Source organism: Euwallacea similis, chromosome 13 (genome assembly GCF_039881205.1).
Source record: "Euwallacea similis isolate ESF13 chromosome 13, ESF131.1, whole genome shotgun sequence".
Lineage (NCBI taxonomy): Eukaryota > Metazoa > Arthropoda > Insecta > Coleoptera > Curculionidae > Euwallacea > Euwallacea similis.
Window position 1 is genome coordinate 2,583,864 of NC_089621.1, and position 139,696 is coordinate 2,723,559.

At 38.4% G+C, this 139,696-nt stretch overlaps 14 protein-coding genes and 1 long non-coding RNA gene across 26 annotated transcripts; 9 read left to right on the plus strand and 6 right to left on the minus strand.

The window, feature by feature from the left end:
* Positions 1-693: 693 nt before the first annotated feature.
* On the minus strand, positions 694-20,837 carry rdgC (retinal degeneration C). The gene is made up of 16 exons (XM_066396698.1): positions 20,581-20,837; positions 16,750-16,986; positions 13,362-13,489; positions 12,706-12,802; positions 12,505-12,656; positions 12,126-12,293; positions 11,243-11,409; positions 11,049-11,085; positions 10,166-10,315; positions 6,136-6,216; positions 3,608-3,793; positions 3,299-3,551; positions 3,081-3,238; positions 2,930-3,023; positions 2,624-2,878; positions 694-2,575 (listed from the first exon to the last, which is right to left on the minus strand). The coding sequence occupies exons 2-16, from the start codon at positions 16,976-16,978 to the stop codon at positions 2,298-2,300; spliced, it is 2,433 nt and encodes an 810-aa protein (XP_066252795.1). The 5' UTR covers positions 16,979-16,986; positions 20,581-20,837; the 3' UTR covers positions 694-2,297.
* A 940-nt stretch (positions 20,838-21,777) lies between these two features.
* Positions 21,778-51,837, minus strand: Naa15-16 (N-alpha-acetyltransferase 15/16). Of its 2 annotated transcripts, XM_066396534.1 has the most exons (17): positions 51,668-51,837; positions 51,137-51,221; positions 50,949-51,081; positions 50,766-50,895; positions 50,577-50,711; positions 50,174-50,517; positions 49,962-50,119; positions 49,688-49,908; positions 49,505-49,627; positions 49,288-49,446; positions 49,019-49,232; positions 40,556-40,597; positions 23,282-23,475; positions 23,108-23,216; positions 22,911-23,053; positions 22,459-22,662; positions 21,778-22,404 (listed from the first exon to the last, which is right to left on the minus strand). In XM_066396534.1, the coding sequence occupies exons 1-17, from the start codon at positions 51,722-51,724 to the stop codon at positions 22,213-22,215; spliced, it is 2,643 nt and encodes an 880-aa protein (XP_066252631.1). In that variant the 5' UTR covers positions 51,725-51,837; the 3' UTR covers positions 21,778-22,212. The 2 variants fall into 2 exon arrangements, with proteins under 2 accessions (XP_066252631.1, XP_066252632.1); XM_066396535.1 differs by lacking the exon at positions 40,556-40,597.
* LOC136413147 (uncharacterized) lies at positions 23,360-24,006 on the plus strand. The gene is made up of 2 exons (XR_010752451.1): positions 23,360-23,493; positions 23,619-24,006. It is a non-coding gene; the product is annotated as an uncharacterized lncRNA (long non-coding RNA).
* Positions 30,645-32,045, plus strand: LOC136413126 (adult-specific cuticular protein ACP-20-like). Its single transcript, XM_066396508.1, has 3 exons — positions 30,645-30,983; positions 31,409-31,593; positions 31,642-32,045. Exons 1-3 carry the CDS (start codon positions 30,716-30,718, stop codon positions 31,738-31,740), a joined length of 552 nt encoding a protein of 183 aa, XP_066252605.1. The 5' UTR covers positions 30,645-30,715; the 3' UTR covers positions 31,741-32,045.
* On the plus strand, positions 41,356-48,665 carry LOC136413143 (uncharacterized). 5 transcript variants are annotated; one of them, XM_066396529.1, is made up of 9 exons: positions 41,356-41,578; positions 44,945-45,123; positions 45,173-45,335; positions 45,386-45,562; positions 45,612-45,807; positions 45,887-46,060; positions 46,169-46,266; positions 46,555-47,230; positions 47,354-48,665. In XM_066396529.1, the coding sequence occupies exons 2-9, from the start codon at positions 44,945-44,947 to the stop codon at positions 48,616-48,618; spliced, it is 2,928 nt and encodes a 975-aa protein (XP_066252626.1). In that variant the 5' UTR covers positions 41,356-41,578; the 3' UTR covers positions 48,619-48,665. The 5 variants fall into 5 exon arrangements, with proteins under 5 accessions (XP_066252626.1, XP_066252630.1, XP_066252629.1 ...); XM_066396532.1 differs by having other exon boundaries at positions 41,357-41,578; positions 47,396-48,665; XM_066396530.1 differs by having other exon boundaries at positions 41,360-41,508.
* A 469-nt stretch (positions 51,838-52,306) lies between the features above and the next one.
* On the plus strand, positions 52,307-54,490 carry Polr3C (RNA polymerase III subunit C). The gene is made up of 9 exons (XM_066396523.1): positions 52,307-52,627; positions 52,735-52,930; positions 52,984-53,244; positions 53,300-53,414; positions 53,466-53,614; positions 53,670-53,823; positions 53,872-53,992; positions 54,043-54,282; positions 54,335-54,490. Exons 1-9 carry the CDS (start codon positions 52,481-52,483, stop codon positions 54,467-54,469), a joined length of 1,518 nt encoding a protein of 505 aa, XP_066252620.1. The 5' UTR covers positions 52,307-52,480; the 3' UTR covers positions 54,470-54,490.
* Positions 54,491-55,105: 615 nt separating this feature from the next.
* SP1173 lies at positions 55,106-64,573 on the plus strand. Its single transcript, XM_066395974.1, has 14 exons — positions 55,106-55,289; positions 61,166-61,319; positions 61,372-61,518; positions 61,573-61,688; positions 61,746-61,850; positions 61,902-62,060; positions 62,114-62,303; positions 62,360-62,528; positions 62,580-62,837; positions 62,890-63,054; positions 63,110-63,279; positions 63,661-63,828; positions 63,882-64,079; positions 64,130-64,573. The coding sequence occupies exons 2-14, from the start codon at positions 61,253-61,255 to the stop codon at positions 64,207-64,209; spliced, it is 1,992 nt and encodes a 663-aa protein (XP_066252071.1). The 5' UTR covers positions 55,106-55,289; positions 61,166-61,252; the 3' UTR covers positions 64,210-64,573.
* A 183-nt stretch (positions 64,574-64,756) lies between these two features.
* On the minus strand, positions 64,757-65,960 carry LOC136412814 (protein YIPF1). Its single transcript, XM_066395975.1, has 2 exons — positions 65,563-65,960; positions 64,757-65,511 (listed from the first exon to the last, which is right to left on the minus strand). The coding sequence occupies exons 1-2, from the start codon at positions 65,798-65,800 to the stop codon at positions 64,766-64,768; spliced, it is 984 nt and encodes a 327-aa protein (XP_066252072.1). The 5' UTR covers positions 65,801-65,960; the 3' UTR covers positions 64,757-64,765.
* An 813-nt stretch (positions 65,961-66,773) lies between these two features.
* Positions 66,774-69,136, plus strand: LOC136412977 (TBC1 domain family member 19). The gene is given in 9 exon segments (XM_066396261.1): positions 66,774-67,027; positions 67,084-67,241; positions 67,295-67,439; positions 67,499-67,705; positions 67,758-67,988; positions 68,230-68,367; positions 68,416-68,575; positions 68,629-68,830; positions 68,878-69,136. Coding segments are annotated over 9 exon segments (1,602 nt in total). The 5' UTR covers positions 66,774-66,925.
* A 1,674-nt stretch (positions 69,137-70,810) lies between these two features.
* Positions 70,811-86,434, plus strand: ADD1 (ADD domain-containing protein 1). Of its 4 annotated transcripts, none has more exons than XM_066396181.1 (22): positions 70,811-71,217; positions 71,259-71,371; positions 71,437-71,496; positions 71,550-71,591; positions 79,174-80,034; positions 80,088-80,192; positions 80,255-80,341; positions 80,394-80,450; positions 80,503-80,689; positions 80,769-80,829; positions 80,880-81,028; positions 81,082-81,265; positions 81,366-81,488; positions 81,578-81,659; positions 84,370-84,417; positions 84,482-84,571; positions 84,630-84,789; positions 84,851-84,978; positions 85,032-85,177; positions 85,229-85,375; positions 85,428-85,536; positions 85,588-86,434. In XM_066396181.1, exons 2-22 carry the CDS (start codon positions 71,338-71,340, stop codon positions 85,824-85,826), a joined length of 3,099 nt encoding a protein of 1,032 aa, XP_066252278.1. In that variant the 5' UTR covers positions 70,811-71,217; positions 71,259-71,337; the 3' UTR covers positions 85,827-86,434. The 4 variants fall into 4 exon arrangements, with proteins under 4 accessions (XP_066252278.1, XP_066252277.1, XP_066252276.1 ...); XM_066396180.1 differs by having other exon boundaries at positions 71,281-71,355; positions 84,633-84,789; XM_066396179.1 differs by having other exon boundaries at positions 70,812-71,217; positions 71,281-71,355.
* A 54-nt stretch (positions 86,435-86,488) lies between these two features.
* Positions 86,489-87,864, minus strand: Lamtor1 (Late endosomal/lysosomal adaptor, MAPK and MTOR activator 1). Its single transcript, XM_066396203.1, has 5 exons — positions 87,608-87,864; positions 87,444-87,520; positions 87,296-87,385; positions 87,031-87,244; positions 86,489-86,974 (listed from the first exon to the last, which is right to left on the minus strand). Exons 1-5 carry the CDS (start codon positions 87,662-87,664, stop codon positions 86,873-86,875), a joined length of 540 nt encoding a protein of 179 aa, XP_066252300.1. The 5' UTR covers positions 87,665-87,864; the 3' UTR covers positions 86,489-86,872.
* A 392-nt stretch (positions 87,865-88,256) lies between these two features.
* Xe7 (A-kinase anchor protein 17A) lies at positions 88,257-91,515 on the plus strand. The gene is made up of 11 exons (XM_066396430.1): positions 88,257-89,000; positions 89,058-89,340; positions 89,413-89,532; positions 89,815-90,022; positions 90,075-90,131; positions 90,193-90,361; positions 90,413-90,592; positions 90,643-90,775; positions 90,838-91,014; positions 91,105-91,233; positions 91,288-91,515. The coding sequence occupies exons 1-11, from the start codon at positions 88,481-88,483 to the stop codon at positions 91,454-91,456; spliced, it is 2,145 nt and encodes a 714-aa protein (XP_066252527.1). The 5' UTR covers positions 88,257-88,480; the 3' UTR covers positions 91,457-91,515.
* Positions 91,516-91,633: 118 nt separating this feature from the next.
* LOC136412925 (WD repeat-containing protein 44) lies at positions 91,634-97,383 on the minus strand. 3 transcript variants are annotated; one of them, XM_066396186.1, is made up of 18 exons: positions 97,230-97,383; positions 96,416-96,615; positions 96,166-96,366; positions 96,001-96,111; positions 95,768-95,937; positions 95,500-95,712; positions 95,008-95,129; positions 94,869-94,955; positions 94,644-94,816; positions 94,088-94,279; positions 93,864-94,033; positions 93,619-93,807; positions 93,320-93,567; positions 92,821-92,971; positions 92,653-92,768; positions 92,378-92,568; positions 92,043-92,326; positions 91,634-91,994 (listed from the first exon to the last, which is right to left on the minus strand). In XM_066396186.1, exons 1-18 carry the CDS (start codon positions 97,292-97,294, stop codon positions 91,851-91,853), a joined length of 3,027 nt encoding a protein of 1,008 aa, XP_066252283.1. In that variant the 5' UTR covers positions 97,295-97,383; the 3' UTR covers positions 91,634-91,850. The 3 variants fall into 3 exon arrangements, with proteins under 3 accessions (XP_066252283.1, XP_066252280.1, XP_066252281.1); XM_066396183.1 differs by adding an exon at positions 94,558-94,584 and having other exon boundaries at positions 96,001-96,366; XM_066396184.1 differs by having other exon boundaries at positions 96,001-96,366.
* On the plus strand, positions 97,143-106,751 carry Fmr1 (synaptic functional regulator FMR1). Of its 2 annotated transcripts, none has more exons than XM_066396189.1 (13): positions 97,143-97,178; positions 97,935-98,045; positions 98,422-98,474; positions 99,946-100,099; positions 100,158-100,321; positions 100,374-100,607; positions 100,670-100,843; positions 100,920-101,031; positions 101,077-101,235; positions 101,292-101,517; positions 105,053-105,247; positions 105,308-105,469; positions 105,698-106,751. In XM_066396189.1, the coding sequence occupies exons 1-13, from the start codon at positions 97,164-97,166 to the stop codon at positions 105,871-105,873; spliced, it is 1,935 nt and encodes a 644-aa protein (XP_066252286.1). In that variant the 5' UTR covers positions 97,143-97,163; the 3' UTR covers positions 105,874-106,751. The 2 variants fall into 2 exon arrangements, with proteins under 2 accessions (XP_066252286.1, XP_066252287.1); XM_066396190.1 differs by having other exon boundaries at positions 101,092-101,235.
* LOC136412933 (RNA-binding protein 7) lies at positions 106,653-107,690 on the minus strand. The gene is made up of 2 exons (XM_066396202.1): positions 107,251-107,690; positions 106,653-107,193 (listed from the first exon to the last, which is right to left on the minus strand). Exons 1-2 carry the CDS (start codon positions 107,598-107,600, stop codon positions 106,863-106,865), a joined length of 681 nt encoding a protein of 226 aa, XP_066252299.1. The 5' UTR covers positions 107,601-107,690; the 3' UTR covers positions 106,653-106,862.
* Positions 107,691-139,696: the final 32,006 nt, after the last annotated feature.

Below are 139,696 nucleotides of genomic sequence, written 5' to 3' on the forward strand. Positions count from 1 at the left end.
TTGTCATTCTTCCTTTAACACCGCTTGTAGCTAAGTTTTGTTTTGGAGTTGATGCGTCTGAATTTGTCTATCGAGATATTCCCACAAGTGTTCGATAGGATTCAGATCCGGAAAGTCTGGAGGTGTTTTTAACTGGTAGGGAATATTGTACAACAACCATTCGCGCATTAGTTTGGAGTAATGTTTGGGGTCATTATCTTGTTGAAAGCAATAATCTTCAGCTAATCCAAGCTTTGTAACACTTTCTTGTAAACTTTGTGTTGATATGTTTCTATACGTGAACTTATCCATGGTTCCTTCGATAAAATGAAAATTACCCATCCCTCCTGTAGTCCCACAACCCCAGACTAAAACGTTTCCATCTCAATGTTTTACTGTTAGTTGCAGATTCCGTTCCCCTGGTTTTCTCGATACAAGATTTACTCCGTTAGAGCGAAAAAGTTTAAATTTACTTTCGCCTGAAAAAAAAAACGTTTTGCCAAAATTCTAAGGGCTTGTCTAAATTGGATCTTGCCAACTCCGTCCTTAGTTTTCGATTTTTCTTTCTAATCCATGGCTTCGTTATAGGTTTTCTACCATGGAAAGTACGTTCTCTTAGATAAACTCTAATAGTTTCTGGATAAACACGTGGTGGAGTTGCAGATTCCAGTTCAGCAGTTAAGGAGGGGGCACTCACATGAGGGTTTTTTTATTTGTTTGACAGTGAAGCTATCATTTCGCTTGGTTATTTTAAAAGGGCTCTCTGAACGTGTTGAATTTTCAATTAAGCCTGTACTTTTAAATTTGTTTAATATGTATGACACAATACTGGTCTTATAGCTACCTTTTTAATGTTTTCGATTTCGCAAAACTATTAAAGATACATAGATAAGAACAGCAAACTAATAAGGGTACGAATACTTTTTTGACCTCTTATAGCTGTATCGTACTGCCAGAACCTGCACGGGTTCAGGAATTTGAGTACCAAGCGGTAAACACCTGCATCTTAAATGTCCATAAAAAATTATATATTTGTGTATTAGTTATTGTTGTGAGAGAGGCAAAAACAAACTTTTTTAATTGCAGACGAGGTTGGTGGTACTGTCCATTAATAAAAAATCAGATAATGAAAGTGCAGACACAAAAATAACATTTTTTTGGTTGACCTGTGCAATATAATCAATGTAGGCAAGGAGTTTTTTTTATATAGCGTTGGACGAACTCCATTTTGTGTCTGCAATTTGGTACTGACATAAAATTGTATTCAATGATCGTATTACATTGCACATTCCAAGGTTGTTGCCAGTTTAAAGGTGAAGATACGCAGCTAAAAAGGTTAAAGTGGATAATATTTTAAGACAAAAAAAAAGACGAGAAACAAATAATAAAATAAAATTCTGAGATATTCGTTGAAGTCAAGAACCACGTGGAATTTTGTTTTTGTCGCGGACAAGCTTTAGGGCTTTCCCGTAAAGCGTCCAGAAATAAGAAAAAAATGGGAGAAAGTAACGAAACTGCTGGTTCATCATGAATTTTGGAAGGGAGAACTAACGCATGTTTAAACTTTTAAATTGTAACATTAAACATCTTGGCTCTTGACAATTTGGTGTCTATCAGAGATCGTTGTTTCGTTTCGCTTCTCCGCCACCATCAAAATCCATTCGAAACATTTGAAAATTTGTAGTTTGCTTATTGTAATGGAAGTTTGTAGAAAATAAACCCGTCTAAATCACCTAAATAACTATTTTGTCCTGAAGAGCAGAAGAATTAGAAGGCATTTGATCGCAGTCTGGAAATGAACTGCTCCAAGCACCATGTTGCCATTTCCCGGTTTAATCATTGAGTACAAGTACTTCAAATAAGAACTTTATTAACTATTGACCCATTTGGTCATCTCCTGCTCACAAATTGTAACGCCGCTGCTTTTATCTTCACAATTTGGTGACCAGGACTGTACTTCTATAACGTTTCGTTTTCCCGTATTAATCCGAATCGCTCTCCCAAACGATATCATTTTATCAATATCGTCTCGATAAATCAGTACGAGGACTGTTGACATCCTTTCAATGCAATGTAATTCCGATAATTCCAATATTAAAGTGTCCAGTTGTTTAAACGTGAACATGCCTTTGCCTTTAGAATACAACAGTAACAGTTAATTTCAAAAGGGAAGAATTTGCAAGCGTACGTTACATTTAGAATTGATATAACTGGTAGATACCTCTTAACAATCTAATATGTTCTGCCCCTCAGAATTCACATCACATTCCGCAAATTGGCTCGCCCTCGTTGCAGACTTAACAAACGACCCTTCGAACTTAAATTTGAGAGCCCCTCCTGCTGCTTAGCACAGGAGATGTTTTAAGGCCATTCCTGTGCACTGGTAAAAGCGTATTTTCGAGCTCGCTCCCTTCAGGATTAGAGTTGCAATTGTGAATTTGCACTTTCAGCGATACCTTTTCCCCCTGATTGAGACCGGGATTATCGGTTTCATTAGTGTTTTCTTGAGGAGCTTCGAGAGCGTTGGCGGCTTCCACGAAAATATTGTTTTCTTGCGATTGAGGCTGCTTCAGAATTTTCGGGGGAGAATTTAGGCCTGAAAATTGATCTGTTGATTGGCAATTGTATTGTATTGTTTACTAACCTTTGGAGCTCGGTTTGGGGCTTCTGGTGTTGCCGGCCAGAATACTATTTTCGGGGCTCATGGGCATGTTTTTCTGCTTGCTCTCTGGATCCACCATCCGGAAAGTTTCCAGGAACTCGTTTAGGTCTACCAGGCCGTCTTTATTAATATCCATCATCCTGCAAATCTCGGACAGCTGTTCTTCGGTCATATTGCACGGCATGTGTTCCTTTATGAGGTTACAAGCGTCCGCTAATTCATCCAAGCTTATGTAGCCTTAAATTATTATTCCGGTAATATAAGTCTTTGTTTGGAGTTTATTTTTACCGGAATTGTCTTTGTCGATTATCCTGAAAATGGCCTCTAAACTGCTTTTGTTCCGGTATAGCGTTTCCACAACGGTGCTGGCACCTTGCACACTCTACAATTCATTACTTTAATTACCATTAACTCTGATAAAGCTGGAATTAAACCGTACATTAAGCCGAGTGCCCTTGATATCGAACGTAGTTTGATATTGTACCATTTTCGATTCCGGGTCTATGGTCACGAGTTTCTCCTTCAAGAGCCTCCAGGGAATTTGCAAGCCCGTGCATTTCTCCAATGTAATGCACCACTGCGTCAGGGAAATAGATCCTGAAAGGAAATTTCCAGTTTCAGCTCACTTTTATTTCGTTCGGTATTACGCGACAGTACCAATATTTTCCGGGTCTGACTTTGCGAATTCTTCTTCAATTATCGCCCGATTGTTCAGAATTTGCGCCTGCAGCTCCTTGGTAGCCCCAGACTCGACAAGCCCCATTCGTTGATAAAAGTTGAGTTTCCTCCTACCTGCATTGGCCATATACTGGACGAAATGGGGCTCGAGATTGGACCCCATGAGCTTCACGTATGCTCCGTTGTTTGAACCGATTTCGTAGTAATTCGAGGCCGAAAAGATCGTAATTATCTGGGAAAATAATTAAAACGCGAGGGTGTATATGACGACCTGGGGTGGTTACTCACCAAGTTGTTGTGGCACATTTCGTAGCCGTCTGGCTTGCACTCGTGCGATCGGACTATGTAGGAAAGTCGGTTGTCTTCCAGGAATTTCTTGGTAACGTCCGGTCCGAAGTAGGTGCCAGCTCCGCGGAGGCTATTGGGGATGCAGCCTTTAGTTTCCTGAGGGTCTGACCATAAAATGTCAAAGACCTGGAAAGCGGAGGGGCTTAGGGAAAAAGCGAGCCAAGTCCACGGATTAAATGCAGTATATATCTGACATTTTTCACTGAAAAAACCATGCAAAAGCTTCTGTAAAGCGAAGCTGTGTACGATACACTAATCAGGGTTTTACCCTTCCTAAAAAGTTATATGAACCAGTAGTGTTTCACGTGAAGGACTTTATATGTTTCTGAGGAGCAGCTGCAGTTTCTGCATATCTAAGGATACAGGGCGTTTCAGAATTGCACGGCACTATTTGAGTATGTATTCTCTAATATGAATTAAAGGAAAAAAATTAATGTAAGCATGTGTCCGATATCGATCAATAGCAGGATTATAGGGTGTTAAAAATTAAGAAAACTTAGATTTTTATTTTATTGTGATCTTCTACAGATAGAGTTTTCAAATTTCATATGCGTATTAGGTGATGGGTGCTGCTTAAAACGAAAGTAGATTGTCTGCAACCATTATACAGGGAAGTGTATTTTCTGAGGTCTTAATCCATAAAATCATTTAGAAAAATTTTGTCGTACTCCATTGGTAGATTTTAATATTTTTCTTAAGCTTTTCAATCTATTACGCGAATTTGATCTCTCTTGATTTTTGGTCGAATTCTGTTCAGTTTCTTCACAAATTAATGCGTTATAAATTCAATCAAATCTATGGACCCTAAGGTTTTCAGATTTTTTTTCGGAATTTCACGTTTTTTTTTATCCTTTTTATACCATTTTGTAAAAACTGAACGGATTTCAGTCAGAATCCGTTCAGTCAAACCCTGGGGTCCGTATATTTGATGGAATTTATAAATTAATTGATTTGTGAGGAAGCTGAATAGAATTCGATCAAAAACTAAGAGAGATAAAATTTACGTAATAAATTGAAAAATTTAAGAAAAATATTAAAATTCGCCAGGGGCGTACGAGCAAATTTTTCTAAATGATTTTATGAACCGAGAGCTCAGAAAATACACTACCATGTATGATGGTTGGAGGCTCATATAAAATTTGAAAGCTCTATCTACAGTAGATCAAGCACGATAAAAGAAAAACCAATTTTTAAAATATTTTTTAACACCCTATAACTCCGCTAACGATCGAGATCGGACACAGGCTTATGCAAACTTTTTCTTTATCTTGTGCTAGAAAACACGTACCTCAAATAGTGCTGTTCAATTTTGAAACACCCTGTATACTACAGCGTTGTGTATAAGTAGAGTGTTACACTTAAGATTAATTAAATTAAGTTTAGTTCTGTCCAGTTAATTTTTTTTAATTAAATTAAGAGTATAACGATGTGAGTCCGGATAGAAAGACCAAAAAAATATTTCAATTTGGAAAAAAATGGCTGCCAAATTAACTATGGACTGGGTATATCTCGAATAATGCCGTGCAATTCTGAAACACCCTGTGTAGCTAATGTGAAAGTTAATTTTTCTATTGAAGGTTGGAGACCATATGGCTCCTAATTGCGTCTGCACAGCTGCATTCACTGCTAGACGTTAACATAACTAGTAACAGTAACAGTTTTTTCTCAAACGGCTCCGCGCATTTCTATTTGTTTAAAAGTAGATGACGTAAACTCTGTTTCAGGAAGACGGAATAAGGCCAGAGATGGAGATGAGGAAGGTTCTCATGCTGATTCATCATAGTTCAGGTAAGAGGATTTTAGTGCTAAGTAAACTTTCACTCCGTCGCAGAAACCGGTCTTAGGGCCAACAGATCAAAGTCCCGGCAACCTTATCCGAAAGATAACTTCTATGTTGTGTCAACCCCCTGGCAAACTTATCAGGGCGTCGATTTTTCCGCGTTAAGAATGGAAAACGATGTTCCTCTAAACTGTTCTGAAACTTGCTAACGCCCGTTCTGTGTCGTCGTAATGCCACGTGTAATCGACCTTCTACATCGTCAGACAGTGTAACATGCATATACATGGGAAACTTTGTTTTCATGTCCACAAAGAGTCATTAAAGACTTTAAGTTTCACAAGACACGGATTCCTTTTCGGAAACTTGCCTGCCTTAAATATGGAAATCTCCTCCAGAACTAAACGTTCAAGTACAGCATAGGCGGTGTGCGATCGGATAAAGAGATTTAGACTAACGATTTGTTTGTTTTCCGTACGTATTTGCTTATTCAAATTCCGTTTATTCCGACGGTTCGATTGCGGGAGCGCGTTTTTGTTCTATTTTTTTCCGACGCGAAAAGAGATTTCCATGAAGCTCGATGTCGAATAATGATTCTATATCCAGATCGCGCCGGCCATCAGGACGTTTAAAATAATTTGATTTATGGGCAAAAGCATGATAATGTCGGATGATAAATAGCAGAACTCACCTGTTTCCATTCAACTTTATTAATGGCGTCCGCTCCTGGTGCTGAACTGTCGCAGAGCGGGGGCCTTAACAGCGAAATGTACTGTGGAAAGATCAAGTTTAATCAGTCGAAGGGGGATTTCCAATCGTCACCGCGCCAGAAAAAAAAAGGGGGGGCAATCGTCGGATTTTTTGAGGGGTTGACGCAGGAGGGGGGAGTCTTAAGGCGCGATTGCGACGCTCGAAGTGGTAAATATATTCTATACGTCTGAGGCGGATTGCTCAATTTTCCTTTTATTCCATTTGGAAATGCACCAGTAGGGGAGGTCGGAGACGTGGAATTGCACTCCTCTCAGGTAAAAATAAACGAAAAAAAACTTCACCCTTCGCCGAGGGCTCGGACGACAAACCTTTGTTCCCGTTTCGGGGGCAAATTTGTCACCTTCTCCAGAAAACATTAATAGTTAACTTAAATGTGTTAAAGGTGAATATGTGAAATGTGCAAAACGCTCTGAAATTCCTCTCCTAAATCGCTGAGGGATGACTCAGCTTCATTCCTCATCCCCCGTCTGACATCAGAGTTATTCCTCAGCGATTGGGAAGAGCAATTTCAGAGTGTCGCACACGTTTTACATATTCACCTTCTACACATTTCAGTTAACTGTAAATTTTCCTCTTTCCATTAATTTTTCATTCCTGTGGATAACTTCTACTTGCGTGTGCGATCTTATTCCCAAACAGAATAAAAGAGAAAACTGCAAATGGGTCAATATTTAAGTACCACACCAGTGGGTTTTAATTTTTTTAATAGACCTCGTGGTGGCGTGGATCATTACGTTGAACACATGTGAATACTCCGACTTAGAGCGTCCGACATAAGAATGAATTTTTACATAGTTTGGCATGATTTACTTCGAATTTTGCCACTAAAACACCGCCCAAACTGCCGAGGTCAATTTTTCTTTAAGATACTCTTTTGATGCTTTATGGACCAGATCGGACCTCATGGACGTGCCCCATTGCGTTGAAGAGATATGAGTTTTCTATCTTACACGGTCCGATATGCACATGAAATTTTACAAATTTTCACACATTTTACTTCGAATTTTCCCACTAAAACGCCATTAAAACTGAAGAATTCAAATTCGTTCTAAAGCTACGAATATTTTTCCTCTGCCACTGTGTATGAATACTTTCTATTCGATCATACAAACGACCGAGTGGCGCTACTCGGCGGCTTGACAAAGTGATCCGTCAGCGGGAGCTCTAAGGGCCGAATTATTAATATCCTGTCAACTTTAACTGCAAGCTAATTTTTACAGGAATGTCGAAACAGAGCCAGAGACTGGGATATTCGGCAGACTCTTGGTTTCTATGGAAACCAGCTTGAAGTTAAAATTGGCAATTTGAGATGTGATCAAGGTAACCTGATAAGGCTGTTATTTCGTGCCGTTGAAATTGACTTTATAACAGAAAATGAGCAGTTTCTAATGCATTAGGGGGTTTTTGAAAGCGAGCGGTTTGGGTGCTTTAAGACAACGGAAAGATGATACCGAAAATGATGTCACCTAAGGAGCTCCTCAGGGGTGAGGTTTGCTAGTACAATTTGTATGCCAACCGAACGCAATGGAGTAACTGGAGTAAAATACCGTTTAAACTCTCAAATATAAAATCGAATGGATGTCCGCTTGTTCTGAGTCATCGAGACACATCTACTGACTGGAAGAACTATGACCCACTTCCGCAATCTTTAGTACATTTGCGTATGTAATAGTGCAATAACTTACTACAATAGGGATCAACTGTGGTGGTCTTCAGTTACATGGACAAATCCCAGTCCATTTTTATCCCATCAGTTTTTTTTTTAGATCGTAAAAGGAAAAAGGTACCCATTTTTTGCCACTTTTCAAGATTCGAACACCGATATCTCGGGAACACGTGGAGCAATTGCCTTAAAAAAACCCTCAAATGAATCACCTTGATGCGCTTTCCAACCCTACACAAATCGCTTTGGAAAATCTTTTATAGTTTCTGAGACACCGAGGTCACTTGCTACCCATTTTTTGCGATTTTATAGGTGCAGAAAATGTAGGTTGCCAAAAATGCTTTTCCGAGGCTGCGGGACCTCACAGCACCCGGCCATCCGGCCAAAATGGGATATAATGAATGGCATTATTCGCAGTAGTTACAATTTACAATTTACACTGATTGCGAAGACATTCCCTTTTCAATCCACTGTGGTAAACGATAACGCCATTCAGCACAATGCAGACCGTAAATTTTGGATGCTCTTGTCGGAAGGGATTTTATATGGATCGTGTCCGGAATGTCCGGATATAAAGCTGACTTATTCGATGATTTGCCACGAGAAACTGGTAAAACAGTCCGGCATCGGACCATTAAAGTTTTTAATTCGCAGGAACAGGCTCGGCTCTCAGTAGTTTTCTTCGTTAATTAGTTTTCAGAGCAGAGTTTATTGTTTCAAAACCAATCCATTTGTTGGCTTTACTCGAACTTCCCGGTGGATTGTCAATTTTGTAGAGTAAATAGATTTGCTCTAGGTGCGGATCCTTTGCTTTTTGCCACCGAGGGAAATTCCTCCTCTACAGAGAAATCACTTTAGTAGTTGAAGTTGGACTGAGTTTTATTAAGCAGTATCGAGAAATCAGACCCGTTTGAGACGTAGGAGTATCGATTATGTTAAACCTTCTTGAGCTTTAATCCACGAACATCTGGCTGAGATGAAAGCCTTCCAAGGGAGAGGGGACAATGACTAACTTAATCTCATAGATAACCGAGTTATCTGAACGCTCCAACGTGTAATGAGAGAAACTAATACAGGGTGTTCGTTTCTGCAGTTTAGTCATGCGGATCTCCGTTACCATAAAAGATACGGGGTAGGGTAAATTGGGGCAGAATTGCAGGATTTGTAGTTTAAGAAATGCCTGTTTAAAAGTCAAAAGGCTCGCGCGAAAAACGTTTTTTATTTTTTCCTCAGCTTAATTGGCGAGACCGTTTAAAACCGTCGCTACTTCATCATTGCAACTTTTTCCCTTCTGCAACGTCCCAATAATCCCATGAGGACAGATCTGGTGAACGTGCCGGCTAATGTATGTGTCAATTATTTGAATTACTCAATTGGGAAATATTTCACGCAAATAATCAGCTACTCTCCTGGCGTTATGTGGCGAAGTACCATCTTGTCAGAACCAAAGGTTATTCCAACGATCAAGGTAAATATTGCCGTCCATAAGGTAGGTGCTCAAAAGTGCAAATACCCGTTTGCGGCCAAATTGGTTCGCAAATGTATGGTGATAACAATAAACTAAATCAACTAGCTAATACTTTTAACCCGAAATGTGCTGGTGATAGACGTGTTTATGTTCGTGAGGATTTTCAGTGGCCCAGACATGTTCATTTTGACGACTGCACATGTCTGAATTGGTAAACTCGCGCTCATCCAGGAATATCACGTTGAAAAGAAAATGGCAATTTTGCTTCAATAGTGCCGTGATATTACTGCAAAACGCCATGCTCCGTTTAACATCACCTAAATACAAGACTTGGGTGCTATAAATTTTAAACAGGCGGTATTTACATTTTCCAACACTCCTCATACTGCCTGATGAGATACCTGCCTGATAAACTCGGCTAAATTGCTGTGAATGAATAGAAAATGATTTGGAGTTGGTTGAAAAAAGTATTTTGTTGCCTTTCTCGAGTAAAGAGAGCGGTCAAATTGAATTTTAACCTGTGGCAGAGAAAAAGGCTGAATTCAAAAATGTGAAAATTCAAAAAGGCCCGTACAAGAAAAGACAAAATTGACTATGGTTGTCGAGAGTCGAAGCGCCAGATTTCAAATATAACATCGTAACGCTGAAGAAGAGGGAGAGTTGCAATGACGAAGCGTGAGTTATTATGAATCACCTTATCTTTTATGGTTACCCTGATCCCCGTGGTTGAGCTCCAGAACCGGACATCCTGTACATGCGGCTGGTATGCACAATAAGGCTGGCGCCATTATCAAGTAAATTTATTGCCTATATACCAACCTTTTCCCTTTCCAGACTGCGAATCATTTCTAAATCGGTGGTGTCCGAAATCCCTCCATGGACGATTAAGACTCGATTGTTGACGATAGTCCCAAGTGGCAGCCATCGATATACGCTCTCGAACAATTTGAGGATTCGCTCGTGGTTTTTCTGCAACAAAACATCACTCACTGCCCGTCATCACATCACGTAATCAGACCTAATCAGCTTAACAAGGTTCGCGGGTGACGGAGCGAAAGTAAAAATTCCATCCCCACAGGAGATTAATTCCGCCCTAATGGGATCAAGTTTCCATTTTCCGGACCTGGTAGTGTTGCAAGCGATTAAGCCCGTTGTGTACTAATAGGACCTAACTTTTGACGAGTTAGGTAATACTGTTTTAACGCCCCCGTGCTTGATGCAATTTCAAAGTTTTTTTCCGTTTTTCTTTGATTGATGTGTGTGCGTGCATAAAAGAATATTTTAAAGTTAACTACGATCCGAGACGTGTTTTACGTAATCTCGAAATAGAGCTTTTTTTAATTGCGCAAAGCGCATTTCGAGATCGGCGCTTGACCTGAAAAGCGCACATTCTTGACATCTTGGCGGATGCAAAATGAAATAGCATCTGTTTTGCCGAAGTTAACACTCTATTGAAAGGGCTTTCACGCTTTTAAATCAATACGCAGTTGCTCTCTCCGCACAGTTCACCGATCGCATTTAAACGGGGGGTTGGGAGGTGTTCCGAAGCGAAAAGCCCCAACGTCACAAATTACGCTAATTGGCTTAAATGGAGACACTTAATCGCGTTCGAATGAAATCCTTAAGTCAAATTCTCCCCTAAAGGTCCGTTACTCTGACAACAAACCTATAATAATTGTATTGAAATGCGAACTTTGCTTACCCGATATTTGAGCTGGATCTCCCTTATAAAGCCGTATCTAAATAAAAGAAATTTTAAGGGCGTACATGTATGCCAGTCGTTAAGGGTGCGCCAATAAAGTAGTCAACGTTGCTGACGAAACGCTGCTTGAGTTTTTCATCAGCGCACCCTCCCAGGACGTGTCTAACGAAAATTAATTGAAATCCATTTTTTACCTTTGATTCATGATGTGGTCCTCGTGGTTGCCCCGGTTCAAGTAAACTCCCCCGGGGAAAGCTATGAGACAGAGCAATAGCACTAAGATCACCTCCAGTCCTCTCTTGCCGCGATCGACGAAGTCGCCGTTGAAGATATAGGGATTCTCAGCTGATGGAAGCCCATTCTAGGGAAAGTGGAGGAAAACTCTTCTGGGTCAAAAATTGCCGAATAAGGGGCAATCCAAGTTAATGCGCTACGCTTTTTCGACGCCGCTTTCGCATGGCAGAAGTAATATCCTCGTTTTATTTACAATATGGAGGCTTTTAGTTTTGAGTGTCGGCATGAAAAGTACATGCAAAGAATACGTTTAGCTTGTGAACGTGAGGCATGCACGGCCATTGCTGCAGAACTGCGAGCTTGAATTTTACTACATAAATACGTAAGAACTTCGCATTTACCGCCACGAAACAATGCAAAAAAGGAGGACGTTCCATAAATCTTTTGAACAAAAAAGCTCTCAACTAAACTGAGTTTCCTAATGTTTTCTTTTGGTTCTGAGGCCGGGATCAAAAAGTAATTTTTAAAAGAGCGGAAGTGCGACAAGGAATCGTGGGTAGAGCCGTTTTTGTTGACTTTATGACTGAAGCGACGAAGCGGATATTCCCCTCGTCAAAATTCATCAGCTTTAAGTGAAGTATTTCCTGCTCTTCCTGGATATAACAATAAAAAATCGTGTCTCGCAGGAAATATCCTCGCCTCGAATAGGCCTACACAAAGGCGGCGTCCATCTAAAGAGATGACACTTGTGGCATGGTCACTACGTAATGACACCTATCGTTAGGCCCGAAAGCATTGACCGGCGTTTCACTGCCCTCCAAAACTAATCGGAAAAAACTCTACCTTGTGAAGGATAACAAGCAAATCGTCGAACTTTCCATGTAAGTCCCCACATACTGTAATTTGTTTGGAAAGGGCGGTTGAGACCACGTTGATATTGGGCAGCTTCCGAAGGGTCGTTATGGCCCTTCGCAGGACGTCGGCCAGCACTTTCGGGGGCAATCTGTAATGCTGAAACGAAATTAATTATTAAACCTAGAGTTCAGCCCCGGTGACTGCAAAAATATCCTGAAAACTTGCGCAGTTAAGTTTTAATATCAGTAAAACCTTTTATCATAAAGCAACGCACCACTCTGCTATTATAGGTAGTTATATTTTACTTCTCATTAATATTAATTAGTTTTGTGCCTATATCCCATTCCTGCATGCGGTAACTACTCACTCGGTGCTTCCTGAATATTTCAATCAGCTGCGTGATTTTCTCCTCCGTATACGGAAACTCCAGTCCGAAGTGCCTTAAGGCCTTTTTGTCCTCTTGGTCGTATGTGAAATCCTCCTCGGGGGACTCGTCTTCAAACTCCAAATCCAGGTTATCTAATTGAACGAAAATTACTCCAAACTCGTTAATGAGCAAAAATACTACCGAAGGAAGAACATCTGCTAGGCCCTTTGGAGTTGTATCCGTCCCTGTTCACGGTTTGCGGTATGTGCGTCAGGAGGGCGTTGAAAAAATTGTACAGCTGCAAATTGAACATCTTTAAGGCTCGTTTGCACTATGATAGCTTTCGTGATAGTTCCTGCCGCAATGGCAATTATCGCAATAAATTTGCATCCTACAGACTGTGATAGTTGCTGCCACGATGGTGGCTATCACGACAAAATTGTACCCTACAGATAATGATAGTTGCTGCCGCGATGGCAACTATCTCAAAAATTTCATGCTACAGACAACACGATAGCCGCCGTTGCACTGTCGTGACGGCGCTATCACACCATCTCGTTTGACTACATAGTTGAGAGTTGTCTCGCGATGGCTATCGAACCATCGCGACTACTGTCACCGGCAGATAAGTGCGTGATAGTTCTCTATCAGATATGCAGTTAGCTCAGTGTTCCTCCGCATTACTAGTTATCACAACAATGTTGGACGTGTGGACCTCAGATTCTCATAATACGTCTACCGTAGCGACTCTCATAAGAGGACATTCGAGAAAGTCCTCAACTAGCGCAAGTTTCATGAAAAAACTATCGTCACGAAAATGATCCCAAGTGCTTAATTATCCAGGATTCTAGACTGACCTTAACCTGATCCTGTTCGCCTGCGTATTCCAACGTTTGGAATATCGTCCATGTGTAGCGCCTCCGGACTTCCAGCCGCGCCATGTAACTCCGATACCATTTCTGGATGAGCAGAGATGCCTTGATGGCTGGAACAAAGCTTAGTTTGAAGTTGGAAATGGTGGAAGTTTCCCTAAAAACGCTGATTTTCCCCGATATAAATAGGCCCTGATAAGTCAATTTCGACTCTCTCAAGGATGGCGCTTCTCCCGCCTTCGAACTCGTGAATTTGATATTATCCCTGTCATTTCATTTTGCCGAATATATTGCAGCGTATCCCGCGTTGTTAAATTTATAGGTTCCCATTACTCGTAACATTATAATGAGTAATGAAAAATTTATGAGCTTAACTTTGCATTAATCTTAAAACGTGGAGCCTGGGTAAATATCTACACAAATCGATTTAAAGCCATTTTTATCATCGACGAAATCCATTTTGAGTCTAAGCTAATGGCATCGCCACTGAGAGCACGACCTTTATTTATCCTTTATTTCATTGGGTAGGGCGCAGGTTATCTTCGCAGGAACCCTGAATCCCTTTTTTATTATTTTTATGGCCAATATTTAAAGAGGAAGAGGGAGAATTTGCGACCTTTCCTCTATACGCAATTCTTGCCTCGCCAGGGTAAACACTTTTATTGCCTTTATTAAATCTCCCCCGTTATTAATTTTTAGCCCCCAACTTATTAAGCTCAAGTCAGTACTTTTATATCTCTAGCGGTTTTATTCGGAAATTAAATTCATTGTTTGCAGACTGAGGCCAGTTTAGAGGAATTTCCACTGGGGCGTATAAAAAAAATTTGGCAACATCTGACAACTCGAGAAAATATTGTTGCAGTAACGTAGCAATATTGCGAAATGTTGCCGCGTTACCGTTGCTACATGTTTTCTAGCGCCATCGTCCGCCGGCGGCAGATGGCGCTGGGAGGATATTTTGCTGCAGGCCCAACATTCTTGACATGGACATTTCCCGATTTCTGCCTGTGTTGAGATGAATCGATCTGAAGTGGTCTAATAGCACCCGCTCTTCGGGGTGCTTGAGCTAATTAAACTCAGAGCTGGGTTGAGGTCTTAATCTTCTCAGATTTGTCCCACGACTATAAAGCTTTATTTCAGTTTTGTGGACAATTCTTTGAGCTTTCAGAGCCAGCGAAGCTTTGCAGATATATTTCGATTCTCCAAGCTGTCAGGAATTTTTAATATACCAATTCCACGGAAGGATTACAAGAGAGGGGGATTGTTAGGAGACGCAATTTGAAGCCAAATATCAGCCGAATAGAGAATTCTTGATACATGTCAGATTAGACGTTCCTCCGTGGAAATCAAGTCAATCGATTTTTTAATCACTTAATTCCCATTTTTAGTCAATTGGAGTAGCCGGTAAAAGTATAAAAACACTTTAAGTTGATGAATATTTATGTTGTTTTAGAGTTCCCACCATTAGGATTCAAAGCTGTTTGCATTATTCCACACAAAACTAACAGGAACTGAAACTTTTCCGTAAATTTCCCGGAAATCTAGCAATAATAATAGAGAGCTGTATTAGCTTCTGCGGGTCGGGTAAATGTTTGACGTTCGGCTCGGGAACACCACTCGAACTTTATCTATCCGATAAAGTACTGTTTAACATCTGTATCACTTGGTTCGTTTCCTGGGTTAATTGGGTCACTCGCGAGTCCTGTTCCCTTAAAATCTTTGGTTAAAACCTTGAAAACTCATTATCGCGAAAGCATATTTTCTGCGGCGGAAAATTTGCAAATCCCTTGAAGACAGTGTTTCCTCCGCGTTCGCATCCCTGAAAAATCATCAGGATTAGAGATAAACCAAACCGAAAAAATAACGCTGAGAGGTACACAAAGGCCCGGAAAGATAATATTAATGATTCAGGCCTATCACAGCAGTGTATCTCGTGTTGGCCACAAATGGCGAAGCCGGGGCTATATTTATTTCTAACCCTTTATGTTTGTGTGTAGTCCCCCTTATCGGGGATCATCATGCAATAGGTAATGCGACAACGCCTATATATAACTTCGCAAGAATTTGTGTGTCGTATCCTTGCAAATTACGTACCAACATTTTTAAAATCGATGCAACAGCACGGATATGTAATTTTACAGGAACTTGTGTATCGTGTCCTTGCAGATTATGTGGCAAAAAAATTAATATACAATGCGACAATTCCTAAATAGAATTTTTTAAGAACTTGTGTATCGTAGCCTTCCAGATTATGCACAAAAATTTTAAAGAAACCACGCGATATCGCCTAAACGTAGTTTTACAAGAAGCTGTGTATCGTATCCGTACAGATTATGTAAGAAAATTCTCAAAGTTCTCATAGTTTTTTTGCAAGCTGCGCGTTCCCCTGCGACGGGGCCTTCCATTATTTCAACAATCTGGTTATTATTGATTTGTCCATGTTAATGCGAAGTTCGAAGCCTCATTTCCTATCCAACCGTTGTCACAAAACTTCTACTAATTGAAACGTGACCCGACACGAACCCTGATTAAAATTCCGCCCCTACGTCGCCGAAACTGGAAAATTACAAATTCGAAACCGCAGTATTTTTCTCATTTGGCACGAATTTTTCTTTTCGATTTCCCGAATAAACAGCTCAATCTCTCCCCTCGTGTAGAGACCACATCAAAATGCGCCAAAGTTCGATGCAGATTCAATCGGAACATGGGCAGCATTTTAACGAGCGCGAGGGGTTAAGTCTGGCCAAAGGAAAATTGAATTTTAGAAACGCTTTCGCAGCGCTTTTGAGTTGTAAAGTCCGGATACGAGATATAAAAATTGAATTTTACATGTCGATTTATTTGGTAGTAAAGTTTAAATTTAGCCACCACGGTAGAGTTGAGGGAATTTCTGACAGGCAGCTAAGATATGTCTGTTGGAATTAAGGTATTTCGGAGTATTCGCTACTTTAGGACCCAAAACTTCTTAGATCCCTCGCACAAAAGACGCTGCCTTGTGGCACTGTTTGCCAAATTTCAAACTACTACCTCAACAGCAGCAAATTCAGGCTCTATATTTACCCTTTTCGCTCTCGCCCTGCATTTTCCGTTCTTCAGCGAAATTATTCCCGCATTGCCAGACTTTATTCTTCAGCATTAACGCAGACTTGAGTGATTTCATGCAATACGTAATACGATAACCGTTGACATTTAGAGAATAACAGTTAAGCCGTTAAATACTGGACTAATCCGGCTGAATTCCTGCTCATTGTTCGCAAAGCAAATCAATACACCTGAACTTTTTTAGTAGTTTACTTGAACTGGCCCTACGAATCGATTAAGCTTTCACACGATATCTCCAAGCGAGCTGTTTCGCTAAGTAATTAGAACTTACTTTTCTCGAGTTTGGTCATTTCGATCTCGTCCTGGCCGAAACACTGCAAAATCCTGTCTGGGATGATCCTCCTGAAATCCCCCATTTTAAACCCCAGTCGTCTCTTGGGCTTGGGTTTCAGACAGGGCGTTGACGCGATGGCAATGTCCGATTTGGAGCTGTCTGACAATTCTTCATCTTCGTTGATCACCGGCTTCTTCCTCAACTTCATGCAGGCACACTGAGACATTGTTGGTTCTAGAACCAAATCGTTGGTCATTATGAGATGCTAATTTTAACGCAAGCGGGAAGTATCTTAGTAAATATTCATGAAATTCTAGGGGTGGTCCAATTTAATCTGGTCCTAGTAATTGAAAGTTGAAGGGCTAAAGTTAGGTCGTTTTGTTCCCAAGTTTTTAATTGTGTTACGAGGGGATAAAAGGGAAGTTAAGATTTGATGAATTATGTAGGTTTTGATTAAACTTTGGCAGTTCCCGAAAAATGGGTTTAATGGGGGTTTGTTTTCGTCGTGCCATCAGAGATACAGTGTGGTTCAAATAATAGAGAAATCGCTGGGGCGAAATATCTAGAACAACAGCATATGAGTCTTTATCACCAAACATACAGATAACTTATCATTACTCTCCCTTGGGGATAATTATAAAATTGCGTTAGACTCAATGAAGCCTCAAACTAAATTTGACCATTGGCAACGCTTCACCTTTAGCTCACGGGAGGTCAAGAGGGATAAATGGGCATCCCACCATAGATTACCATATGTTTATTTAACACATAGGTGCCTGGACGCCAAATTGTCAAGAAATCGAATTTTTAACTAACATTAATATATATGCCATAAACCCAAAACAATTGGTTCTGTGCAGGCTTTCAGCACCATAATGTCTTATTATACACAACGTGTTAAAAAAAATGGAACATTTGTGTTAAAAAGTAAAAAACTCAATTTCTTGACAATTTGGCAACCCGACATTATCGTGTTGGTGAACATATGGTGGTGTATGATGGGTTTTATCTCATAACCGCCCGTGAGATTAGTTTTCGTTCCATTATTTCAAGGACACCCTGTATATCTTTGTCTTGTACTCATGTCTGACCTAAAACCCTCCAGAACGGGCGCAAAAATGCCGGAAATTTCAATCTTTAACCCTCGAGACCTCAGAAATTAAACATATTTACATTGAAATTCGGTCTTATTTTAACGGAACGAATTATATTTAAAAATCGCCCTATATCTAATGCCAAGCACTGATTATTTCCATCATCGCAGTTCTTTAACAGAATGATATCTGAAGTATCTCTACGGCCATCTACATCTTTAGAAACGCGAATAACTGAGAGGCTGTAGCAGGATAATGTTAGACATAGAGCCGTCCTGAAAGTATACTTAATAAAACGCCCGAAAAAGTGGACCCATTTCGACTAAATAAATTTAGCGAGTGCGAATACTCCCGACGATCCCTGCTTACAATAACAAGTTAATCAACCCTATTTTGCAGGCAAAAAATGCTGAATGTGCAATTTCCTTATCACCACATGGGCAGATAACAGTCCTAATGCCTGCACGTTTCGGGCTACAATAGTCCATGAATATTTCATAGGGGTGTATTCGTGGAAAAATTCGAATTCTGGGCGAGCATTCACGTTATTTGCCGGTGTTCCCTTTGGGGCTGCAAAAGGGTTTCTAGGTTTCGGATTTAAATATGGAAATATGGGTCCTGATTACTTCTGGACTGGCACACAGCTTTTTCAGTTTTGGAACTTTGATGATACGAGGCCTTTAATCTGCCGGCTATTAAAGCAATTCCAGTCGATGGAGCTTTGGAAATTGAGTTATGATTTTCAGCCAGGTTTAAAACGTAATTCGGGGGGGAGCGTAAGAACGGGGCAAAGAACTAAGGTAAGAAGGAAAAAGTGTTGCTGTTTGGCAAATGAGTGACATCTCATTAATTCCGAAGACCCAGACGGCGTCAGCCGGGATAGAACTTCCCACATCGATTTTCCGAGCCATTGCCTTAATTTTTCTTTGTTTTTCTTCCGAGACTGTCCTGAATGGGGGACCGGTAACACCGAACTCAACGTCTTAATGAAGAGTGAGAACTCCCATTTACTTTCACGGGTAAATCTTTCTTTAGCGCTTTTTATAAATAACTTTCCTTGCGGAGGAATTGCGCACCATTCTCGGGTCATGCGCTGGAGTTGCACCCTATTCTCAGTTAAAATTTTAACTGAGAATGGTGTTACTCCATGGTGCCACTTAATCGCCTGTATCGGCGATTTGGTCGCGCCACAGAGCAATTGGCGTAAAAGAGCATCAAGGGATTAAAAGGTAATTCATCCGCAAGTTTAGCTTAGCGGAGTAGAAATTGGGTTCCGACGAGGAAAACCTTTTGCTACTGAGACGTAAAAGGGCACCAATAAGTAACATTTTTTTAACGATTTATGATGGAACAAGAAAGTTATTAAGTTCGTTGTTATCTTTCTACGCCTTCGTGGCAAAGGGATTTCCCCATCGGAATCCAATTTCCACTCGGCTAAGCTGGGTTTGCGGATGAATTACCTTGTATTCCCTCGATGCTTTTTCGCACCACCTATGTGGTGCCACTGAGTGTTTCGGCGGCATGATACACACTATTCTCTGTTAAAATTTGAAATAAGAATAGCGTGCAAATCCAGCACATGAGCTGAGAATGGTGTGCAATTTCACCCCTGCTGGTGCATGAAGACGTTAGTGCCAAAAAGTAAAAAAAAATAAATTTTAGATTGTTTAGGTTTCTTGTGGAATTTTGGCAAAGCCCGCTTTTATTTAACTTACGCTAATTTTTCCTTATAGCCACTAGTAGGTATATAATATAATAATTCACCATGCGCGTGAGTAATGAAATCATCTTCCACGCTATAAATGGATTAATGTGATTTGGGTGTCAGGCGAAAACACACGAATCTTGGACCATAAAAATGATTGAATCTCCTGCTGCTCCAAAGCTCCTTTGTCCCCTCTTTCCCTGCATTCCTCTAGCATTGCTTAGAGGGATATCCCAAGTAAAATATACATTTTCGCTTTATTAAAATAAACAGCCCTGCTTCTCCGTTCCGTTAGATAAAGTCGTAAAGATAAATTTTATTTCTTTTTAAACGTATTGTTATCTATAGATCGATTGACACAGACAAATGATGAAATGTGCGGCATTTTTAATGGATCCCTTACGGCTCGAACGGAGAATGGATTGTCCCCAGGAATAATCGTATTACCGTAAAAAGTTTAATCGCAGTAATAGCTATAAAAACAGTAATTTAAAAGATTAATTTTCGAGGAATCTGAGGCGACCGAGTGTCCGACTTATAATCAAAAAATAAATACTGAATTCGAAAATATATCACGAAAACGGAAACTCTAAATATAAAACCGTTGATCAGCTGATTATGCCGGAGAATTTTATTTTTAACGGGACTTGTTTCGCCTTCTAGACCCCATTTGTGCTAAGACGCTCAGTTATGTAGAACATTGTCACTTTAGCGTCTAAATTGGAGATGCTCCAGGCAGGGCCCGTGACGCTCCCGGAGCACGCATTATCGAAAAAATGATACTGGGTCCCTTTGACCTTTGGTGCTGCCGCAATAAGTAAAACGCTTCAAATTTCCCTACGTGGAAGCCAGTTCTTTTCCTCGGAGCCTGTTTTGGACATTTCATCGTTCCCAAACAGGCTCGAGGGGTCGCCCACTCAAATTTTAGGGATAGTTCACCGCATCTTCCCATCGAGACCTCGTGCGATTGTGTTGGAAAATTGCTAAAACCACTAAGTGCTGCTAAAAATAATCGTTTATTATCCATACCTATGTTTACAACAGCAGAGGCGTAAAACTCATTATTTGTTTAGCCGTTTCGACAGACACTCACTAAGCACATTTAACACAACAAATTTGATATCCGAACGCCAATTAATGCTTTCGGGCAACCCGGCTTAACGCGAATTCAAGCCGTTTACGTGCCGCTATCAGAGGACGGGACTCAAATGGCACCGACATAAGAGGAGCGTCGCGTTTACACTGAGAGGCGTCGCGACGCCCGAATTCGATGTGGAAGTTTGAAAGTTATGGTGCGCCAAACGTTGGACGCAGCATCGGGAAAGTTGAGGGAAAACGCGTAGTGTTAACAGTGATAAAAAGTGCATCTGTAACTACTACAGCCGAAGAGACAAGAGTCGAAAAGACAAAGGCGAACTGACTGAGCATACGGCTAGAGTCAAAGAGATAGAGTGGAATAAAAGCGTAATAGAAGATACGATCCCTCGGGCAAAAAGGGATAGAGATAAGGAAATAGCTGAGCGGAACTTCGAAAAGGTGCAAATTTATGTGAAATGGTCGAAATTTTGAAAGTAAACCATTAATTCGTCGGTCTGTGAATCGATCGGAATTGAAGTCCCTTTTTGTGGCTTCTTTTATTAAAATTTATAAATTCATAGATGCAGTGAGACACTTTATATTCCCTGCCATTACGTTTCCCCAAGACGTGACAGTTACATGGTCGGTTAAATTAGTAAACGTTTGCGCATTTTAATGTGTATTAAAAATCCACTTTAAAAGTGGATAGTGGATTATATGGCATATAATATATGTCATAAATTAACGTTATAAGTCAGATAAAATTGAATTTTTTATTGAATTATATTGAAATATATGGAGAAATGAAAACGTGAATTTTATACAGACATATATAATATTCTTACCCTTTTTTTTACTATTTTTTTCAATAAACCTTTTTTGCGATTGTTTTCATATGAACCTTTTTCTCACTTTTTTTCCTTATATTTTTTTTCAATGCATCTTTTTTTTACTTTTTTCATATACATTTTTTTTCCGACTCTTTCCTATTTTTTCAATACACCTTTTTGCACTTATTTTCATATGCATTTTTTTCTTCTATTTGTTTCAATACTCCTTTTTTTGCACATTTTTTAATATACGTTTTTTCTCTACATTCTTTTCGTTGAACACACATTTGGGGGTGAGATTCTAACAAATAAAACAAAATACAAATCACTGGTTTTTATTGTTTTACTTCACTACGAACTTCTTCGCGGAGCTCTCAAACCCGCGCCGACTGCGCCTCGTATTATTTTACAAATTTTATACAAATAAAACGTCAAAAGTAATGATTATAAAGAGTAAAACTGTGTAGATCTTCTCTTGTTGAATGTGTCACATCTAGTGATATCGCAACTTTTCAACTGCGCATGAAACTAGGTTAAAGCAATTATTCACATTTTTGCAAAAAAGTAGATACACCTAAACGTTTTATTAAAAAAAGTCCACTTCGTCCGTCTCTGCCTAATAACTAAAGGCGTCTTACTTAAAACGGTTTTCTTGGAAAACAACCAAAACTGTCCGACAAGTTTGTTTTTAATTTTACGCAACCGCGATAACACCAAATCACTCTAGCCGCACCCCCACCCCTTCTGCCCTCGATCAGTTACTGTCTTGGTCAGCCACGTGATTGGTTTCCGGTTGCTGTTGAATCCGATCCTGCGCTTGGGGCGGTTTAAATGCCTGCGCGTACGCGAAACGTTGACGGCATTTCGCGACGAAAGCGTCGATTTGCGTTTGCGTACAGGGACCCAACGACCCATTGCCCAGGTGCTTAAGGATATCTGTACATATCTGAAAAAAAAATACCACTTTTTTTACCATATTTGGAGAATTGCGAACACTCACCTCAATATCTACATCACTGTATTTCTTATTATCGATATTTGAGACTAGATTTAGGGCGTCCTTCTGTGCCTTGTTGTCCAACTGATAAAGAACTAAGGCTCCTTCCAGTGAAGCCTTCAAACTATCTTTGTTGCTATTTAGGAATTCTTTGTTCAACACATTTGGTTCTTTGGTGCTCAGCAGAGCCTTCGTCTCGGTGCTTATCTGCAATTTCAATAATTCAACGCTGGGAAACTTTACAATTCGTTCTAAATAATCCCCTATTAAAGGTCTGTTTTTTACAGTATTACACGCGCTCTTAAATCCACAAGGGATATAAAATTTGGCCTCATCGGCGAAATGACTTGAGAATTATCTTAAGTGGTTAGGCTTAAGTAGGTAGTAAGATTTACAACTGGCTTAAAAAGTGCGTGTACAAATGACGGTCTTCAAAAGGGACAAATAAGACTCACCACTTCCAAAACAGCAGGATCGTACACATGCTGGTTCTCGTTGGCAACTTCCAAAAATCGAATGCGGCAGCGATGCAGTTTGTGATGATGAGGATCTACTTGATGGGCCCGTTTGAGTGATTGGAGCATTAGAAGAATTTTTCCTTTAGGGAGAAACAAAGTTTTAATTATGGTCTTTAGTTGCTAAATAAACTAACTTTTCCTATAATAAACCTCGAAGGCCATCAAATGAGTTTCTATCCGGTCCCTCGCTAACGCCTGCAGGGGCTGCAAAAATTTGATGGCTTGCTCCAGGGGATCATCAACCTATGAATATTAAATGTGTTTACCTCGTTGAATACGAGAACAACAATGGTAATTTAGATAATCACCCTTGCTAATTTATCAGGTATAAGTTCGTCCAGCTGTGGAGCGTCCGCTTCCACATCTCCTTGTTGTCTGGACTTGTGATGCTGGTCCCGCTTCACTTGAGCTTCCCTGGCCTGAGCACTCTCTTGTTCAGCTTTCTTTTTCGCCTTCCTCTGCTTGTTCCTGAGCTTCTTCAGTTCCGACGGCGCTAGATTTTCTGCAAGGTAGATACAACGTAAGTGAAAGTGTATCAGGCCAAAGAGGTCAACAATCATTAGCTTAATAACGAAGTAATTACTATTTATGAAAATTTAAAGGTGTCAAAAAATGTAATTTATGCACAATCGTTGTGTTTGGCAGTATAAAGAGAAGTCCCGCAAACGCTCGGGCCACAGTACGAAGCCCACTAAAATGGTGTCCAAAACTCTCATAGTCTTCATGGTGGTTGTGGCCTGTGGCCTGGCCCTGGAGCACAAAATCGTCGAGCAATATGCGTATCCCAAGTACGAGTTCAAATATGGGGTCGAAGATCATCACACCAAAGACAAGAAGGAGAGAGAGGAGAAAAGGGACGGACATAAGGTAGAGCAGCAGTACAAGTGGGGGGAAAAGGACAGGAAGGTTGAAGTCAAGAAATGGGACACCGATGGGGAATTTGTGAAATTCGAGGTCAATGTGCCCAAGCATTGAAAGTAGCCATAGGACTTTGTAGCTGTTTTGTTCTTAATAATATAATTGTTTGAGTTTATTTTTTCGAGTATGTCATTTGCCCTTAATGCGCGATTTTTTCGAGTACTGGTTTATGGCCATGTTGTCAATCAATTGAGGTCAAAATACCAAGTCATGCGGGTTTCTGCAGAAATCACAATCTAACCAATAGACAGGATTTAATTAAACGTTTCTGTTGTGGAAGTCTCATGTTCGGACGCAAATAGAAAATACTACAGTTTCGGAACACTATATCTAGTTACCGTAATTAGTACAAAAAATATGGGGCTGTTTTTTCAGCCACCAAAAGCTCCCAACTCCTCATGCCAAAAGTGCTTTGGCCCTTAGGCCGAAAAGTCGCGCTTAAGTACAAAAAATAGAGCTTTTCCCCTACTATAGAATGGACTTCAATTATTAGCAATATTTCTAGGATTAATAGTAAATTCTGGCAACATCGCAAAAAGTTTCAAGGATGTTGAAACACTTCCCAAACTAAAAGAACTGCAACCGCCGCAACTGGCAATTCTCCTTGCAAGCCAGAACACACGTAAAACTCTAGAGTTTTCAAGTAAATTAAAATTTTCAGAAATCTATAAACTAAAATTGTGCATGTCTGAAAATACAATTCGCCAGTTTAAAAAGTCTTGATCATTTTGCATCATTACAGGATTAAAAGGTGGATCTGGCAACGCTGAAGTGTTGGGACGCATTGACGGGGGAGTGATTTTGACGAAAACAAAAGCGAAGCGCAGTGTTGCCGAATCAACTTGCGAGTTGAGACTTTAGGGCACTGGAAAATCGTATGTTCGTGTGGTCCAAAATCGAGATAAAGAAGGCAAAAAAGATTTTCTGGAGAGTGCCGTGAAGCTTCTCCCCCACTATAGTATAACAGCAGTATTTTACCCAAAAATGTGAATAGTTTGGGTTGGTTCTAACTAATCAATTCGAATAAGTGATTTTATACAACTCCGATCTAAAATTTGGAAAACGATTGTGAGCTTCCTGAGGGTACCTATTTAAATTAAAGCGAGCAACAGTAATTTAACAAGTTTATCTAAATCACGAGCCGAAATACTACTGTAGAGAACACTTCGTGTAAGCTAAACAGTAAAACGCATATTTCTATAAACTTAAAAGTGTTATTGCAATTGCTTCAACACCAGCGGCAAAACATTTTCCAGAGTTTTCCAAACCCACCAGAGATTTATCTAAAACAAATATGTCCTGATTTAGATCTGAACAGAACGACTTCTTTATCCGGAACTACTTACACAACTTGATTCGAACCGGCATTAGACCGACTTGAAATTCAAACCTCTTCGATCAAACCATTAAACATTCACTTAATTCCTAATACGCCGTCTATTTACAATAATTAATAAACAGCGACTTAACTAATGAACTTTTACTACGGTAATAAGGCACACGTAAAATGTTAATTCGTATTTTTAGACCCAAAATTTACTAAAACCCGCTCGAAAACCATATAAAAGCCTTTCGCGGACAGTTTCAAATCACATTTCAATTGACACTGCATAACAAACATGTTGACCAAAACCCTCATAGTGTTCTCCTTGGTGGTGGTGTGCGCCCTTGCGGTGGAGTACAAGACGTTCGACTACTACGCTTATCCCAAGTACGAGTTCAAGTATGGGGTGGAAGACCCGCATACCAAAGATAAGAAGGAAAGAGCTGAGAAGAGGGACGGACACACAATTGAGCAAGAATACGCATGGGGTGAGAAAGACAGAGAAGTGAAATTGAAGAAGTTGGACGAGAACTCGCAGCAAGTTAAATTCGAAATCAAACATTAATAGGGGAAATTGTTTAGGTGAAGTTGTAAATAGTTGCGAATGGAGTTTAAAAAAGTGCAAAGTTCTTCGTGACCTGAGTGTTGATGGGGATGAAAATAGTGTAAATTTCCAGGTTCCACTTGTAGTCTTTAAGGGGTTGTTTTGTTGACAATAATAAATTTTTTGCTAAGCCCTTCAGTGTTTAAATTAGTGATTTTAGCTTAATAGGGAGTCGGATCAGTTACGAAAACCAATCTTTTGTATCGCAAACCTCTGGTTAACATGGGACGAAAGTGAAGAAACTTTGAAAAACACGACCATTTTTTTTACGTAATTAATCACAGAACCACAAGACCTGCCACGTGTTTTTCACCAAAATCTGCAGAAATTGACTTCCTTTTCGGTTCTCAAATTATAGGCCCAAACTCCAATCGTCCAATTCAAATTTGCAACCGGATAAGTGACACCAAATATTTGCAATGGATGACTGTAGTCGTGGCACTCTTCATTTTAATCTCTCCTCCAGGACGATGGAAACCCCATAAATAAGGCTATCTTTTGTTATTTCACGTGGTAGATAGAGACAGCAACATGATCTTGGAAGTCAGTTTATTGGCAGAAACAGCCCTGACACAGAGAGGAAAAATGAGAACTTGAATAGCCAAAATGATTTTTTTTTTGGGAAAATTCTTGACGAGATCTTTAATAGTTATAAAATTCTTATTACGGTAAAGAAAGTATTATTGAAGTGCTGGTAACTCGACCTGAAACTTAGTTTCCGTGAATAAGGAAATTAATAGGAATTTTACCCCTCCGTTAAAGTTAACAGAACTATAATAATTTGAGCCTAAGTTGGGTGCAAGTTTAAAGCGTCGGATTGTGGGGGAGGCGTTATTTTTTACCTTTTTGCTATCCCACTGCCAATTGACAGGAATTTGGCATTTATGTCCTCCATGCAGCTTCGACGTTTCCATGTCCGGTCGCTCTACTCTGACCAACAAAATGGCAACAAGACTTTATAGTCTCATTTATGTTTTGTCTGCGAATTTCGCAGCAATTTTGAATGCCGTCTCTTGTTGGTAAATATCAAAAGGGCTTTGTTTTGTTCTCTATGTAGAGACTACGTCGGTCCGGTGTGGACGTGGATACAAAATTTAATATCGCTCGTGTTACGTGAATGTTCATTCAGTACTAATTGCGGAAGTACGGCGGAAATATGATTAAGGAATTGGATAGTTGAAGAAACGTCCACTTCCTTCAACAAAAAGTTTGTCCAACTGTCTATGGAAATTCTATTGAATTATGTCGAGAAACACCAACGTATTTCGTCAGATAAACCTATGTGGTCTTCATCATTCTCTTTCATTAATCAGTCCATGCCTTGCGCGTCTTTGCCATGTGGTTCTAACCCAAAACTGCTTTTCTTTTCGTTTATTTTTAGCAAAATATGATAATAACCAACACAAAATCCTCGTAGTCGTCAGCTTCCGCATCACGCAAAGCGTTTCGAGATTTCCAGTGCCACCTTCAAATCTTGTTTTGCTTGGAATAAATGCCTTGCGATGTGGACGTGGTCACAAAACTGTTTTGTCGCTAAAAGTGCATATAAAGGTGTGTTTCTGTTTCTTATGTATTTCTATTTTGTCAGCTGGATGGGCACGCGGCATTAGATCCAGATATCTCCTGTTGTTCGTAGAGTTAGGTCCGAATTATTAAAGTATTCTGGTAAATCGCTAACTTTGCAACGAGCACATTTTTTCCTAGAAATAGGGCAACAGATCAATGGCCAGGTTCTATTTCCAAACTTTACGTGCCAGCAAAGTTCAATCAACTTGTCGTTATTGATTAAAATAGTTAAAGAAGCAGGGCATCACCACCTCTATAAGTCCCTAAAATAACGGTGTCCCAGTGCAAAAACACGCATTTTATTGAAGGAAAAGGAAACATGAAACAACAGAACTCAGACAAGAATAAATAAAAACTAAGCACCCCCTACTTGAAGACACTAAACCTAATGATGAATGGCAATCTGGACAGGCACGTCATGGGCATCGACTTTAGCCAGTTTCACTATACGGTCCTTCTCCCCCCAAATATACTCCTGCTTGACCAAGTCACCATCCCTGATTTCCGCCCTTTGCTTGAGGTCTCCAGTATGAGGGTCTTCGACTCCGTACTTGAACTCGTACTTGGGGTAGGCGTAGTAGTCCACCAATTGAACGGCGTAGGCGCAGGCCACCACTGCGGTAAGGAAGATCAGGGTTTTGAACATCTTCGTATGGTTCTACTGCTGGAAGCTGACGAACGACTGTGATTTCCAACGATCCTGGACCAAGCTTTTATACCGGTCACCCCCGACGGGGCCTTCAAAAATTTTTGCAGAATAATCTAACATGACAATGCGGTCGAAAAATCTCATTACGGCGGACTAACGAACGAGTCCTGCGAAAAAATTGGGCAAAACGCATTTAGGTTTGGCTGTTAATAAACGGGTTGACATGGTGTTGCCCAATGGTAGCGCGTGCCATGTAAGGTTCTCGCCTTCTGGTTGCGCATTTTTGTTGACACCACAACTGGATCCCGGCGCCGGCGTCAGTGAGAAGAAACATTCTTCAGAAATCAGTCAAGAAGACCCTTTGTTAAGGGTTATGAAACATTACACAATTTGCAGAATTATCAAATAATTATATGGGTCTCATATCATTAACTGTGTCAAGAATGACCATTTTATCCGCAGTGACATTAGGACAGGCGATTTGACTTGCTAATCACCTTCGTCACCACTAAATGCGTATGGTAAATAATGAAATCTATTGAGCGTATCGACACGGTCTAATGATCACGGTGCATTTATCTGTTTTAGATTAACACATTAGCCTAATCTTGTCCGAATTTGTATAAATTCCAGTTAATTATTAGAATATCGCATGGGCTTCAAGAGAGCTTAGTGAGGAAGAAATTATATTACAAGAGCCCTTAGGCAGAGCCCCCTCTTAAAAATCCAATTTCCGCAATATAATAGAAACACAATAGCACCTATCTTTTTCCCCGTTCTCACAATGCCATGAAACATGAAGTGCATGCCAAACGAACTAAGATGAGCAGAATATTATATTCCTATGCATAAATTTTCAAAGGAGATACGTGGTTCGAATAAACCCCCTTGAGAGGGAGGAAAAACCGTTGTACAGTGACTGTCAAAACCATAGTAGGTTTCATGGGTTTGTTTTAGCATTTAAATTAGTAAATTATTGCTTAAACCAGCGAGTGGGAGCGAAATATTACAAACGACAAAATATATTACATCATATGAGGGTTCATATGAAAATTTTAAAAAAATTGCAACTACGTGGGAAAGAATATTAAGATTTTCAAAATTTGGAATCATTAAACGATATATGATTCTTGGCAATGTGGTGAAGGAAGATATTCTCAGAAATTTCACGCTGTTTAACGTGAGTTTCTTGACAATATGGTAAAAGACCGGTTCTTTGGTCTTAGTGCTGTTGTTGGTTGTTTAACTTGACCATCACAAGTACCTCAAGACGTTAATTTTATTAATTACATATTTATAAGAAAGGATCATACAATTAAAACAACCTAAAAAATGTAATATCGGTTGACACCATCAATTCCTTCAAAATTCTATAGAAATTTCACCCCGTCCCCAAAGTGCTACTTCAAGGATTAATTTGAATTTGTGGCAAACGCGAACTCTTACATCAGTTCTGTCCCCTGCTAAAGCTCCCTATTGCGAAACACCACCTGAACCTGAACATTATCGAATAATCTGATTTATTTTCGTGGCATGTCACATTTAGGTGGGCTGCGTGGATATTAAACAAGATCGAAAATGTACTACTTTCGAGATAAACTAAATAAGGAACCTGCTGACAAGCATATGAAAAATGGCTGTGAAACAACGCCTGCATGCGGCTGATAACTGCAACAGCCACAAGGACCTGTATGAAATTAGATATTTTAATTAATAATCCTGCCAATATGCCATTTCATTGAGCCTAATTAGAGCATGGAGTGGAAGATAGAAAAACGTTATTATTCCCTGCGAATAATGGAATTTATTTAGATTAGTGCTCGTAAAAATGCAACTAGTCCAAAGTCACCTCATTATTATGGCATTAAACTAATGATTTAATAAACCTGAAACGTTTTGATTATAAATGATTGTTTTAATGAATTGCAGTGCTGCCACGATACACAGTAATGAGCAGAAAAGATTGTCATTAAATAGGCTAAAATACCACAGTTCATGTCAGCCTTACAGCGCATAATTTAGTTTAAATCACATTTGCTCCCGCACTATTGTTTACATTTGTCAATTTGTTTAGGTCGCCAAGCACATGATGTAAATACCTGCACCGTACGTGAATATTGTCCCAATTCTAGTTAAATCTGATGCAATTTCCTCACATCTGAGTCTAATAGGAATAGGTATTTGGGAATAGGCAGCTACTACGACATCTACATTAAATTATGAATCATGACACCCTGCACGTTATAATTAAAGGAAATCTGTTCACGTTAACTTACAGCATATTAGACAGGCACTAGCGATCAAATATCATTAATGTGGCCATCTTTCCTACAGATATCAAAGTCGCGTTTAACTAAATCTTGACGAAACACCTCAATCACTTGCTACATACACATGTTTTGAAGCTATTTATTCGGTTTATAACGTTACCGTTAACCCGTTTCCTTCAACAGTATCCCCCCAAATGGTACCGACTAAAAAAATCGGAACCGGCCACCCTGACAATGAGGCATGTTGCGGGCCGAATCGATCCCCAAGCGAGTTTCCTTGCATTTTTCTCGGTGGCCGCTACCGTTTCGACTACTATAAAAGCGAACGACAATGCCCAATACTGTATCAGTTTTCTTCCGAATTTGATCAATCACACTCTAAAGCAGTCGAGTTCTTAGAAACTAAAAATAATGTACTCCAAAATTTGCATCCTACTGGTAGCCATCGTGGCGAAGACCGCCCACGGAGGACTCAGCTACGTATCCGGAGGTTTGGGATTGGGACTAGGAGGATTGGGCTTAGGGGGCGGTTTGGTGGGATTGGGTGGCGGCTTGGGAAGCGGCTTAGGGTTGGGGCTCTCCAAAATTCAACCTTTGGCTGTTGCCACCCCTACGATCTCCCTAGCAGCCACTCCATTAGCTTTGGGGACGGGATCTATTGGCCTCGGTGGTCTCGGTGGTAAGTTAATTTTGAGTTTTCGTGCACAAATTTTTTCGAGATATCGGGATATTCCTAATTAGCCAGTTAATTCAAAAATGAATGACCAACGTTCCTACACCTGTAATTTCTTGGTTGCATTATTTTGATTCATCACGAAGTGCCTGATCGTCACCAATATGTAATTATTTTGTTTTTATTTAATTACTCTAAGAAACGCTGAAATATGTCCTTTAAAGCTTAATTCTTTGTAATGTGATGGCAAAAATGTGCAGTTCTCAGTACATCTCTTTGGAACACAAATAATAAACAATTCAACAAATTTAATCTGAAAATATCGTCACTCCCCTAAGTAAATTTCTTGACAATTTGGTAGCAACATTTTGTACAGTTCTTATCACTTTTATTAATTATTGACTCGAAGTTTATCTCTTGCTGCTTCCTAGGTATTGGCAAATCAGTCGATTATTACACAGTTCCCAAATACGAATATAAATACGCTGTGGGTGACCCAAAAACCGGAGATCAAAAGGAACAATCTGAAGAACGTTTAGGAGATGTCGTCCGTGGCGAATACTCCTTAGCTGAACCCGACGGTACCATCCGTGTCGTTAAATATACTGCTGATAAGGTAAGTTAGCAAATGAAAAAATAAATTGTTTTAATTTGGAATTATCAGGTGAATGGATTCAACGCACATGTGTCGCGAATTGGCAAAGCTATCCACCCAGAGAAAACCTATATCACCGGAGGGCTTGGATTAGGCTTGGGCCTCTAACTACTTACGTCAAACCCTTACAAGAAAATAAGACTGTATCACTGCACCTTGTCTGTGTTCTTGATGGTTCACTGTGCCATTTTACTTTGCGTATATAATATGAATTTCGGACTAACTCTTCTATTGCATTTTAGTATTATAATTGTTCAATGTATAATATTTTTTTACATGTAATATCGCTTTTGTATAGTGAGTTGCTCATCTTATTTATTATGTATAGACGAAAACTGGCATTGTCCTAGGATTAATAGTTCTGTAGCTGATTGTACCTATGTGAATCAATAAAGTGTTCTTAATCACTTTAACACTCCGAGTCTCTCTTCCACGTGTCTTCTTCAACATTCCTAATTGGATAATAATTAGCTAACGGCTGGGCAATCCAATTTACCGAAATCGCATTACGTGTACGGGGGCGCAATGCGGAAACAATTCGAATTTGCAATTACTCCAACGTTATCTATCCGAAAATAATAACGTTGTACGTTACGCGACTTCTAGCGTTGTTATATTTATCGAAGCGATTTTATCGGTAATAGGATTATGTAAAATATATTTTAAAAATCATCAAAATGGAAAAATGCAAATTGGAAGAGAAGTTTATTAAAATAATAAATAAAAACATTAAATAAGTGCTTTAGTTGTGTTTTTGAGAGATGTGAGATGTTTAAAGCAAAGCAAACAGTACATAACATTTTTCAATTTAAATTCGATTTCTATACTCATGGAAACGAAAAATATAGATAATTAAGTTCCATTATTTTTGCCACTTTCTAATATCAGATCACTGTTTTTACATCAAGGTTCAACTCTATTTCAATTATGCTTTCCATCCAATCAGCGTGTGCCTTCGGAAACTCGAACATAAATGAGACGACTCAATTAATTTGACAAATACGAGAGAGAAAGAGAGAAAAAGGAAAAGATAGTGAGGTGAGTAGGAGAGAAAGAGGACTCTAACACCGTACTCTCGATTTCCACTCAAACAATATCATCAAGGCATCTGGGCACGTTGAAGAATTATCCAGCTTTCATGCATATCAAGATAGTGTACTTGAGACCACCACAATCTCATTGCCCAATTAGATTAAGAAGTTACACGAACATATTCGCCGGCTTCATCAATTGGAGGTGACTGGTGCAACTCCTCTTAGATGGAACATCCTTGAGGCCCACACGTGGTAAATGCACTTTTTGTGCTTATCGCCTTTTCCACTTAAAGGGATTAAATTGCGTAAATATCTTTCGCAATCATTTGCGTATAACTTGTTACTAATTGCTTCAAGTACATCTATTAAAATTTTAAACAAAAATAAAAAATACTTCATTTTTCTTGACATTAAGGTGGATATGAAACTACCACATAACGCCATGAAGGTTACAAACATTCACTTTTCATGACATTATGGTGAACACAGAACTGCTGCACAGTAGGATAAAACAATGGCAAATCACCAAAGGTTCGACAAATCCATACTATAATACATTCATTCGGGACTAATGTAAGGTAATAAAGATCACATACGAGAGTTCTGTACATGACTAACGAAATCACTACCAAATATAGGCTAAAATAATCTAGTTAATGTATGTTCTACTTCACAGCATCTACACAGCGTTAAATTTTACGATAATTTAGATAAACAACAAAAAATGTATCACCTCTTCAGAAACAATTGTTTACCATGACCAGGAAAGTGAGGGGCCCCATTGAATGACCGAAAATGTAATCGAGGGACGCAATCTTGGGCGGGGCCGGCTGTTGCACCAGCTTAAACAATTGTGCACCCACAATAATTGCGGTTCCAAGCGCTTTTACTCCACTTACATACATTATCCACGGTCCGCGGATTCCTTAGTAAAATCGATCCGACTGACAATCGGATTATGGAAGAAAATGTCGCTAGAGATAGATGTAATTGCTAAATTGTCGGCCAGCGGACAAAGATCTAATAAACTGGGTAAAAGCAATATTGTGGTCAATAAAGTGCAGTGCACTTTCAACGATTACATTTTCGCATAGTTTTAAAGGAAACCTTGAATGAACAAAGCGCCATGAAACGTTTCACTACCGACGGCCGCGCCTTGCTACTTCACTATCTCTTTGAAACCTTAAGGCGAAAAATTGGTATTAAAACATAGTGACTGATTTAATATGTGGAGAGGGCTGTAAAACATGCTTCTGGGATTCATTCAGTAATTGCATTAAGGATAAAGGAGCAAAAGTAAGTTTATTGGCGATCTTCAGACAAGACAGATTTCCCTCAATATAAAATCAAAATCATTTCTCGATAAAAATCCTGAAAAGCTTTCGGCACTGATGTATGTAGTTCCTGTATTCCCTAATAGGGAATGATTTTATTACCATACTACTGGCAAGATGCATACTGGTCCTGAATCGAAAAGTAAATTTCTCCTACTAAGGATCAAATGATGAATGTGCTGATATCAGTGAGACAAATTACAGGAATACCAATGCTTCTAGCCTAACAAAACCTATCAAAACTTTTGAAATTATTTCGATGTTTGTAATGTTACAAAATTACAACTTTTTAATTTAATAGATTAAAAGTTATAATAATCAATCCTATGCGGGCACAAATGAACTTATTACTTGATTATCAATGACAGTGAATAATGACACCAATCACGCATTCACAACGTGATTTATGGCTCTCAAATGGTCGAGGACAAAAAGCACTTTTCAGTCCGACTATTCAATACCGAGAATTCCGATTATTTGCCTTACATAACAATTTTTACAAGTAGCAATTCACCATTTTAAGTATGGTCTTCCAAAACAAGACCACTAGGCGAAAAAATACTATTTCCTTGCATTCAAAGCGTCTACTCTAATAATTACCGAAGCTTACATAACCGCTGGGTGTGGCCCCCGGCATACCGCCACAGAAAAAAAATGACTGTTCAATATTTGCAAATAGAAATAGTACATTTTTTTTCAGAGGAGCTGCGTTAGTCTGTCCAAGTTGTTGAGAAGAGAGTTCTGATATTATAATTCATGGCATGGCCAGGACGACAACAATAAAGCCAGCAACAACCGACTTTCGAAGCTCAATTTCGCCTTATAAGGAAATAAAAATGCCGGGCACGAGCCCAGAAATGAAAACAATGGTGTTGGCAAGAATTCGTGATTAGAGCAAGGACGATAGATTCCATTTTTACGTGGTCCTATGATAATTATAGTTGATGGTGTGCTCCCATTGGTCGGCCTTATACGGGACCACGGGGTGTGTAATTAATATCGACGACCTTCGCTATTGACAGGCAATTGACTCCAAAGCGGTTTCTCCAACATGTGTACAGTAGGTATTTACCAAGATTCGCAATTAAATGAAAAAGAACGTTGCTGCCATTGAACTTGAGTAGAGAAGCGCTAACGAAGCTCATTTTCCCATATTAATAAAACATATTAAATTCCGGTCGAAAGTAGTCTACTTAAGAGGTCTCGAGATGAAAGTGCTTCAGTTCAATGAGCATTCATTTACGTGAGATAATGTCTCCATTATCGGCCAGATTTCTTTTTGTTGGGATTTTCATTTATTAGAAAAACACACATACGGCTTTCTCAATGAGTGTCAGGCTAGAAAAAGTGAAGGCTACAATTATAGACAAGTGCACCCTAGTCACCAACTGAGCAAGACAGGCACGACAAATACCACCGTCTTCCCACAATGCCATTAACTATGACATTATCGCTTTAATAAAGGAAAAAGGACGATTCGTCCCATTATGATGTGCACCATCCGCAAGGACACTTTGCGCGACCTTTTAGTTAGGGGCGCATCTTCGTCACGAAGAACAACAGTAATTGCTATTATCGATGCACGGAATTCCCGCTAAAGAGCATGAACTTGAATACCTTCTTCAAAGGTTAAACACGGTCGTCTACCGAGTTAAATAATAAGCGAAGACGGCGCTTCGGAAGATCGTGCAGCGGGCACGCTATCGTTTTTTCTTCAGCGTTCACGGCGGAAAAAAATAGTGAAGTTGTTTCAGGTCAGTCGGCACACTGCGGAACAAATCCTTATTTGAAAAATTTCGACGAAAAAAAGTTTTCCAAATTTTGTCTATTCAATTCGTTAATTTTTTTTCTAAAGAGATTTTAAGAAAAATAAGAAATAGTGACAATAGCGTTTTATTCGAAACTGCTGAGATAACTTATAGAGCCCAATAGCTACCATGAAGGCGATATATGAAGCACGTGCTATTGTCATTTTCAGATTTCTATCGAGATCCTGGAGCAATTAATTATTAAATTAGGAACGAGAAGAAAGCTTTAGAAATTTGAAAAATCGTGATCACAGTCTTTATACTGGTGATACTGAGGCAGGTTTTCCCAAATTTCTGTTAGAAACTCAATCAACCAACACGCAACTTACACTACTTTCATTGAAGTTCTATTATTAGCCTACAAACAGATAACATCAACAAAATCTCGCTGGGAATAAAGGTTTCCACTTTATTTAGATTCAGTTCACTTCATAACATCGTCCTTGAAAAAATTGAAACAACTGACAACGTCGCAATATTTGACACCAGTTACATTCACAACGTGACGTCCATCAATGACGAGCATTATTTTAACAAATGCAGAACGCCCTGTTGCCATTTCACACATTCATCCCAGCAAAGCTCTATTTCAACTTTCATTCAATGACATTGGATGCAGCAGGCAGGCAGATTGTACTGCTACTAAATCGCTACTTTGCTTGATCCGTGCAATGCCGAACGGTTTATTAAGAGCCAACTGACGTATCATGATTGCCTTTCGAGAGATTTTTTGACTTCCTCAAATCCTCCGACCTCGAGTCTTGTTTGGGATTGCGCTTTACAGCTTCAAGGCTTAAAATGAAAAATTAACAAAAAAGAAGAGTATAAACGACATCGAAGTAAATGTGAGCCTTATTGAGCGGTACAGGTATCAAGTAGCGAATTTATTTTAACTGCTCATGCCATTCAACAGATAATTGGCTGACCACTCTGGTAGCTATCAGGATCAATTGATCGCAGCCATTTCCAAACGGTATCCACGTGGAAAAAGTGTTTCATGAAGCTATGCTTATTGAAAGCCCACAGTTCACATGAATATTTACGAGGTTTCAATCCACAATAGGCTCGACAATGCAACATATACAATAAGCAAAGCAAACTCGACATCTAAATTCCCTGCAATTGCATACGAAATTACACTTTTAAATGACTTTCTTAGTTTTAGCCGCAGTCACAATGCTTTATAATGTGCAATTGCATTGTTCGACGAGGAAATTCTTTTAGAGCTTTTTGCACCATTGCGGACATGGAGAAAAAAACAACTCCAAAACTAGACCCTCAGAAAAGTCCATTCCTTTCTATTTCGATTACGATTTGCACAAGAACACAATAGTGAAGTGTTAAGGAACCACGCCCCTTAAAAGGTCACGCGGCAAGACCACCTGACAGAAATTAGATCAATCGTGATAATACACATCTTAAGACACTCTGCAAAGTTATTTTTCCGCAATCCACATGGCCTGATTTAAATACAATGAAACGAAAAATTATACAAATTAATATTTAGTGACGAACACCCATGTTTACACAAGCATGTGGGCTTATGTGCCATTGTCAGTTAGCGTTACGAACTGCAGGAGGGACATCGTTATGTCCTTAATGCTCTTTCATAACGTACATGGTAATGGTATTTGTCATTTACGGTGGGATGCCCCTAACGAAAACTTCATTGCCCAAGAGAGACGCCCATGAGGACCTTATAAAGAAGATTGTCGTGGGCTCATTGAAAAAAGCCCTTTGAAAGGAGATTCTTCTTAGAGATGACGTTTAAGGCAGCATTGTTGAGACCAACAATACCACATTAATTAGCCATGTCTTAATTAACATCTTGTGTTTAGTGCGTCTGAATGAGAATTATGATTAAATCGAAAACATCTACGTATAAAAAAACCGAGAAAAAAAAACCTGAAAAGAACGCTAATTAAATAACCTGCACCTTCTCTCTGGAGTATATAAAACCGCACAAACCCGACTTGCAAGTTTCAGCTGAAAACAACAATAAATTCTTTTATTGTTTAAAATTAATTGCCCCCCGGTTGCAATATTGTGTATGATATAATACGCGCTTATTCCTATTTTTGCAATCTGCGGCTTGTTAATATAGTTCAACAATTTTTTATTGCACAAACTTAAGTTTTTGAAAGCACTTTAATAAGAGTTACGCTAGAACGCCTCGATGAAGGACTCCCGTTTTCGTATACATAATTTAATCGAATCTTGACCATTGTCCACGATCTACTTCCTCCAGCACCGTATTAGGAGATAATGAACGCCAGAGTAAACTGTGGCATCTGTCGGCATAGAAATTTGCAGTTTCACCGCCAGCTGACCACTTCAAACGACAAAGTGTGACCGCAACACAAGAAATGCATCCAAGGAACGCGGAATACTGGGAAGGATGCAGATCGTACGACATGTACGAAGAAAAGTGGTTCAAGGTTTAAAGTGTCTTGGGGCTTATTGTCAGGGCCAGAGCATGGGCGTGTCTACATATATAAAACATGTCTACAGATCAAATTCTTTGTTTTAGATTTCTTAAATTGTGCGGCTTTCGTTATAGCCACCATCGCTGCGGGAAAGCTACGCATTACCAATGCAAATTGACGAAAATTAATGGCGAGGAATGAGCAGTTCCTCTACACGGCGCGCAGCACTGATTACTGCAATTTTATGGTTTGACTGCAGGAACTTGATTTACAAGGTGTTTACCAGCACGTCAATTAACAATTTTTTATAGAAAAAAATAATGCTTCAGCGTTTTCTCTCAAAATAAAAAATAATGAATAATATCCATTACCGTTTACAAGCTCCCCATGCCGGCCATCCTTATCTTGGACGCCCTGGTCAATAAGGGACGCCTGGCGGATGCGTTAAGTGACACAAAACAATATCAATTTTATCCACAAATTATTCAATGTGTTATCTGCTTTTGCACGGGTCGACCTAGTAGGAGACTTCACAGGCCATTTTAGACTAAACAAGCATATCATGCACCTCCTGGAAGCGGAGGTGGCCCGCTCTGCAAACACTGCGATGCGGGATAGAAATCCGCACCCTCATACTCGTTATGTTTCATGGACAGTGTTCTCGTGTGCAGTTAGGAAATGCGTAGTTTTGTTAGACGACCGGGATTCTGCGTGACGAGCGAAACAAGTCCTCTCAATAGGGCATGAGTGGTATAAAGCAACATTTTCTAATGAGTTTTATACGCGATGATTGAATGATTTTAGTTTTTCGCGATGTTGTCGACGGCAAAATGTTGTAACTGACACGTATATTAATGAGTGATCAATAATCTCGACTTCAATTAACACGTTCGCCACGCTCTCGAGATAAAAAGTTCTGATTTTTAGGTAATCGCCGTAATTACTACACTTCATTAAACCACCATTACACCGATCGACATTAAATCCTGCTTGTTAACAACAAAATGTGAAACCCGACCAAGCGAACTTCAAATTTTCCTTTCAAGTTCTCGACTTGACGAAGACGAAAACGTGCGTTCTCAAAATGGTTGTAAAATCCAAATCGATCGTCAAAAACTACACGAATCTTCGACTCACGGAAATCAAAGTTTATCTTTAACGTTTGGGTTAATTCAGACGCTCATTCAAAGCATGAGAATCCTGAAAAAGGCTGACAATGACCAACTCAGTATTATTTGATATCGGTCAAGTCAGTTGCAAAGCACGAGTGATAGAGCCTCAAGAGTGAAAAATAAAAAACACACGCTCTTCAATGTTTTTCACGTTAGAGTGAAAAACATTATTTGATTTTGAAAAAAACGTATTTTTTAATTATTATTACTGTGATCTTTTTGCGAAACCCCTGCGATATACAGAGCATAAAACAATCGAGTTTAATGGCCGCCGGTCAGCCATGGCCAATTTATCAATATTTTGGTCCGAAATCGTTGGGGCGTGCGGAATCTTATTGTCGGAACTTTTATTTTCATCACGTATACACGTAATCGCCGCGGTTCCATGTGGGTGCACCTTTAAGTCAAGTCACATTACCAATCGCGTGCTTTGCCAAAGAAAAAAATTCTTCGCCACGATTTATGTTATTTGATCTTGTTTGATATTTCCCAGGGTTTAATACTTAAGTACAAGATAAAAAGTGAAAAGTGCAAGTACAATTTTCACTATTCTTATTGTTGTGCGAGTACCTAAATAAGTAAGTTCAGGGTCGTACCAAGAACACCGAGGTGTAACTGCGTTCTTAAATAGTTGGACCGTGAAATTTTGCTTAAGCCAATCTTTGTTGTAGATGGTCAAGATAATTGCGTTAACGCTGAAAGTCCTCTGAGGTTACGCGAACGTTTAACAAAGTTACGGAAATGGTCCACGTCGCAAAATCAGGATAATTAATATTGAAATTGCTTTCGTGAGCTTTTCGGCCTAAATACGTCTCTGCTATGCATGAACAATTTGCGTAAATCAATGGCATCCCATCACTCTCGAATAACATAATGCATTCGTGAGAACAAGATTTGAGACAATGCGCTGTACTTATATGTAAATAAGCGTAAAAATTGTCTTAGACTATATTATTATGCTCGATTCTCGGATTAATTAGGCAAGGTCAGTCACACGATCCATCTCCGCGGTTTCTCACAAACCCGCCATTGACTGTTTCTTGAAGCCCTTCTGAAAATCAAAGTGCCTTTAGGCTTTTGTCGAAGCGGGCAAATAATTAAGAAACACTCAAGGATAAACTGCGCAATTGATAATTATATTAAACTTACCTTGACGCGACGACCAAACGTTATGAAAACTAGACCACCTACCTGTAAAGAAAAAAAAAATTAATCACACATACCGAGCGCATTTATGTGGATCTTGACCATAAATCATTTCAGTAGGAAATTCATTAATAAGAATTAACAATGGCGTTATTCAAAAAACCGTCCAAAAAACCTAACGACTTCACACTTGGCTGCCGCGTAAAGGTGGGTACACCTTAAACTTGCAATAATTCCTGCATCCTGGATCCTTGTGCAGTGTCATCTATGCGAGTTCCACCTTAAAATCGTCACACCTTACCCTAATTATCACCCTCAGCTCTATCAAGGCCAATTAGTATCAAGGGCGTGTTCCGTGTAATTGCGACTTACGAGGGAACTCTAATATCAACTCAAAACGGTTCGGCAAATGGAGTGTGACGTTGCTAAACCAATTAATAAATGGGAAATTGATTTTGTTGTGAAAAGAGCTGTTATAATCCATGTCGCATATTGCAAAGCATAACCACAATATTTTCCATTTCCTAGCGGCCATACTAATTTACTCGTTGAATTTCAGACAATTAACGCTAAATCGGAACCAGAACCTGGACTCGTAATCCTTTTTTAAATCTTCTTTAAAACTTAATTAGGAAAAAACGAAGAACGGCAATTAACGATCAATCCATAAACAAAACAATTTGCGCGATTATCCATGATGAATTTGGCCGATTCAATTCCACTAAGTATCTCGTAAACAATGAAATTCCCCACCTGATGGGGTCCGACCACGGTGCCGACTTCTTCATGGTGGGCACCGGCCGCCAGTCAAGATTTCGCTCTGGGGGATACCACGCGAGCCTACCTGTTCTCAGTAAGAAGGAATTCCCTGTCTTGGAGGAATTCCCTCTGATGGTACTCAGGTTGAATCATGGGGATTCGTATGGTTTAGTGATGAGTCGGTTTGAAGTGATAACGTGAGTTCTGGTGGCGCTCGAGTTGAGTGTTTGGTTCCTTCGTTTGTAGACTGGATTTTTTAACATTAAGGTACTTCAATAAAACTAGCTTTAAACGGAACTGCACAGAACAAACCCCGTGATTATTACAGGAAACAGAGCGTTCGAAAATGATTATTTACAGCAGCTGTAGTAGGTAAACCGGCTGAGTACTAAACGTAGCTTTTCCTTTTCTATAATTGCCACATAAATGACAGTACCAAGAACCGCTCCAGATGTAATTAAAATGGAAATATCGGCCGAGAAATTTCCTTAACAAAGTTATAAAACGATTTTAATTATTGTTAACAACGGCCCAGTTTCGCAATAGTTGTTGTATAACCAATAAATTTCAAACACAGACATTAATTTTGAATTTTCGTGGTTCCGTACTGAATAGCAGGTAAATCGTGAAAAATCTACCGGGCAGAACTGATTATCAACAGAATCATCAATTAAACCGCTACTGCTTTTAATTATTTGCCTGATGAGACGGTTAAAGGGAGACTTGGGTCTTAGCAGCAGTGCAAACCAAATTATTAAAGTATTTAAAAGCGCATTGTCTTTGGTAAGTTTCTACCACGACCTTGGAAGCAGGACAATGTGTGCAAATGAACCAACTTGTACTGTCATTGCCGAAATCTTAATTAGATTCTTTTCAAATTTCGGACAAGAACGAGACCGTGACACGAGCCAAATGGTTCTCACTGTTCTCAACCTTAGCTTGAATGAGGAAACCATCCAAAAAGTTGAGAAAATGGTTATTATATTAATATATCGTGGATAATTTGAATTGTTATATGAGCGATCTCGGGATTAAGAGCCAAATTACTAACGTGCTGTTAACTTTAACATCAAAACTAGTTTCCATAGAAACCCACATTCCAACCAATGTCTACCTAGGCTCTATTTCAGAGGTTCCATGGACATTAACCTGCAGTCAGTGTTGAAATCTGGTAACATTAATAATTTGGCCCTACATAACGAAAAATATATGAGAGAACGGCAAGGGGTGGTTCCCCTAAACTTTCCATTGAAAAAAGTTAAAGCAGTTGGAAATTATTAACCTAAATATTAATATGTACTTCCAAGTATGAAAATAAAACATTCCATCATCCGATTACTTTTTTGATTAACAATTTAACAGTTGTTTAAAAAGACTGCAATAATATTCAGACGAAGCCTCCATTTTCGCCTCCAAGGCAACGTTTGAACGTAGAAATTGCATGTCGGCTTACGCTGTTTCAAAACACACACGTGATAGAGAAAGATGGAGACTTGATAAGGAGCGCCACTTGCGATTATCTGTAATAGATAACTAAGCCACACAGTGGAGGCAAATCCAAATCTTAAGAGACAAATCAAATCTTTCTCATTTGGCTCTTACAATTTGGACAAAATTTGAGTGAAAATGTAATATTCTATTATATCTTTAATTAATATTCTATTAAATGGGTATATACTTCTCCCCCCCCCCCCAAAAAAAAAACACATTTGAAATTTTAAAAAATTGCAAAGTAGCTAACAAGACGATAGAATCTCCACATGACACGAGTACGGTAAAAGGCGCCATATGCGTTGCTAGCCATTTGAAATACCGACATGCAAATAAAAAAGGTATGAGTGTGAAAAGTTCTCGTTATGTCGGCTGGTTTGAATATAACCTACGAGAACGTGATCCCGTAACAAGTTTATGTCCATTTTCAGCTCGAACTGCTCGCAAGATCAAATGGCAAACGAATGCCTACACCCATAAACTTTACCCATAACCGCAGACTAAATTTAATATGTCCAATTAATAAATGTTTGATCCTGTTTACTCAATATCTGACCCCTATAAATCACGATGTTTTGCGCATCTCTGACGCACATTAACAAGGTACTACTAAAAACAATATTTGACTTAAGATTTAGAGTAATTAGCCGTATTTCCAAAGCCATTTAATGCAAATGCTTGACCAATGAACAAACAAAAAAAAATAAGCGGGCACAAGACAAACAGAGGCAAGGATCAATTGCGCCACTGAAAAATGCGGAAAGCGATAGTTACCGATCGTTTAGGGCTATTAAACCGGTTGTATTCTTGAATTTGAAACTTAATGGCCCGGATTTCGACATAAAAAATTGAACTGGCAGTTTATAATGTAATTTTCGGCAGAATGACATATTGTTACCAATGGTCTAGTTCGTAAAGTGATTTATGCAACTGGAGCGAAAGAGTTCCTGTGTATTGTTCTTGCAATGATCCCATGAGTCACCTGGCTAATGTTGCGCAAAAGTTCTCCGAAAATATCTACCAAGAATGCAATGAAAACCGATTATAACCCCATACAATTTCCTGCGGTTAACCGAGCTACTTAGGTTTTAATTGCATATAACCTGGGGATATATGGGCGTGCCCACTAAAACAGAGCTGAAAAATTTGGTATGTTACATGAAATTACCAACGTCCAATGCTACATTCGAATTTTGCTCAAACTATACAAACTAACCACCAGAGATAACAAAACAAAAAAAGACCGTGTAATTAACAAATTAGCATTAATTTAAGCTTGCAGTTGACAGCTAATAGTTCATACTCAGCTTTTGCACAACTTGTCCATTGTTTGTTTGGGAAATTTTGCCTTATTGTCTCGCTGCAAGGTGTTTTGGTTGATTCGCCTACATTTTCCTATTTAGTTCACGCCAAAAACTCTCCGATTTAACCTTACAGCAAAGATAATTGCGGCTGCAGACCCCCTGGTTAAAATAAAAGCCGCACATTCCACAAACTACAATTAAGCACTATAATTTGCTCAAGTGTGCGATCAATGTTTCGACATAGATCGGATGTTCTTTAGGCTGACGCTTGAAGAGCAATTTTGAAATATCAGATTGAGTTAATTTTTTTGTGCAATATATCAATGTTTACACAGTTAATAGCAGAGACCAATGACCTACCCAGTCGCATACCAAATGAGACTTTTCCTTATTTACTACCATTCTGGGCTATAACTTTATTTAATAGCTTACTGCCCAAGTAAACGTACATATAGACGGCAGGAACAAAAAACGAAAGTGAAATGCCCTGCAAAGCAAAATTCGCGTCCAAGAAACGTGATTGGACTATTTTTTTCGGAGTGAGATAAGTATCTATTAGAAACCTAAACGTACGTCTACCGACGACATTATGGACAAAACGGCCTCCAAGACGACCAGATTTAATGACCACTGATAATTTGTCTTTTACGAGGCAGGCAAAGGACAAAGTTTGAAATAAATTGATATTGCCGAGTTATTAAGGCGCGTTAAAAGGACTGTTAAATATCAGTGCGTTCTGACGGCCTTGACAGAACTATGTAGGTACAAATGTAAATTGCTGTTTAAATAATATAAGTGTGAAAGTACCGCCTCATAAAAAACAGATGTGATTGATTAGATGCGATATCGGCACCGATGGCCCTACATCTTCGCCTTCATATTGCATTTGACCGTTTGCTTGGCAACCCCGAACGCTCGTTTACATCCCCTGCAGAGGCAATTGCACCGCTTAGTCGGCGGACACTTGCGGATTTTGAATCCGGACCCCAGCGACGATTCCGAGTTGATTACTGCCAGGTAAGTGGCGAAATCCAGTTTGATGAAAACAAACACTAGAGCACTTTAGTGCCGGAGAAAACACAAAAAAACAGAACACAGGAAAAGGAGGGGATGAAAGGAAAACGCTGTCGCAACAAGTAGCCGACGGCAAGTATGGGTTGATTCAAAAGGAGCTGTTCAAGAAACCACCCAAAAGGCCTGGGATTATAAGCTATGCCTCTAACCATGAGGTAACGTTAAATTAGATTTTTTAGAAAAGTCGTGTATTAGGCTTTTTCAGGTTCCTAACGACAATATCGCGACCCTTGGAGGACTGACGAAAAACGACATTTGGTTGGCCGAAAACCACCTTTTGGTAATTAAAGGTGGTGGCTATCCGGCGCACGACGATGCCAAACAGGATTATGTGGGGCAACTGTGGCAGCCCCTCGACGACTACAACGCACCTCTGCATCAAGTATGATGAAAAGTTTGCATTTGGCAGGATTTACAATTTCTGCATTTAGGTAAAAATCCCCAAAAACCCGGCGGTCCCGCCGCCCTTTCCTGTCCAGCTCACCGACGACGGGCCCCTTCAAATCTTGGGCACAAACTCTTCGAGAACGCTTAATGCGTCTGCAGAAACGCCGGCCTACGCCCTACCTCCCCCGCCAGGTTGGGACGGAGAAATCCCCCCGCAAAGTCAATATTTCCCGGACGCAGGTAACCACAACAAAAGCATTAACAGCTTCGTCATCAGTGACTACCAATCATTATCATCCATTGACTAATTCATATATAGGCTCTCCCAATTCCGATCCGGCCAACCCTTCTGCCGGGGAAGTTGCGGTGTCAGTACCTGTCTCGGGGGAACCCCCAGGGGGGATGCCGTTCCCCCCCACCTTTTTGAACGGCAGTTTGCCGCCTTCGTTCGCGCATTTACCTCCTGGGGTAGCGATACTACCAGCTCCCCTAGGTAAGTGTTACACCGGACCCACATCATGTATATAAAGAGCCATTGTTCAAGTTAACCACTCTCACAAAAATTAAAATTCGAAGTTATAATTGACTTTGGACGTTTTAGGGAACGCAACGAACACAGATATCCTCGACGAAGACGACCCATCAATATATTATCCTCCGCCTTACAGTTTTTTCTACCCCAAGGATAATTCAAGTTTGGTAGGTAATCTTTCCCAATCCTTAACGCTCTTACTAATAGACTTCATTTCTCGCTATTAACCCGTTTAACTGTTTTCTTTCTTGTAGGTCTTTCTATGGGATTCTGTCGCATTCGGGCTGCAAACTACACTAACACTTACTCTCCATCGATGTAGTCACTAACTTTCAAAATCTAAACTAATCCTAAACTAGTGCGCTTTCTTCCTTACAACCTCACAAAAAAAGTCTTCTTCTTTTCTTCATGGGTCTTCACATGTCATTTTCTGGCTCTACAATTGTTATTTCTAGGTGCCACCCGGTCCGTTAGTACCGGGCATTATTTTGCCACCGCCCCCAAAATTCTTTGCGCCCCTCGAAGAAGATTCCGCGACAACCACAAGAAAACCCACACATACCACTAAACATGTCACTACAACACAAGCAGCCACCACAACGAGACGGCCTCTGGGCAACGAAATTAGCACTACTAAAAGGCCAACAAAAATCGTTCCTACCAAAGTGTCTGTTGTTAAGAACTATAGTAAAGTCACTGTTAGGGTGCACACCTCTAGAAGACCTCAACAGAAACAACCACTTGAAACTATCAAGTTGCTGAGAACGACCATTCCAACTACAGGAAGGCCGAAGATGATCACCATTCTGCCAGTTCATGTGGATAAATTGAATAGGACTTATCTACCTGTCGGCAAAAACAGGAGGCCTCCGGTTACGGTCCTAAAACCAGTGAAAAACGAATTGCTGCCACCAAAAGAACAACCGTACAATAATGAAATAGGTCCTAGACCGGTGAATTTAGACCAAATCAACAGACATCGGCCAGATTTCGGGGCAAATAGACAACAACGGCCTCAATATAGGGAAAACCAGTATAATGGGGCTGTAACCACACAAGTGCCTCTTAAGTATCATAAGACAAATGTGGAGGTTAGTTCGGTGTCGCCGTCGCAAGAGAACTTCTCTATAGGTATGTATTTGCGGTAAAAAAATATGAGTTAAAATGAAGTCAAAATGAGGAAATGCTATCATAAGTAAGCAAAATATGAAACTCTGTAATCCAAATAAGGTTAAGAATTATTATTCCTTGAAGCCAGAACACATCACATCATCAAATTAACACCATCCCTTACAGGTTTAAGAACACAGCACCCCAAATCCACCCCACCCCCTCAGACTAATTTCTACTACTATGAGGAAACCGATCCAGCCCTGAATACCATTACTACTGAGAACCCGCGGCCCAAGCAAAACCAGGACTACTACAACGACTGGAGCCCTATTTTCGTCGACGTCAAGTCCTCTCCGCCTCCTCCACTACCCTTAATCAGAACACCAGCCAATAAACCCCAATATATTTACGTCACTGGTCGGCCATACGAGAGCGAAAAACCTCGCTTCCGTTACGTACCTCAGAGGCCCAAAAACACTTTCAGCATACACATCGCGAATTTGCAAAGCCATCTACAGCAGCACTATAGCACCCACAGGTCCACGCCCAAGCCAGTGTATCAATATAGTTTTGAGGCTCAACATTACCGGAGGCCTGAAGGAGGAAAAGCTTTTCGACCCTCTCCATTAATGGATGGAAGTGAAGACAGTTTTAAGCCAATTCCTCAGTATAGTGTGCAAATTCAACCAGCCATTGAAATAGTGCCAACTCAGAGGCCTAATTACCAGCAGGTGCAACAGCTCAGCGTAGACGAGCCTTCGTATTACAGCTCAGAACGACCTCCACAGCAATATTTTCAAGAAGAGCAGAAAAATACGCCCGCCTATATTTCCGATCCTTTGCGATTTTTGCCGCAACGCAACACTGAAGTGGTGGTGACTCCTTCGAAACCTATAGCTGAATTCTCCTATGAAGTCACTCCAAATCCAGTCCATCAGGGTTATTACACGAAGCCAGACGAAGGCTATTTCGACGAGAACACGAAACAGTATTTTTCGGTCTTTGGGAGAAAATTGCCCAGCTCCACTACTCCTTTACCTCCAGTGGAACGTCCCCCTTTGAGGCAACGTTATCAAGATAGACCTCTAAGTTTGGAGAGTGACGTAAAAGTAAATTACGCAGAAGTGAGACCTGCAATTGAGGGGCAAAGCGAACACATTAAAAATGATAACAGGGCGGAGATCGTTAAGGCCATAGAAATCACACCGCCTCCTTTCAATCCAAGAGGCAGAGAACGTTATATACATTATCCTCTACCGGGGGATCAGGGGGCGCACTTTTATTTCCTCACTCCTCAGGCCGAAAGAAGGAGGCAGGCGGGGCAGTTTTTCTTTGAGAGAGAAGGTAGAATGCGACGGGAGGAATCTAAGATGGAGAAGGACGAAAAGAATGATAAGACGTCATGATGTGCCTGATAATGCGGTATGAATTGGTCTGTGATCAGTTGTAATTTTAGGAAAGAGACATTTATAGGATGTGATACCCATTATTACATTAAGGAGAAAGTTCACTAGAGTACTCTCAAAAGTTTCCTCAAAACGGATTTATAATGTAAAGTATTAATTTATTGTAACTATTTTTCTATCTGACCATATTTAGTTTGTAAAAGATGTACATAGCAAATTGGAAAATATAAGAAGAGTATAAAGCAAACGTCTATTTCTGAAGAATGAGCCATTAAATAGAATCTCAATCAATGCCTCAAAACAAGAAAATGGTGAAGAAACCAAATTACAAAAATCACAACACTCTGCTATAAAATTTTCATAGAATCGCCCTTTTTGCAAATAACAATTACTGACTTACCGGTATTCAGTTCCTGCTCGGCATTCTCGTCCTTGAGCGGTGAATCAAATAAGTGAAGGTACACCTCGATAGCGCACTTTGCGGCCTTGAAATAAAAAGGATGACCTCTCAATACGTCCTCCAAGCGGAGGAGTCCCACATATGAACGAAGAGTCATCTTGCGCATACAATATGTGTGGAAGTCAAATTGGTCCTCGATAATTTCTGAAAAGTGCTGCGAAAAAGTAATTGTTAATAAAAATTTCAAAACATAATATAAATGGTCTTACTCGATCTATTTCGTGGCACTTCTTTAGAGATTCTCCGTACTTCTCCTGTCGTTGATACGCCAGGGCACACTCGGTCTGGAACCACATACACTGCATTTCGTTCAAGTTTTCCATTGCCGATATGCCTTCCCTGGTGAACTTCGCACAGGTATCCTCAGCCTAAACAACAGATACATTTATCATGATATTCATTTGCCGAAGAAGAAAAAGAACTAACTTCTTTGACGAGATTCGCTCGTAGCATGTATTTGGCACACTTGGAATTTATATATCGGTCGGCGGTGTCCATAGCTTGGGCTTCGTCCACGCACTGATAAGCTTCGATTGGATCACCAGCATGCTGGATAAGATTCCAAGTTTTATTAGAAATAATGCAACGGACACAGAAACTGATTCTTACCTTATATATTCGGCCCTTAGTCACGAATAACTCGATAAGTGTGGGCGTGTGATCAATGGCAGTCTCAATATACTCTAAGGCTTTTTCGGTCTGTTTCAAATAATCATAATGTTGGGCCAAGTAGTAATAGACCCACAGAATTGCACTTGCAGGCTCTTTCGGCCCATTCGTCGACTCCGTGTCAGTATATTTGCACGCTTTAGTCAAGGATTCTACATAACCTACAGACAAACACATCTATAACAATGATATTCTAATCAAACTTGAGACTTACCTAAAACTAATTCCTCAATAATTTGCACTTTGCTTGAATCCTTATATAAACTTCTCAAGTCAACAAAGAGTGGAGGCACTCCCTTAGATAGGGCCTTTCGCATGTATTTATCCACCAAACCTCTAAACTGCTCACCAGTAGCATAATTTAATGGCAATCTATAATGGAAGACCATGTTCAAAAATACACTCCTCAGGTAATTGTCAACAAACCTTTTTGGGGGCATAGCCCGAGGGAACTTTTCGGCATACTTTAAATAAAACTCAACAATATCATCTTCTTTCACCAATCGCTTCGCCACAATCAAATTTTTATAGTACAAAGTGTTCTCAGGGTTTCTCAGTATTAGTTCCTCGTACACATCAGCAGCCTTATTAAAATTTTCCAGTCTTAAATAAAGATCTGCCAAGTTCTCTTTTAAGGTTAACTTATCGACAATTTGATCAGACAATGTTTCCAAATGCTTAAGGGCTTGTTTTAGATCACCTGACTCTCGAATTACTAAATTCTGGTAAAACAACAGTTCACTGTGTTCATAATCCAGATTGCTAAGGCGCTGAAGGGAATATTTTATATAAAAAAAAACATTAAATTTAACAAAATAAATGCACTTACCTGTTGTTGATCTAAGAAGGTATCCAATATGCTTAAGGCATTTTTATAATCCTCCAAAAGATGAAATGACATTGCATATCCAATCCAAGAAGCTCTCTGTGTAGGTCGAAGCATAAGCAGTTGATATCTAGTGTCCTACAAAGTCTCAATATTAAAAAACAACTGAAAACATCTTTCGAAAAAACTCACTCTGTAGCCCTCTAAATCACGCATTTGTATTTGGAGCAAAGAGAGATCCCTAAGAATTTGGATATTGTCTTTTTCCCACTTAAGGGCATTGCGGTAACACTTAATGGCTTCATCATATTTCTTGTCAGACCTTCAAACCATGCCATTTAAATTCAAACTCATTTATTTACTTAACTATACTACCTCTGCAACAATCCATATACATGCCAGCAAACATGGGACCTTATATCGCTTTTGAGGCCTCTACGAACATATTCATAAGCTTCCTCCTTGCGGCCAAGACAGTTCAGTGTCAATCCTTTCATTGCTAGGGTCTCTAAAAAGTACCATTAAGTGAGACTTGAGAATTTTCTGAGGGTCTTAAGACTAACCTCCATGTTCTTGATATTTTGGATTTGATAGGATCTGCTTAGCAAATTTCAGTCCATTTTTGTATTGTTTATGCTCATAGCTTTTCTAAAATAATTAAAATCAAAGAATAATTTAATATCTGAATTATCAAATGTGTGAATGGTTTAATTGCAAGTTAGTGACTGCTGGCTCAAACCCAGCCAAAGGTGGTGGACTTCTTCTATAACTTAAATCATTGTCCACCCTGGCATTAAAACATTCACACAAGATTTGTGGAATTGTGATTCCTGAGTATTCTGAAAAAGGATGTGAAAAAATTTTGTCAAATTTCAAAGTCAAAAATAGAATATTCAAGGATGATTCTGAGATTTGGGTAATTGATGTAATTCTTTATGGGTGGTTAATTTGAAGGGATATATATAAGTTTTGCTCTGGGTGCTATATAGACAAACAAAACCGAGTGCAAAAAAAGGATATTTGAAAATTCGACTCCCTCTGCAAGAAATTTCAGCCTCGACTTTGCTAGGGTTTTCAGACGATTTCGCACTAACCAAAATTCGTTTAAATAAAGCATTCTCCTTGGGGGGTAGAGGGTTACTCGAAGGCATCGTAAATCCTCACGAAACTTCAGGTTTTCGGCCGGTAAATAAATTTTTTTGGGAAATTAAAACCTCGTGGCCCCAAACCTCTACTTCAAACTCCAAAAATTGTCGATCAGATCTTGTCACGTGACTGGCCAAATCAAATGTCAAATATTAGGGATTTTCAAAGATGTAATAAATGTCGCAATGAAAATTCTAGAGCTGAAGCGAACAATCTACAAAATAGGTATTTTCCTTTCAGTATTTTTATTTAAATTATTTTTAATTTCTGGTTGTATATTTCATTCGCAATTAATCAATTCATTCATTCACGTAAATTCGTAAAAGTCATTGATGTGCTAATTTAAAATGAGCGAGTAAAAATGAATTAACTTTTAGGGAAAAAATAAAAGTTTAAAAATTGTGTTCGTGACACTTATGGTATAGCATTGTATACTTCGTCCAGCGCCAACAGTTCTCGATCCAGAGCAAAGAGAGTAGTCAATTGATGTTGAAGATATTCTGCCCATCATACTTGAATATATTGATACCGAGGCAACCACCAATGAGTATCTATCTAACCTCAATTTAAATTTGAAGAAGTACTGAAAGGTCTTCGTTTCAAAGTAGTGTTTAGACGTTTTAAAATTATTGGAAAACTTCCCATATTTTCCTTAATCCGCGATGAGCGGATCATAGTAAAGTAATATATTTGTAGATGTTCATCTACTTTAGCTGATAATTTGATTAAATAAAGTGCTTAAAAGGAAATATTAAGGAAAAATGTCTGTTACTTACGTAAAAGTGATTTCTCTTATATTATCTGAAAGATTTGGTCCTGTAGTGGCAAATGTTGGGACTTATTTATTGAAGAATCAAAGATGCCCCCTTTTATTCATTAAAAGGGGCACAAATTTACCTCTATCAAAGGTTTGTAGCAGAGAAATTCCACATTAAACTCCCTATGTGCTTCCCATTAAAAACAATACTTTATGTTTCCCAAAAATGAAAATTAAGCTTTAAAATCACGTTTTCAGGTGAAAGAGTCTTTATGCATTCTTATAAAATACCGTCTAGTCACTTTTAAACCAAACAAAAATGAAAACTTGGCAAACTACATGCTGGATGCTGAAAATGTATTGTTAATGCTCAGATACCCAAAATACTTAAACCATACCAAACAACACTTCGGCGACGAATCTGAAATGATCATTGAAGAAATTTTGCAAAGAGGTAGTCAATAATTAAAAGTTTCAACAGCAAATAGTGGCAAAATAGAATTTTAGGATACTGGACAGCCTCAGAACTAATCCTGAAGGTGTATCAAAGACTCTCTAAGAACAAGGACAAATCTCCAATAATGAGCAACATAAAAGATAAACTTGTTTACTTGATAACAGCAAAATATCTCCAAAGAGTTCCATATTCAAGGGAAGAACTGCCAGTCCCTAATTTGATAGTTCAAGAAGATGAAATGCATGTATTGCCTCCTCTTGATATTAAAATTTTAATTGCATTTCAAAGTGATAAATCTGTGATTTTGCCAGGTAAACATATTTGATAAAGGTCAATTTCATTTCTGAGTTGTTACAATTTTTACAGACAAAAATGTATATTGGACTGTAAAATTTGATAGATTCCATCAGGATATGAGGGATAAAATTATAGTGAATTCTTGTGCTAGGAAATTTGATGAAAATGCAGCAGAAATTGTCAAGTAAGAATTTGTATGTCTTGAAAATTATTTCTTTAAAAGCATGAGTTTCAGGTTATTTTTGAGACAAATGTATATAAGAACTGACCCTTGGGCTAATGTCTCCAGTCTTATTCCTGCAATTGAAATAAAAGATATCCTAAAAAAGCAGGCAGGGAATTCTCCTGCACTAGCATTTTTTGAACAATATCTCAGTATTTTGGGTAAAAACTGTTTTCTAATACATTATTTTTGTTGACTCAAAACTGCTTTATATAGACCAGGACAACAGTAAAATATTGAGGAAAGCAGTTGACGCTAGTGGGGGCTCTTATCAAATCCATTTAAAAGAGGCATTTACACAGTTTGCCTGGGAAGTAGTGGAGCAAGTTGTCTTAGAGAAACTTGACACAAAGGCGGCAAGGATCTTCAGGTATTAAATTCGTTTAAAATTAACTTTATTTAAACATACATATTGCAGACTTGTAAAGTTAAAACCGTATATTGAACCGGAAGAAATACAACAGCTGGCAATGATCCCCGCTAAAGATGCCAAGAGGTTATCTTATCAGCTTTATGATGAGAATTTTTTGCAAATACAGGTACGGTCATTGATTCTCTCAGAGGCAATTGCATTTATTTGATTTAACAGGAACTGAGGAAAACATCTTCGAATAACGGGCCTACAAAAAATTTATCCCTGTTTCACATACAGTTAGATAGTGTGGTGAGGATGTTGTTGGAAATGTGTTATATGTCGCTATTTAATCACATTACACGCAAGAACCACGAGAGGCACCTAAATAAAAGGATTATAGAAAAAAAACAAAGAGTCGAAACGATTATAACATCTATGAGGGCTCAAGGAGTCCCAGAAGCACAACTTGCAGATGTAATTTGATAATATATAAAGCTGAAATTGTATAAGATAATTTATTTTGCAGATAAGCGATATGATCACTCCCCCAGAGAAGGAAATACTGGAAAATGTAGATAAGATGATGAAAAAGCTCCATACAGTGGAATTGGAAATTGACGAGACTATTTTTATGTTAAAAATGTTTTTAATTTATTTTTAATAAAGTTTTTGTTATTTTTGAGTCTTTTCTTTAATTGCGGAGTGTATTCCCAAACAAGGAAATGCAAAAAAAAAACGAATAATTCAAGCGTATAGAACATATTTAATTAGGGAGTGTCAGAAGAAATAAAAATCACGCTTATCTAACTAAGTCGCACAGCGAACACGAAGGCCTAGCAGGTAATTAATATCCGGTAAAAGCGCACCCCTAGCCACACATAAACGTGCAAATTAACAAATTTTAAGGTTTCTGGGTCAACACTAGGAACACTGTAAAAAGGTCAGTCATGAAACGCGACCATTTAATACCTTTGTCCCCTGTGGGTGGAGGGTGAAGTATGGTTAAGCTCAAGCCCCGCTAAAATTTGTGACATGGTAGAAACATATAAAACGACCCAGGTGGATGATGGGCATGTCTTAAAATCAAGTTACCTGGTCGAATTTCGTGTGGAAGACGCGAAGGACGACCTGAAAGTTGGTTCTTTGGTTGGGTAACTTTTTGAGGCTAAACTGGTTGCACCATTAAGGCGGGCCTCGAGCTAGGAGCTACGTGAAAGCAGCTGTAAAGGCAGCTTTCAATGGGAAGGACCGGTGTAGTGCAACAAAGCTAAAGCGCATGCTGTTTTCAAGTCTTTACCATTTACACACCAGTTGCCTTTACAACACTGCCGAGAAAACTGCGAGCAAGCGCGATCGTAAACGCGGAAAAATCGAAAAATTTCGTTAAAAATATTCTTTTAGAGTTATACCCCCTTGTGTCTCATAAAAAAATTCAGTGCAATCAATTAAACAGGATTAAAGCCCCACTTGGTAATCCGAAGGTAAGGTGAATGCTATTTATAACACATTAAAATTGAAGTTAATTAGTCACAAGCAGTACAATTTACAACAATCATGTTTCTCCACCACAAAATTGTCTTATGCAGTAATAATATAGAAAGTCTATCTGAGGTCATAGATCGCTGTAGTAATATTTCAATAAGCTCAACCAAACAATAATCGAATATTGAATGCCTTCGAGCCCAAAGGAAGAGCTATACCACCTATTAAAGAACCGTTAGATATTCTTCGCACTGACATGAGTTGCGGTTTGATTAAAAATTAATCGAGATTTCTAAGTTGATGACTTCTTCCTCACAAACTTCAAGAAACTGTATTATCATAAACTTCAAGAAACTGTGTTATCACTACAGTAACTATATGCGTACTCTGCAGCAGCAGTAATTTGGCTTCATTTTGGAATCCATAAAGAACGGAATAGAGGTTTTGAAAAGACACAGTACTTTCCAGCTTCCTCAAGCAATTAATTCATTCAGTAATGCACTTTAAGATGTCATAATCCGCCTTCAATTGATAAAACCATCGCTCAGTTAATGACTAATCGCGCGTGGGTTTGTTGGAGGCAAACAGCACATTCGCAGGTTTTCAGAATGAATGATTTCTTCAGCATTAATGAAATTACTCATATGGCACTGTGATTAATTATTCGCATTAATCATGCAAAAGCGTCTTCTAGGAACACAGATTCAATCAATTTCGCCCTAAACTGGTGAATGTCAAAGAATTTTTTTACACTTATCTGATCATGTTACAGTCAGTAAACCACAAAAGCTCGTCAGAAAGGTCGTTGATTCCCAGGCACGGCACAAAGCTCAATTTACCCAGAAATGCAAAAAAGGCAAAGGAAACAATGATATTGTTTGTTATAAGAGCGCACTTAACTTGGGCGGATGCAGCATCTTGTGTTAAAACTAATGCAAAACAGGAAACCTCGGCTCATTTAACTTTTATGTACGTCGACTATGACTCCCTAGTGGACCTATGAAATTCGGGGCGAAAGTCACAGACAAGAAATTAACGCATAGAGACTACAACAAATCCTACGATATCGGAAGTAATCAAGAAAGGGTGGACTCTGCATCCCCATAATGAAAGGAGCAGCAGCAGCATTTAATTAATTCAAGCCCTCTGATTCTATTGAGATATATTGCGAAAGCTCGGGGGTAAATCTTCAAAATTTCAGTTAAATGAAGATTAACAGTTCTTTGATGTTGCAAGTTAATTGGCACCTCGATAATAACCAGACGCTCTGAATTTTTCACTCGATGGCCACTTGAAGCCCAAGCAGATTAAAACATAAATAATCCCTGACATGCCTGAATTTTTTTTTTACTGTTCTCCACATCTAGAGAAATCCTCATGTGCGACCCTCGAATAAAGGAATTCGGGATGAGAGTGCAAACTCTCACGGTAAACGAATCTATTGGCGAATAAGGGGGAAAATCCGTACTGTCTAATTATATACAGGGGTTGAACACAAATACCTGATGTCACGTACGAAAGAAATAAACGCTCCGAAGATGTATGGGATTAAAATTTGTTTATGAAGAGCTTTAAGGGGGATTAATGAGGCATTTGTGAAAGCATTTCTCTCAAAAGTGATGGACAACCGGGCTTTGGCTGAGGAGCTACGGGAGAGTGCTAAAATCGGGATAAGAAATTGTCAAAGGGTCGTCCATAATACATTGTTAGGCTTCGATATCTATCACCCCCTCACATCAGAAATATCGATTTATTCGAAGGAGTAAAAATACTTTCTTCAATTGAACTGTGTGTTCAGGCAAAATGATTACAATCATTATTGACCTTATTGAGGGCGAGGTTGGGTGACGATCCAGGGCGGCAGACCAAGAAGGGTGACGCACTTCCCGTGGCGGCTATTTTTCTTAGCAGGAGAGAGCTGGCGATGGAAAATCTCGCCCAGGACGCCAGACTTGCTAAGGCCGGCCCTGATCACAATCGCAGAAGCTCGATTGAAGCAGAAAAATATAGGGCAATACGCCTATGATGTGTCACCTTATAACCCTTTCTCTCACCAGTTCTTGGAGCATTAAAGAGTCATGGCCATGCTAGCATAATATGAATATAAATAGAAATGAAATCAGCGTCCGTTTAGGTCATTTCCCCCTAATATGGCTGAAATGGCGGGTGCAACGAGACGAGGAGAATGTACATAACCAAAGTGGCCATAATTGTCCTTTATGTAACGGGACATTTTATTATCCGAAACTGTGTTATTAAAACTCCATTTTCAGTTATTGCATTATACCGATAACCTTGCCGTTAACGTACTCAACAAAAACACATTTACATATTATCGTTAAAGTTATTAAGTATTACGAACGATGGAAAGTGTTTTGTATCTGATGGTGTCATTGCTCAATGGCGATTCACTGTTGAAGCCCTAAATAGACCCATAAACACATTCCAAGTGCATTCAATTTGTTTATGCAATTCTCGAGGTATTTACGATAAACCGGCAGCTGAACTGTAATAAACACTCAATACTTCTGAACAATCAAAACTGTTTGTTAAAGTCGGAATATGATAGCTGTCGGTACTGCTACTTAGACACACGAAAAAAATTACACTCAGGGCCGCTTAAGATAAATTTCTTTGAAAATAGTGCCTGTATGTCTCATTGAGTACCACCCTGGAAAACTAATAATTTTAACCCACATATTCGTTAAACGAGACATGCGAGGCAACATTTAAAATGGGTGACATCATTTCTTGTAATGGACACAGTTGGAAACGATACTCGCCGTGTATTTTATTTACCGAGTATTTTTGGCTTAACGGAGAGGGGGGAATTTATTTACATGTCTTTATTGTCAACATTCTTGTTAAATCAATAGAGCGAGATCAATTTTACTATGCTAATCATCAGCATTGATCGAAAAACTAGAATATCAAGCTATTAGCAGTAACACCGGCGAGGGATCAATGCCGAGCCTTAATAACTCCATTACTTAATTGTGCGTAATTACCTGTTTGTCCTAGTTAGGTATGATTTACATTCATTCGTATTGGCAGCGAGGAGCCAGTAAACATGACAAGTTTTACATGTTAATGCTTTAGCACAACGGATGCTTACTTACCTATATGTAGTCGGAGGTATCGGTTTTCTTTCGTTTTTCTTTTGAAATTACCGAGCGTATTCGACAATACCGTTTTCACCCTGAAAGATAATTAAATATAAAATTAGCCAAAGATAGTCCAAAAACAGTTATTTTCCTATAAACATGGTCCCAACGCAAATCCAAATACTACACGAAGTTTTTTAACACACGGTACCAGTTTATGTGAAAAATATCCTTTTTTTTATATTTTAAAAAATTAGAAGAACAAACCAAATAGAACTCAAAAATTCAATTAAATAGAAGTGAAGCTTTAAAGTCTATAAAAATGCTTTAAAGTGGTTTTCATCACCTAAGGTACATGAATCCACCTTTTCTCTAAATGACTGCCGAACTCCTTCGAAAACGGCAGGATTCTCTTTAATGCCCCGTATTTCGTATATTAAGCGATTTCGATTATATGTTTATCCTTTTTTCCTTATTTTGACTAAGTAAATATATAAATAATATAATATATAAATTGGGTTGCATATTTTACACCGCTTTTTGATTTTTACGTCCACCATATTATCCACAAATGTGTTCATGTTCGGGTCTAATTGAGGCAAGATAATAGTTTTTGCCTATATACCGGGCGACTCATTTCTAATTGAATGCAATCGATTTCCCGCGATTCCGAATCCGTCTCTGTCCAAATAGCCAAAAAGCAATAAACTTTATTACAAAAATTTGTATAAAAATACGTCGTTTCTGCAACTTCTGGCCGCAGTTTAGATGATGTATTAACCAAAAGCGAGTCCAAATATCTAAAAATAATGATGACTGTTAGGCCAGTGAATATGGTGTCAAATGTCAGGGTATTCGGTCATTAAGCTATCTCTTATTTATAAATAAAATTAGCATTTAATGCGTTCGTTAGCGGGATATATCATGGAACGTGGTTTTGTTTATAACGATTTTGTGATTTTAACGTGGGATTACATAATTCAGGAGATGATCGAATTGGTTTATCTCATGTCCCTTACTATGTGCGAAATACGAGAGTTGTTAAAAAAAAAACTAAAATCCGTTTCGGTTGGGAAGCCCTGCGAACACAAACATTTTGCACCCCTTTGAAAACTTAATGCGATATTAAATACCCAGACCATCTGTCGCCCATATTAGCAAATCAAACAAATCTACTTCCACTATGGATTTGTGGTTACAGAAGTAGCTCAATTGTATTAATATCGTCGTCTTCCTAGCGGAAGCGTGACTCAATTCTCTCGATTTTTTGAAATAACAAAAAAAGTCTAAATATAAAATAGTGCGTGTGAAAACAAAATAAATCCAAACGTGAGTCCCCGAAAGCACGGCATACGGTCGGTGCCAAAATGTTTATTTCGAAAATATTTTTGGTGCTTTGGTCTGCGACAAGACCATTTGTTGAATCGACGTATCCGTTCCTTTTGTTAACGGGCTGTCTTCATAAATTTCCGAACAACAGATTAAACAAATACGCCTCTAATTATATCTTTAGTTACATAAGTATCAGAATCATAACCAATTTATTTTAATTCGGGGCAAAACAAACAGGAAAACGAAAAGCAAAACAGCGACTTCGGCATTAAAACACAGTGAAGCTCCTCATAAAGTGTTATTATTTCTCGTAAAAACTCCCCTATTTTTATCGACTCACGAAGGAAATCAATAGAAAAGTGGAGCGGTTTTGTTTGACTCGAAGTTTGGCCTAATTTTGACACCGTTTATTATCTCATGGCTCAGCAGGCCTATTGTGGGCTTCTCCCCTTAAAACCAATCTCCACAAATGAGTAAGCGACTCGACAATAATCAAAACACATTGAAAAACTCGTCGCGGGTTTACGTAACATGTTCACAAAGGCATTTCCAATTAAAATGAAATGGAAATGAAAACGCGATGTACTTTTACGTTCCTTTTAAGGCAATGATGAATGAACTGGCCGCTTAGGAACAAATCAGCATTGACCTTCAGTTAAGAGGAACTGACACCTGTATAAGAAGAGGAACTGACGCTTGTATAAGAAACAGAATTGACATCTGCATAAGAAATGGTTTAAGTTTGGAATTTTAGCGTCTAGCAGATGCGCTGAATGCTTTAAGTGAAGCAAGACAATGCGCGTCAGAGACAGCTTACTACTCCAAATGTCCAATGTCCACAGATTACTCCATATGAATTTGGCTTACATGTCAAAACCCAATATGATTTTCCCTTTAATTTCTTCAGTTATCTCAACTGCTCTAATCGTTACTCTCTATTACCTACAGCAACATCAGCCTTATGGGAGGGCTAGGTAGGACGACCGCCCAAGGCGGTGGATTTTCTTGATCAGTAACGATAGAGGGTGACGATTAAAAATTTCACCCAGAGTGCCAGATTTACTAAGACCGACTCTGTTCTACAATGGCCGAGGTTTCTCATATCAACATCGTTATTTGCCCACCCTGTACCTACCTTTGCGTAGCCGCTAAAAATTCCAAACTCAAACCAGTATAAAAGGAAACCTTGGTGTGGCAAAAACTTGCAAACCATTAATATTGATTCAGTACTTCCCTCCAATGGTCGGTGCAGCTTGGATGAGACAAAGCGGTTATGGCCCAGCCGACATTTCAAAGGTCCCCTTATTGACGGCTATTCCAGCTCTTTATTGCCACGCTGTTTTATTACTTTAAATGATCCTCGAATGACCTTTAATGTAGTTAATCAGTACATTTAATCGAAACCGATGCTATAAGTCGCAATTTTATATTTTTTGCAGATGAGCCGAGTCAACAACATACACCGAACCAGCCAGAGATGAGAGAGCCGCATCAGTATCAAGAGGTTACTTAGTAAGGCCACAAAAATGAAGATAGAGTGGATTAATACCAACTTGCTGACGCTAAAATGTGTCCTGTTCTTGTTTTTCGGAGGTAACTTTTGGTTGTCCCGGTTACTTTCATTTATTAATGAAGAGTTTTTCAGCCCTTGGGTCCATACTCCCCTTTCTCCCCCTTCAAATGAGCGCCCTAGGAATGTCAAAAGATGAAGCGGTTATAGTCTCAGGCATCGCCCCTCTGATTGCTTTAATTGGCCCATTAGTAGCAGCCCCCCTAGCTGACAGATTAGCAGGTAAATATCACCTTCTACAATCATTCTAAATCTCCATCTATGATATATTTCAAGGAGGCTTTGGTGGGGCCCCAAGAAGTAAAACTGGGCGCTATTTACGGGTAATGATAGCAGTCTGTTTTTTGCTGGTCGCGATAATTTATCGGCTGCTCACTCTGATTCCTCCCATCGTAAGTGTTACCAGAACACTGTAATTTCAATGAAACACTAACCTTATGCTACTACAGATGAGAAGTCCCCCTAATGTTTCGTTTATGTGCGATGAGGCTGGAGGGTTCATTCTTCAAGATAGGTGCGGTGCTGAGAAAACCTGCTACAACTGGGGATCAGGGGTATTTAGTCACGCTGAAAATCTTCAATCATATAAATGAGTACACTTACAGAAAGGTTCAGTTTTGGTAAGAAACTGCATATTTTCCTGCAACGCCACTTCTGCATATAAAGGCGAATCTAGTACAATGCCTCCTGTTGAAGAAGTAAGCTCTGAATATGCCGATGACTACTACGATGCAGGGAACAATGTTGTTAACGAACCTGAGGGGGTAAATTAACAAAGTAATTGTTGTTTCATTCAATTCACCTTCATGAATCATAGGTCGCCCCTTCTCAAATTCCAGTAGAATACCTTCCAGAGCCCTACCCTCACATGTGTTTCCAAAACGCAAGTGGAGGCACAGTGTGCGAAGTCTACACTGAATTCTATGCAATTAAGTTGAGTTTAGGGCTCAGGCCCACTTTAGAATCTCCAGACAATGATACTGATTCTACATGCAAATATCCTTTCGGTATGTTTCTTTGAAGCAATAGAAACTTAAATAAATATAACTATGTAAAAATCAAGATGAGCCCTTCAGCTGCCGAATACCTCCTATAAAGGCAGAAGAACTCCGACGTGAATTCGGGGGTGAAGATTGCCATCCTGTGGTTGTTTGTGAGATTCAAGATCCCTACAACAACACTGACTCCCTTCTAAAAAGGTCCCAATGCGGATATGACAACATTAGCTTTTGGTTAGTCGGATATTACATTCTTAAGGATAATTTAATTTTATATAATTCCAGGCTGTACTTGTTCATGAAGTCATCTGGAGATATCTTCATAGCAGCTTCTGTGACTCTCTTGGGGACTGCAATTGTAATAGCAACGAGGGAGACTTCCACTGGACGAGGAGACATTGGAAAGCAATTTGCCTGTGGAGCTTTAGGATTTGGACTTTTTGCCGCTTTGATCGGAGGATTTGCTGCAGGACGGTTCTATCCAGGAGTTATTTGCTTCACAACTTTACTATTTTTGGCTATCGTTATTATATTAGCTGATGAGTAAGCGTTTTTGCTTTCCTTAAAGAAAAATACTGTAATGCTTTTCTATCAGGAAAATGCCTCTAAGCCCTCCAGAATGGTGGTGGCACACTAGATGTGGGCTCCTAGCCCTACCCATGTCTTCAGTAAGGAAATATGGACTGGAAACGGCGGCTTTGGGGATTATATTGCTCTTGTTGGGAGTATTTTGGAACGCCATTGATTCATTCTTGCCATGGTGTGTTTTATACCTCTTTAGATGTTTGTTTGCAATAGTGGAATGTCTTTTACAGGCACGTTGCTAAATTGCCAGAAGGAAATTCTCTCATTATCGGACTAGCAGTAACAGTAGCCGCAATACCAGGTGTTATTTTCCTGATCTTTGCAGAGAAGATTGTGGACTACTGCGGCCATTCAAATATACTCATATTTTGCTTCGTTAATTATATCTGTCATCACTTAAGTATGCATTAGCCAGGTGTCCCATGCAGGAATCCATAGTGTCGGGATCCTGGAAACGATAAGATATACAGTTGATTAAAAGGAAAAAAGAAGTGAAAAGGAATAAAAAAAATAGTGCCTCCGATTCCAATCCAAAAGATCTAGGACCGTATTTACAAAAATTAATTTGATGCCTACTGCAAAAAAAAGAAATGTCGGATTTTAAATATGATAGTGCCATTTTTAATAGGATACAAAGCACTCAAAATGCTTAATTTTTTTTCGATTTAACCTTCTTTGTATGTTCTAATGTTTCCAAAATCTCTATACTGTTCATTCTTAGACTGGGGCACGCTGTATAACTTAGGGAATCGAAGGTTTACGTGCAATATTTGTATTGCAGCACTAATTTGCATTGAAAACGCAACTTTCATATTCCTCTGCGAATTCCTGGAGATCTTTACACTCCATGTGATGTACGTCACTGCTGTCCTCTACTTGAGACATTTGGTGCCTCGAAAATTCACTGCCTGTGGTCAAGCCCTGCCCGTCGTTGCGCATTTTTGCATAGGTGAGATATTAATTTTGTTTCACTAACAAGCGATAATGAAATTAATGTTGTAGGTCGCTGTATAGGTGCCTTTTTGGGTGGGATAGCTTATAATGAATACCCTTCTAATTTTAATAGGGTGCACCAATGGTTCACTATAGCTGCTGCGATTGTGGCTTTTATTTATTACATTGCTTACCACTTTTATTTGAAACCGAAATGCGGGGCACCCGTCCATTTACCGCCAGACCCCGCACCAGCCGTTGTTCAAAGTAAGTAATGATAGTGTACTTTCAGAAGTTTTTAATAATTCATTTTTAAGGCATGAACGGCAACGGCTCTTACACTCCTCTGCGAGTATACCACAACAGCAAATCAAAAAAAGGACATTTTCGATATTAGATTTTTATTAATTTATATACTGTAGCTGTTAAGCAACTACGAAACTCAAAGCTTTATTGTTTTTTCTATAATGTTAATGTATATCTTTTCTCTATAATGTTAATGTATATCGTTGCAATTAATACTTTGCAAGCGTGTGTGTGGATATAAGTGCGCAAAATCACGAATTATTAATAAGAATTATTCTGTTTTGTTTAGGCTTTATTTTTGACAAAACATTAGACTCTTTCAAGATTTGTTTTAATGGCATCTAAGAATTTGTATTTTATTGTTTTCCTTGAGTTTTATTTTCTTTATAAATTGACCATCATTTCTCTACTCTATTTTGGTATATTTTTAATTTTCCAATAAACTATTATGAAAATTTTGTTTTTTATTGATTCACAACGTTATAATAATTAAATTAAAAATTAAACAAAGTGTATTTACATAAAAGCTAAAGAAAAGTAAATAATCTTTATTCACTGACAAATGCAGCTAGACCCAGAACATACTTAGAAGAAAATATAGAGCTGAATCTTAACTGGACACATCACAACATTTATCCAAACACCAACTAATGTTTTGTAGTGTCATTTGCAGGGATAATTGGTAATGCAGGCTTTTCAGTTATTGTAGTAACAACTTCTGGTAATGCAGGTACTGTATTGGGCACATGAAAGAAATAAAGCATAAACCCTGCAGTGAGGAACAAATGGCAAGCCACAATACCAATTATCAAAAAGAATTTATGCCTGGACAGCCTCAAGGCAGGCATAAGAGTTAATAAAAGCACTGAGCCTGAAATAAAGGCTGCAATAAGTACTAAAAGCCACTGAAGGAGATTGATTTGAATGGACCACAAGACTGCTGCAGGAATGTATATAAAAAGGGAATAACCATAGATGCAAATTAACTCCAAAGCACCTGGAGTAATGTTGTCTTGTTCCAACTCCTCAATATCACTTGTAATTGAAGTGTACCTTAATACCCCATAAAGGACCAAGGGAATTAAAGTGACATACAAGCAAATGGTAGTTGCAGCATATGATACTAAATGGAAGTCATACTTCCAATGGTATTTTGTGCTTGCATGTTGCAAATAATTAGCTACATTACCACTAATGGCTATAGTGAAAATTAAAGTAACACATATCCAAAAAGGTCCATACAAATCCGGTTTTGCCCTCAAGTGATGTTTCAAAGAATTATCCCATTTTGGAGTCACTGAGGCAAAAATCCTTTCCAATACATCTTTTGTGTCCACATCAAAAAACTTTTGATAATATTCTATTGTCCAAAAGGACTTCTGCGGAGGCACTTCTGCAAGAACATTTTCTCAGGTTGGTCATAACATTTCAATAGCATACTTACCTGGGTCAATACTACTCCCAAAATCCTGAACATTGCCAGGACTAGGACTTCCTGACTGCTGCATACTGCCTGATAATGGGAAACTATGCGAAGCACTGGATTTTATATTTCCTGAAACGTCAATCTGCGATGCGGGCACTGATACTGTAGTGTTGTTTATAGTATTGTGTACTGGAACTGTGGGATAGTCTTGGAAGGAAAGCAAGTCATCTGTAGGGACTTCCTGGAGATTTGACATTGCAGGCGGGTCCTCGGGGATGCTAACTGACTTTTTTTCACTTAAGGAACTACGTTGCTTTATTTGTTTTCATTACAGGAAAATTGGGATTTCTAGAAAAATATCAAATAGATCAGAACGCAAAATTAAAAGAAAACGAGAAAAGTGACATTATTGAACCCACTAACAGCTGATTGTCAAATCAAAAGAAATTTTGACAATCTCCTACTGCGTTCTACTCGGAAGCTGACGCTATCCTCTTCTATACAATGTTACCCGATAAAGGTGACGACGAAACATGTAATGTTCGCTCAGGTGATGGTGATCCACGCTAAGCGGTACGCCATCTGACGAAAATATTTGAAACTGTTATGGATCAGTTAAATCTACAGAGTGATTTTTTCCTGGGGTCACGATCCCGTTTTTTACAGAAAATATTTTTATGACACATCAAGTCTCATAAGGCACCTTAAATCGCCAGAAAAAATGTTAATGGACGAAACCAAAAAAATCACAAAGCTGAGAAAAAATATATAATTGATACGTTTTTAATAAAACACCCTGTATATAATTTTTAAAAATTTCATTGAATTTTCGTCTAATTCAAAAAAATATATAATTTAACAAAATTTGGCCGTTTGTTATTGCCTCAAATTCTTAATTTTCTCTTGCAATTTCGAGATATCTCAATTTTTATTTTTAGCATCGCTTCATGTAATATCCAGCTGCTTTTTTAAGCTGGAATTGTCGGCTTCAAATTGTGAGATTTGTTGCTTTAATTTTAAGTTTTCGTTGCGTTATTCAGAAGCTCCTTCAGCTCCACTTTTAGAGTCATTATCGGTTAGCACACCAAAAATGGCGTGTTGCGATATTCAAGATTTACAAAATGTCCCCTTAAATTATCCACGGACTGGATATTCACGTCCACATGACCACCCTGAATCGGAAAGGAATAAAAAAAATAAATTATTTTTTATCATATAAGTGACTCTATCCACTTCGTAGAAGTTTCATCAATATCCGCATGGTAACTCTACCAATCACGACCCTGATCTCGAATAAATCCACTGCATCTATCGCAGTAATACTGCTATATATTTCTTCGATTCAAGTCGAGCAAAATGTACTAATTGCTCTTAAATTATTATGGAAGAACTCAAAGACTGTAGTATACACCATACCACGCTAAAACTGTGTGAAGACTTGAAGAACTCTTCACACTACAAAACTTTATTCGAAGATGTGCAGGTACGAACTTTAGTGTAAAAAAATGTCCTAAAAAACGACCTTTTTCCTTTGTGAAGAAACTGGTGTCCACCCCCTATGTTCGCGTGGAAGATTTAAAAAATTCGCTTTTAAAGGCCATGCAGGAGAACGGACTTGAGGCAGAGCTGAAAAACAACATCTACCGATGGGTTAAAATCAAGAAAAAAGACTCCGGCCCCTATGACTCTTTTTTCAGGTGCGTTCTTTCGTATTTCTACCTAGTTCCATTTACTCCACGGTTTTCTACAGAAAAGCGCAAATTCATTGGGACAAACGCATTCACAAGTCTCTAAATTCTATGAGCAGCGAACTTGGCATTAGTCTGGCTAGATTGAGGAGCAACAATGAGAAGGAGGAGCTGGCAAATAAATGGACTGAATTGAGCAACTTTGAAGTGGGTATATGCTTCCAATAGAGAGTTAAAGACTTTAAATTACGCACCATTTGCTTTAGGCAGATATTCACAAATACCGACCAGTTTACGCTCCTAAGGATTTTTTAGAAGTTTTACTTACCCTTAAAGGGCCAGCAAAGGAGAAGTCCAAAAGGTACTGTATCATTGATCATAAATGAGGATCACTTTTGTGGATGTTCTATAGTGACGCACATCGATGGGAATTTGCTCAGCTGCCGTTAAGAGTGAAAAACTTAGGAGATTTGGTAGGAAAAAAATGCTAATTAAAAGTTATAAAATTGTAGAGGGTATTTTCAGAGGAATTTATACATAGAAGTATCCAGAGGTGAACAAATCCTGAACAGTAACAACTTGGGATCAACCAATCAAAATCACGCTCTCTTGGAGAACGAAAGAATCGCATTGGGGGAAAAAATTTTGACTAAAAACTACGCTCCTTTGGCCCAAGAATTCCTCAAGAGAGGCTGTCCAAAGTGCCTGAGATCCAAAATGTGGACTCTCCTTTTGGGCGCAGAAGTCAAATCGGCGGTAAATATCTGGTACTCTAAAGATAGAAAGGTTTTAATGCATACTGAAGCTCGATACGGTGGTAAATGATAAAAGGACCAGGTATTTCCTTCCAGAAAGTTCTCGAAAATCCTAGCGAGTTCTAGATCACGATGGAACACCGCGTATTTACCAACCGTCGCATTATTACATTGCGCATTCTGTGATTAAATGGAACATTTTTTTAAATCACTTTTAAAATCAAAATCATTTTCCGTTTTAGCAAATAGCCCATTTCGAATCGTTGAAACACAATGTTCTTCAATACGATCTTATGATAGATAAGCTTATAATCAAAGACATAAACCTGACGGCCTCGAACGACGACCAGTACTTCGTTTTCGAAGACGTGTTATATCAAGTAGGTGTCGTCTGCATAAATGCTTTGATGCGTCAAATCTTATTTCAGGTAATGTTGTGTTTCTCCAGAGATTCTGAGGTCCTCAAGCAATTGCCTAGTCAACCGGCTTTCATGCAAGTTGGTCTGAAAGGACGGCCTAATACCACAGAAAACACCTTGGTGTTTCCTCCAAGTGGAGTGATACCTTTCCATGGTTTCACCATGTATGGTAAGGTAATCTCCATAAGTTTCTGCGTGCTTAATAATTTGAGGACGCTGTAGCTGCGCCATTTTGCTACCTCTACAACAACTCAGTAGATCTTTACTATGCTTTCCGAGCATATTATCTGAGATACTGGCACCGCCTCCACAGAGTCTGCGCAAGTGCTCAAGGTATCGTTGCTCTATGTCTGCAATTTGAGAAACTGTTGCAATGTTACGAACCCAACTTATGGCACCATTTCAAGAAGTGCAGAATTCATCCGTGAGTAATGGTTAAAAGTTGTAACACCAACTGAGGGTAGGTTTTAGACTAAGGGTGGTAATCAAATGGATAATGAGGGCCTTCAGCGGCCATCTACCTCCAGAGCAACTGTTGACTTTATGGGACTTTATCTTGGCCTATGATTCGCTAGAAATCATCCCCTTATTGGCTCTGGCAATAGTGGTTTTCCGTAAAGATAACCTTATGAAAGTGAACACGTTGGCTAACATTGAGGCAGTACTAGCTGATCTCAGCTCTATAGCGGTAGTTCCGCTTTTGCAAATGGCCCTAATAAAGGACAGTTGAGCAACTGTGTTTTTATTTCTTGTCATAATTTCCAGAAAATGGTGACATAACCTCGCATTTTCCATTGCAACAAACTCAAAATGGATGCCGAATAAAACGGGCGCATGCGTTCTTAATGATGAGATTATTGCCGCTTGCATATAGACAAAGGAGCATGAAATGGCCTTGAAGTTTTATAGCAAGGCAACGTCGGTTCGGTTCGGCGATGTTCGGCAAATGCACGGAACTTGGGAAACTCGCTGTAGTTGTAGTTGTAGAGAGTGAATATGCATGGTAACAAAGAGATGAGACGTGAGGGGGGTTTGATGGCACGTAGGTCGAACCTAAAACTGCGCCATCGAGAATAAAGACGGAGATATGGGTGCGGTCTCGGTCTGCTATGGGAAAATGGAAAACGAAAACGCACGAGACAAAGCAGTCTTTTCGAGATTCGCCATATTGATTTTGAATCATTTTCTAGAATAGCATGGCGAAATGATGACGTCATTAGAGGTTTTAATTTTTTGGCGAATAATTTTAGTTTAATTTTTATTTTTACATTTGTTATCTAATTTGAATCAATTTTCTGTTCGTCACTTTTGTTTCAAATTTTAGTCCGATCCTGCCCGATCAGATGTAAAGTAGAGAAGGACGGCATTGCATGCAAGTACCATTGGCGCATATGAAAAAGGATTTAAATTCTCTTTAAATAGAGAATATTATTTTCACGGAGAATATCACTTTACAGGGGACACGAAAGAATAAAAACGGCAGTGGGTACTCCAGGCAAAACTGTTCTACCGATTACTGGGATACGCCATTTTGTATTTGATATCCGCCATTTTGAACAACTAAACCAAAGAATCTAAAGATTTTAAGTAATTGCTTACCTTTACTGAAATAATATTCCGCCATTTTATCAGGGTAATATTTCTTGCTCTTGCTAGATTATTCACTCTCACACCTACTTCTTTCCTGAAATGGAAATTGTGCCATTGTGTACTTTTTGTTGCATTTATTTAATAAATTTAATATTTAGTAAATAAATAAAAAACATGTTATTATAATGTATTTCCGTCAAATGGGTATTGATAATAACAGTTAACTTCTTTTAACATACACAAAATTGGTCATTAAAGATCCCCATTAATGAATGATTTTTTAGGTTGTGACAGATAATCAACGGAATATATGTCAACTCTGAAACTAAAGTTCAGGTTGTGTTTAAACCTTGGAAATATAATTCGGCCTTAATGCAAGATTTTGAGAGCGATGCAAATGATTTGAATATCATGACTGCTTGAATCTGGCTGATCACAACACCTATGCTTGACATGTGATCGGTATCTGTCACTTGACATAGGGGTTTTTAATCTTGGACTGAAGTGCAAATCCATTTAGAGCAATTGGAGTGACTTTTAAACTTAAAGTTAAAATGTGTATAAGCTTATTGCTTTTTGGTTTTTCGTTGTGCAGTCGACGGAAAAATGTAATAAAATTTTATTTTACCATTCCCATACTCACCTGTGTCCGCACCCGCAATAACTTGTCGCCACCTGGCGGAGTTTTCTAGATTGAGATTCGAAACGTTGGAGAGCCGTATTTTATGTATTAATTCGGGACATACGTACCATTTACTATCTCATGTAGTAAAGGATAAATATAGGGTGTTTATTAGAAACGGAGGCCGAGTTGCGTCTTGCGTCGATAAACTGCGGACCAGCAAACAGCAAATGTACCCGCCATGTTACTGAATTACCGTTAGTTACCGCCATCGCCGAGTCCGGCCTTCAAGTGTGATTTGAGTTTTCTCTCTGTGCGGCAAGATTTCCACTAATACGACCCTGTCCGGTGTTCAAGAAAACTCCTCAAATCAGGAAAATTGAATTAATTCTGTGATTTGGCGACTGATTTCAGTGATTTCTTATTTAAACCGGGAAAATTCTGCTCTTGTCGTGTATGATCGGACCCAGGATACTTGATGGCATCTGAAGTGTCATTTCTCAAATTTTCAATTGTTTTTATAAACAACTTCTGAGCAGGGTTAAAGTTTGGTTGAACAATTCTAACCTCAAACATGGAAAAACTTAGTACTGAAACAGGTGAATTACAAGTTTTCTGGTCTCTAAAATGCAATTTTAAGGAATTGTTGTATCATTTTGCAGTAAAAGTGTCCAGCTATGAAACTTCCAGGACTAGAAGGTCTTTAGTTGAAGGAACTAATGAAGACTCGAATGATGGTAAAGCTATTGCCTTGCAAGTTTTCAAACCAAACTTTATTGAAATGTTACCAGCAATACTTATAAATGTGTTTCTTTCAGGCAACGAATTTGCTTCATCGGGCTTTTATGTTAGAGAAAAAACAAATGAGAAGAAAGTTGGTAAGTTTTTCTTCCTTCGAGTGATAACTGGTTATAATTTCTGTTTGTTTTAGAGTCTCCTGGTCCAACTGTTTGCGATGAAGATCATTCAAAAGGTAGGGTATTTTTGGTTGCTTATACAGGGTGTCCTGTTTATTGTAGCGGGGCTTTAATCATATATTTTATGACCAAAAATAGCACCAATTTGCTATATAAGCTATATTCATAAAATGCTTCATTATCGAAATGCAGGATATCAAAATTTCAAATTTTTTTTTCCGCAGCTGAATTCTTAGGTACAGTTGCATATGACTGAAAGAGGTGACAAATAGGGAAACCCTATGAGAGGGAAAAACTTTCTAAATTGAACAAGGAATTCAAGCTCTGAAAAAATTACAGTTAGTGATAGCTGATAAAAAAGTTCAGGGTGCTAGAAGGACCGTGACCCCCCCAAAAAGCTTCACCCTGTACATGTTGTCAACAGTCAACAATTTAAAGACGGGGTATCTAAAAATCTGAAAATTTGACATCGTGAATTTCAGTAATGTAACATTTCTGGGAAATATTTTATATAGCCAACTGGTACCATTTTTAGCTGTAGAATATGTGGTTAAAGTCCTACACACAACCTGGACACTCTGTATAAGGGCTAATCGAGCGAAAGACCAACAAAGCATGGTATTTACCAGCAGCTATCAAAGGATATGTAAAAATTACCAAGATATGACAGCAGTAGGTGCTACCTGATATTGAACCAATCTCCTCACTCAAATAGCCATATAATGTATCATGTTCTCGTAAAAAAAATATATGTAATATCAAATCAAAACCCTTTATTGCCCAAAAGTTGCAAGACCTACCAACGTCAAGCAAAAAGTAAAAGTAAAAACAAGCATTCCCTAACATTATAGAATATTATCTAAAACGTACCTCTTCAGATGCTTTTTAAATAGTTTCATGGAGTTAATTGACTTAAGATTATGTGATATTTTGTTATATAAGTTTGTACGTAAACGGTAGGGGACTTTTCTGAAATAGTGCAGTAGAATAAGGCAGAATATAGATCTCTGTGTTATGTTGAGTATTATGATCATGTATATGTGTTCTATGCGTTTGAGGCAGATTGTTCATTTTTTCTTTTATTTCGTGGGAATAAAATCTGACATAAGTAGGGGTTGTTGAAGTGGTGGAAATGTACCATTCTCAGTTAAAACTAGCGGAGAATAACAGTCACCCTTTATTAAGGGTTTGGCCAAAAACCCTTGTTAACGTTTCAGTGATAAATCTGTTCTTGTCTTCAGAAGCTAGGAAAAAATCGTTATAGAAACGAATATTAACAGAGTAAAATGATAACATATGTGAAACACCCTGAAAATTCCTTGTCTCAATCGCTAAGGAATGGCAATTTTTAACATAAGTCGTATTATAATCAACATTGAATTCCAGGCACTTCAAAATGCGCACACTTACAAACTTATTTGTGGCCCCTAATATAAAAATTAGGTCCATACACAACAACGATCGTCAAAAATTTCTAAGAGGTTCCTTGTTATGTCTTAGCTGCAGTGAGCGAGGCTCTCTTCGATTGGAACCAGCAAGTGCGACATTCTTCTAGAGTCAGATTTTCTAAAAAATCGTTTTTCACCGCCGTTTACAATCGTTTGCACCTTGGGATTTCAAGGCATTTGATGGAATTTAATTGGTTGTCGTAAATTACGAAACGGAGTTGATTGCCTTTCAGGAAACTAGAGACGTTAAAACTAATTTTTTCTTGCAATCTAATCTTTTCAACCACACGCAGAATCCATTTCATCTATTTGAAAACCCTTCCTTGGGTAACTTGGCTTCTTGTGACTAAATTGTATTTAAAAAAAGTTGGGGTCTTGTTTATTTACCAAAACTGATTCACAAACGTAGGTCCTGGGTTCATGATCTTCTGGCGTTGGACTTTGGCGAACTCGAGTGCATGGATGTTATGCATGGCCAGGATTCTGTGAATTGAAACACGTGCTGGCTTCAAATCGTCTGCAGCACTACGAAGAGAAACTAAGTAAGCTAAAATAGTCGCACGCACAATATTTATTTCCTTCGTCAAAAGTTGCAGGTTCCGGTAAACTAGACAGTCTCCGCTTGTAGTTTTGAGCCACAATTAATGAAATTGTGTTATGGTCATGTACTTCCTTTCATCTATTTCTATTATATGTATCTAATAGGGGTACATTTCATTGAACCCTCTGCATGTTCTTGCTACAATTTAGCCACATGATTTATGGAGAACGATAAGTTTCATCAAAACTTCATTCGAATGGCTGTTTTCAGCCATTTAATTAGTTTTCGAGTCACTGTTCTTAAAAACACGCAAACGAATATGGCGGTTCATATCCAACTCATTAAGTATGCCAAAATAATCCATTATTCAGAGACAAGGTACAAAACAGCGATTTTTCGTGAAATGTGACGATTAAGTTTAATTGCCTTTCAACGTATTTGCTAGTATACATAGTGTTCTGTTAAAAAACGCACTTTCAGGCGGCTTAGTACCGAACAGTTTTGGGCCATCCTGTACGAGGTAGAGTCACTTATCACCCTACAAGGGGCAGATTCTTCCAAAATCACCTTCAAAATTTCTGCTTTTTGTGAATTCGAATCGCGATGTAATGACAACTTTCTTAGGTCAAATTTTGAACAAGAACATGAGGGAATTATTTAATATTTCAAAAAACGCTAGAGGTAGGTATAGGAATTATTAAGCACAAATGATCGAAAAGAAATAGCGAACCAAACGGTGATATAATATACAGGGTGTCCCATTTAATAAATATTTAATAAAACATCGGAGTAGCTGCTACTTTTTATATAGCTGGCAACGTCGCATTGTTAAGTGTTTTAGGTGGATAGAGCAAGATCGATTATCTACATTTTCAAATTGCCAGAAATATTATGTGTCGCGTCTGCCGTAATCGTCTGACCTACTATCGACCGTGAATCACCCTGTATTTGCGTTGGTCACGGTCCTAAAAAGTATATTAATATGTGAATATGTAGACAATATCCACATCGAGACGAAGAGTGTCTGATCCAAGTGCAGAATCTATTACCTTGGAGGTATTTGAGTATAATTATTGCATATTTTGCAAGCATGAGGGTCACATTCACATTAAAAATTAGTCCGCACTAGAAAATCGTTTGTGAACCCGCAAACCTCTATTGTGAAATATATTCTATAACCATTAATAACAATAATAATAATAAACAGAAACGTATTTATTATTGTTGTTATTAATGGTTATACATCAACAAAGGTGCCACAAATAGGTAGCATTTGGTTCATAAAATTCTGCGCATATAATTTGTGCATGGAAAATTTTGGATAATTTTAGACTAATGTGCATTCATGCAATCTGGATGGAGAACTTATGATTTTTCCAAATCGTCCAAATTGCACTAATGCACATTGTCCTAAAATCAGTCCAAAATTCTCAATTTGCGGTTCAACGCACATACTGGTTATATTATATATGTATTTACGATTATACGGTGCGTCCAAGATAAGGATGTCCAGCATGGGGATCTCGTAAACGGTAATAGATGCAAGTCTGTTTCTATTACGGCTTACGACAGAATTTTAGACCGGCGAATTGTACGTTTGCATAAGGCTGCAAAGTTTTTTCTATATTTTGAAACGAGGCCATTTTTTAGACGATTCAGTCTAGTGTTAGCGGGGCAACAAAAGAGATGTTTGTTATACGGAATAAAATAATACTCGGGTGTTCGTTTGTTGCAAAGCCTCGTGAGATACGTGACTTGTGTAGTTGACATTTAGTGAGTGCAAGTGGGTGTCCTGTAGCTGTCATTTAATAAGTGGATTGAGTGTCGTGTAACTGTCATTTAGTGAGAGAAAGTGTGGGTATAGTCAAATACTTCTTTTTCGTGCTCGGAGGTGTGTTCCTCCCTCAAGGCTAAGTAGAACAAGGTCTCCACCCGTGCTCTCTCACGCTAAATTGCAACGTCAAATCGCGGTTTAACATGGGGAAGTGCGATAGGATGTAAAGTCTAAGGCCTTGCAGGGGGCGGGGCTACTCTGAGTGAAGAGAGACGCCGTTAAATGGTCCCACTCGCAGGATGGGGCAATGGGAGTAGAAGATCGGGGTAAGATGTTTGTGGTTTCAATTAAAAGGGGAAATTCTGATTGTTGTTTTTTGGGGTTACAGGTAAGTTTTGGCAGGGCAACGGGAACGACGTAATTGGAAAGACGCCGTTGGCTGAGTGAGATGGGGCAATGGGAGTAGAAGATCGGGGTGAGATGGGTTTGTGGTTTAAATTAAATGGGGAGGTTCTGATTATTGTGTTTTAGGGTCTACAGGTAAGTTTTGGTTTGGAAGATGTTACACGAATACTCGAAAATTAAGGAATTTGTCAAGATTTAAAACAATTTGACAGGTGTCAGGTTCGGGCGTTGTAATTTTCCAAATCGACAAAAAACTTACCAAGGCCGTATTTAGAAGAAAAACGTTGATCATTCTTGACAAACGAATCGTCATAGAATGAAACTAAAACTGTCGTCTTGAAGCCTACAAAAACTGGAATGAAGAGCAATGGAAAAGTGATTTTAGTTTTCACATAGCTCTTACTATAACTCGGGAAAAATAAAAAATTAAATCGAAAATTCCGTTTTCGAATTTCGTTCATTTTTTTAAAATAACAGAAAAACCAAAAACTCTTTTATACATATGTTTACATTACGAAACTACATCTTTGAATGCGCATCTTTTTTCCCATATAATCAAGTCTGTATCGATTACCGTTGATGAGTTCCCCATGCTGGACATCTTTATCTTGGACACTCTGTAAAATATTTCTCGTAATGTAGATTTGATGGCCTACAAAACAAATTTTCTAGTGCGGGCTAATTTTTAGTGTAGATATGCTCCTTATGCTTGTAAAAATGCTAGGGCTTCAAAAACTCAACAAAATAAGGATTTTAGGTCGTAGGAATGGTAGAATTAGAATTTTACCTTTCAGTTATACAAAAGATTGTTTTCCTACGAGCCATGGGCAAAATAGCTTTACCGCACGCTTTTACAAGATGAAAATAACCCTCTACCGCACAGTGCGGTAAAAAGTTTTACCGCATGTGAGTCAAAGTAGGATGTGTCAGGGTCACACTTTGTTGCAGACGTTGTAAGGCTTATTACCTCCTACTTCTGTGATCGTTTCCAATACGTATAATATCGAAATAAAAAGTGCAGGCTTAGCATTTGTCATGAGGTGAGACAGGGCTCTGTTCTTACATAATGACCTTTGCGGCTGTTTGAACAACATTAAATGAGTCCGAATACTTTGATACCCTGAATAAACTATCTGGCAGCATCCCGGATAGTGTATGCTCCTAGTTTGCTTCAGACCAGCTGAGTATTAATGAGATCAAGATCTAATATGTAGTTTTCACCCTGAGATAGTTTGATGGCGCTAAATTGGAGCCAATTTATTTGCTAAAATTTTCCTTGGTCATCGCTTAATATAAATAAATATCTGAAAAATGAATAAAAACGTTTACCCAAATAGGAATTTTCGCGGACTTGTGTCGAAGCCTCGTCGAACATGAGTCCTCGTGTCGCTGCTGATTACGATTTCTTCCATGCTCACATGTCCTATTCTGTCTTATGCTAGTCGCTGTGCGCATGCGGCTAGGGTGTTCGCTGTTGGAGAGAGGTTCATGCGCATCCTTGAGGTTTAGAGAATGTCGTCGTGTTTTTGTTCGACTTTGAATGCTGACTCTTCCGCATGTCTATATTCTGACTTGCTTGGTTTGTGTGAAGAGCAATGTGCGTGAGCAACAGCATGGGCATGACTCAATATCAAAAAATAATTCAGTGACTGCAAATTAAAAAGTTAAAAAATCTAGAGTTGGTTGTGAGAATGGAATTTGCCACGTAGGAGTTTTTAAGAATCTCTGGAGGAAATCGTAAAATTCGAGTTTGTATTAGAGCAATACTTGAAATTCTGAAAAGTTCTTGCGTAGCAATTTTGTAAAATTTCTGGAATATTGTTTTGAAGTAAATTTCCTTGAAAATTTACCACTTTAAAAAAGAATTTTGACCATCTCTGGCAGATTGAAGATTCTTTCTAAAAACCTTAATGTTACTTCAAAACCGAAATTGCTTCGTGCTTAAAAGGTACTAAAATGCCTTTTTTCCTCCCCAAATGGTACTTTATCTCTTGTCGATAATCCTCATGATTTTGGATTTTATGATCTTTGAAGTTCTGAGTCCTCTCAGAAAATTGAAGTGTTTGCCCAATACTTGATTTCGATATTTAGTGTTGAGGAAGGCCCTTATGGGTAACTAAGATTTTTCAAAACCACTTTTCGCGAGGTCTCTAAGTCTGCAATTTCGTGTCAGCAAACGCGGTTCTTCTTTATTTCCAGTCACTTTACTCCCGTCATTACGGTAACTGCTTTATATCCAATTGCGCTGAGAACTCATAAGTCTGAAGCATTACTCAGTTCGGTTTTAACAAGCCCAGAAAATCTCTTTAGGCAGCTTCACGTTTACCAATCTTGAATGCTGTAATGAAAGCACAATAAGGCGGGTTTATACAAAAAAAATGATTTCATAGCTTTTTCAAGACTTATGCTCTCAAGCAATCCGAGGTCAGTCAATGGGCGATTCACGTGCTCGCCTTTAAAAGGTCAATTGCTCGCAATTTGAGTTACGTTTTCGACTTTCTGAAAAACTGGTCTGTAATCCAGTTTAAAACCCTCCGGGTTGATCAAAAAATTTATACAGAGCGATATGCTGGGGACAGGCTTCGAGCATGAATTTAACACTGAGCTTGAACTATGTTCGAGTTCTTGTTCGATCTTTCGATTTACAGTTGATCGCTCGAGATTCGAATGCTGTCGATCAAAGTCTAATCCCAGACGTCACAGATCATATATGGAGCGATCGCAGATCAAATTAAGAGCAATAAGCCGGAAGGGTACAACAGAACAATGAATTTAATTTCATTTAAAAAGTTTATACGCTAATATTTCTCTGTTTAAGTGCAAAAATAAATGGAAAAACCCACAATTTTTCTAATTTTCTGACGCTTTCTTAATTTACGGTTTCTGAAAAGTAAAAAAATAACAATAAATTTGTCATTACTGAAAAATTAATGGAAAGAGGAGGACATTTCTTGGTATTTGACGTAGTGAATTTAGTAATAAAATGAAACTGTTAAAAGCTGTAAGTTTTTTCCTTTGACCGCAAATGCCACAGTGAAATTGTTATCTTTTTCCAATAAGCCAGCCCTGAGGGATCTAAGACGTGAGGGCCATAAGTATTTCACAACTGCGGTGTATATACGATTTTTTCAAAAAGTCGAGGAAACGTACTTTATGGCCATTCAACACACCCAGTATTGTTTTTTTTTAAAGGTAATGGCGAAAAAATAGTATACAAACTTTGACGCTGCAGCTCTGAGTAAATAGTCAAATCTCTTCACAGTAATGAAATACTTTTCACCTTGGTGTGTTATACATACTATACTATTCCTTCTTGCGAATATGAGCGATCTACGGCAGCTATCTGATCTTGAATGAGGCACCTAAAACACATAAAAATATAATTTTTGATTGATAGACAGTAACATGAATAATTTTCTCTCTCTATTGTGATAGGCTCGTAGTAAAACGAAATTTCTGTGTGCTTACAGAAAATGGAATATCAGTCGATACGGACCATTATTCGAGCCTTTTAGAAAATGGAGAAAATTCAATAGAATCGACACATGAAGCTGTAGAGGACCCTCAAGCAGACGATCCCATTATCTCCTCAGAGGTCACTCATAACGGAGCTTGTACGGTTAATGAAACAGTTGATGGGGAAGCCCTACAAGGCTCAGAACCAATAGATATCAACAAGCGGGATGAAGACAAACATTCTACTGAAAGCGACCCTGAGGAGGAGACAAAGCAAGCTGATGGCTGTATTGATCAGGCAAATGACATATCTGAAGATTTACCGGATTCTAACAATGAAGATTATAACGAGAATGAGGAAAATGGAGGTGAAGAAGCGAAATCAAGTACTGAAGAAGCAAATAAGGTTAATGAGAATGCCGAAGAAGAAGAAGAGGATAAAGAGGCTTCCATACAAATGGAAATAAATGCAAATGGAAATTCGGAAGAATGTGAAGATACTCAGGAAAAAGATGACGAGGAAAATCCGGAAATTATCGATTGTGATGAGGGTGAAAATGTTGAAATCAAAGAGAAAAGTGAAGGGGATCTGCAAAGTGAAGGAAAATCCAAGGAAGAGAGTGATAAGTCAGATAGGAAATTGACGGAAGAAACTCTACAAATAGAAAATAAATCAGTTGGAAAAGAAGAATTTAAATCGATAGGAACATCAGTGGAAATTAAAAAGACTAAAGCAGGCTTAGTCAAAAATAGAAGTAATAAACCTGATGTTAAAAATATAGTTACAGATTTAACTAGAGATGAGCCCTCTGCGAAATCAAAAACATCAGAAAAGACTGATAACTGTGTTCAAAAGGAGCATGTGTTGGATACCGGTATACAAAAAATACTCTTACTCTTGCATCAATATTTATCAATAAATTTTTAGGAACTGGTTATCAAGACACAGATGCCGATGAGGATTTTGACCCATCCCTCTTCTGCCCTGATATTTCCATGGATGTTGATGAAGCGGCGGTTGTGGCTAATGAAGGTAGGTTATGGAGAAATTTGTTTCAATTTAAATAGTATAAAATACATGTCATACTACAGCAGAACATGATTTGGATAGTGGAAGTTCAAGTTCTTTGCTGTATGAGCCCATATTTTCAACTTTGGTGGATGAAATGACTGGGGCAGAAGGTAAACTATGTGTATCTTTGGGGGATTGCCAAATAATTATTGCAATTTTTAGTTGAAGTAAATTTAACTCCCATGGAAATGGAACTGAGGCAGAAAATGTATGGTCCAGGTAATGGTTCATGTATGTTTTAGTTTAAGTTTGGTTATATTTGTAATTTTAGACAATCCAGTTCAAGCTTCGAAAGTCCACTGCACAGCTTGTAATGTGCATTTAGGCAGCTCTTTAATTGGAGCCAATAATCGATTTGTTCATCCGTTGTTGAAGGTGTTGATTTGCAAGAATTGTTATCATTTTTATACGAGCGGGGAGTTTGAGAAAGATGAAGACGGGAGCGAGCTCTATTGCAGGTACATGAATGTGACATCATATATGCGTGAACGTGTAAAAACAACCAATGCACCTCTCTATAGTTGCATTCTGTTTCAGATGGTGCGGACAAGGCGGAGAGGTCCTCTGTTGTTCTTCATGTGAATTTGTCTTCTGCAAGGTTAGTCAAACAAAAATCTTTATTTCAACATCGTTAAATTTGTTTTTCAGCGGTGCATTAAAAACAACTTCGGCTTAAAAAAGTTCAAGGAGATAAGGAACAGCGACGATTGGAACTGCTTTCGTTGCGATCCAGGACAATTGTCTAGCCTGAGGGCTTCATGTGCAGAATTCATGGAGTACTACCGCACTGAATTGGCGTAAGTCCTGACTCCACACATCAATAATTGCTTACAAATTCGATTTAACTTAGGCGAGCACACACTTTAGCCGGTACAAATCCAGATCTAATGACTACAGACTACACGAAATGCTGCAGTACTCCGATGGTGAAAAAGGAAGAATCTAATACTCCGGTGGTGCAGAAAGTACGAAGAAAACGGAAAGAAGAAGACCCGGATTATTCACCGATTACTCTAGGGGAGCCACCTGCCAAGGTATGCTGGTGCATGCAAGGTTGATAATACAGATATTATGGATTCAGGCTTACGAGGTCTTGTAATAATTGAAATTTTCATTTTTCTTTTATTTTTGCAGAAACTTTCGACCGGAGAGCAAGGTTATACTACAGTACCAGCTGCAACAGCAATTCGCGCTTTAGCTCCGAAACCAGTTTCAACTCCCTTACGACCCGTTAATCCCTCTGGATTCAGGCCTCAGGTGTGTAGGGTTAAGTTAAAGTAGGTTTCATTTTTTGAGTAATTTCTAAATTTTGCCACTACTAAACTAGATATATTTTTTGTCATCAGGGTGCCCAGGGAGCGGTGTTTAAGGTGGGCAATACAACTTTCAGAAACCAAGCGCCCGGAAATGCAGGTTATACCATCCAAGGTAAAGAGTTATCCAGTTGTTTAGTTTCTCTTTGCATTATAGGCAACTTTATTATTCGTTTAGGTGTAGAAGGTGTTTCTATTTTAGTTGGTTCTATTACATTAAATCCAGGTAGGAATAAAATAATCTCTTTCCTATACGCCAATGTTTACGCCTTTTCGTTATGCCTATTTCTTAAGCTTCAGTTTACCTAAAAATGATACATAGCTTCTCGTATGTGATTTTTCTGTTCCCGTGACTTGTTGTTTTCTGTTCTGGGAGTAAAATGTCATAATCGACGATACCCGTATAACTGGCCGTCTTTTAAGACCTACATAAAGGTAATACATACATGCATATACAGGGTATTCCAAAAATACATCAACAAATTTTACCGGATGGTTGGAAACATCAATACAAACTTTTTTCTAAAATAAACAATATGCCCGTAAATAAGCCGTTCGAGCAGAAAAAATGCCATATGGTTTTGGTCTTTATAATCACTTTTTGTTCGGGTTAGACATTGCTTTATTAATAAATAAACAATGGATTACGGTAACTGTTCAAAACGTTGACCATTTGCTTCAATACCAAGATTGCACCGTCGGTTCATTGACTCGCGCACGCTATGGAATATTCCGGGAATAGCTTCTAGATATGTGCAACTCGCCATTATTCTTGCTAAGAGATCTTCCTCATTACGAAAAGGTGGTTCATAGACCAGAGATTTGAAACCTCAAAAGAAAAAAAAAATTCAACGAAAGACATTATTATCCAACTACATCAAGAATTAATTTAGTTGATATAACTTAAAATATTTTATTTGTTGTACAGCCCTAACGGCGCTTTTGCAGGCATATGTTTATTACAGAAAAAAGTTTGCATTGATGTCCCCACTATTCTTTAAAGTTTGTCGGTATATTTTTGGGAAACTGTATGGACGGGACTAGTATAGAGATGTTGTAAACGCTACTAGATGTAGATTTGTGAAAATGGGAGAATATGGTATCTGTTATTCAACTTGAAGGTATGTGGTCAGATCTTGATGGCTTGGAGTTTGAAAAGTGATTTTTTTGAGGTGTAAAAAACTATATTTCTTGAAAACATCGCAAACGTAATGTTGTTTTCGTTATCATTTCAACGTAACCGAACGCAATTAATTATGTATGGAAGCCCGCCGATGTAAAATGGATTTACTATTTACTTTATAAATATTTGACTATTGACGTGCAAAAAAGCGAATATTGCAATGTTTTTCGCTACAATGAAATTACTCCATTCAATGTGCAACTTTTCTCCCATCTTATTCGTTCAAATCCCTATATCTATTATCGTTTAGAGATCCCCATAACGGCCCTTCTTATATTGGACGATAAGTTTTTATCAAAAATTTCTATAACACTAGTTTACAGAAATTTTGTCCTTGAAATGAAAAATGTTTTTTCTTAGTGACTGAGATGTTTTGAGTTTAAACAAAGTCATGAAAAAATTTCAACACGTCGCATTTCTGAAATATGTTTTATTTTTTATTTATCAGAAATAATGATACAAAACTGTTAAAAAAATTAAAAATAAACTATCTTAGCTTTCTTCTTGTATGCTTTTGTATCTGTGTCTTTTACAATAGACCAGCAATAGTCACCTAACATAGATTGGTCTCAGTATCCCTGATAATTGTACTCAGAAATTTTCGAGTCCTGATGAAAACGCGTGCCTTGCTCGTCGCTGACGTTTCAAAGATTTTCAGAAAAGAAGTCAAGTGTGAGTGCAAGAAATGAATTTTCAGGGACAAATTGACACAAATTCATTGAAAATTATGCAGTAAATCGGCAACTAATTGTTGGTAATTTTCATTTTTTTTCTCACCTAGGAACTCTTGGATAACAAGTCGTAATGAATTTCAAGCAGCTTTTTTCAATATGTGAAAAACTGTTTTCAAATATCTTATCTCTTAACATTTTTTTTTTATTTGGGGTTCGATGAAAACGCCTTCTTTAAGTTTCGCCTCAGAAAGACCAAGAAAAGTAGTGCATAAATGTTTAAAGGCAACATTAGTCTTGTCTAATGACTTGACAAAATTTTTCACTAAATCTAATCTTATGTGAAGCGCCAGTAAAATAATTTTTCTGGGAGTATCAGACATTTATATTAAAATTATTAAAACACGTGAGGAGCCCACACTTTGTCCTGATGAAAGATCGTAATTTTGAAATACCAAAAATAGGCTTCTTTGAGTAATTCCGTTAAGGGATATCCTTTCTTAGATATAATAACTTCACTACAAACGTAACAAAAACGGTCAGGATGTACTTTATATAATCTTTGAAAATAAATACTGTATATTTAATTGAACACTACGCAGTTTCGAAATTTAAGAATAAGTTCAAAACACACTTGTGGGTAGTCGAAAATAGAATGTGTTGATATTTTTAATCTATAACGTGATAAAAATTTAAAAAATATATGTTTGCGTTTAGTTATTGCAACTAAATAAAAAAGTATAAAAATAACTGAAAGGACATAATTTTTTATTTATTTTGTAAACTAGTTTTATTAGTAATTGATAGTCTTACACGTTTGATTTGCTGGAAGTTCTTGAATAATAATTATAAATTATTAAATTGCCATTTGAATGAATTTGATTGAATGACGAATTTTACCACTTCCCCGCTTTTGGCATATTTTCCAATTATTCCCACAAACTTTGCAATTGCAAAATTTTTGCTTACAGGAACAAAATCTGGCACCTCGGAAATAATTACCATCCCATCTTCATCAGGTAATTTCCTTGTAAATTATTGCCCTGCTGAAATCTAAACACATGCTTTAACATTTATTTATAGGAAAAAGCACAACTCCTGGCTACATTAAATTAATTCCCCAATCACGCATGACCCTGACGCGGTTGCAGGGACCTAATAGTACAGGGCCTGGTAAGGGTGTCCGGAATACACAGTATGTCTAAAGAAATATGTGTTTATTATTTTTCAGCAGGTGGCAGTGGTAATATTCGGCCAGGTATTACCCCCGTCCGACCCGCGAATCCACCCGGAGTGATGCCTGCAATGAAGCACGAATGGTTCGAAAAGACTGTTCGAGCTGCAGCGAGAGTCAATTCGAATTTGTCGTACACACTTACACAATTAAATAGGTCAGTTTACCTGTCAAAATACTTCATGTTTTATAAAACATTCACGCAACAAAACTTTTAGACAGCAGTCCCAAGCCGGCAGTGTGGAGGCATTGGCTGTCGTCCACAATAAGTTGCAAGAAGTCCTCAGCACATCTATCAATTCCCTGATTCAAATCAGGAAAAATCTTCGCACCGAATTTATTGCGGGTACAGTATGGTGACAAAACGTAAAGGTTTAGTTGATCACCTATTTTCTGTAGGTATCAAAAATATTAAGTTTCCTCTTAAACCTGCGGCGCCGCCAAAGCCTACCGGGGCTGTAACCGTAAAAGATGATGACGATGTGATTTTTGTCAATCCAACTACAGTAGCCAGTAATAATGTAAAGAAAATCTCCCTGCCACAGGTAATCCGTCTACAATTGCAGCTTATAGCAGCTATAATTTTCAATTTGTAGCTCATAATACCGCCCACTGTGACCCTCACAAGGAAGGTTGTTCCATCCACCTCCTCTAGTAGCATCACTATTAATAAAATCAATAAAACCCCCGCGGCAAGCATCCCTACGAGCAGCCCTCCAGTGAAAGGAAGGGGTTTTTTAAAGGTTAATAATCAAATATTTAATTCACATGGATTTCTCTCAACTTTCTGTGTAGGTCAGATCATTGACAGCCCTTCAGAGCGTGCCTACTGAATGTATTGTCATTCCCGATGATCCCCCAGTTGTTAAAACTTCGCCTAAATCTTTACTCAAGATTCAAAAAGGTAAGTAATGCCCCTTTGACTACCAGATTGGTTATTATTACCTCTTGAAAGCGGAACGGGTTGCCGAGCCGATAGCTAGGAGGAAATCTGGGGAAAAGTCAACAAAAGCTCAAGTGGAACAGCCGAAAAAGTTGTTTAATGTTTTAATGGTATACGATGTGAAGAAACAGCCATCTCCCGAAGTTCAGCAAATGATGAACGCAGTAGTGATGGTGACAAGGTCACCTCAAATTGAAAACATGCTTGAATCCGAAGAAAAAGAGGCCAATTGTACTGTTGAAATTGATTAATTCTCAAGCTACGGTTCCTTAGGAAAACGCTGCCGTAATATGGCGTCAATATTACTTTTGAACATCAATCTCAGTCTTGCCTACCGCTATCCTCTAAGCCGCTACCTAAAAAACTGCATGAATGTAAAATCCACGGGCATCGCTTTATAGCGGCTACTATATGATGGCATCGCTTTCCTAGGAAACCCTGACTTCGGGGTTAAACTGTTGCGATATGCCCTGTATCATAAAATAGTATCAATAATAATATTAATATAATAGTGTTAATGTTATTATAATAATATTATTTATTTTTATTGTTCTTATATATGATACATGTTTATGATTTGTATATTCAGCCATACTGCCGAAGTGCTTTGGTAAATAATCAAAGACAACTTCTGCATTGTCATATAGTCATGGTTGTTTTCCAGTTTTACGAGATGATAATGTTAATTTTCTATTAGTTATATCTTCGCAAGGACGATATTGTTAAAGAGAAGCGCATATGTAATTTGAAAAGAGCTCTTTTTGAGTTTGTGTAAATCCTCGACTTTCTGTCTTGTATACATATTGTACAAATATTTCCTTTGTTTAACTATGAGTCTAGGAAAGTAAAATGGGTAAATACGATTGAATGTTTTATTTATTATGTCTTTACTATGGTAAAAACAAACTTCAACTTAAGTAAATAAATTTATTAACCGTTCACTATAATCACACAAATCTTAAACATAATAATCTGATAATCTTTCTAGAGATAAAATCAGCAAGTTTTCATAACTATAGCAGGTAAATATAAGATTTTCTTGGTTTATACAAATTCACAAATATAAGAGAAATTTACATTTTTTTAAGATACAAAATTAGAAATTACTTCCTCTTATGGTATACTTATAATACAATAATATCCATCTTAACAGTATTATATTTACAGAAACAATCATTGTTCACAGTTAGTGAAACAAGTGGAAGCTTTAAGGGTCCCAACAAAAAGGCATTTGAATGATATGTTCCAACTATTTCACCAAGTGCGACAAAAACCAAAGAATAAATCAAAGCTGGTTCTATGAATTTAATCCCAAGCCAAATGGTACCACTAAGTCCTCCTTATGGTCCACGTTAATGTCATTTATAGCACTTACAGCTGCGTCCAAGGAAGAATTAATCTGCAAACCCCCAAAAATTGTTTTTATGCATACTACTACATTGTCATTTAACCTACTAATGCAACATCTTCAGGACCAATTAGATCAGCTCCCAGTATCTTTTCAGGTTGTGCTACATCTTGTAGGACACAATTTTTCAGTTTTACGGCCAATTGATTCCTATTAGCTCCAAGAACCTGCTGCACCTTTATATTGTATTGTTTTACTCTTTCAAGGTACTCATGCTGCTGCAAGTTATGAGAATCTAGAGCTGCTACATCGATAACATTCCTATGTAAGAGTATTGGTTACAGAGAGAAGAAATAACAGTTTTTGCCTTACGTTGCAGTTTCTTGAAGTATTCTGGTTAATGCAGATTGTTCATCAGTTTTTATAGGCAAATCATTAGAGTTCCTGCTTAGAAGGTCGTCACTAAAATAAAAGAGGTTGAATGTAATGTGTGAGTTTTTGAGGGTTTTAAGGGGATTACCTATTCACTCTTTGAATGTTAATGTTGTTTGATACTGGATCTACTAGCAGGTGCGTTCTCTCATTGGGCTCCCCATTCTACCAGAAGTAAATTAGTAATATTAAAGTGTAACAACACAAAGCAAACTTAAGCTACATGAATATAATTACAATGAGTTTGTTTACCTGTAATGAGCTATCATCTTTGCAAAATAAGTTAAGCAAACTCCAGCAACATCCCATTATTATGAATATTGAAACTCTCGTTTACAGCACTTTTGGAATTACTTACTAATAGTTATCAACTAATATTTGCTATTTAAAATTAAACATTTGTTCATTATTTTCTTTTTACAAAACCAAAATTGATTGTTCCAGGTGTTTTTGTTTTCTTACTTTTTGTTGAACAGACCACAAACGTTTTGAATGCTCTTTCTTGTTTAATAGCAATAAGCTGCATGGATTAGAAAAAGATCGAACATAGACGCCAGTCTCGATGATTAAGTGACGATGACAGGGATTGATTGCGGTGACTGGTGCTGGGTGTAGAACAGTTGGAGTTGAGTGGAGTACAAAATGGTGGGTAGGGTTAGTGTCCCAAGAATATTTATTTCTATTATTACCATTAGTTGATTTAGCTCAGAAGTACTTAAAACTATTGGCAAGTCTTAAATCTGAAAAAGTTTAATGCCGCATCTTGATATTCAGTTCTGTCAAATTGCCGATAAAGATCCAATGCAGGATAGTACAAAAAGTCAGTAATATAAACGAACCCTTATTCAACTGACACCGGGTCGCTTGCTTTGACATTGACGCGCGAATCCTCATAAAGTGATAAATGGCAACGTCGGGTGAAAGCCCCGTTTAGCCGCTCCTCTCCCGTTACCCACTATCCAGAATTCCAGAATTTTGCGGCTGAAAGCACTTGATTTCAGTATTTCGTTTGTCATTGCACTAGAAGAAAAGTGTTTCTAAAAAATCGGGAAGTTCCAAGTTCTGGAAAGCATTGATAATATAGACTTTCCCCATGCCTGAAAAGGCAAGAAGAAAGTTCGAATTATGAATGTTTTTCAGAGATGTCCCAACACGTCCGAATTGGAACCGTTGTACTTGCCGCAGCAACTTTACCTGCGTCCCATTGCGAAATTGAACATATCCCTGCAACTGCCCAATGTGAAGAAACTGGGCAAAAGCATCTCCCACTGGGAGATCATGGATAAAATCAAGGAAGTGATCAAACCCCATGAATTCAGTCTCCTGAAAGTGACTAAAACCACCATGGAATTCGTTAGATTTGAGGCCGAAGTAGAGAAAAGTTCCAAACTGGAATGGGTTATAAGCAAGCTGAACAATAAAATGATCAAGCTAAAAGATTTTGCTGAGATGATGAGACTCAAAGCTGCAGAGTGGCATTCAGAGTTCCCCAACCGTAGAGTATGGGATGCCTTCTTTTCTGAAGCTAAAAACATGGATGAAATGAAGCCTGGAGAACGGCCTGATACAATGCATATTTCAAATATTCCTTCTAAGTGGTTTGTACCACACCATTTGAGTCATGATGAGGAGGCAACACCCTCAGGTAAGAATAATTCATTATCATTCAGTCCTCTAAAACAAGAACATTTGCTTCTTACAGAAAAAATTCTCTTTAAAGTTTTTGAAAAGTTTGGCAACATTCGTTATGTGGATATTCCAATTTGTGATCCATATCGCAAGAAAATGAAAGATCACATTTCTGGATTGAAATTTTCTTGCTTTGAAAAAATGGAATGGTTTGAAGGTTACATTCAATTCAAGGACTACATTAGCTTTACCAAGGCAATGGATTTTTTCCGGGATAAGAAATTAGTGCATAAAGATGAGGATGGATATACAGAAGTTGAGATTAGGGTTGATTTTGATAAAACTAAGCATTTGTGGTAAGTTTGGTTGTTTATCATAATTTAGTCTTTTTTAGTCATAGTAATTTTCAAAATTTTTGTGATTTGTAGTGATGCTTCCATCCGAAGAAGGGAAATTGTTAGAGATAGATTAGTGGAAAAGGCAAAGGAAAAAGAGGAAAAAGATAAAAAAGCTTTAGAAGATAAAAAGAAGCAAGAGGAAGCTGAAAGGTTTGTGCTGTGTAGTGTGCTACAAGAAGGTGTTTTACAAAGTGTTTCACAATTGTTTAAATAGCAAATTTCATTAATAGCGATGATAAAAAAAACAGCTTTCTAACTTTATTTATTGGTACCATATTGGATTTTTGTTTTTTTTTAACTTTGTGTACTTGTCATTTTTTTTATCTTATTGCAATATATACATTATTACAAGATACAAAGAATATATACATATTACAATATATTACAAATATTTATTAATTATTGTTTTGAGATTTAAGATCAATTTTACAGAAAGAAGGAGGAAAATTTGAAGACACAAAAGGAAATACGTCGTCGAATGCGCGAGGAAAAACGCAAGGCAAAATTAATGAAAAAATTGGAGATAACTGGGTCTGATGAGATTAATGAGAAAATTGCCAAGGAGGAGAAGAAACTGGTTAAAGTACAAAGAAAATTACAAGCTATTCGATTGCTTGAAGAACTGTTTAGAAGGATCAAAGTGAGATGTAATAAATCGTCTTATTTCAGGAGATTAGTAAATTTTACTTTAGGAGAAAAATGATGGAGATGTACATCACTATAATATACCAGATCCAGGAGGAGAGGAGGTAACTGTTGCCATTATTCCCAAATGTTCCAGGGCATATACTATATTGCAAATGTTTATAGCTGAGAAGACTGAAGAATATTCAAGAAATGGATTATTTGAACCAAAAGGAAAAGTTGCATAATGCAGTCAAAGGCAGAGTCATGCTAAAGAGTATCCTTTCAGAGAGAGTAAAGCCTAAAAAAATTTCAGATTCCTCTGATTCAGACCTATCACCAGATGACAACCCTGGTAGGCTATGCAGCATATAAAACCAACAGCAAGTTAATTTAAATATTTCAGATCATTGGAGGACCACGGGTTCAATACAGGGCCATCATCCCGCGGAATTAATGTATGGCGGTCATGCGCCAGTCCCTCCTCCAATGTATGGTTCCCCATATCAGCCAATGTCCATGTACCCTCCATTTAGGACTTCTATCTATCCAGATATTGACATTTATGCTGTCTATAGAAGCAGAGGTAAAATATTGCTTTTATTATCAGAACTTGTAAAGTAAAGTAAAATATAGGTCGAGGAAGAGGCAGAGGACGAGGCAGAGGTGGAAATTTTAACCCAAGAGTTCCATACCCTCCTGAGGTTTATGAGGAATACTCTACTCGTTATCATAACAAACCCAGATATCAACATGATGATAGACGTAGGTAAGGACGTGTTTAAGTTTGGGTTTTATTAATAAATATTAATAAGGAATTATAATTTTCAGGTCTCGCTCATATTCCCCAAGAAATTCACGAAAAAATCGCTCTTATACAAGATCGAGAAGTCGCAGTTATTCAAGGAGAAGATCAAGGACGCGTAGTCGCTCTTGGTCTAAATGGCGGTCGGATAGGAGGCATGATAGGAATAGCAGGAGTAGCTCCAGAAGCCATCATAGATCAAGGTAGGAAATTGTGGCAGCTTAATGAAACCCTATTCCAACCCAAATTATAGTTTGTAAGGGGTTAATCCCACGTAATCTTATAAATTACAGACCCAGAAGTAAAGATCGCAGTAAGTCGAAATCTGAAAAACGTTCTCGATCTAAAGATCTAAGATCCAGAAGTAAGAGTTCGTCTAGAAACATTCGGAGGAGGAGGAGCAGGAGCAGGAGCAGGACAAGGTGAATGATGTCTTAAATGGTGTGAAATGCAGTGTCAGTAATTACAGTTTTAAGGTCGAGAGAAAAATCCTCGGATGCTTCCAAGTTCATGACTCCGCGACAGTTACTAGAGCAAAAGGAGCAGGAAAAAAGAAGGAGCAGGAGCAAGTCCTGGTCTGTGCCTAAAGAAGGAGAAGCAACCACACGGTCTTGGTCAAAGAGTCCAGAAAAAGTTTGTGATTAAAAACGAGAGTTTGTTCTATTTTATTTTGGCATTAAAGAATATTTAATGGATCCAAAAAACGATTATTTTGCTAATTCAAGAATAGGCTATTTCTTTAGTGAAAATTTGCATAGGCAGATATTTTGTTGAATTAGCCACCATATTTGATAGATCAGTGATTTAAGAAGAGGACACGCATTTGTCTTTCATCCTATTTTATTTTAATATCAACAATTATGCACATTTAATTCTTGATCATATATCACCTTCAGTTTTAATGCATTATTCGTGCTATAGCATTAGAACCCGCTAAATTATTATCATCACTATACACCAAAAATAAAACAAGATACAAATTATTATTGCACTTGAAAACATGCTAATGACTATTTGGATACTGTTCCGGTATTGGCAATTATGCCATAGCTGAAACCGGCAAAGAACTATGCTTTGGTTTGGTTTTATTGACAAAAACTTTAATACACCCATTGAAATCCGCGGACACCATCACATAACCGCTACATCCTTTGGTATGTTGTTCCACCACCGGATCTTCAACCTTAAATAAACACTAAGAAAAACATTTTTATTTTTAAAGGAAAATTACCTTATTAATATCATCCCCACTACCCGTAGAATGCGTTATTTGATTCTCCTCCAACATTTTTATTATGGCCTCAGGATTGGGGGCGAACACTGCGCAAGTTACCACAGCATTATGTGCTTTGATCGCTTCCCAGAAATCGTTGCGATCTCGTCTCACTGAAGAGAACTTTGCGTAATCGTGATTGGTTTTCCAGATATAAATATCCCTGTTTTCCGAACCGCTTACTATGTATTTGCCGTCATGACTGAAGCTCCCTTTGATTTGACTGCTGATATTTACATATCCTAAATATTTTCGGATCATTTGTATTGTATTTACTGTGTTTTGTCTATTACCTTTTCCTTTATATTTACAAGACACATTCAAATCTCTTAAATCGTATAAACGAATCCTACTATCGTTGGAGGTGACCAGGATTTTGTCCTCTCCAGGCATGGGTTCAATTCCGCTTACTTTTCTTCCAACGGCGTTGCGCCCTCTGGACGATCTTACATGGATTTGAGTGTGATATTTTAATTGGTCCGTACTAAAGCCAAATTTCATATACTATTTCCTCTTCCACGAATATAGAATAGATGTTTAGTTTTGATTTACAGTGACTAACTCTAACCTGTAAAAGATGCACCTCCCATCGTATGTTCCAACTACAGCAAACTTTCCATTCTGACAAAAATTCGCGGCAGTAATTAGTTTTGGGTTTCCTTCCACTTCATTCCATACGGCCACCTAAACAATTATAGTTATGTCTTATTCCCCCATTTTTAATTGTTTTTCGCACCTTTTTATCGGGTATATTCCACAGCCTCAGCTTACCATCCAGCGACCCGCTCAAAAAGTACCGGTCGTCCCTAGGGTGGAACACTATGGCGGTAACGAAATCTATGTGCTGGAAGCAACAGAGGCACTCTTTTCTCGATATGTGCCACAATCTATAAAATAATAATAATCTTATTACCTCACTAACCCTTAAGACATGATGACCGAAAAAACTAAAGGCATTTAATTTTATTACCAAAGTGAGTTATTTAAGTTAAATTGACAATTTGGGAAATTGAAAAAAACTGCATCATTGTATTTTCGATGTCTAGAGATACAGGGTATTTTTGGGTTTTTGCTATTTTTGGAAAATGAAACATTTTTCATTAACAATTCCTCAGAGCACTCCTTTTGAGCACAAGACATTTCGTTTAACTGTTCTAGAAATAGAATTTCCCGTCAAAACAGTTCGAATCTGACCATCCTATATTCTATAAAACATGTTAACTAAAAGCGTTCACCTGACTGTCTTATCCATGCTGGAAGACAATATAAAATAGTTTTTGGACCAAGACACATCTAGCAAATCGGAAGTGTGTCCAGAGTATGTACAAAACGGCCTGGGCATGAAAACTAGGCGACTGGCTTCTTCCCGACTTAAACTCTCCAAAGCGGCTATATTGGAATGATCGGTGGAATGGTGTGAAGCCAGAGATTCTTGGGAAGGAGTTGGAGATACTTTCTCTGCGTTGTATTTTGTGCGCATGTCCTGTTAAGTCACAATGTAAGATACAATACTGGAGAGAACATTGAATAATACCTGAAAAAATGGAAACGCATCTTTGACAATCCAAATTCTCAAAATCTTGTCCTGCCCGGCAGTTGCTAGGAGGCGACCGCAACTGGAGAATTTCATACACCAAATAGACCCTTCATATTCACTATCTTTTAGTTCTTGAAAGTGCTCGATCTTCTCAAATTCATAGGGACCTTTATGGGAATTTGAGGCCTGACATAAGAGAAGGCTTTGCATGAAATGTCTTTTAGTTTTTGCTCAAATTTAACCTTTAATTTGCAGCTCTGCTCTCCAGGATGTACGTTGTCGACAATATCAATTACGTCTTCTTTATGTCGTGCATGAGACACCTCCTGAGCGATACTTTTGGCCTTGTGCATTGCTTTCTTCACGTTTGTTCCAATAAGACGCTTCAGTTTAGCAGTTCGTTTTCTCATGCCTAAATATGGAGTGAAAACTCAGATCCACTTAAAATTTATTAGATTTCACTTACCACCAGGCTCAGTATCATCAACGATAGGAATATCAGATTTTTTGGCATCGACGCTTTCCTCATCACTTTCCTTATCTTTTTCCATTCTGGAAGAACTGAGGTACTCGGAAGTTAATCTCATAATATGCAGAGTCAGAGGGTTGATGCATTGAGGCAGTTTGTCTTCGGCTACGCTCAGAGGAATCCGTTCGCCTAGAAGATGCAGGATAGGAGCGAGGTACTATTATTTACACGTGTTGGTGATTGGAAACGCTTGTATGTACATTGTTGATATAAAGAACTATGGGTTTAGTGCCTTACTGAAGGGCCAAGCTAATGAACTTACAAATTTTGCTTAGCCAAGCCCTTGTCTGTTAGTGCATTTATAACGCTAATAGAAAAAGAATGGTGTCTAGTGTTGAAATACACTCGCGTTTGAGCACAACTGTGAAAATCGCTAAAGCAGTTGAACGCCAGTACAACAATCTTACCCGAAGCTTTTTCTTTAAGATACGACTCTTGAAAAAGAAAGACAATCAAAGGTAACATAAACAAAAACGGACACCTTACTACTCACCAGTATCTAAATTTAAAACTGTAACTTGCTCCAAAATTTCTAGGTCTGATAGCTGTTTTCCTGAATCCGTATGGGTTCGGACCTTCAGATTGCTGGGGCACAAGAGGTTTTCGTCTCCCGCAGACTTTCTTCGATCCCTGGAACTCTGACGACTGCAGGGTTGGTGAGTTCCTCTAAAATTTCAGCTTAAAATTAAAATGTACATTAAATTGACCCTAACCCTACCTATGAGGACCCAAGCTGTAATGCCCCAGGCTGCTTCTGTTCGAGGTTTTACTGCTACCACTAGAGTTCACTTCCGCAGGTAGAGGCCTAGAAGCAAGTCGATGAAGAGTTGTGAAACGATAAAAAATAAGATTATCACCTTTCGTACACGGATGTAGTTGCTGGTTGCTCGCATATTGACGATTTAGGAACGTAGGCATAACCTTGCGCTTTCAAGCTCTCAGTGTCCATGGGTCTAACCACAAAATGACCCTTGGTAATCTGCGAGTGAGAAATAAGCTTATTTAATTCCGTAAAAAACAAATTGCACAGAAAAGCTTTGAGATCACTTGCCACACTGAGACCAATATGAATAAGCCAGACATAATTTACAGTACTGGCCCCATCACTGCCTAGTTATGATTTACTTTACGCTAAAACCAAACGAAACACAACAACTGAAGCTTGCAGTGCAACAATAGATAAGACTGCGGCTGCTTTATGTTTATTAAACTTAAATCCACAAACGTACCCCTGACAAATTAAACGAGTTCCTCAATCTAAAACTAGGCACCAAAGCCTAATAATTCATAAAACAGAATTACCGGTTAAATTTAATTGCGTGGGAAGAAAATTGGAAATTGTGCCTTACCTGAGTGATGTCCAAAGAATGTCCACTTCTTAAAGTAGAACTCTTTGAGTCATCTGAATGTTGAGGCACAAGTTTGTCTGATTTATGGGATTTTATTGATGATATTGATGGAAGTCTTTCAATTTCTCGAGTCAAAGATTCAATGGTGCTGACAGCAGTGGAAGCATGAGTAGGTTCTGCCTGAATTGGAAAAGAGGTACTGGAAGCAGACTTCTGGAATAAGAGGTAATTCTTTGGCCTAGTTAAAGTGAAAATTAAGGAGACATACTGTTAATGCCTGAGGATTTTTTGGAGCCTTCCCTTTTTTGCGCCTGGGAGGTGCCACGGGCGCATTGTTCGTTGACTTTAGTTGCGGATTAGATACTTTGTTACTGGCAACAACATCTGGTTCTTGAACTTTAGTTGAAACGGACTTTTCTATGTCATTCCCTTGCACCCCTATTATAGCACATCACACAATTATAATTTTGCTTCACCTTTGTTTTTTCTTGTGTTGTTTACCTGCAGAAGACAGAGCAAAAGTGCTGGGATATTTCTTTGAACTTTGTGTTGACTCTGAATCTAAAGAACTGGATGATAAGGCAGAGATGGACATGGTTTTCCTTGAGCTGTCTGCAAAGTTTCTATTTAACTTCACTGAATATGAACCACAGAGAAACCATATACCACCATTATTATTGATAACTCTCATTAATCGCCCTAAAGAATTTATGCTCTGCAAGCTGACTGTGTCTTGTTCAATGATCCGAAAAGGATGTGACGTTTTGCTTGCAGCAGCAAAAACACCCTCAACTGAAGAGGTTTGACTGGGTGGAGTGACATTGCCGCAACCTTCTTCATCATCATGCTGCAGCTTTTCTCTAAGCTCTACATAGTACATAATTGAAGAGCAGCTTTGCAGAAAGATTGTTCTTACCTAGGAATTTTTTTCTGCTGCTTGTTGGTACTAGGGAGGCTTGAGGTACAAGGAAGACGTGACGGTCTTCCCCAATGTTGAAATTTTTTGCATTTTCATATTGAGAGTTTGAAGGTCTGTTGGTTTTATTGTCTAGAAAATTGGGTACAGAGCTAGATCTCTTGGTGAGACTTTCAGCTGATGCTTTTCTAGGTTTATTTCTGTGGAAAAATAAAATAAAAAGGAAGTTTAAATAATAACTTGTTGATAGTTAAGTAATAGCAATTTGTAAAACATATAAATCATCACTAGAAAAACTGAAAAGGATGGTGATAAGCTAACTCCATCTGTGATATTTTGGGATCCATTTTCAGTGGCAAAACATAGAACTTGGCATGCAAGTAGCAATTTTTATTATTGTAAAAGTAAGGAATTTGGTATCTACAAAGTTACAATTTAATTTCAATTATTCCTGGGGAGACAGCCCTCAATGTTCTTGACTATTTTAACCATACATTTCTGTGCAACATGCAGAATTCCTATCTCTGTCTCTCGACCCACGAATTCAATACACACCTATTTAGAGCTCTTTTGTGTGGTATGAAGATAAACTAATCCTTTGGTAACATCCTGGATTCCTGCTCACATAATAAAGATCAAGATACCTACAAGTTACCAGCTACAAAGGCTGATTGTCTCTATTGTTGAAAATTATTTGTCAAAGTGTCAGTGTTTATTAAAAAGTCGTCTACATATCAGATAATAATTTATGAAATATTTAATAGTGAGTATAATCTGTTAAAATTAGGAATGATTCAGAAATGAGTGTTTGTACCTTGAGCTGATGGGAGTGTTATCTTCTGCATCGTAAAATTCTTCAGAATCGCTACCGCTAGACATTGTTGGCCTGAGATACTGACATCTTCAGAGACTGAGAATTTGGGATAATTTAACTTAAAGTTGGTAATACGTTTAAAGCAATAATTAAAAAAGTTTATAATGGGTGATCACTAAAAAAAAAATAACTCACAGTATGCGGCGAGCTGTAAACGTAGAGCGTTGATTGAGCAGTCCACTATTTATCCTCAAACATCTGATTAACAGAATTGATTTTAGACATGCTTTTAATATTTAAACGCTTTCTTGGTTTTTTTTTTAAATGATCATCCTTTAATTTGATATTTACTATTTAAAAGGATCAAAATACTTCCTTCCTCAAGCAACTGTCAGTGTCAATGTCACATCAATTGTTATTGAAATTGCCGGTAAAACAGGCATCTGCTTATCCAATGGAGAGGCTTTGCGACAGAGTTGGATTAAATAGAAAAATGTATTGTCATAAAAAATATTTACTTAAAAATTGGGCTAAAAATGATTTTTTACTCCTAGTAGTGCAGAAGTTTCCTTAGTATTTAAATGTTAAATTAGACGTTAATTGAAAATATGTCTCTAATACCTTTAATGGATAAAACTAAATAGACTGTGCAAGTTTAATACGGCTCTGTGCATTAATTCTGTCATCTTCGTTTTTTCAACGTAGAGCGCCAGCCGTGCGACCTCACGGCTCAAGGCTGTTTCCTCAACGAAAAGAGAAACCAACATGGAGGATTTTGCTGTGGAAATTGTCGGCGAAAATGGGACTCTTTATAAGGTCGGTATTGCACAAAGTATATTAAAAAGTGTGTTCGGAGGGCCCGCGAACGGCTTGTCGATGTTTAAGCTTTGATTTTCACTGGCCATTTGCGGGTTCACTTGCTTTTCCGTGACGATTTTTTACAATTTCCCGATGGGCGAACGCGGTTCTTTTGACGCCATGGCCGTTTGACAGGGCGTGATACAGTCCATGTGTCCAGGAACATAAAGAATTGTACCCCATTTCGCGTGTTAGAAATAGGGTCTCACTGATTTTCGGTGAGAATTTCAGTGAAAAGCTGTTTAAAGCCCCCGATTGCACAAGGTTATGTTCGAAGCAGTATCGGATTACAATCACACTGGGCCCCATTTATAGCGTTTTCTCTCTATTTCAGGGCTTCATTCTCGATGTTTTCGATGACGGAGTTCTGATCCATTTTGAGGATGAGTAAGTTTCTTTCCTTTATTTTCTTAAGTTCATATTGCTAGTAGTGGGGTACTGCCATTAGATTAAGGATGCGAATGTAGTACTTATAAAATCATTGAACAAAAAAATCTTTGTCAAGTTGCAGTCCTATTTTCAGAGAAATTATGCTCTCACTAAAGCTATCAGGGTTTCAATAATTTGACCTGTTTAAAGTGCTTAATAAATAATTTTAAATTGAAAATATATCACACATTTCTTTTTTTTCTGTATATGATATTAATTACCTTTTCATTTACTCATTTGAAGAAGAAAAAGTTTTGGTGGTTTTTGTAAAATTTAAAAATAAGAATTTGGCCTGAAGCAAAGACTAAAACTTTTATATTTCAGTTCAGCATGACTTCATGCCTCATCTTAACTAGCTTTCCCTTCTCACAGTTTTTTTATATTGTTCTGTTAAGCCAAAAAAAGTTTTGTTTCTTGTCGAAACAGTCCAAATTTGACTGCATTATACCGGGTGTTTTCTCACATTGACACTCCGCTACTCTTTATTTTAAATGAAAGTGAAAAGTGGTGATAACTGTAATACAGGGTGTTAAACTTTAAAATTATTTTTTTGTTTTTTTATTATAAGTTTTGGAAAAATCAGATTTTTGCCCAAAACTTATTATCTCAAGGTTTTTTGCTTGGGAAATTGGAATATTTTTGAAATTTGCCTGTGAAACATGTCTCTGAGCTTATATTTTATTTTCTAAGACTTTGCTGATACTTGAGTTCAAAATGAAGCATTTCTTTTGTTTGGCAAAATAGCCAACTGTAATTAGGGATTTTTATCTACCTCTTAGATAATATACAAATCACTTCAAGTCCTTACAGTAGCTCAAAAATCTCTTCAACTTAGTTATCTTAAACGTTTACGACAATCTCATTAAAAATCCGTTCAAAAATAACAATTTGCTTGAAAATGCCATTAAACGTAAACATGAAGTCATCCTCCTTACCGACATTGCATCATATACTACAGTGCACGCCGTCACTGGAATCCAAAACCATGATAACGTGGTTTTTAAAATATTTTAAGAAGGAAAAGTTAACATTTTTTTCATCATATTATATTATTTCTAAAATAAGACATCTCAGAGAAAAAATGTGTGAGCTATACACATATGTACATTACGAAAATAAATACTGTATAATTACCGCTATATTTACATGGTTTGAAGTCGCACACAGGGTTGTGCAGATAGCCGTTTTTTATTTATCTTTTGTTCATTTAAACTTGTTTAATGCAGTTGTAAATGGTTAATACCGCATTGTCCATGAAGTATTCTTCAAAACTAATCTGGAAAAGTGACCTCAATTCTTTCATTTACTTTTAATATTTTCATAATGTAAGCATACATTTCACCCCAAATCATGGCTTTCTGAAACGTTTTGACCTCTGTGTAGTCAACAATATAGACTTTTCCTGCACTCATTATTAAAATGTCATTAGGTGGCAGCCTGATTCAAAGTTTCCTTATGAAGAAGTTCGGCTGCCACCCGCAGCCACCGACGTCAAAGTGGAGTTCACCGAAAACATGGAAGTCGAGGTTTTCTCTAGGTCAAACAACCAAGAAGGTTATGGTTGGTGGAAGGCCCGAATTAAGGTACTTAAACACTTTTGTGTGTTTTGCTGGAAATGCATCATGAAATTTCTTTATATAGATGATGAAAGGTGATTTCTATGTGTTGGAATATCTCGGCTGGGAAAACACCTACACGGAAATCGTTAGCAATGATCGACTTAGGCAAAAGAACACCAACCCTCCAATCGACAAAACCATGTTTCATAAATTTGAAATTGAGGTACCTGAAGATGTTCGGGATTAGTAAGTGACGGGTTGCCGATTAGAGTATTTGTCCTAAATTATTCATTTGTAGCTGCAAAAAGGATACTCACAAGGAGTTCGCTAAGGGTATAGGTGCCGGCCGTATTTTCTACAACCCAGAAAAGGCGGTGCTGGTGGTAATTTCTAGTTGCGAGACCAGTCAAAAACGGGCGGGTCTTTTGCAGGACATGCACTTCCGAAGCCTCTCTCAAAAAGTCTTGTTGTTGAAGAGGACGGAAGAGGCGGCCAGACAACTGGAAAGTACGAAACTAGCCACAATTGGAGGGTAAGGTTTTGTAGGAGTATTGGTAGGCGCTATTATAATTTTGATTTTGTTGGGTTGGGTAGGTATTCAGACGAGTTTCATGTGAAAGAAGATCTAATGGGTTTGGCGATTGGTGCTCATGGGGCAAATATTCAACAGGCAAGAAAAATTGAGGGTATTACGAACATCGAATTAGAGGAAAACTCGTGTACTTTCAAAATCTATGGGGAGTCTGATGAGGCGGTTAAAAAGGCGAGGTGAGTATACCTATTTTATCCATTTTCATTTGATAGAGACCACGCATAAATTATATAATTTAATTTTTGATTTTAGGTCTATGCTTGAGTATAGTGAAGAATCACTGCAGGTACCCAGGACTCTAGTAGGCAAAGTAATTGGCAAGAACGGCAGGATTATTCAAGAAATTGTTGATAAGAGCGGAGTGGTAAGCTTTTGTTTAAGCATTTTGTGCAGCCTATAATTAAAATAGGGTTTCGCCAATCAGGTGAGGGTTAAAATTGAGGGTGATAACGAGCCTCAGCCCACCATTCCGCGGGAGGAAGGGCAGGTCCCATTTGTCTTTGTAGGCACGGTGGAGAGTATATCCAACGCGAAAGTGCTTTTACAGTATCATTTAGCTCACCTTAAGGTAAATTGACTAAGCAGGCAAGCTTCAAGTTTTAATCAATTGTTTTACCTAAATAGGAAGTGGAACAGTTGCGCCAAGAAAAATTAGAAATCGATCAACAACTGCGCAGCATTCACCACGGTTCCAACTTGGGCTCGATGCAATCGTTGTCCATGAGTGGGCGTCGTTCGGACCGTGGCTACAGTAGTGACATGGACGGTCGTGGACCCCGAGGAGGTTCCAGAGGTGGTCGAGGTGGAAGAGGTCGGGGCGGCCCCAGACAAGGCGACCGTTACGGGCAGGGTACGCAACAGTCCCAATCGGACTATAATAACATTGACAGTCGGCCAGGTCGCAATAAGCCCATTCCGAGAGGCGGCTACACACCTAACGGGCGCATCCCAAGAGGGGGCAGCGCGCGGGGTCGGACGGTTGATCCGGCGGGCGACCGCAAGTGATGCGCAAACAGTTCGGCTGAAATGTGCCGTGGCTCAGCTTCGTGTTGCGGCCGCCCGTGGGTACAAACGACGCCCGCGTGGCCGCCTCTGTCTCTTGTCTAACGTGTGGTTTTGTATAGGGAATTGTCATTTTTATTAGGGGCGAAACGAATTTAAAAATGGGTTGTGGGAATTCTTGATGGTGTGGTCCAATTTTTGCTAAAAATATAGTCTAGGAGTGAGGTAATTTATGCCGAAAACTAATGAGCTCTCAAAGGTGCGTATATCTAACACGGTATAGGGTGTCTCAGTTAAAAATCACGGTATATGGGGATATAGAATACAATTTTACTATTTCAGAAATATCAGGCTAGGTACATTTCACTACAATATGATATTCTGATTTAACAAGTTCCAATTTGAAACACTGTTGTATATCAAAAAACAAGAAAAAAATTTCATATGAACAAGTGTCCCTAAATATTGAAAATTTGGACAGTTAGAACAGCTCTAAATCTGTGAAAAACTTTGAGAATTTTTTCGCTAATTTATTTCCGACAAAAATATAAGGTCAAGGAGTTTTACATATGTGAGTTAATTCGCAACGAAAGTTGTATAAATAATTGTCAGTGTAATTCTGGTTTGAAAGTTCTACACGCTGACAAATCTAGATGTTCAAGCTGGCATGAATTTTTCCGCGTAGATTACCGTCGGTCTGGGAAACGTCTACAAAAAAAATATACCTCACTCCAAAATCATCATTCTTTTCTTGCACACCCTGTATCTACCACATTATTTTATAATTAGTGCGAAGATAATAACTAGGATATAATATGATCAATGAAACATATATTTTTTTGTTATATCTGCTCTACCGTCGTCATAATAGTGAGAAATTCCTATTGCGATTACCACATCAAGGGCCAAATTTTCTATTGTGAGGGATATAGAATTTTCGTGCATAGGGACATCACTCCTGCCTTAATGGAGAATGTGCTCCTAAATTGTCGAGATCTCCCCATTCAATCCAAGTCAAGTTATTTAATACTACGCATCATTGCTCAGCATTTCAATTTAATGATTATTGTGTAGTCCTAGTTTCGCCCCGTGTCACTCCCATGTCAGATCCACACGAATGCGTAATTTCAAAACGACTTAATAGACTGACCCGGCCGACGACTCATTTTTAATCATGTCTTGAGGAACTTAACACTGATCAAGGTGCTGGATGGTTTCTTTTTGAATTTGCTTCTGAGCATGAACCGAAAAGAAGCCGCGGTACCATTTTTACGATTTACGAGGTATTTTTATGCGTGTTTTCAAAGAATGTAACATTTTTATTTGGATTAGGGATTTTGAACTCGGGCTTTGCCAGTTGCACTATCTTAATATATTCGACTGGCTTTTAAGCGCTTAAGGCCTGTGAAGGAATTGGGCCCTAGAAGCCAGTCTTGTACGTAATTATTCTACCTACCGTGGTAGAAAACAATTATTGTAAATACTACAATATTACATTGTTTTTCGTCATATTTTTCCTTTTTTGCTTTTAACAACTGTTAATACGGTACTGGGTTGATCAGCTTACTAAAGTAGCTCAAAAATTTGCCAATTTACTAACCCGCATTCCGTTTATTTTCCTGTTGTTTTTTTTTTTAAGAAATTTGGGTCCTACAAGCCAGTTTAGTACGTGATTATTCTACCTACCGCGGTAGAAAACAATTATTGTAAATATTACAATATTGCATTATTTTTCGTCATACTTTCCCTATTTTTTTTGCTTTTAATAACTATAAATACGATATTGGGCTGACCAGCTTACTAAGATAGCTAAAAAATTAGCCAATCTACTAACCCTCATTCCGATTGTTTTAATTAATAACTTGTTTTTGATTAAATCGCAACCGTTACAAATCCATAGCTGTTTTAGACTAGTAAGAAACGTCTGGTCAGCGGTGTTTTAAGTTAATTTAGAATTCATAGTGGTCCGTTGAGGTAGGTTTTCTTTTGTTATATTCTTAAACCTGTCGCTTCTCAACGAGTTATTGTCGAAGCTTGAAGGCGAATTACCCATATATCGGCAATACATCAGCGTCAGCGAGGTAGAGGTATAATGAGCATATTATTCGCTTGAAACTCTCAAACCATTGAATGCCTCCCCACGTCGAAACTAATAAATTTGGGAGTTCTATGATAACTCCCAAGGAAAATCCTTAAAGTTCGTTTGCATCTCGTTATTTTACTTGCTGTATTAAGTGTAGCATTTAATGTAACTATTTTACTTAGTCGTTGCAGCCACGTGTAGTAGAGTTTGGCTCTCGTTGAAATGTCCTCGAAGCCAAATTCTCCTATACAGTTTACTCGCAACATGGAACATAATAAGGAACTATTGTCAACTTTCAAGGCTTTTTGTACAGGTCAGGTGCAGGTGTTAGCCACAAGGCCCAGTCGCGCTAGTTCAATTTGCAGGGCCTGGTAAAATATACAACTTACAACTTTTCGGCTTATATCTGCATCTCCTAATAATCTATATCGTCAAGTATTTAGGCAAGTCGCGTTTTAACAGCCGTCTTCGTTTCGGATAAAAGAATGTATTTTGATTTGATTGGGAAAAAGGTTTCGTTTGTGCTGTTAGGGCGCGACGTATCCACATAAAAGAGTTAGTAAACCCCAAGAGGCTTATAGGTATCTCTCAGTTGTTAACTTAAAAATACGTGAAATTTGCTGGAAGGGTACGTAACCAGGCCATGTCCCGTCACACTTTGTAAATCTCCAACGCTATCCCGAGGAGGGTTGCCATTGTGCAGTTCTTCCCTTAGGAATTTCATAATCTAAACTAGCAAGAGCGAGTTGTAACAACGAAATTCTCTCTAGATAGCGTTTGAGATGTGCCATTTGTGAATTTGCTAAATCAACACTATTGATAAGGACATCCTCGTCTACGGTTGTTTGCGCACAAAGCGTTGTTGGCAATGATTTTTTGAGTTCTCACACATACAACCGGTAGCGAGCTTAACCGAGGGTGTCCTGACTAATACAAACAACAAAAGGCGACTTCTGCCAAAAAATTCGTAAGAATTAGGCTAAAAGACTGGCTCTCAAATGTGTCGTATCTTTAAATTGTGAAAGACTTTTTTAGAAATATAAATTGATTAAAAAACCATGATGTGGCTGTTTTATTGGTTATTTTTTCGTTGATCGGACGGCATTGGACTTAGGTACCCTTTCAAGAAAACACATTTCTGGGTTTTGAGTAGCCTCTGCGGTGTTCTATGGATTTGTAGTGCGTTGAAAAAGGCGGTGTTTTAACGCTCGAAGGGTTGCCGTAATTCCAATGTTAGTCGCTTTTTTTGCACTTTTTATAAGTTTTCAGTCTAAATTTGTGTTCATAACAAAATTTAAAGGTTCACGTCACCAAACTCCCGACACTACCGATGAACGAGTGAATGATCGTAGGGGATTGAACAGGTACGAAAGTGCTAGACCAGGAGGGCGTGGCAGGAGGGGTGATGGCTTCAGGCGTGGAGATGATAGACGCCGAAACCATGACGAAGAAGAAACTGTGCTTGATAGTCAAGAGGTGTCCAGTGCCGATATAGGTTAATCTTGATTTTGGTCCAGCAGGGAGTGTTTTTCTTATTTTTATTGAATTTATATAGAATCAGTATCAAGCCAAGAAGGCGGAGCGTGGCCAGAGAACGGCAGTCGACCCATTGGGGGTAGGCGCAGGAGGAAGGGAGGCAGAGTAGGTCAAAGACGGGACGATCAGAGGCCATACGACCAGGATTCTAGAAACGATAATAGCAACCCTCGACCGGCAAGTAAGTTTGAGCAAAAATGAAATTCCTCACTTGAATTTTGGGAATCGGATCCCTCAGAAATGGTGATGGGTAAATGTACCAAGTTTGGATGCTTTCGACTATACAGGAATTTGACACAGTTCTTCGTAGATTTTTGATGGCTGATTTTCTTTACCGATCCAATTCCCACTATATCCATAATCATTAAATCAGAAGCATAATACTTATGGTTATATTCTTATTCTCCAGTAGCAAACCATACAGAAGCTCCAGAAGGAAGCGACCCTCCGCCTGCTAGCAATAACATCCCAAAGCAAAACGGTGCTACTCCGTTTAGTGGAAAACCCCGGTCCAACAACAGGCCTCCTCCCTCCAAGCGAAATGATAAACCAAAAGAGCAATTGGTTAATGGCACGAGCGCTTAAACCTAATAGATGATCATCTGAGATCTTTATTCGCCTTCCAATAATTGTGGATCTCTCGGCCATAATCAGAGCCGAACATTGGAAGAGAATACTGCTTTTTGATGTTTATCTAGTGGGGGAGGAGGAAGAGATTTTTCTTTAATTTTAAACCAGTGTTTACTACCTTTCGTTTGCGGTGTGGTGTGCGAGAAAGGGAAGTTGTTTTTCATTGTTCTCTCGAAACGTTGCGTAACCGGACTCGACAAGTGTACAGATTCCCGAAGTAGTCAAGAATTTTAAGGGCGGTCAGCTGCCCGAGCTTAAATGATACGATGGACTGTCTTGGTTCTGTGAACCGATTTTTTTACATCATAATATGGTTAGTTGTAGCACTGCTCATTTCAGGTTCGAGCCGCGTAAATTAGGAAACCTGCTCATCATAGGTGTTTAGTTTGCGCCTGAAACTGAGATGAACACCCAAAAACGTTGTTCCTGGAAGACTGCTCAGTGTTAGTGAGACGACAAAATCGCGGGAGTTGAAAAATCGTTACTACTTTTCTAATTTCATAATACGTCGTGGTCGCGCACACTCGAATCGTAAGTTCGTTATATTATGCCACTTAATGTTTTTTCTCTTTTATTTATATTTATCTTTAAGGTCTGTTCGCTAGTTTGTAGCATTGCAAATAACAGAACTTGATATTAATTTTACATTGCATAGATTTTCATTCTCTAAAGTATGTACCAATGTAAATATTTTTAATTACATTTTCAATGATAATAATAGCAATCTTAATTCATTTTGGTCAGGTGCTCTTTAAAATTATTTTATTTGTAGTTTTGTTTTCCTGCTATACATAACTATTCACAATTTTGCATTGAATAAAAACGTAAATGTACTGAATGTGCTTTCTTTTTATGCTTTTATCCATTCGTAAAAAAAATAAACATCTTTGTAACTAATACAAAAATGGTAAAACTAATATTAAAGTTTTTCAAGTCAAGGCACCTCAATAATTCCGCTGATTCCTTCTCCCATTATTCCTACCAAAGTTCCTCTTATTAGAGTTGTTTCTATGATTTCTATTATTTCCATAATCATTGTGCCTATCATTGTCATGCGCATTCTCAAACCTTGAGTGATTATAGTCCCTCTTGCTTTTACCTCCTTGCCAACTTGTATGCCTGTTAAAATGTTTCTCGCCTTGGAAGCGATGGTTTGTTCCATGGTCATAGTCATTACTGCTTTCCTGATAGTTATGATTCATATTTATAGCCTTTCCCATTTTTGCTAAATCATCTATGCTATGGTATGGTTCTTTGGCCCCTTGTTGATCATATCTAAATAAAATCCATATGAAAGATCATTTGTGATTTTTGCTATCGACTTATAAATGCCTTGTATGCTCATTCGGCCTAAAAGCATTAGAAACATCTGCAGGATATGAAAAACTTCTTTGTACTTGGTGCAAAGACATATCCTGCTTGTCTCGTTGGGGTCCTCCATTCCTCGGCTGAATATTCAACGTTTTGTCAAAAAGCCGTACTCCTTGGAAAAGCTGAGTAGTGTATGGTACTGAGGGTTCATGCTTGAAAGTAACAAAACCGTAGTTTTGCTGTCTACCCTCTCGGTCAGTTGGAATTTTCACTCTTTCGACTGGACCAGCTTGTAGGAACAGTTCGTAGAGCAATTCTTCTGTGATTTGATTAGACAAGTTACCCACCCAGACGGTCTTAGCGTCGCCCATTATTAATGTAATTTAATTTTTTATTTACAATTAGATAATTTAAAATTTGGTTAGAAAGCTCATTTAGGGTATGAGGAACGAAAGGAATCGAAATGCCAAAATGATGTCTATTCTAGACAGGAAACGTGTGGCTTTTGAGACAGTTGGTAAACGATTAGAAAAGTTTGTATCTCTGTCTAGAATGAAAGATAATAAAGGACATAGATACTGAGCTGTATTGTTAGTTGTATACCATTGGATTTAGTAGTATCATGGTCTGACTGTTAACGTAAAAAATTAAGATACTTTATAATAAACAAGTCTTAGTTATTTTTTTTTTAAGTTTTTTCAAAAATATATTTATTGGTTCTGTAACAACAAACAGAGAAGTTTTTACACTTGCTAACTTTTCAATAATATTTTCATTTTAATTCCGAATCCTAGAAACTTTTCTTGATGATATGGTGAAGTAAAGTTTTTCTACGTTCTGATTCCTTTAAATTGAATAATTTTTAATTTTCATAAATGAAATGCTGGTATCTCTACTTATATCAGTGCACCACCTAGTGCAATAATAAACTGATTACTAAAATATTGCATATTCCGAGGGTGTTTACCGGGATTCAGGATTTAAAAAATGGTCCGCCAAACCTTGGACTGGTTTTTCATGTTCGGACCACATTGAGCTTGCGGTCCTAAAGACATTGTGTCGTACTAAGGGAGCCAATAACTTTTCTAACTATAGCTAAAGTTTATTGGTATTGAACAATATTATATGTACGTGGTAAACAACAATTTCGAGAAACTAGTAATTTACTTGAATAACGAGACAAAGCGAGCGAGACGATTATAAAATCATAGATGATGCATTTAATGGCCTAGGCATTTGTACTTAGTATTATTATAATAAGAGTATTAACATTAACCTACTTGCCATAAGATTTTAATAGCTTAAAGAAATGATCTATAGCTTGTTCTTGACATTATGGCGACGTTAAATTGGTTGCAGACTCATTGCAAGTAGTAAATGCGTCCTTTGTTTGAAATTCTAAGCTGAAGATTTTCATTGTTTATTTTTTTAAAACAAGAAATCGAATTGATACCCAGATATATTTTGCTAAGAAAACTGACTTCCTGGCCTCACAAATTAGGCAAATACATAATGTATACAGGAGAGACGACAAAGACAAATCCCAAAGAACCGTTGACCGTGAATCGCGCGTGTCCGACTTGATGAAAGTTGCGTCCAAAGAGGTTGGCGCCAGCCTCCGCCAACGCACAACGAACTGCTGGGTATAGAGAGGTATAACAAACTGAAATTTCATCATTTATTGCGTTTTACGCAATTAAAGACCTTAATGATGATGATGAGCGTGCAAATATCAAGTCTTCTTAGATTATTCACACTGCTTGAAGGATGCCCTACCGAAACAGGGGGTTGCAAAAGTCCCACCACAAGAAACTCTGCGATAACTCTCGAATGGCTAATTATACCTGTACCTACATTCGATGGTAAGGTATGGCAATGGCGATACTTAACAAAACGGCATTAATTATTATAATTACGGGTCAGTCATTAGGAGCGCCCCCCTTGAGCGGGCACTTTAGAGCCCCCTTTGGACGTGAAAGACAAGCGGGTTTAATTGTTCCCATCTTCGGATTTGCTAACTCGCGATATGGGACGTTGATGAGAAATTATAAAGTTAATCGGCTTTCGGCGCTTTTGCGGTCTTCTCGTTTGTCAGACTCGAAACAAAGGTGAAAATTAGTGCTTATACGGTTTGAAGATGTTAATAATGAAAAATCGCGAAGGAAAGCAGGAGATCGTTCTACGAGCGGACATTTCGGTGCGGTGTTGCGAATAAAGCCTTCGGGACACGACACGCGGAACAAAACTATGCCATTAAAATATCCTGTATCTAAAAGCATGAAACCGGTATTTTCTGAAAGCGGAGGTTTAAAGCATAGATGCTAATGACCAAAGCTTTCTGTCAGAAACGACCGTTTGGCACGCGTTTTAGATAACTGAAGACGTGATTCCTCGCTATCTCGCTCGTATATCCGCTTCATAAAACCAACTCTTCCATAATTAAACGATAGCTGAAATTTCACCACAGAATTCTCAAATTCGAAGATATGCACTATAAATTTCACAGCAACATTCGGTGAAAATATCTACTTGTCGGGGAACAACCTAGAGCTGCTTTATGGGGACTCCCATAAAAGGAAACGAGAAATTTCATAAATATACAGCCATATGCTAAGAAGACCCATTATTACACTGTTTGGTCCTAGATTGTTCTATGCATCGTACTTATCGTATAGTAAAAGTATCAAAATAAGGCCATCGCGTAGGTTTCATGAATGAAACAGAGCGTGGGTTGGGTACCTCGTGAGGAGGGGAAAGGAAAAGGCGTACCCAGTTAAAAATAACAGTAATAATTTTAGGAGAATATGCCATAAATTGCATAAATAAAACTTAATAAGTCTGGTGAATATAAAATATCTCACGTAGGTTGGTTCGGTATAGGCTTGCACAACTCATTCATGAAACTGCCAGTTTCTCAATGCTGAAAGGTGAGGGAGGCTTGGTCCCTTGCCATAAGGCTGTTCCCGAAGAGTGTTCTCGGCCGCATGCTACACTACCTAATTATTAGCATATTGCACTAACGTGCGATTTAATCTCATGCCGTGGGTTTTGACTTTTAAACCTGCATGTTGTACAACACGGACAAAGAAAAATTCACCCATTGATTATTATTGCTGAAACTCGAGGTTTCATTAACAAGTAAAGTGTTTACAACATTGACGGCCTTCATGCTTTCATAAAAACAGAGAATCGTGGGCAGAGAACTTAATTCATAAGCAACAGCCCATTGAGATTATTACCGCAACTGGTAGCTGGAAATCTGCGCTAATGAAGCCGACTTAAAAAGCATGTTATGATATCGCAGATTGAAAGTTCAAGGGAAATTATTGAAGGAAAACATGCTAATCTTAGTCAAAAATACATTATTCTTGGCTTACTCTGTATATTTCCTCTGCACGATATGCAAATGGTTTGCGCAATGCCGTGCTTACACCAGAAAAAGGTGAACGGTGCCTTGTCGGGGGGAAAGGGAGGCGTTAGAGCCTGATGAATGAACATATGTTTGTGAATGAATGATAAACTTGAAGAACTGTCTGTTGTTTCTACTAGAATCTATTCCCTCGCATCTGAAACTTCCATAATTTCTGGCGTATCTGGCAAATTTACCTTTACAACACTGGCATCTCCTTATGGTAACTTGAAGCGTTCTCACAGCTGATCTGATTGGGTTTGAAGAGGGTTGCAGTGCTGAGGATCCATGGAAGACACGAGGCACTTCTGGTGGAATGAACTCTGTCACGGGCTATCTCGTGCCACCAGGGTCAGATGGGCTTGGAGGAAACTGTCACATCGTGGGTAGATGCTGAAGAACGGTCGAAGGGAGTGTCAATATGCCAGTGCAGATTTTATTTAAGTACACATGTCGAACTGGCTGCTGCGATTTTTATTGTTATGCGGTCTGCGTTTCTTGCAAGGGTTTTTGCATTCGTTTCAAATTCAGAGGGCGTCACGAACATCATTCTTTTATAATCGCAGATTAAAGACTTTCAAAAGCGCAAAGCTGTCATACTAAGAGTTTCCGAGACAGGAATGTTTCAAGCAGTTCTGCTTTTTTGGGTTAATTCAGGTTAATTCGGTAAATTTTGGGAGGTAGTTTCAAGAAAGTCATAGCTTACGCTTGGAGTGACTGTATGTGTGAGAAACGTAGTCGTTTTGGTTACACTCAGTTGGCCTTAATAACCACTTCTCTGCGTAGTGTGTTTAAGTCCTTTCCTGGTACTATGATTATAGTGGAATTGAAAAAAATTATGATACGTTTACCTATTGGAGGAAAGGTCTTCTCTAGAATATATATTGATTGTAGTTTGAAGAGGTGGTGAAATGCGAAGAAAGGAAAATTTAACATGCAGGTACAGAGAGAAAACAGAGAAGAAACAACAGTCTAAAATCATCTCATTCTCGTATTCTCATGTAGTATGGGTTACCAATATTAGGCGTCGGCACAACTCAGAAGAGTATTAGTTATAGGCTTACATTTACAGCTGCACGAAACCATGAGACTTTAGGAAGTTAATACGTTTCTAACCACGTTTTATATCTATTTTGGCCGATTTTGAATTTTTACTGTTTTGCATTAGACACTGTTTTGGGACACCCTGTATAATCCGCATAATATATTCTATGATTTTTTCAGTGGCGGATGTAGCGAGAGACACCAGAAGCAAGTGTCCAAACCAGAGAAGTCATCCTATTTCATGATTTTACCCACATCTCTAATACTTCCTACTCCTTTACATTCAACCACCCCTTAAGGGCATGAAGGATTCCTTTGACACGAGTGCCCACCTTAATTCTTCTCTTGGATGCAACTGCATATGAGCCTTAAATACGGGGTGTCCCAAAAATATACCGACAAACTTTAAGGAGTGGTAGCTAAATTAATTCTTAATTTAGTTGGACACCACACTTTTTCGTTAAACATTTTTTATTTCAACTACGTTTGCTGTTGGGCAACACAAATATTTTTTTAATCACAAGTAGACATTACAAAGGTGCCGATTTCAAGACTGTAGTAGGTATTATTTGTACATTATGATTATTCGGTTGGCATAGTAACATTCATTTTGTTGACTTTTAAATCAGAATTTGTATTGAAAATAGATGTTAAATTCTCATTTGAACAACTTACTGATATGCACCGATGAATTGGAAGAGAAGGTTCTGCAGCCTGGCTCGCGCGTTGTCCTGATCTGAATACACTGGATTTTTTCTTGTGGGATTATCTCAAATCTTTGCTCTACGAAACGTCTATTCGTAATGAGCAATGTCTCTTAGCAAGAATAATGGCCAGTTGCACATATCTAGAAGCTATTCCCGGAATATTCCATAGGGCCCGCGAGTCAATGAACCGATGGTGCAATCATTGTATTGAAGCAAATGGTCAACATTTAGAACAATTACTGTGCGCCATCGTTTATTTGTCAATAAAACAATGTCTAATATGAACAAAAAATGATTATAATGAGAAAAACGACATTGCTTTTTTTCTGCTCAAAGAGTTCATTTGCGGGCATGTTTATTTAAGAAAAAAGTTGGTATTGATGTCTTCTACCACCCTTTATAGTTTACTGATACATTTTTCGGACACTCTGTATACTAATTTAATGATTTGAACGCCGGACTTTATAGGACTAAATATTTCCGGAAGAAAACGACAGCCACTCCAAATCACGAGAAATATCTGTAATAAACCTAGCCAATTGCTACGATGACGAAGCAGTGGCTCAGCGGATTGTCATGAATAATAATAAATCGAGTAACTTTAGGGCCGAATAGGCTATGTTTATCTCGTTCAGCTAGTTTCGGTTGAACGTTGATATGCCAGTTTTGGTGGAAGCTGTAGTTGTTCCAACGTGTATTGAGTAAGGCGTATGCAAGGATAAAAATATCATATTTCATTTGACATAAAATATCTTACCTACTCGTCTACCATAAAATAACGGAGGTATATCACGACGGTTTTATGTGTGACGGGTTGCCTGCTTATGCTAATTGGCTACGTTTACATCGCTCAGGGAATCCATCACGTGCCACTTTCGGATGAAGCTGCAAATGTGTTTACTTTCTTTTTTTATGCAAAAGTTTGTCACTCGGTGGCGAAGGCCAAGTGTGGTGTGTTGCCGCTTTTGACTGATTCGATGTTTCAGAAACCTTGCGATAAATGAAATGTTTTGCTTGGCTTTTAACTTCTTACATTGTTAAGGATATTCTGCGCCAATTTTCTTTGTTTGTTTCCGACCTAATCAACTATATAGGATTTTGTTACCATCCCCTTCTGGGTCTACAATTAGAAGAATCCAAGAGATAATTTTAGTTGAAGATGTAGCTCTGTTAAATGTGTTTTTTTATACAATTTATATCCGAGTATGATGTTTCGTTTGCCATAAAATATCAGTAACAAATCGAGCCGTCTGCCAATATACCGGAGGGAAGGAATTTTAGTAGCTTGCTCTGTATGGCGGGGTGCCTATATGTTTCGAGCACCTTTAAGGTGGAATTAGCTATGTTTACCTCGTTTAGGGAGATTTACGTTTAGGACGAAGTTGTGTTAAACATGAGTTTACTGAATTTCATTGGCTCGATTTTTTATTTAAATCACCTGTGACAAACCCAGGCAATGGCTAATATAACGGGTGCATGATGGATTGTCGATCTTTGGAGCAACTTCGCCGCCAAATTGACGCCGTTTGGACCGTTTTGCGACGAATTTCAAGTTCATCGCAACGAAACGTGAGGAACCACAATTTAATTTCCATATGTACAGGTGATTCCTGCTCTCGAACGAAAGCCCTATAAACAAAATAAAAACCGAGTACACTTCCATAAAGCAATCTCCACAAACACATAAACAAAACATTAAAATACTGACTCGAAATAAGCCGTCCTGTATATTCCGAGAGATTTCCATACGAATATAAATTTGAGGTGAGCGGTTTTCGTCTTCCGCTCGGTGCCGCGCCCTCTTCCTATTATAGTAAACCCCAATCAGCTCGACTTGTTGACTTTTTATTAATGGACCTGCACAACAAACGACCAATCGTACTGCTGCAAACCGACTGAATCATACAGAGTGGGCGAATAATTGCCAAGAGGAAGAATTGCCTGAAAAAATCTGGACAAAGACTGACAGGAGTTTGGCCATATTGATGCTTGAATATTCATAAGACATCCAGTGAACTCCGAAATCCTTGAATCCCATAAAATCGAAGATTTACGCCCCGAAGCCAACTTAAGTAATTTAAATCGCAATTCCTGCTGAGAAACGATCGCTAAATTGAATGCTCCTTCTGAAATCCCGGTTAATTGGACTTAATCAACAACAAACACGTAGATTTGGCCCAATTAGCTTTCCAGTTTTGACGTTTTTGTGGGTGATTCTTCAATAAAATCGCCTTAATTGCGCACGAATTAGACTTGTTTATTTGCAATCAAGGCCCATTAAAAAGTGAGTGTGTCGATTAAGCGCACGTCCCTTAACAGCGATTCCCCCCGACGGAAAAAAACATATTGCAGAGATGCCTATCAACTGGCGTGAAGTGCGATCGGAGCCACTTAAAATCGTTATCAGTTTATCTCCTCTTAAGATATCGTCATCACTTTACCTCCCTGAAGATCGCATATCGCGAATAGACCGCGAAACGGGTGGCAAAATCAGGGCCGGAATTGCGCTATCCTAAAGTGGAGGCTATTTCCATGGCTCCACGGTCCAAAATGGCGGTCTGCAGGTGCTCGATGAGTGAAGAGTTCCAGGGCCGGTCCTGCCTTAGTCCCCGCAGTACTGTTCGTTAAATACTTAGTTAGTCTCTTAATTACCTTAATTAGAAAGCTGACCAAATCTCGGTTCGTTATCATCTTATTAGGGATGTAGCATTGGCGCTGTCCCAGGTGTCCCCATAAATCCGAACTTAGTGGCAAAACACGAGTCCGGGTGTCGCTTGTGGTCATTCCTCGGCCGGACTCATTTCTCAAGATAATAGGAAACTTAATATCGGTCTGAAAAAGTGAAAAACTAATTGCAGTAATACACTGTATATCAAAGGTGTCACGGGACTCGGTTTATCATGCGCGCGAAACGCGAGATTATAATAATTTATTTCGAAAAATGGCCCGAGGTGGCGACAGAGCTGGTTCTCTGTAAATTACTGGATGGCGATTTAATTAACAATTATTATCGGGGTGAACCCCCTAATTTAAATGCAATTAAACCCTCTGCGGAAATAACGGTCGAACTATAGAAAAAGAGGTGATTTTGGCCTGCGCCAAAACCTCAGTCACGTGGAAGTTTAGCGCAGAATTAGCATTGCAAATTAAATGGACAAATATAGATACAATCTTGTAAAACCGTGTTGTTTATACTAACAGTATTAGACATGAATGGCTCTCGAGCCCCGCTTGTCTGACATTCTCTCGGAATTACGTAAGTTTCTCCTTACATGGAAGCCATGAATGGAGTGAAATGTTTCGCCCGATGAAAATCTGCTAGAAACGCGGTTAAAGCATTTTTCATCAAAAACCGAGCTGCTTTTGACGAAGAGAGACAACACAAAAGACGATAATTTTCTCAGGGATTGTGGGCCTTATTAGCGACGAGTCCGGCGGTAACTTAACACGCCATCACTCCAATTTGCACCGCGAGTTTTGCTCGTTTGGCCCTCAGGCCAGTGCCATAATTTTGGTTTTTAATTACAGATATTAAATGAGGGAACTTATCGAAACACGCGGTGAAGAGCATCAGACAATCAAATCGATGTGACCGCTTTTAAACGGAGTAGAAGCATGCAGTTCTCGGAGAGATCAACGTTCAAGTAATCCAGGAACGCTGTGCTGCAGAAAAATGCTCAGCGATTACAGAGGGTGTGTAAAAGTTCCCGGTCAAGAGTACTTTGAAACAAATTCTGTTTAGCTAGTGCACGTATGTCGTAGATCAGTGCGGACTCAAATTTGAATTTGACGCTTTCTCCTGGAGATAATTGATTAAATTGTGATATACTAGTTATGAGCACAAATCTTTCCACAGCGCTTTTGATCAGGATTTTTGTTTTTTTTATACACCCGTTACATTCAGAATAGTTCACGGGCTCATTTTTATCTTTTTTTTTTAATTATTTTTAAAATCTCTCTCTTAAAAATTCTCCAGTTTTCATTCCGACACAGCTTGGCAACATAGTAAACTTCTTTACTCCTGGAAAGTGCCTTCAATTCATAATTGTAAAAAATGTAACTGCAGGAAGTTACCTCGACCGCACCTATAGGGAAAAATCCGAAGGGCGGCTTGACAAAAGATTGTTGCGCTATTGCCATATTGGCCATTTTTCACCAACAATATAACACATTGCCTTACAGTATAGTTCTTCTCTATCTACAGTAAAAAAAATTAGTCAAGATCGAACTGTAACGATCATTTTATGGGGTTGCTCTGCTTTTAAGCGAGCCACACTGTATATGAGTAGCGCCACCTGACGGAGGAGTTATAAAAGTAAAAAATGTTTCCAGCATTTTCTTTTGGCCCCTTTTATCATAAAAATTTCTTTTCGAAACTTTCAGAGATGACTTGTGCTAATGAAACACCCTGCCCAGTGGAATTAGTTGCTAAGAGCCTCCACAGGGCTTCTAGGCGCTTCATATGACTTACTACTCATGGCCAGTTAAAAAAATCCCTATTCTCAACTCAGCCCTCATTAAGTATTCTTATCGATCAAAGAAAGGACTAGAGGCAAATAAAAAACGCCATTCGTCCCTAAGTCTACTTGTAACCATTGAAGCTCTTATGGCTTCTTCCGTCCATCTCCTCTTAACTACCTCTGACCAGCAGGCGCTTATCTGTCATCTCCATATAAATAACGCAATTACAATAATATTACGTTAGAGGTGTAGATTCGTATCGCCTCATCTCTTTAGCTCCACATCAAAATACGCTGTCTAATTTTGTAAGTAATATGGGAGAGGCACCACAAAAGTTATACTTATTCACTTGGTAAATATGGCTGTGCCGAAGTTGCTTGAGCCTTGTGGGTCGTGCGGTGAAGAAACGCTGCTTGCATGGTGTTCCCCACGTAAACGTTAGTTTGCATTACAATGGGTGTGCACTACTTGCCCGCTTTTGGTTATTTATTAAATTAAACTGACAGATGTTTGGACGTTATCTGAACACTATCTGGAGATTGGTTTCTCGAGATCGGGGGCTAGATAGCATCAGAAGACCGGACGGATGATGCGCGTCCGCACCTTAAATTGAAAGATAAACGAGTAGAAAAGAACCGGAGCGGCAACGATTAATTACAGGAATTTTAACAAAACAATCTTAATTTACGTCCTTATTATTCGTCTGTCAAATAATTTCGGTTTCCTTCATTGTTGGCCGACATCCCGGCGCGCTAAGTGGTAATGGGTTCTTAATCGTGCCATTTGACTCTCACCTCCCCTACTGTGAAGTTAAATCTAAATCACCGCAACTACGGGCCGAGGGATCTAATTTATTTGGTACCCACCACTTAGAAAAATATTTATTTCTAAATGCGGCCCGTAAACAGTCTTTTCTTGTCTTTGCCCAATTTTCTCATTCAAACCGTTGTTTAATTTAAAACACAATAAAGTCCTTGGGTCTTCATTACGCTCTATATTCGGTAGCATGCTGTTTTATCTTTGAATGTAATAAAAGCGGCCAATTTAAATCTGAAGCGTTCCTTATGGACCACGCCTTAATTCAGGAAGAGAACAAAAATATAGCTGTGCACTGAAATTGCCCATTTATTAAGATGCTAAACATCTAATAGAAAAGCTCTATCAAAAATGAATAAACAGTGGATTTTATGGGGATTGTAATCGAATGGCGCCGCTTAGATGGCTTTGTAATTTTCATAAATATGTCATAAAAAACCGCTGTTAGACGGAAGCACACTTTACAGATATTTACGAGAAGTTAGAGGAGATTGCCGCTTCTAGGAAGAAGATTGAATTTATGTCGTTTTAACTCCCAATAGAAATTACTATTTTGTTGGAGCGATTCAGCAGAGATTTCGATTTCCTTTCAAGACCTTACTTGCGCCCTCCCTTCTCCAGAAATAGTCAAATTTCACGCTTTTTTTGGTAGCCGAAACACGTTTTATAAACCATCCTGCCTATAAATGTCACATATTCCCAGAACGCCCCGATAATAAATAAAACCGCGGTCACCTTTAGCGGTGGTCCACCAGGTGATTCTCCGAAGAGTTTTATCGATACTTCCCCGAGTATCGATAAGCGGCCACATGAGCCCCCGAGGACTGCCATAATTTCGATTTTTAATTACGAGAAATAATGTGATAGAACTGGAAACTCGAGCCTCGTTACTTGGACGTGCTTTATGCTGATGGACCAACGGGATCGTTTTTCTTGGGGGCTCACACGCAACCTCCTTTTACTTGAAGTCGAACTTTATGCACGTACCAAGCTGTCAAATTGCTTGGGTTTGGATCTAAGGCTCAATCTATGAGTTGGGGAACATATTTAGGCACAAGTGAATACCAGATGATCAATTATGTAATTATCCGGTTTTTGTATGTCAGAGCAGGCTCTAGGAAAAATTCTGAGAGAGATTAAGAAAGGTATGTTCGAGATATCGATAAATTAAAGATTTTTGAAGCTCTATTATCATGCGTTAAGAAGCTCAAAAGCAAAGCATACGTAAAATACGTTAAATATAGTTAAAAAACAAATTGGCAGTTTACTAAGAAGCCAAAATACCATAAAAAAGACACTCAAATCTGTAAAATGTATATAAATTGTCGATTTAGATTCAGACATAAAATCAAAGGAATCTCATAAGGTGGAAATCTCATTAGGAGTTCTCAGTTATGGTTCCTACGTAACTTCCGGAAGTAATATAAATTCCTCAGGTCTTTCGAAAGTGCGTATTTTGGCTTTGAATAAGTCTCTGAATGTCTCAGAGAAACTGATTGACAACCTTTCGTAGTTTTAGTCTTATTTCTCTTTAAGTCTCGGAAATTAGAATTTTTTTTTCACTTTTTTGAGACGTTCTTCGCAAAAACAGGGTTTTCAATATTTTCACTAATCTGCAAGTCTGAACGTTGACATGTTAAACGTCATAGTAATCAGAAAAAAGCTAAGTTTAATAGAATATAAAAAACCAAGATGGTGTCCAAAATAAGAAAGAAAGTTGATGATGGTCGTCGGAAATCGAAGCGTTGGATTTCAAATATTATGTCCCCACGTTATGGAAGAGAGAAAGTTAAAGTGATGGAGTGTCAATCGTTTTGAATTATCTCGATAAATAAACTGAGAAAAAAATAAAAACGTTTTTTCCAAATTTCAGTTTTTTTCGAATACGAATTTCGAGGACTTGAACCCAGAACTAGACATTTTAACCTGTGCTTAAGTGTAGTTTTATTATAAATAAAAAATATTTAATTTATTTTAAAAAAGTTGAGAAAAACGTGCATTCTTAATTTCCTTTTAGTCTAAAAATCACTACCTCAATCTCTGACTCACTACGGCCCTGGTAATGACACCTATTCCTGTTAATTACTGGCAATTTAAAGACACCACAAGGCTTTTTAATCACGTGTAATTTATTGGTCCAATAAGTTTTCAATTAATCTAAATTCTAAACATTAAATTTAACTTCTTTTAGTATGAAAATCACTGTACTAGAATCTCCGGCTCAGTACAGTTCTGGTAACTAACATTTCAGCCAGTCACTTCCTGTCATTTTAAGGCACCTTTCGGGCTCTCTTATAGCATTAAATCTCTTCACATTGACAAGGAAGTTTGAAAAAATATGTGAGTCTCTTCTTCTTCCTGAGATACTAACCCAGTCACTCATAACTTTATTGGCGCTCCATTATGTCTCACAACCAAAACTCCACAAGAGGCTCTTCTTATGAGGAGCTCATAGACGCGCTCAAGCCACCCTCGTTTCTTGAGTTTCCAGTCAAATTTGAATTGAATTGAGGAGAAAGAGATGTTACAATAACTCAAATAAAGGTGTGCATTAATGCATCATGCATCTTCTGGCCATGCCAAATAAATTTCTAAGGACAGCCACATCGTTTTGTTCTGGTTTCTTTCAAAACATTAATCAATGATGCTAAAACAATAGTGGGCGGTACCACAATCAATTATGCACGGCTACAGGTATTATTATGTGGTTATAAGAAAAAAGTTGGCTTTTCCTGCGTTCCCTTGCTCAATTCTATAGCCATTGTTGTGAGCGAGATGCAAGATCAATGTACCGCGTCTCAGGGCGGTCATTATAACCAGCCTTGGGTTAACCTGGAGCCACATTTTCGGTTATGCGAATAAATCCAGCTCTTAGAGAGTATAAAAATCGATGATAATCATTAATGAAGTTAAGGGATAATTGTAATGGACATACACAACGCAACATAGAAATGTGAGTCGATGTTAATGCGTCTACACCAAGATAATTTATTGTTAATCTGAATTAACCTAAACCCATAGTTTCGGTTATGCGAATAAATCCAGCTCTCAGAGACAATAAAAATTGATGATAATCATTAATGGAGTTGAGGCATAATGGTAATGGACATCCACCACGCAACGTCGAAACGTGAGTGGATGTTAATGCGTCTACAAACCGAGACAATTTATTGTTAATCTGAACTAACCTAAAGTCACATTTTCGGTTATGCGATTAAATCTAGCTCTTAGAGGGCACAAAAAACGAGATTGTAATAATCATCGATGCAGTTGAGGGATAATAGTAATAGACATACATAACGTAACATCTAAATGTGAGATGGTGTTAATGCATCTACAAATCGGGACAATTTATTATTAACCTTTCGCAGCCTCTTTGTCGCCTCCTGGGGCTAATGCTAAAATATTGCAAAGCTTAGACCAATGGCGCAAAGGCGAATTATTTAATTTATTCGATCTCTTGGCAGTTACCTTTAGATATTCTGTCGACTGAAACAGGAAACGGTCAATCTTTTTGGCGCGTGTTCTTCAATTATTATCTGGTTTAAACATCTGCCTACACAGGATGGATGTCTTGAGCGATGAAAGCCCGATTAATTGATGTATTAATTGCTTTGTTTTAAGTGCAGCTAAAAGTTGCGCTAATTATTGTCCATAACACTGCCCAATGCAAGGCACAATGGTCAAGTTATTCTTGAGTGCGCGAAAAAGGTTCCAAAACAATTTGCATAGCATTATGATTGCGGTTGGACCCAGCAAAACAGATAGAGTTTGTGGCAATTAAATTTCGAGCCTTGTCGTATTTATATGTTCTGGTAGTAATTTTTAATTTTTTTGGCGATCGAAGCACTTTAAGGCATTCTTGGCACTTCTTACAATCGAGTCCCCGGTCTTTTCTTGAAGTCACAGGCAAAAGTGGCAACCTCACAACAGTCTTTTGTCACCCAGGTATATTGCCAATAACAGGGTTTTATATGGCTATAACGTCATATTTGGAGCGGCTACACTACTGGCGGAGTTGCCACACGTTCGGAAAAATTCAAAAAACGCAGAAGCAATTTTATGTATGCTTGAAGCTAAATAGGAAGATATATGTATGTTTGTTTGGGAAATGAATGGGAATATACAATGGAGACCTAGTTTTAACATCTCTCTCGGACAATTTTTGAAGATTCGCTGCACGCCAATAGCTCTATTAATTGATCTGTTAATTGCTTAATTTCAAAAGCAATTAAAAGCCGTGCTAATTATTGTCCTCAACACTACGAATCTAACAATAAACGCACAATGGTCAACTTCTTGAGTGAGCGGAGAAGATTCCAGAGCAATTTGCATAGAATTATAATTACGGTTAGACCCAGCAAGATGGATAGAGTTTGTGACAGTTGAATTTACTGCCTGGTCGTATTTAGATGCTCTTAATATATTAATTTTTTTGTCTCAAACCCAAGGTGAAACTTAATTGACTCTGGAGTATTTGCGTCACTCGTCTTAAGAATAAATAACAGAAAACTCATTGAATATTATTTCTAATATGATAAATCATCGTTCGAAGGCAAAAGGCCCGATATGGCATTAAATCCATCAGCTATCAGCGGTGAAGGTCTGCGCTAGATATAATTTAATGGACTTTCCAAGTTTTCCTCTATCAGACTCCCGTGCGCGCTTTGTCTGACCTCTGCTGATCACAGATAAAGCACTTTTACGCCGCTTTTGCCTTAAATGGATTGTGTTAATGATATTTTCAAATTATTAATGAAGCACCAGGTCGTTCCAGGCTGTGAAGAAAGTTGCTAGTTTAGCCGCTTACAGAATGGCAACGCTGCCGAAGATTTATTCTGTAATAACCGTAATTTTCGCAACGTTAGTTAACTAAGATCGCTTTTGCAACTACGATAAATAAATTATTAAACAGGCGTCGCAAATCGAGCGCTCGTCACGCCATTGGTCGGGGACGAACAATAGAAGATCGAAGGAAGGAGAACGGACCCGTCCATGTCCAGCCCATTTTCCTTATTTGCAATCGTCAACTTTTTTAATTACGTCATGGCATCGCGTGAAAGGCGAAGGAATGAAAAAGTTGTACATTTCCGGACGGCCATGAATTCCTGAGGTTGTTTGACCAACTCGAAATCGCGTACCATGTACCAGTTTTTCTACATGTCGGGAAAAAATACTGATTGCAAGTGTGCAATGATGGTTGATTTAGCAGGGAAACCCACACAATACTAATTAGGCTTATTCACCCGGTTCAAGACTTTTATCAAAGTCTGACAACGGTGCCTGTCATCTAACAGTTCCGCCCTTGATGTGCTGTCATATGAAGGTTTTGCAGCAGGGACGTGATGAGTTTAACAGAACGCTGTCGTGTTGCCTTGTTAGAAAATTTCAGAATTTTCTACTTGCAGTTTTCAATATACATCGATCAATTTAGATCCTACATTGATCCTGAATGAGTTCCTTACATCTTGAAAATACAGTCTAAGTTAGGTACTTTTCAAGGCAAATTTCTCAGAAAAATTTTGAAATTTGTAAGCTGCTGTTTTCTGCCTATATAAAGTCCACCTGATTTGGATTCTATAGTGAGCTAGGTTGACACGAATAACCTGGAGCCTTGCAAAAAGTGCATTTAGGCAGCTATTTGAAAATCGCAAAATAAGCAAAAAAGGAACTGGGACTTGCGTAGACTTAGAGCTTATCGAGGCGATGAATTTGAGAATTAAAAAAAAATTGCTTTATGAATTGCTGAGATACCTGCACTAAAATTTTTCAAAATTGTAAAAAGTCTTCACTCCTTGAGAAATTTCTAGGAAATTTTGAGAATTTTTGAGGTGTCATTATATCGATGTTGAGATTTAAAGCTCAGGGACCTTGTATTTGGATCTGTCAGCTATTACGGATCCAGCAGTCTATAAAGAAAAAATATCTTCTCTTTGATTTCCAATTATTAACACTGTTAGCAGCTCTTTTATTATAGGAATATCCAGCAACAACGTTGATCAACAAGTATTGTCAATTGACATTTGTTATACAAATAAATGGTTAATTTTTAAACATAGAGATTCAACAAAAGACTGTTGAGACGTTGCCATTTTTATTTAATGCAGGTAATTTTTTTAATTGAGCAAACAAAGAACACAAGAAAAATGAAAAAAAGTCAAGTGAGGGTACCTGTCTCGACAGAATGATCACGAAGTACTGTTATAGGGTTCACTGATATTCAGAGTTTAAGTTATTTCAATGTTAATCCCTTATAAATATTTAATTAGATACAACGATTGTGTCGGTCTATAAAAAGTGATGCATTTCGGGTTGACATGAACATGGCACCGCCTATAAATAATAATATTTTGAAAATTATTTCTACTTGAACGCGACCAATTATAGGTCGAATTGGAAAAACATTTGATGCCATAATTAAAAATCTCAACAAAAAAAGTCATAAAATGAGCCCCCCCCCCAGCATCTTGGGTAAGGCGATTTATTCCTAGAAATGGATTCATATTTGCGCCGTTATATACAGCTTTACACCCTGTAAAATTTGCATTCGTGTCGCGTAGGCGCTTGTTACAAGGTGTTAAAAACAATTTATGGTTCCGATAATGGAATAAATTTTTTGATAAACGGCTTTTTCGCCTAATTGTAAATAATACTTTTAATAATGCGAATTTATTTGCGCGAGACGGCGACGCACCGTCGTACCTTGTTCCACCCACCTGACGCATTAAAACAAAGAGCAAAGTGGAAGTTTTAATGACGAGATTGCCGTTAAGCCCTTATTTATTTTCTTTAAGTGAACAAATGGACCGATATTTTACGAGGGCAGATTTAACAGATCGAGTATATTGAAGCATCTTAAATTATCCATGGCACTTTCTACAACGGAGTTCCTGGTTCTTTCTTGAAACCACAGGCAGAAATGGCAATGTCACGATAGTCTTTTGGCACCTGGGCATATTGCCAATAATAATTTTTTAAATGGAAGTGATATCATACTCAGACCTGTCAAGCTATTGGATGCGCTGTCAAACGTTTAGAAAAATTTTAAAAAACACACAGGAACAATTTTAGATAGAAAAGAGACTTATCTTAATTTAACTGAGAATAGATTATGGTTTAATCAGATGTTGGCGAAGAAGAGGAGTTAAAACAGAATTTAACAAGTACGGAAAAGAATTAGCATTTAAATTTTGAAAGGCTCTTCTGAGGCTTCTGGGTTAAAATCCCACCTTGACGTGAAGTGAATGTAATGCTTAATAAGCTTAATAATGTTGTTACCTCATCGGAGAATATATGAATATAAATGTTTCTTATCTGATAAGAGAAAAAGTCTTTAAATTTAATGTTATAAAACTCGTTCGTACAAGAGAGCTTGCAACAATTTCCGATAATCGTAATTACTTATTTCTAAACACTTGCAGAAATGGCAACCTTGCGACACTCTTTTGTCGTTCCGCCTAGAAGCTTTTAAATGGACATCACGTCATTGGGAAAACTGTCACACCATCTGCTACGTTGCCACATACCCTCAAAATCAGGTACTCGAATATTTTTGGTTACCAGCTGTTAATAGAGAAGTTGGATGTGAAATATCTTTTTTTTTAGCGCTTACGATGAGGAAAAATGCGATTCGGTTCATATCTATAAATAAGCGTACCGAATGGGTCAGGTCAGCTCAATTGGTACCGTCGCCGCATCAGATGAGTACAAATGACTGGCACGCTTTAATATCAATAAAACAAAAGACGGACCACCGTTTAAATTCCTGAAGTCAAGTGGTTAGTTGTCCATGTCCGGGATGTGCGTGATGAATTTGTCACATAAATTTAATGCTCTTATTCTTCGGTCCGAATAATCGGCGTCGTTTATCTCGCGCGATTGGATTGTCGAATATCCGAGGAACTGGTCGAGACGAACGAGAACTGACAGCAAGGTGTGTCCGACAACATCCATCCTAACACTCGAAAAAAATCAGGCAGATTCACTCACAGACAAAGGCTTTCTTCTTCAAGAAAATGCGCCCATTATAAGCTAATAAACTCTGCATAATGTGTTGGAAACACCCTTTGAGAGAATAGAGAAATCTCTCCTCCATTTAACGTCGGATTTTTAGTGTCATTAAGTCACCACTAACTCTTGCAGCTTGTTCAAAATAAACTTCATGTCATTGCTGTGGAAGCTTTAACGTTGGTGTTATAGGTGACGAAAGCAGTAGACCCCTCTTCATACGTTGTCAGGTGCCCCCATGATTGATGGCTTTTAAGTTTTTAAACAAACGGGCCTTTGAGAGTATTAGTTAAGTGCTGACAACACCTATTATCTAATTGTTATTCGTTTTCCTGAACCGTGAATAAGAGGAGTGCGGTACTGGCGCGAAAAGTACCTGGTCATTAATCATTCGGAAATTAACTCTGTGCTGAACCGTGGAACACGAGCATTGCCCTGGGATTCGGTTTTGAAAAAAAATCAAATTAGCATAGAATATTCTACTTTACACGTATACTTTAAGTCATATTTCCAAAACATCCGTTACAATATCTTAACCTCGATGTAACATTACTTTTTATTACAATCCCACACTCAAACCAGCTGATCATCCTCCTACAGCTTCTTCCTTAAAGGGTGGCTTTCGCAAGGAAGATCACGTCATCTCTAATTAGGAATATAATTTTATGGAAGTTCAAGGCACTTTTGGTCGTTGGGCAAAAACAAAACCGCACTCGTGTATTATAGATGCGGTCAAAGGCACCGGTCTCGAGCATTGCCAATTGCCTACAATTACCTAGAAAGGAAAAATCCGAATGGCAAGGCTCTTAAAGGTGCTAATTTAATTAATGACCGTTTAATTTGCTCGCGAGGATGATTAATACGCATTTGCAAGATAACCATCTGCTTGATCATTCCAAAAAGTGTTTCTAAAACACCAATGGGTACCGATTTTTCTGCCCATAAACAACAAGTATGATTTCCTAATGCATCTTTAGCCCAGGGCACGAGGCACCCACACCAAGACGTGATTCAGGCAGGGTGTGAACCGTCTCCGAAGATTCATTAATAAGGTACTGCACAGGTCGTTGGTGATGCCACGAATGGCCTAAGTCGAGAGGTGTTGTTATTGTTTACGTGGAAACAAGGATAAGATAAATTTGCCCAGAGAAGTGATGGGTTTTTATCTGAAAAAGCACTGGTATCTAACCGGGGGTAATATATAATTAAACGGGTACAACTAGAGAATAAAGATAGGGTCTAATATGGCTTCCTTGAAGGAAGAGATATGGGAGATTTATGAATTTGTTGGGGATTTTTATTCTGAGTCTTTGAACAATCAATCTGCTTCAAAAACAGCGTTGAGGATTCGCTTAGAACCTCATTATTATTAACGAATCAACGCCAACACTCTTAAATTCTCAAAAAATCTCACTTGGCCCCTAGTTAATTCTTCTTTTTTCTTTCTTGATGTTTTTAATTCCTTGAATTCCCCCGTAAATGTTCAAGACACAAATTTGGAAACAGGCTCATTATTGCCTGTGATTGCATCTACACCTTTCTGAATATTCTTGCATAACTCCTCTCAGTTGACGGATATGGATTTGTATACCAGTGATTTCGCAAAGCCCCGAAAAAAAAGAAATCTGATGGGTTCAAGTAGGGCTTTCGTGGTGGCCACAGGAGTTCACTAGCCCGACCAATTTCTTGACGTGGAAAATTCATATTCAAGAAGTCCCTCACATGTATAGAGTAATAAGAAGCAGCGCCACGCTGCATCAACAATAAATTAATCTTGTGTTGAAAATTACTCTGGGAATAAATTTTGAACAAACGTAAAATAGTATGAAAACAGCCTCTCTTCTCCGTGAAAGTTTAGAAATTGACTATTTGCCGACCGCCATCGTTTCAGAGATTTTAGGTTCTTAATCCTCCAGTATTCGGACCAAGATTTGCTTTCTTGAGCCACAGTGAGAGTTTCTGATCGTCCAGTGCCCGGTTTTAAACGAAATGAACCGTCTCACCCAGTTTGTCATTTCATCACTTGCAAGTTCCAAGTACCTTTGTGATATGTACAATTCCTTAAATAGCAACGTTGCGTCAGTCTTTTCTCAAGACGCTATCTTTCTTCTGTTGAGAACACGTACGTTATATCACAGTGAAATTATCAAGCTAATAAAAGCATGTTGCCAAATTTTCGTTAGACTATCAAAATTCTTCTTAATATCGGTGAGAAATAGGAATATCCCGCTTCTGCGCACGACGACTACAGGCCCGTAGGGCATTGTTATTCTGTCTCGCATATAATTTGATCATCAGGTTCAAGGACGTGAGATTGAGCAACGCCTCCAATACTCTGTTGGAACCGTTCTCATGGCCCCGGTTATTTCAAGGCACACGAGCCTCTGAAACTTGTCCAGCTGCACCCGTATGTTGCCACTTTTTGTATTTGTAAGTGTATTTAACACTGGCAGGTTGCCATAAATATCTAACTGTATTCGCCTGCGCTATGGTGGCAAATGTAGACCAATTATGCGTTCCCCATATTTTCAAGAAACATTGTTTGCTTTGACCTGGAACAGCAATCCTTTGTAAAGGAGGCGACAGTTTAAAGTGAAGTAATATGCGATACGCGTCCATTAGGTGTTATTACAGGGCTCGTTGGTATTTTCCAGAGTCGGCTAATGTAAAATAAAAAAAACTGGTCACCTATTGGACATGTGACGTAAATAACTATAAACAAACCCTAAATCGATCAAGTATGCGGGTAATAACGTTCGAAGTTCATCAAATTTATTTAGTTGGAACGTGTTTCTCCTCACAGGCAATATTCGTCCAAATTTCTAGTGTTTATTGTGGTCTGACAAAAAGAACATTTTCTCAAGAGCATAGTGAAAATCAATGGTAGGTACCATCTTTTGCTAATTTTAGTGCTGGATTTGCTGCGCTCTTTCATATACAGGGTATTTCAAATTCGACCTTCACCATTTGGATATCGGAAATTAGAGGAGATACGAAGTTTAAATGGTGGGAAAAATTGCGTAATTTAGCGCATAACCAAACGCCGTTTTTAAAATTTGAATTTTCCGACTGCTTCCGAAGATATCCGAAACAAACTAAAAATTGTAGACTTCGTTTTTATTTTTTCAGCATTTTTTGCAAGAAAACTCAAAACCACAGGCATATTTTCATTGCCACTTTTTCTCAGCTACACGTTGACGTTTTCAGATTTACAATTCGAAATTTCGTTGTTCGGCTACCATCATCAACTTTATTTTTTCTTGTGGGCATCACATTGGATTTTTCAACGAAAAAAATAAGCAGATGGCAAATCTGAAACCGTCATCGTGTAGCTGAGAAAAAGTGGCAATGAAAATGTGTGCTTGTAATTTTGGGTTTTCTTATCAAATAACGCTGAAAAAATAAAAACGAAATCTGCCATTTTTTGTTTTTTTCGGATTTCGGAAACACTCGGAAAATTCGAATTTTGAAAACGGCATTTGGTCAAGCGTTAAATTACGCAATTTTGCCCCCATTTAAACTTCTTCGTATCTCCTGTATTTTTCGAGCTCCCAATGGTAAGGGTCAAAGAAATGCCCTATATGCACCAAGTAAAAAACTTATGTTGGAGCTGTAAAAGGTAGAAAAATTAGACATTTCTGCGAAAAAATCTGATAATAAAAATGCTCCTTAAACTAACTAAAATCGTCGCATTCGTAGACACGTCACAAGCAATAACAATGAATAAGATGAACGTTAGGATTCTGGAGGAGATATTGCGAAGATTGTTACTTGAGCTGCAATCATATTAAAGTGACGCTGATCTTATCCCTCAAGGTTTTGAGTTTAATTTGATGGAAGAGCAATACACCTGTGTGACGCCATATTAGGTATTTGCTTCGATGCTGAATTCAGAGGGCTTCGGTTAAGACGCATCATAAAGCAGCAACAGAATACATTAGGCAGCCATCACCGAGACTTCCATTGACAAGTGGTAGCGAACGGTAGCAACTCGTCTTGTCACATTATTTCGATGTGGCCGGTTTATCGACGCGGCCATCATGTTCTTCAACCTTCTGAAAACGGTCTTCATCTTGATAAATGTCCTTCACTCTGCACATTTATTATTTCTTCGGGATGACGTGCCTTTCGGTGAGCTTGTTCTTCTAAAAGTTCCGCCCATTTTCAGGAAACAGCAGTTGCGCCCACAAAAGTGCTGACAATATCTTGACGATATTCTTAATTAAGCGACGGTTTAAGTGAAGAAACTTCTATTTTGATAGATAAATCGCCTTTGGTTTGGACCAAACGCCATCTTGTTGATAAGATTCACCGCTCTTCTTCGTGCCTCGATCATCACCACATAAAAACCGGCAGCCGGGCGATCTGTAATTAAGCCCGTTCCTAATTGGTAATAATCTATGTAATCGAGATTACCAGGGCATCATCGGCGAATTCCGGTAGCACCAGCACCGCCTTTTGATGGGCAACTGCGCAGCAGGACAGCCCCATGCAATTTCTATTAATCATAATAATTTAATGCGTGTTTTGTGCTAAATGCGGGCAGAAAAACTCAGAATTATGGTCATTTTCTTTATGTGCCATTTACTTAACAGTAATTCAGCAGTTTCAGGTTTCAGGTTTGGTTTGCTCACATGCCATCTTAGTGCGTGCCCAATGGCATTATAATTTACATACTCTTGAGTATTTACATCGTCATTTTGCGTAAATAATATATTCCTGCCACCCTGAAATGATTACATATTGACCACCATAAGGAAACTCTAAATTCAGATTGTTTATAGGAACAACAGGTTTAATAGCCGCTAATAACTTTAATAGCCATGGGCAGGAAACCCAGCCTTAACCTCAAAGCACCTTGCCAGCTCCTTATACGGTGCGATCGTATTTTAAATGGGTCAGTTCAATTTTCCCATACTTATTTGGACATTAGAATGCCCTTTAAATCGCCATTCCTATTGTTCTCTTGGGAGGTGTATTATTTTCTTATTAAGCCCAAAGTATGCTTCATTAGAACCGTATGACTCAAAGGCATCGAATTACAAAAAAACGCAATAATTTGCCCACATAAATCTGATCGGGCAGTAGCAAACGCTGGTTTTATCGACAATCGCTGAATTTAACGAAGCTCACGAAATCATGAATGAATACGCCTCTCAATCAATGCGAGACGGTTAAATTGACTATGTATAAATGTAAATGCAATTTGTTGCCACACAGAATCGCAATTTCTTGCATAAGCAACGTGAAAACTCTTTATAAAGTTGATTCGTAGGTATTAAGTTCCCTTTCCGGGCCCCAATTATAATTATCGTGTCAAATCGAGCACGGCAACGAGGTGCTAATTAAAAAGTACAATTATTTATAGCCCGCGGTGGACGCGGAACAAGAGTCAAAACTGTTCTCCGATGGCTTATCTGAACCGTTCATTAACAACTGCCTCACCATCAGGTTGGTGAATCAAATGTACAATTATTAATCTAGCACCATTAAAATGCTAATATCTGGTATTATTAAGGCAGGAAATACATTCGGGGCTAAATCAACCTGTTGGTTTTTCGTAGAATTTTTGCCTGACTATGAATGAACTGAGTCACCAAATATGGTAAATAAAATACTTATTTCTCAAATAACAGATTTCAATCTGAATATTAGCATACTTGTCCGAACGTAGAAGACCCACCTGCTACCTTAATGGCTAATCAAATTTAGCTACAGCAATGCTAGTGGAACATTCGGGTGAGTGCTAGAGATGTGTACCGTGCCACCTGGCAGGAAGTTGAAGGATTTTCGAGTTTTTTCTATAACAGCTCCGGGGATTTTAACTCAAAAAATGTCAAAGAACCGGTCAATTTATAGGCTAAAATACTTTTTAGCTATTCTCAAATATAACAAAAAATCCAAGCACCTCCTCCGACTTCTAATGCCGCGCGTGGTTTTCAAATCAACTTCTTCATTTCTCACTTAATAGCAATTAAAGCACTGCGCATGCCCGCCGCTTCTGTCACTAGCAGATAAGTTTTCATATACTCCCTCCAAAGTTTGTGCCGTCAGTTAAAACCAAAACTGGCCAAAAACAAGGTCAAACAAGACTGTCTACTGTCTGTTCCTCTGTAAACGTTAAAATTCTTAATATGAAACCCTTTTGTGGTGTATGTCAAGTTTCTAGGGTAAGTAAACCCAATTCACCTAAGATGGCAACACCACGAGAAAGTCCAAATATTTCTCTTTCGAATGAGTTGCTGCAGCACCTCGCATATCAGACAAAACGAAATTTTGATTGAGTAAAAAACATGTCAATTTTCTGAGGTTTTAGGTCGAGTTCTAGAAGAGTTGTATCAACCGTGTTGACCGTGTTGGTATAACAAGAAGGAAGAGGCCTTGTAAATTTCCCATGTACGGTGTCAGAAATGAAAAACTGGCAACCTTGCAACAGTCCTTTTTTCGCATGTGACCAATGTACATGGACGCTCATGGGTACATGTCACATGGGAAGATGTCAAACGAATGGCCATGTTGCCAGTTCGAGCAAAAATCCGAGATAAAAACAATTCCTTTCTTCTACGGTTTAACCAGACAATAAAGACCCGAGAATAACAAAATCCGGTCCTGACAGCAGCCTTGAACCTCCATAGTATATAACTCGAACAGTAAATTTGATTTTTGAATAAATTAATACCGGAGCCTCACCTACACATATGGTCGACTTGAGTCTGATATTTCGTTGAAAATGACTTTATAGCCGTTCAATGGTAGATTGGACGAAAATTGACGTGGTAACTATGTCTTCGTTCAAATGTTTGCCCAGACAATTACTGCTGAAAGTACTCGATTCGATTAGTGCACTGATGAAAAGAGGACGTGGGAAGCAAACGAAAATGTTGCTCAATAGTTTATAGAGCACTCGCATTGCTATGATGTGTTCTCAGGGTTTTCTTCTATGGTTGTTTACATTGTAAAAATACGTCCGACTGAAAATGCGAAATAATAGTGGTGTATTATGGCAAAAAAGCAGCAGATGGTGACACCAACGCTGCTTTTGGACACCGCGTCTTCGTTCACGTGGGCTCGAGCTATACCGGTCCCTGCGCCAAACAATGCTTATTCCTTCAGAGGCATCACCAATTGATCACCGAAATCTATGGCGTTAAAACTGCACGAAATAATGAGGATCTTCTAGTCACGGACAAATTCATGTAAAGCTTGTGTGGGTAGGTAACCTCTCAGACCTCGTATATATCAGGGTGGAGGTGCAAATCACACGGAATTGGCTGTACACTTTCATATTTCCTGCCTGTTCTTTTTTCCTCTAAAGGCATTGTCAAAATCTGCACATAAAACAGGTATGTTATTAGACAAGTGTTTCAGTGTCTGGCAGCACTGCAGCCCTCTAAAAAGAAATTTACTGGAAGTTTTGACTGTTTTCATCGGAATTTAAGTGAAAATTATGCACAAACAGTTTACTACCAAAAGGACACAGCTACTGGAATCTTATGCAGTTTCGTTTATTTACTTTTTCAAGCGACGCGAAAGGACCTCACAAGATCACGTTGTATCAGTTTAGCGTCTTCTCGATGGCCGATAATAGCGGAAGACACAGATCTTCGATTGGCGGTAATGACGAGTCATTAACACTTCAGTCCGGCATTATTCCGGGCAGTACCCGCCGAGAACTTATGATTAGGGTACTGATTTGTTGCCGGGGTACATGTAATTATTTGTAATGGTATCGGACGGCTCGTATTTGATATATCGGCCCAAGATTATTGCTGGTGATCTATTGTGGTTTCGGGGAATGGGGAGGAGGTATTTGCAATTTGTATACGAGGTGCGAAGAACATATTACGTATGAACTGCCTTTTGCAATTCAAATTATTAGCAGAGGGACCATACGATCTCGAATTAAGAAGTCTTTTTATCCTCGATTACTCAGTCAAGATGCTCTGACCTTGGAAGTGCAGACCGAGGCACCTTCATTTTAGAGCACTTTAAACATCGATTTAAAAGTAACCCTAGATCTCACAAACGGCTACCTAGGGCGAAATTTTATTGGGTATTGGATTCCGAAACTCAAAAGGTATTGTGAGCTTTCGACGAATTCGCCCAATTGAAAAGTATGTGCTGAGAGTGGGTGGGTCAGATCAAGGGGGTGTTTTTTATTCTTGGGTGTCGAGTTATTTTGGAACTGATTACAACACTAACGTTTGTAAAGTTGAAGTCTTGTTTGTCACAAAACTACATAACTCTTCATTGGAAGACTTAGACTCGTCGCAAAACTTTGCTCTGACATGACTCTGGGGAAGACTCGAAGATTGCTTTTTCATTGTCTAGAATTGCAAATTTTCGTTCTGTTATTCTATTATTTACATATACTGTACGAACCAAAAATCAATAAAATGGAATGCGTTGGCTGGCACGTTGACCAGATCTATCTCCAGTGGACTATTATTTGTGGGAAACTATGAAAGACTTCATTTATAAATCTGTCTCCAGCGATGTTAATGAGTTGTGCAGGATGACGATTACAACTTCTACCAACCAATATAAGAAGCAAAGACACTTTGAACGTTAACCCTTCAAACACTTTAGAATTTTAGATATTTGCTTGTTTCAATCAGAGTTCAATGAGATGTTTCAATCAGAAAAAAAGCTGAATTTAAAAATGTAAAAATTCAAGATAGCACCCACAAGAAAAAATAAAGCTGATGATGGTTGTCGAAAATCGAAACGTTGGTTTTCAGAAAGACTGATATAGATCCTTTATTGAACTCGAATTACGGTCAATTGAAGTCTTGAGCAGCCTGAACAATACCCAGTGGCCGCCAAATTCGCAAATGCGTCAGATTATCGTTCATTTGCCCGAAAAAAAAAGACCTCTGAATCGCCTTAAGAGCTGCCTTAAAGCTCGCAAACATCAGAACACATCCAGCATTCACAATTCAGGTGTGGTGTTAAAACACCTTAATTTCTTCTTTAAACATCATCAACTGATTATAAACCATTACCGTTGTGCAAACGTGCGTTTGGCGCCTGAAAGTGACGAAATTTGAAGAAATTTCAATAATCACGCGTTTTCGACTTCTCAATTAGAATTCACTAATGTGTCTGGACCGATTAGCGGTTTTTTTTTGTACGTGATAGGCGAGTAACCTGATACTTACACGGTATATTATGGAGCGGGAAGTATAGAATTTCCTATGGCATTTTGTTCAAATAAAACCTGTACTTAAGGCTCTTATTATTACCAGCACTTTCCTTTGGTTGACAAAAATGCTCATGCATGTGTTTAATCAATTGATTGAGGCTTATGTCACTCCACTTAACCAATCAAAGGACGCGTGCTAATCTGATAGCCTGAGCCTAATTTGCTTCATTGAATGACAAGGTGGCTATAAAAAGGCAGTTGATGTAACCCTTTAACAGAGAACAAAGCGCACACAACAAATCAGATATTTCTGAAGTCGGTGAAACGCGAAAGGGAATTTATTGATAGGTAGCCACCGACTAATTTATGGGCATGTCCGTGTTTCATATAGAGGGAAAATTTCAGATTTATAATCGGCAGATTGGAGAAATAACGACCCATGCGGAACGCAAAGATATTTAGATACGCAGCTACCAGTTTCACCTACAGAAAAATGTCCTGGTTAATAATTAAAAGTTATTCCCAATGGGCTTTTAATCCTCGGGTGGAACAATAAAATGAGCGATATATCAGTTTTATTGTGGTCTTTAACAGAAGTATGTTAATGGTTCCCATTGACTGCACGAGCCTCGTAAACTGGGCAATAGGCAAAATAGGGGTACTGCGACACCATTAGATAGCGGTATCAAACCTTTTGTTATGTGTCTAAGCACACCTTGAAGCTTCGGAGAAAATTCCTGCTTCTAATTTGGTATTTTAAGATGAGATTGGACGATTTTAAGACAAGAGGAACGAGATTTCAATGAATACGAAACCCGTCTCCCTCTCCCCCACCTCCCTCCGCTCATGACTTCCTCCTAAATTTGCCTTTAAGCTCATAACAATTGGAAGCAAAACGTTTCGCTGTGAATTATGAAGATCGACACAGAGAGATAGTGTGTGCGACAGAGATAGATAGATGTAATGGCCATTAAAAATAACCAGCTAAAATCGAACTAAAATTGTTCCTTTATCGATCGCCTTATTCTAGCAAGCTATATTTCAACACTTCTCGACTTCTTTACATATTATCGACAGGTTTGTGCGATATCGTACTAAATGATCATCTTACTTACAAATTTGAATTCACGCGCCCTGGTTGCCGAGCCACTGACCACGACTACTTCGGCGATTTTAAGAACCGACACCACTTTTAATCTATAATCATCACTTTTCACTTTATAAATTTAATTTATTTTAATAATATCAAAATAAATACTTTAAATTCAAATTAAGGTAAATTATTTATTGCAGAAATAACTGCCTTTAAAGCGTCGCTACGTTTTCTAAATGAAACAACTACCGTTGATTGTTTTGTTTGACATTGACGTTTGAGGATATCACCATCTGAATTAAGGCCTGTCGCAGTGACGTCATGAAATCTAGGCCTAGTTTTCATTTTTAGTCATCAAAGTCGTAAACTGATTAAACAGATTTACACGTGTAAGCATTGCCAGGTTGCGCTTTATGCTACATACAGAACTATTTGTCTGTTTTCCGCTCATCAGTTTGTCTCTGTCAGTACACGGATTTTACACTCACAATTTTAATAAATGTTCAAAACCATCTAAGCATACAGAAACAGATTTATGCGGAAAACTGTATGTAAGACAGAAATGGGTAGACTCACTGAATAACCATAAAAGTACAAATATTTTGTTATTGATATCTTAAGTATTTGAACATATAAATAGGCGGCTGACTGGACATTAATCGGCTCTAGTCAAGATATTTGAAAATCAAGTCTAACTGTTAGTCCTTATCTTGAAACTAGTTAAGGCATATTTCTCCAAGAATATTTGGCAGTCAACTTTTCCTTTGAGCCCGGTCCAACAGAGGGCAGTAGCTGCAAATATTAAAATCTTTACCTTGTCACACAAAAGGTAGCGTCACTGTTGAATTGCACCTCATTTGCAATTCGAGGCATTTATATTAAGTTTCATTAAGTTTTGGTACAGAATCTACGACAACAATTCCCTATTAGTATGGTAATGTCTCTTACATTAGTCGTGGCAGTATGTAGAGATGTAAAAGTATGAGTAACGAAGTGTCTGTGTAAAGAATTATCGGCGACGTGCTCCACTATATTTCCCCATGAATGGGCGGCCATAAATTTGTTTAAATAAAAGTCCCTATACATTATTAGCGCCATGATTTACTGAACTAGTGTGTTTTGCGCAACAGTTAAAATCCATTCTCAGACATTGGGAGCTGAGGCAAACTTATCACTCGACTCGGGCACTAGCAACAACTTCTACGATCCGTTTTGACACTAATAACAATATAAATACGCAAAATGGCCTATTTATGGTCGGCGATTACAAATATTTTCCACTCAAAATTTTCACGCTGGAACAGGATTTGCGTCTAATACCTGAACTTACACGTCCGATGACAGAATAAATCGTTTTTATGTACCGTTAGTACTGCTCGCACTGCTTCAGAAGATAAGATTTTAATTCTCTAATTTAGATTCGGAATTACAGGCGTTTAAATTTTGGGCTGTCTTGACCATATGGTCAGTCCCTAATAAATGACCCGTTGGGCTCGTGGCGGTTTCGAGGCGTTTTGTTTATTTGTCGTAATGGTGATGGTTGCTTATTAGAAGGTTGATTAAACTAATGATTATGATGATTGACGGCCAATGATCAGGTTGATGTTGTACTGCAGATACCGAAGCTGATGAGGTGAAATGTTTCTCAAGGCGGACAGAGAACCATTTCGTGTGTGTTAAAAATATGAAAAAATATATGTGAACTCAGAATGTTACTACAACAATGTGTCGATTGTTGCTGCATATTGACCATCGATATTATTATTTTGGATTTGCCTTAGACCCAAGTCGACAGCCTTCTATGTACAATACACAGTGCGTCGAAGTTAAATTACTTTTACAATTTTGCCTTCTTTTCTGACAAGTTTTTGAGATATTTAATTCAAATTTTCACGTGAGAATATTCACTTAGATTTACCCCATTAGGGGTCAAATGATTATTAAAATGCATTACTTCTTACCAGATGGCATTTTGCCCTCCTCAGCTCCTGTGTAGGGCGCCAGTGTCCACTTCTTTCCGAAAATTGAATTCTTTGTTTAACTTAGAAATTCGTTCTTCCTCTTCATTTTACGGTATAGCTTTAGGGTCACCTGTAAAAATACCAGGAAATGCACGCCAGTTTTCTATTGATATAATACTTCATTGCCACATGCTGTGCCTTAGCGCCGGTTCTTTAATGTCCTGCTAAACTGCAAGTGAAGTAACTTACAGTCATTGCTAACTATCAGTTAAAGTATCTCCGCCAATTACGGAAGTGTTACATATAGCTGTCGTTACTTCAACTGTTAGTTAAGTTTTAGTATAAAAAGTACTTCATCTGCCAGTTAGTTGTTAAGCATTAAAGAACCGGTCCTTAGAAAGTAAAAGTAAGTAAGTGCTAAGTTTTTATATTTTCCTTTGAAACCTCTTCTTCTGGCACTGATTTAATTCTAGATCAGATCGTTAGAAAACATAGGTACGTAGAGTAGACCTCCCCAGCACCACCCGAAGAGGAGAATGCCATCTTCGGTGTTGGCTTTGTCGATAACGAAGCAACTTCAAAGCCTTAATTTACAATTACCAGTTAAAATAATTTTCCATCCTATATTTTTCTTATCTCTTCGCGAATCTGCAATGACGTTTATTGTTTGGCTGCAGGCGAGCTGGCTTGTTATATTAGATTTAATTGCCATGGTAAGACCAGCCTCAGCACTGTCGGAAAATACCGAACACTTGTCCTAAGAGGATTTTGGTGTAGTTTAAGATGAGTTGGTACCATGCGTATCTTAAAATATTCAGTTGGCAACGAAAAGCCGCCTCGGTAAGCCTAAAGATAAGCGTATCTCTTCCTCCAAAGGAGCCTCGCCGCACGATAACTGGAATATTAATATCTCTCCGATTTTTTTATGACACACTTTGTAATTAACTAACATTAATTAATTATTTATCGGGCCTCATTTATCTGGTCAGTTATTATTATTATTACTTCGGGCACACCCCGTATGGATAACGTATGGCTTGCGCCAGGGGACTTCTTCGAAACGCACAGTGGTGTGCGTATAACATTCCCAAGCCCCTCTCTTCCACCCTTTACCCGCGCATCATCAAAAACATTTTAATTATATTTGCGCGTCGGTTTGCTTTATTTGCGACCATAAAATAGCCGAACAGGAATATTTGGGCCCGGGGGCCCTTTCGCGGGCCAAGCCGGCGAGAATAAATTAAAAAGCCCAACATAAATCGTGGACACTTGATGTAACATCGCAGATCAGGGCCCAGAAGAATATATTACGGCCGCGGTTATAAGCGCTCTTCTTCTTTGGTCGCAATTAATATTTTTTCCAGGTGCTGCCAACATTCAGACTCGGGCTAAGGCCCTTTAATATATTCATTCATATTCCTGGCAGGGTATCTAAATAATGCAAAAATTACAGCATGATATCAATAGACTCAATTTTCGTGACTTTTTAGACGCTTCAATAGAGCTTAACTGTCTGCGCTTTTTGGTCCTTCGGGCTTGAAAAATCCAGGTTCACCTTTTAGCTTAACTTTATTGGGTATAAGCGCAAATGCCACTGAGATGTGTTATTGTCAATATCAATAGGTTATTCCAAATCATCGAGGGATTTAGGCCGTACGGCGTCGGTTTAAGACTGAAAATGATTCCATACGACAAAGTCTAATGGAGTCAGATCAGGTGGGCTGAGTGGCCAGTCAATATAACCAGCAATCTAATTGTGGCTGTTTGGTTTTAACTTAGCAAAAATTACACATTTAATCAATTATTGGCATTCTCCTGCCTGTC

Excerpts from the sequence above, each read along its gene's own strand:
- ADD1 (XM_066396179.1), top strand. The coding sequence starts at position 71,193 with ATGGAAAAACTTAGTACTGAAACAG. Across the intron at positions 71,592-79,173 it reads CGATGAAGATCATTCAAAAG|AAAATGGAATATCAGTCGAT; the intron begins GTAGGGTATTTT and ends GTGTGCTTACAG. Across the intron at positions 80,830-80,879 it reads GTGAATTTGTCTTCTGCAAG|CGGTGCATTAAAAACAACTT; the intron begins GTTAGTCAAACA and ends TTTGTTTTTCAG.
- Polr3C (XM_066396523.1), top strand. The coding sequence starts at position 52,481 with ATGTCTGTTACTTACGTAAAAGTGATTTCTCTTATATTATCTGAAAGA. Across the intron at positions 53,824-53,871 it reads AAGGCGGCAAGGATCTTCAG|ACTTGTAAAGTTAAAACCGT; the intron begins GTATTAAATTCG and ends TACATATTGCAG. Across the intron at positions 53,993-54,042 it reads AGAATTTTTTGCAAATACAG|GAACTGAGGAAAACATCTTC; the intron begins GTACGGTCATTG and ends TTGATTTAACAG.
- Naa15-16 (XM_066396534.1), bottom strand. The coding sequence starts at position 51,724 with ATGCCTTCGAGTAACCCTCTACCCCCCAAGGAGAATGCTTTATTTAAA. Across the intron at positions 49,628-49,687 it reads CTAAGGGCCGAATATATAAG|CATGCTGGTGATCCAATCGA; the intron begins GTAAGAATCAGT and ends AATCTTATCCAG. Across the intron at positions 22,663-22,910 it reads ATCCTGCTGTTTTGGAAGTG|ATAAGCACCGAGACGAAGGC; the intron begins GTGAGTCTTATT and ends TTGAAATTGCAG.
- Xe7 (XM_066396430.1), top strand. The coding sequence starts at position 88,481 with ATGAATGTTTTTCAGAGATGTCCCAACACGTCCGAATTGGAACCGTTG. Across the intron at positions 90,132-90,192 it reads CAGATCCAGGAGGAGAGGAG|CTGAGAAGACTGAAGAATAT; the intron begins GTAACTGTTGCC and ends AAATGTTTATAG. Across the intron at positions 90,776-90,837 it reads CAACATGATGATAGACGTAG|GTCTCGCTCATATTCCCCAA; the intron begins GTAAGGACGTGT and ends TATAATTTTCAG.
- LOC136413143 (XM_066396529.1), top strand. The coding sequence starts at position 44,945 with ATGCGATATCGGCACCGATGGCCCTACATCTTCGCCTTCATATTGCAT. Across the intron at positions 45,808-45,886 it reads TCAATATTTCCCGGACGCAG|GCTCTCCCAATTCCGATCCG; the intron begins GTAACCACAACA and ends ATTCATATATAG. Across the intron at positions 47,231-47,353 it reads GCAAGAGAACTTCTCTATAG|CCAGAACACATCACATCATC; the intron begins GTATGTATTTGC and ends TATTCCTTGAAG.
- Lamtor1 (XM_066396203.1), bottom strand. The coding sequence starts at position 87,664 with ATGGGATGTTGCTGGAGTTTGCTTAACTTATTTTGCAAAGATGATAGC. Across the intron at positions 87,386-87,443 it reads AACATTCAAAGAGTGAATAG|TGACGACCTTCTAAGCAGGA; the intron begins GTAATCCCCTTA and ends CTTTTATTTTAG. Across the intron at positions 86,975-87,030 it reads GTCCTGAAGATGTTGCATTA|ATTAATTCTTCCTTGGACGC; the intron begins GTAGGTTAAATG and ends GGGGGTTTGCAG.
- LOC136412925 (XM_066396183.1), bottom strand. The coding sequence starts at position 97,294 with ATGTCTAGCGGTAGCGATTCTGAAGAATTTTACGATGCAGAAGATAAC. Across the intron at positions 94,280-94,557 it reads TCTTAAAGAAAAAGCTTCGG|GCGAACGGATTCCTCTGAGC; the intron begins GTAAGATTGTTG and ends TGCATCTTCTAG. Across the intron at positions 92,769-92,820 it reads GGAATATACCCGATAAAAAG|GTGGCCGTATGGAATGAAGT; the intron begins GTGCGAAAAACA and ends ATAATTGTTTAG.
- SP1173 (XM_066395974.1), top strand. The coding sequence starts at position 61,253 with ATGAAGATAGAGTGGATTAATACCAACTTGCTGACGCTAAAATGTGTC. Across the intron at positions 61,519-61,572 it reads CCTAGCTGACAGATTAGCAG|GAGGCTTTGGTGGGGCCCCA; the intron begins GTAAATATCACC and ends ATATATTTCAAG. Across the intron at positions 62,529-62,579 it reads TATGACAACATTAGCTTTTG|GCTGTACTTGTTCATGAAGT; the intron begins GTTAGTCGGATA and ends ATATAATTCCAG.
- Fmr1 (XM_066396189.1), top strand. Across the intron at positions 100,608-100,669 it reads AAACTAGCCACAATTGGAGG|GTATTCAGACGAGTTTCATG; the intron begins GTAAGGTTTTGT and ends TGGGTTGGGTAG. Across the intron at positions 101,518-105,052 it reads AGGCGACCGTTACGGGCAGG|GTTCACGTCACCAAACTCCC; the intron begins GTACGCAACAGT and ends CAAAATTTAAAG.
- LOC136412814 (XM_066395975.1), bottom strand. The coding sequence starts at position 65,800 with ATGTCAAATCTCCAGGAAGTCCCTACAGATGACTTGCTTTCCTTCCAA. Across the intron at positions 65,512-65,562 it reads TGGGAGTAGTATTGACCCAG|AAGTGCCTCCGCAGAAGTCC; the intron begins GTAAGTATGCTA and ends ATGTTCTTGCAG.
- LOC136413126 (XM_066396508.1), top strand. The coding sequence starts at position 30,716 with ATGTACTCCAAAATTTGCATCCTACTGGTAGCCATCGTGGCGAAGACC. Across the intron at positions 30,984-31,408 it reads TGGCCTCGGTGGTCTCGGTG|GTATTGGCAAATCAGTCGAT; the intron begins GTAAGTTAATTT and ends GCTGCTTCCTAG. Across the intron at positions 31,594-31,641 it reads TTAAATATACTGCTGATAAG|GTGAATGGATTCAACGCACA; the intron begins GTAAGTTAGCAA and ends TGGAATTATCAG.
- LOC136412933 (XM_066396202.1), bottom strand. The coding sequence starts at position 107,600 with ATGGGCGACGCTAAGACCGTCTGGGTGGGTAACTTGTCTAATCAAATC. Across the intron at positions 107,194-107,250 it reads AGGCCGAATGAGCATACAAG|ATATGATCAACAAGGGGCCA; the intron begins GCATTTATAAGT and ends GATTTTATTTAG.
- rdgC (XM_066396698.1), bottom strand. The coding sequence starts at position 16,978 with ATGTCTCAGTGTGCCTGCATGAAGTTGAGGAAGAAGCCGGTGATCAAC. Across the intron at positions 2,879-2,929 it reads AATCGACAAAGACAATTCCG|GCTACATAAGCTTGGATGAA; the intron begins GTAAAAATAAAC and ends TAATAATTTAAG. Across the intron at positions 2,576-2,623 it reads CCCCAAACCGAGCTCCAAAG|GCCTAAATTCTCCCCCGAAA; the intron begins GTTAGTAAACAA and ends ATCAATTTTCAG.